Source organism: Athene cunicularia (genome assembly GCF_003259725.1).
Source record: "Athene cunicularia isolate RWA chromosome 2 unlocalized genomic scaffold, athCun1 chr2_part1, whole genome shotgun sequence".
NCBI lineage: Eukaryota > Metazoa > Chordata > Aves > Strigiformes > Strigidae > Athene > Athene cunicularia.
Genome location: NW_020799095.1, coordinates 108,475,346 through 108,612,992, shown reverse-complemented (window position 1 = coordinate 108,612,992; position 137,647 = coordinate 108,475,346). Strand labels below are relative to the sequence as shown.

General features: G+C 40.0%; 2 protein-coding genes across 3 annotated transcripts; one reads left to right on the top strand and one right to left on the bottom strand.

Moving 5' to 3' along the window:
- Positions 1–16,399: 16,399 nt before the first annotated feature.
- Positions 16,400–60,030, top strand: LOC113476040 (ethanolaminephosphotransferase 1-like). 2 transcript variants are annotated; one of them, XR_003397667.1, is made up of 11 exons: positions 16,400–16,472; positions 22,646–22,754; positions 24,809–24,883; positions 29,288–29,556; positions 37,417–37,525; positions 47,884–47,932; positions 50,099–50,279; positions 54,743–54,925; positions 56,086–56,737; positions 56,836–56,838; positions 59,374–59,385. XR_003397667.1 is itself a non-coding variant. In XM_026841363.1 (9 exons), the coding sequence occupies exons 1-9, from the start codon at positions 16,443–16,445 to the stop codon at positions 56,149–56,151; spliced, it is 1,071 nt and encodes a 356-aa protein (XP_026697164.1). In that variant the 5' UTR covers positions 16,400–16,442; the 3' UTR covers positions 56,152–60,030. The 2 variants fall into 2 exon arrangements, 1 of the variants encoding a protein (XP_026697164.1); XM_026841363.1 differs by having other exon boundaries at positions 56,086–60,030.
- On the bottom strand, positions 59,510–133,424 carry MAPRE2 (microtubule associated protein RP/EB family member 2). Its single transcript, XM_026841364.1, has 7 exons — positions 133,363–133,424; positions 97,702–97,829; positions 86,209–86,354; positions 84,039–84,252; positions 72,940–73,079; positions 67,802–67,960; positions 59,510–62,457 (listed from the first exon to the last, which is right to left on the bottom strand). Exons 2-7 carry the CDS (start codon positions 97,820–97,822, stop codon positions 62,386–62,388), a joined length of 852 nt encoding a protein of 283 aa, XP_026697165.1. The 5' UTR covers positions 97,823–97,829; positions 133,363–133,424; the 3' UTR covers positions 59,510–62,385.
- Between the last annotated feature and the right edge of the window lie 4,223 nt (positions 133,425–137,647).

Below are 137,647 nucleotides of genomic sequence, written 5' to 3'. Positions count from 1 at the left end.
GCTCTGAGGGGCCTGGGCTCCCACCTGCGGCCGCTCGGCCAGCGCCGCCACCCCCCGCCCCGGGGCTCCCCCGAGGCTCCCCCGGGACCGGCGAGCGGGAGGGCAGGAGCGGGGCCCTTGCGAAGTGGCAGGTCTCGGTGGAAACAAAGTTAACTGGGCTTTAAGGGAGTAGGGGGATCTTTAAAAGCCCTCTGCGTTTTAAAGAAACCTTGGTTGGGGGTAGTTCGGCGGTTCTGTAAGAAAGTGTGCACGGACGGGGCTTGTCTGGTTCTGCGCAAATCCTTTGTACACAGGAATGCTTTGGCTTTGAGAAATTAGTAAGAAAGCCAGCCAAAAAAAAGCTCACTTTAAATATTTTGAACTAAACCTCGTGTTTGCAAGTAACAGGCCTGCAGAATTCAAATGAATGGGTGGATCGTTAGATATTTTGGTTTACCAGGGTTGTGTTGCAGACTTATGAGATACCCGGGTTTTGTTCCCGGGACACAGCAGGGCTGTTGCAGGGGATCACCCACATTTGCTTTTGTTGAGGTGCAGGTGTCAGAGATGGTCCATGCCACCCTGTTCACACACCCTCGCCCCGTTCCCTGTTAGAAACATGGGGGGCATGCCAGCTTCCACCGGCACAATGCCCAACCTTTTATTTTATGTTCACTTTCCCGAAGCAGCCCCTACCCCACTCTCCCCATGCTGCTTGCCTTCTTGCTTTTACTGAGAGCCCTCCCATCCTGGCCTCCAACCAAGGGCACTCAGCTTCAACCAGCTCCTACCAAGCCCTTCCCTTCATGGTGGGATGAATGACGTTGGAGTAACTGGGGTTTCAAGAGCCTTCCTGGGGTCACTTATTTACTAGGAACTTGTTGTGCACAGCAGCTTCTTAAGATGTACCGACCTGCTTGTGTGTCTCCAGTATGAGTGGGACAAAACAAGCTGCATATGGCCACTGGGTTTAAGTTGCACAGGCCTGTGCTTGAACAGTGGAGCCACAGTCTAGATTGAGATCACTGGAGGAAAAATAATAAGCTGCTTTTTAGCATAAACAGACATTATTATTTAAGTAACTTTCCTAAAAATATATGCCTTTAGTACAAATGCAAGGAATGCTTGTATTACATTCTTCTTTATCACTTGAATGAAAAGTAGCTGCAAACAAGTACAGATGGGGAAGAATCAAAATAACTTAAAAAAACCCCAAACTTGTAATCATTTGTAAGTGTAGTACTTATGAATTACAGGGCAAGTGATTGCCAAAAGACAGAATCACATATCAAAATGTTTTAGTTGAGTATATTAAAAGTACTTCAGTTTCATGGGAGCATTGCAAAGGCCAAAAAATGTTAGGTGGTTTTCTTAACTATAGGCATCAGCCAACACACTTGAGAAGTATCTGTTCAGCTATGTTATGGAAAACTATGGTTGAACAGGTTTTAGAAAGGTGAAATCAAATTATCAGATCTGAGGTGACTTGGGACTGGTATGCCCTGGAAATAAATCAATCAATCTAAACGACACAGGTTATACCCAGAGAAATACAGCTGCATGAGCTCAGTGCTGCCAAGGTGGTGAGGTGTCCGTACTGCCTTCCTGGTGTTGCAGGTTGCAGGAGGACTTGGCAGGTGGTGGCAGCTCTGCTCATTCCTGAAGTGGTGCTCATAAAGGGTTAAAGCCTTCCAAAAATGCAAAAGGAGTGCAGCAAGGACAGGCTAATCACTGCTACCATCTCACCGCCTCCTCACCCCACCCTCCCATGCCCAGGGCTGCTACCACAACCAGAGCTTTGTTCTCACCACCTCCCAGGCCTGAGACATGCTCTTCAACCTCTTATTGCCCTCTGGCTGCCATATCCTCCATTCCCCCCTTTTCAGTCTAGGGCCTCACCACATCCTGCTCCTCCAGCTTCCCAGCCTGGTTGAGGAGATTGCTGCTGCCTTTGCTGCCTGCTCAATAGGACTTGCACTAAACTCTGTGCCCAGCAGAAACAGGTTACTTCCTTTTACTACCATCTGTCTCTGTAGTGTGTTTCCTGGTGGACCCAGTTCTAGAATACTGTGGAGGGATACGTGGGCTGGCGCTGTGAAAAGCTGAGCAATCTCTGAAAGGATTTATTAGCACACGTTCAATCTTGAGCTAAAACAATGTATTGCTTCCAGACCTGAAGCATGCCTAGGAAGCTAGGTAGGAGCATCCATCTCTTTGTTGTGCATCACATTGCAGCATTATATTTGCACTAATATCAGTGGCTTAATATGCTCCACACTCTGCACAATTTATCTGCTGAGCTGATATGGGAGCTGATCATAACGCAGCTTAAAAGAATAATTTGTGTAATCAACTCCTTTCCTAAAGGTAAATTTGGCCTGAAAAAAATACTGTTCAATTTTCAAAATTTTCACATAGCTGAACTCATTCCTCTCTTGTGAATGCTGCAATTGTATGTCTCAGGCACTGTCTGTCTCCTGCTAACAGTTGGAGGAGGGCCTTGGCAACAAAATCAGGCAGTTCTTTGCAAAGGGAATGGCAAACCTAATGAATGTAAAGACTTCAGCACTCTTCAGCATCGTCAGGTTTGTGTATATTACACTTTTGAAGAAAGTTCACCCCAATTATCAAGCTTTGGTTTACATCACAGAGTGACCCCAGAGCTACAAAGTGCATTCCATTTTAATAAACCTAAACTAGATCTACTAAGAACGCACAAGTACACTCAATACATTCAGTCTGTTGTATTGTACTGGAACCATTTCAGTGTAAAACCGTCTGAAATCCTTATAGCATGGACATTGGATCCTTAGGGCTGGCTCTTTCACTTAACAAATCTATTCCTGTTTGTTTTGCATGTTAATGTGGATTCAGAGATTTGGTTTTCCTTTTTCTGTTCAAAAGTGCACTGAGAGGAGGTGGATGTGTGATGATGAGACAGTTCAGACACAGCTCTGGGTACTGCTGCTGTGATAGTTCTGCCGTCTTCTTGCCCGTGGGGCAGGCGGGCAGGTACTGATTTCAGGACAGTTGCATGCTCAGGTGATTTGCTGCAACTGTAGAACAGAAGCAGCTCATACTTGGTTTTTGTGCTGTTCCCTAGGATCTGGAGTGACACAGCCAAAAAGCTGCAACCAACTGGAATGATGGGGCTTAAAAGTTCCTACTTTTATATTTCTGTTATGAGCATTTTGCAGTTCTAGAGGAGCACCTATGGAATTACACAGTTGCCTTTTTTTCCTGCCTGTTTGGGTTTCTGTTGGAAATAAGCAGTTCTGAGACAGTCAGATGATGAGTACAAATAAAAGCAGAATTTGGTTCTTTATTTTTATGCTTCTCACCAGAATGCAATAATGTTAATGATGAGCTCTTGTTGCCATTGCCTCTTCTCATCACTGTGATCTTAGGATTTCCCTTGCAAATCTACCTTGAATCAGATTTTCTATAGCACCTATGCATGGAGATTTTCCACGCCAGAAAACTTTGACACTTTATCCTCTTTCAGAATAAAAGATCACTGAGAACAAACTATAGAGGCTTATCTCAAAGAACAGGTCTTGGAAAATATGATTTTAAAAAATCAGAAATAATATCAAAAATTAAGGTCTAAGCCTCCACATTTTCATCTTGGTATGTCCACACTGTTTCTATCCTTTAAGTCATTTTTAGAGTGTATTCCCTGTGCGGAGAAGAGGATGGGGCAGTAAGTGAGGTATATGTGACTTCATTTCAGTGACACTTTTGATATTGTCCCACATTCTCATGGTAGAGGGAAGCAAGATGAAAGCAGTGTAAAATGGAAACATGTTACTCTACAAAGTACTTTTGAGTTCTTTGTTAAAGTAGGAGTTTCTGTCAAATGAGATCCAACCTACAGAGCTGTCTCTGTCCCAACTTTGTTGCCTTTCAGTGCTTTCATTAATTAACAGAAGGGAGATTGCTCTCGTAAAATTTTCATGTGATACTAAAGCACTTTGAAGAATAGACTTGTGATTTTAAATGTTCCTGAAAAAGGGATATAATGGCCAGAAATCAATATGAGGAAATTCATTAAACAAGGTACAGTGCTTATGTGAAAGAAAATCAACATTTTGAAAATAAGAGAGAACAGACTGCAAAAAAGATACCCAGGGATCAGAGTATCACCAGCATTATGGCTGTTACAATAAAGAGAAAAAAGCTCTTAGGTGGAAAGTGTCATAGATATGTCAGAGGGTTACGTATTGTCCTGTAGCTGATGTCCTGATCAGGTATCAGCTGGAATAAGGTGTCCTGCTTGCTTTGGCACACAGTTTACAATCTACAAAATGACATTAGGAATATTAAGAGGCTTAGTAAAGATGAACTGTGAGTACTGTGGGAGTAAGACCCTAACAGCCAGTTAGTTTTCATGCATGTCCTTTTAAAGAAAGACAGTATGTAAGTTTTGGCTGCACAAAGAGAAATGGCGAATGCTGTGTCAGTCCTGTGTTGATAAGGGTCGCTGGAACAGGTACTAAGGGGGATTGTGCAATAGTTTTATCAGTCTTAAGAGACGGTTCAGTTTCTCTGTGGGAGGGTCTGTAGTCTAGTGTTGAGTGTTAATAAACAGTTGCTTACACCTTTTTTAGTAAGGCTTTGGATAATGTTCTATTTTAATCTTCCAACATAGTTGTTTATCGCAAGCAATTGTCTCATTACCTCATGGTAATTTGATCTGCTTCCTGAATATATACTAAATGTGATCCTGTATTAGGTAAACGTGCTGGACTAAAGACTTCTCAAGTTACGTCCCAGGTTAGAGAAACAAGATCAGATGTATGATGATAATGTTTCAAGGCTCATACTGACTTATGACAAAAGAGCAAAGTGTGTTGAGTATAATCTAGTGAATTAATTTCTGGGAGTTCAGGGTCAGTCCAGATACAGGACTAGATTTCTGTTAAGTCTTTATGCATTTCCAAGGCTACCTATGTAACTATGAGATTTAGAAACATAATGGGTTCTACTCACATTGACTGAACAGGAGTCTTGCTTTCGACTCCGGTAGCACAAGGATTTTACATAATTTTGAAAATTTAGGACAGGAGATTCTCATTTGTACACTTATCTGGAACTTCTTAGGAGACAGTTAATACTGTTTGTGATTACACATGGACAATTTTATATATATTGAGTACATACGAGTTTATTATATAGTGATTTTTGCATATGGTATTTTTGTGGTTTTTTTTTTTCCCAATTCTTAATTCCAAATATTGTTTGAAAGCTGTTATCATGAGTTTTATCTGCTATAGTTAGTTTTTTCAAACCACCTCAGTTTAACAGAGCCCTTGAATATTTGAGGCAGTGAAAACTAACATTTTCCACTTTCCATAAAACTGGTGAGTCAACAGCCCGCTTTTTTACAAATAAAATTTGGCACCCTTCTTCATATTACTTTGGTGGATTAAAAGTCTGGGGTTGTAATTAAAAGTTGTTGAATAATATGTGAAATAAAACAAATGATTAATTTACATTTTCTGTCACTGTATTCATGTATAGAAGAGTCGTGAGCCAACAAAATTACATAATTCTGAAAGACCGTCTTTGTGCACCCACCATTTCTTATTCCTCATCCTGTTGTAATGGTAGCTGACATAATGTAGCACTTCAAGAGGTTTGTAATCATTATTTTCCTTCTGCATGTCATATGCTAATGCTAATGAGCCAACAGCCTAATGAAATCACATCACAGAGATGCTGCATTTGATACTACTTGCTGCAGGACTTTTTTCCCAATGATGGTGTAATTGTACATGGTTTTGAGTGCCACCTTACTCCCGTGAATTTACAGAGGTTCATTAGATCACTTTTCGGACAAATATGCTGGATATAGAGTTGTATGCCTTGTTGAGTCTCATAAAAGTACAAATACCAACCACATAATTTCATTTTATTGCTTTATCGAGAGATATTAGTGTTCTGAAATGCTTATTGGATTTTTGTGTAGGATATACATGTATATACATTTACATATTCATATGCATTTAATTTTGTTTATTCATCTGTGTTTTAATAGAAGACTAATTGCAAAGATGTATATATGATTGAGATTCCGATTATTTGTTATAAATCTAGGGGAACTGTTCTAAGTGTTGTTTGTAGAGAGGGGAACTGGGTTTTTTTCATCCTCCCCTCTTATGTGCTGGGATACTAGATCACACAAACATTTAGCACATGTGCTACAGAACCCTTGTTTAGCATCTCTCATAAAAACTGCAGCCCACTTTTAGTCTGCCTGCCCTTTTGGGCCTAGAGCAGTTTCTTTGGGTTTCCCAGGGATTTATATACATGCTCTGGTAGAGCTCCAGCTGGATGGGAATTTGGTCTACTGTTTGATCTTTAAAGGGCTGCTGGCACCTCCAAAACCACATATTTGTACACACACACAGATGTAGCACAAAATGCTGCTTTCATTTCCTTTTACCAACTGTAGAAGACCAGTTTATACAAAAAATACATAGAAATCTATTTCCTTGCCATGTTAGAACTTCTTTGAATAGGGATGTTTAAGGATCTCTTTGTACCGTTTCTTGAGAGCATGCAGGTTTTTTGGCAATCTGGGCCAGCCTCTACCTTTGTCCCTTTATGGCAACAAATGTGCATCTGCCTTCTGTTATCCCTTGTTCAATATTTAATTGTATTTCTGTGTTATTTTCCATCATTTTGGCTTAGCTGTTAAATGTTTGAACATGTCCCACTAAAAAAAGCATTTTCCTGAAGACAAGTTAGGCAGCATCCTTAAAATAACTACTGTTGATTGAAAAATGGTTGCTGACTTTCAATGTTATCCCCTCTACAGCTTTCCCTGGTCTGAGTGCTTACAGGCTTGGCAGTAAAGAATCAGATCTATCTAGTCTCATATAGTGAGCAAGAACCTCACTGCTGGGACCAGCACATTATGACTTCTTGCTCCAAAATGTGCTTCTCAGTTGTAGTGTGACTGATGTCTCTCATACGTCCGACATTTCAAGCATAGCTAGTCAGCAGATCAATGATCCATCAGCCCTTTAATCCTGGCAAATGGGGCTGTGGTAGGCAGGGAGCTGAACATGAGCCCTCAGTGTGCCCTGGCAGCAAAGAAGTTCAACAGCATTCAGGGTTGTATTAACAGTAGCACAGCCCATTAAGTAAGGGGAAAGTAACTACCCCCTTTATTAGGTCACATCTAGAATACTGTTTCCAGTTTTGGGTCCCCAATACAAGAAAGACAACAAACTGGAGGAGTTTCAATAAGGCCAAATGCCGGGGGCTGCCCTTGGGCCACAACAGCCCCCAGCAGCGCTACAGGCTTGGGGAGGAGTGGCTGGAGAGCTGCCAGTCAGAGAGGGACCTGGGAGTATTGATTGACAGCCGGCTGAACAGGAGCCAGCAGTGTGCCCAGGTGGCCAAGAAGGCCAATGGCATCCTGGCTTGTGTCAGCAATAGCGTGGCCAGCAGGGACAGGGAAGGGATCTGACCCCTGTACTCGGCACTGGTGAGGCCGCCCCTCGATTCCTGTGTTCAGTTTTGGGCCCCTCACTACAAAAAGGACATTGAATGACTCGAGCGTGTCCAGAGAAGGGCAACGGAGCTGGTGCAGGGTCTGGAGCACAGGTCGTACGGGGAGCGGCTGAGGGAACTGGGGGTGTTTAGTCTGGAGAAGAGGAGGCTGAGGGGAGACCTCATCGCCCTCTACAGCCACCTGAAAGGAGGCTGCAGAGAGCTGGGGATGAGTCTCTTTAATCAAGTAATAAGTGATAGGACAAGAGGGAATTGCCTCAAGTTGCACCAGGGAAGGTTTAGACTGGATATGAGGAAGCATTTCTTTATAGAATGGGTTGTTGAGTGTTGAAATGGGCTGCCCAGGGAGGTGGTGGAGTCCCTATCCCTGGAGGTGTTTAAGAGTCGTGTTGACATAATGCTTAGGGATATGGTGTAGTTGAGAATGGTCAGGGTGAGGTTAATGGTTGGGCTGTATGATCTTCAAGGTCTTTTCCAAACTAGATGATTCTGTGAAGCTCAGCAGAAGCCACTGGGATAGTTGGGGCTGGATTACTTGTTCTGTGAGGAGCGGCTGAGGGACTGGGGCTTGTTTGGTGTGGAGATGAGACATCTTCAGGGGCCTCAAGCAGCAACCCCCCAGTACCTATGGGGAAGTCCTTGAGAAGATGAAGCCAGGCTCTTGATAACTGCGCATGGTGGGAAGACAACATATAACAGGCACAAGATGAAACAAGACATCTTTACACTGGACATAAGGAGAACATTTTGCTGAAGAACACAGTGGGGAAGTGGCACAAGTTGTCCAGGGAGTTTGTACAGTCCCCATCCTTGGAGCTTTTCAAGGCCCAACTGGATAAAGCACCAAGCACCTGGTTTGAGCTCCTGGCTCAGCCTACTTTGAGAAGGAGGTAGGACTAGAGACCTGCTGAGGTCCCTTCTGACATGAATTATCCTGGGATCCTAACCCATGATTCTGTGATGTTGAAGTGATGACACTGCTCTGCAAATAAGGGGATGGATGTGCCACTAGCAGGCATGACTCCCTAAGAGCAGCCTGTCCTCACCCACAACTCCATGTGCCCCATGACCTCACAGATATAGGTTCATACATACCTCCATTAAGTGACAGGATGTGGTGTGTGGCCCAATGCCTGTGTTGGGATTCCTGAAAATGGGTAGGTCTGAATGATAAGTATACATTTACAGAGAAGCTTCCCCAGGACAGCAGTTTACATAATTACAGCTTCCTGATGACTTACTAATACCAACCAGAATTGTTGAGTTGCCCAAACCATGACACTGGGTTTCAAGTATTTTACTAGGAATAGTTTTAAGATGGAGGGAAAATTTAGCCATATTTCCTAGCTGTAGGTGTGCACAGGCTAATGGAACCAAAGGGGGCAAAGTCAGGGGCAGAGAACTGCTCAGAAGTCCAACTTGGGCAACCTCGTCACTCACAGTGCGGCTACATCCAGCCCTACTACAGACAGCACAACTGTCAGGTAGTACAGTCCACAACCTCAGACTCCCAAAGAGACAAGCATTTGCATCTCAGGATGCAATTACATGCCCACCACCACCTACTCTTTTCCAGACTAAATTACAAACCCTTTACTTGAGCTTCTACTTGTGTGTTACATGCTTCAGCCCTAGATGTCTTAGGGTCTTACAACTCCTGGACATAGGAATTGGTGACCTAATTAAAAAAAAAAAAAATTGGATGGGGCGAAAAGGCAAGGTAGTCCAAGCTGTTTAAGCATAGGAGATGCAAAATCCAAGCCATTATCTATGAATAATTAACTAAATTATGATATAATTTAAATAATTTTATTATTAGAAATAACATCACTGTGTTTTGGAATATATCAGCACTTTTAAACTGCTGAACATTTGGAATTCATTTGGCATTCACAATGTTGTATAGCTCTGTTGGTTATAGCATACTTCTCTTTCCATTTGTGAAGGTTTTGTTAAAACCTGTGTCCCGTAACATCTACAAACCTGTAAAAAAACATAAAGTAGAATTAAAGCTCACATGTATATTGTATTCTAGGAATCTGGAAGGTGGATGGAAAAATTGTTACCAGATGTGTCAGTATTTCAGTATTTTCTTTATTTTTTGTGTGGTTCCAGAAGTGTAAGATACCCCAGAAGACAAGTTCATGTTGCATAAGTGTGGAATAACTTGCCCAGAAAGGAGAGTTCCCACTGAACTCTCTTGAATAGCAACTGGTTCATGCCCTGCATTGGGAGGGTCATTTTGCAGCCTTCAAAATGACAAAAACACTCGTCTAATGCAAAAAAGAATATTCTTCGCCCAATCCATTGTCATTCCACCTATCCCCTTCTCTGTCAGTTGCAAAACACGAGTATTGTGGAAATGCATAAATGGAGGAGCAATGTGATAAAAGAAGCCGTAGGAAGGTACTGGTAGCTGTTGGGGTGCTGTGTGGGTGTCTGGGGGTAACAGAGGCTCCAAGGCAGCAGGGCAGGGCCTGGCAGCCTGTCCTGTCCCACTGGCAGAGGCATGGCTGAAAGCTCACAAGGACCAGGGCTGGCACCCAGCTCTTACCGTCAGCACTCGGGAGCCTCTGCCTATGGGCACCCAAGGAAGTGGCCACCCATGCTGGGAGGGATAGCTGGGTCATACATGGTAGACAGTAAAACCTCATAACCTGCTTAAATATATTTTTTTTTTCTAATTTCAGATAGATGCTGTGGAAGTGCCAATTTTCCAAGCCTTTTCCATTAGCAGATCCCTCAAAATTTTCCATCAGTGATGTAGGTTCCTGTGTATAGGTATAGGTCAGATGTACATGTGCTGGAGAAGTGATTAGTAGATGTGCAGGTGGTGTGGCATTGTGGCAGTATGCCATCATGCAAATACTGTGGAAAACCATTCTGCAGAGTTACTGTTTTCAATAGATCACTTGTTTAAAAGCCATAATTTTGCCTATTTTGAATTTTATATATATATATATATATATATTCTCAGCTGGTTTAGGCTGCTTTCAATTATCTTAATGAAAAGTTAATTTATGAGGAGGAGAAAATGATTTGTTTTCCCCCTCCCCTTTTCATTCATTTTGAACAGATGTAAATGACTACAGGTTCAAAGGTCCTTTAAAACTTTGATAGCACTTTAAAAGTTTGATAACACTTTGAACTTGTTTTAGAGCGATAATTTGTGTGGGAGAAATTTATGGCGTTTCACCTGCTCTCATTTTGGTGCTCCCCCCACAGAAGATATGAAGTACCTTATCCTTTTACATTTAGGCAGAGGTGGTCTCAATTCATCAAATACTCATCAAGAGGTAATAACATGCACAGATGCATCTGCTGTGGTGCATCGCGAGGCAAACACTTGGTTATCTTGTAGTAACTTCTTTACATGTTCTCACCCTTTTCCATCATTCGCTCTTTTGCCAGGTATTGCTTACTAATAAATAGAGATTTTTTTCCGCATGGGTAACATAAATACAATGAACACTTGACTTAAGAGGAGGTTCTCCAAGCCTGCAGGACCATTGAGTTGTTAGAACATCAGCACATAAGCACATCAGCTGGGGCTCTTCCATACCTTTGCCTGACCTGGTTGAGTTTCCTTGTGGAAAGAGGGCAGGTATCACAATATTTGTATTCTTCATCCAAGTCCTTATGTTGTCGTTAGATGGTTCTCATGTTTTCCATGTGGGAACAGCTAGTGTATTCTTCCATAACAGGCACATAACTTCACATGAAATATTTGAGGGATCACAGAACTATATATTCAATATACTCTGACCTAAGCTGAGATTACTATCTCATATATAGCTGTTTTAAATGGTTTTATGTATGTTTTAATTTGTCTGGGAAAGCTTTTCAGTCTTTACATTTTTAATAGACTTCTTTCTTTATTTCCTTTTGTAAAAGTGAACTCAAGTATAAAGTTGAGTTAATATGGGCAGACTTTGAATAAACTGGTATTGCTTATAATTAGATTATGTATATAAATATGACACCTCTAACAATATTGTGGCTGTATCCTTTGCTATATACTCTCAGGGTGAGTCACAGCCCATCAGTGCCTCAGTCTTCCAGCATATACAATGGAAATAATAAATCATTTACTGATTCGTGAAGTTAAGGAAAAATTTAAATCTGCAACAAGAATGTTGCCCAGAATGTTGCAAATTTGTTTCTACTAATACAAAATTAAAACCTACAAAGTCATTTTGATGCCAACAATTCAAATGTAAACAATACACAACACTTTTACTCTGTATCTCTGAACATATGTGACTGTATGGCACAGTACAGTGCTACCTGGGATAAGATAATTTAAGTACAGGAAAGGCATAGTCTGTTAGCATAAGGAGCAGATTGAATTGAAATAACTATCAGCAGTTAATGCAAATACATTTCTTACAACTTGCTTTCTCTCTTGACTCTGAAGTTTGTGTAGACATGCTTTATATCCTTTTCTTCGCTGTAGTCATTCCAAAATTTTATTCTTGAGATGCCTCCACACTGCAAGGCTGGAGAGGGCCAGGGAGCACAGTGAGGATCCAGCTGTCTGCTCTGATTAATGATTAGCTCACTCCCTGTTTGGTGGTGTGGTTTTGGTTTTTTTTTTTTTTTTCCCCAGAAGGTCTCTTCAAGACAAGAGCTAGGCTTTGTTTTGGAAATAGTTTGTTCTGGAGGCAGTATGCACCATTTTTTTGGCTTTCACCATCCTTCAGCAGTTTCCCAACATGGGCATTTGGATTTTTGAACATGCACAACACACAGTGCTCACTTTCATGCTCTGAAAATGCCATATTGCTGAGTTACAACATAGTCTCCAGATTGTTTCAGATACTTTGAACTGAAACATACTCAACACTAATGTGTTAGGTGTGCAGGGCCAGATAGTGAGGCGCAAATCCCCACCAACAGATGCTGTGAGGTGTGGATGTGACCAGTTTGCAGTAAGAGGAGGTATTTCTAAGTTGTGTGCACGTGAGCCAGAAGATACCATTCATTTTGTATTTAGCAGTGCAAACCTTGGTTACTGTGGGTGCTTTTGACCCTGGGATGGGTTGGCTCCACTCCGCCACTCCACAACAGTTCGTCTGTCTTCTGTGTAGCCAGACCTTTGCTTTGGCTCATTTTTCTTTCTCTTGTTTTTCTCACTTTTCTTTCTTTACTCCTCTTACTGTTTATACCTTTACCCTCCCCTTCATTTTATTCCTCTCATCTTTCCTTTTCCCTCAAACACAGCTGACCTGAACAGACTTGATGCTGTGCTGGATCCCCTGGGTGGAGGAGGGCACAGTTTAAAAGCACATATTACATGTGCTGCCCGAGTCAACATGTATGTGTGCATATGTGTCTGCTGTCTGTATTCTCATTTCTAGCTCTGCTAAAAGACATTATTAATGCAGAGAGGAAAAGCAGATGGCTTTCAAGGAGATATCAGCTATTTAAAAAAAAAAACAGCAGCATTTTTGAACTTGGGAGTAAGATGGAGTTGATTATTGCCAGTTTTCCTATTCCCTCACTACTGCTGTTCCCTCCTGATTATTACAACTTTAAAAAAAAATAATTAACAGGAGCTTTCTGATTAATCCAAGTCCTCTTTCTTTGTATAAGGACAACCAAGATCCCTTTTCTAGTGCAGGAAGTGTTTGCTGGGGAGTGCTTAGCACTTGTATCAGTCTTGCGCTTAAAAACCTCCAACAGGCTCATCCTCCACTTTAATGTAAGTGCCCTGAAAAGGACAGAATTATTGCAATAGCAAATGGCAGTACTTTTTTTACATCACGTTCAGTGTACTCTGGCATTCATGTTCATTGATTGTAATGTGAGCATGTTACTCAGTAATTTGCTTTTCCGAGCAGCCGCAAACGTTAAACTCCAGAGGATTTCATGGCCTTGAGGTTAGTAGCTTCTTGGGAGCAGAACAAAGCAGAGTGTTAAACTGTATAGCAGATTTCATTTGTCAAGTTTTATTTTTGCCATGACAGAAAACTAGCAGAATTCTTTTTCCGTGGGTGTTTCTTTTGGTCTGGCTAAAACAGATTACTGACGATGGAAGAGCAAATTTCCATTCTTCTGCACATCTGCCAAATGTTCCTTCCCCGCCAAGAGAACCATGGTTCAGCCACAGACATAGTAGTGAACAGGATGAAGTGTGACAGGTCTTGAAATGTCTTTAGATGACAGAAGCTGGCTGTAATTCTACTTTTTTTTTTTTTTTTTTTTTTTTTAATAGGACTGTTTTGATTTTTGATGCTTGACTCTGGAAGCCATCAAGCAAACAAAAAGCTGACTGTGTCTTATGTTCGTGTCTATTCTATAGAGATATGTTGGAAAACTACATAATCTCTTAAATTTTTCCATTTAAGAAAATATAGAAATTATATAATCTCTATATAATCTCTTAAATTTTCTATATAAGAAAATAATTTAAAATAACTTAGATTTGGTTTCCTTTTTTCTCCTGGGAGCAAACAATAGTTCTGGATAGCCAATGAATACTTTGGGTAGAAAGCCTCATTTTACTGTTATTTTAACTAGGATTTTGTGATTTTTGTTTGTGACTTTGAAGTCTTGGGGTGGTGGGGAGAAGGAGAAAGCCAAAGCAGGAGCAGGAATGAAGGTCACATATTCTGACCTTTGTGCATTCTTATTCAGGGATGGCTGAATTAATAAAATTTGCTGGTCAGCAAATTATCGTGTACCTCACATAGTCTTTGAATACCAGTTGAGGTAAGAAAATGGGCAATAGTTGCAGAGAAACTTCAGTCAGATTCCTGATTACCTGGAACCTCAATAGTGCTAATGGATACTTTAAATTTTCTTCATTTTCAGAGGATTTCCATTAGTACTCATCTGAATTCAGTAGTAGCTGACTGTTCTATTGGCATGATATGGCTTGGTATTATTGTTATTTTTGGCATAAATATAAGCAAAGCCCACTGACAATACGGACTGGGTTAATTCAAATGCAAACTGGACCATCGAAAGATGAATCAGTTGTAATAATCAGTGTTTGAAAGATACAGTATAAAGTACAGCATCTGGAGCTGCAAATACATACAGAATAGTGAAAACTTTAGTTTTAACTGCAAATTAATATTTTTCTGAGGTAATGTAGTTTAGAATTCTAATATATTCTGGCAGAAAAGCTGTTGATGACAGAATTGTCTCATTTTAAATAATATGGGTGGCAGAAGCAGAGAAAAATGATACACTTAAGTGACACTTTCATTATTTTTAGGAAAAAAAAATCAGTGATGTACACTTCACTGAACTGTACATTTTATTCCCTGGGGAAGATTAGTTTGACCAGTCTGACCAGAAGCCGATAGGTGATTTTTTGGATGTTTGCCAATATGTATTCACAGCATGTAGCTGTATACTACATTTATTATCTGTGATTAAAATGTAACAACAAATTACAAAATAACTAAGCAAATGCTTTGTTTTGTCCAGAAAGTAATTAAAAAGTATCCTTTGCATTGCAGATAGAGCAAGGAAATGTGTAGAAATTCTGTAGCCAGAAAGAATAGATGAAAAGTCGTAGACTTGTACATTCAAAACCTGAGGCACGCTGCATTAACTTTTGTCCCGCTTGCACTTGTCCACTGAAAGTTCAGATGTGTGCAGGTTAAGTGTGTGTGTGTAAAAGCTTGGTGAATGGGGACACTGGAACTGAGATAATCTTGCCAGACTTCAGTCAGCTAAAGGATGCCTGGGTTTAAGACAAGTGTCTGGGCTCCTTTGATAATTAATGACTCGAAACAGGTACTTCTAGAGTGCAATCTCTTCCAAAGGGTGGCTGGTTAAGAGAGGTTGATAAATTAGCTATAGAGAGAACAATTAGCTGTTAGCTGAAGTTAGGTGAAATGAAAACCTCTCTCATCAGCTCTTCTGCATGTGAACAGCCTCGACAAATTGTGGTCTAACATATCCCTATCTTACTCCCATTGTCCTCACATGATGTTTGGACAATGCTGAATGTAGATATATCTGAATCTTTATGTGAGTCATATGCATTGTGCTAACAATATAAGCCACATATATACTTTCGAAGTCCAAGAATGTCTGAAAGAATTACAAATGCCACCCCAATGATGACTAACTTCTTCCACCATGGACCCTCCAGGGCTCAAGAACATAAGTTGTGAGTGGTATTTTCAGTTAAGATTGTTCTTGTGCTAATTGTTTTGTGTTCTGCAATCTCATGGCAGGATACAGTTTGTTACTGTCCTCTGTGGAGAAAGTAGACAACAGCAATTGAGGGTGGGCTCTGATTTTTGACATACTTAGTAAGTACATATCTGTACATTTGACAGGAATTAATAAAACACAATATTTTTACAGGTTTGTCCAGTAGGGAAATTTTGCTGTGATAATGAACCGTGCTATTTTAGAGCATATTTCCATAATAACATCACCTTACATTAATTAGCATAGTGCCAATGCAACTGTGTTACTATGTCAAAAGCTGTATATCTTTGCGAGATAATATTCCACTTATGACTGTATTCCATATGCACTATCTATTCTACATACTAGCAATGAATTGCTGCTCAGACTTTGCATTACCGGTAGTGCAAATAAAGGTGTTAAATCCAAAAAATGGTAGAAATGCACTTATAGGATAACTTGTAAAAATTTATAAGAATTAAAAAGCAAAATGTGACTACAGAACTGTTTGCCATTTCGTCAGCCTAAACCTTTGTATTAGTACATAGAGCTGTTAACAAGGTAATTTAAAATCAGGCCAGTGCTTTTAAATTAAATTAAAACTGTATGAATGGACACCAGAATAAAATAAATTTATGCCAGTCACACTCAGAGTGATTGTTCTTACATGCTGAAGGAGATAGAGTGATGGAAGAATATGCATTGCTCAGTGCTTTGTTTAACGTTTGCTTTTTTCCTCACAGTACAGTGCTGTGGATACAAATCCTTTATCTGTGTATATTATGCAGCCCATCTGGAATAAGATTATTAAGGTAAGAATTTTATTTAATAGAAATATCACCTGATAATGTAAGAATTTGCTTTAAAACCAACATCTATTTTCATATAAAAATAGCTATTGATTAATAAAGCTGAAATTAAGATATCTCCATAGAACAAAACAAATATTACAGGATATATAGCTATATTTAAGATTAATATGTTTGGATTTTGAGGTGGTTTTTTTTTAGTAAAACAAGGTGGTTTTTTTCTAATCGTTATACAAAAGACATCTAATTATTTTTTACATCTTTCATTAAACAGCTTTGCAGACATTGAAGGGTTTACTTAGTACAAATTATTTTTGTGCAGCATATGCTGCCTAACAACAGCATGGCTTTATCTCTGTGCTATGCACATGATTTTATGCAAGTGCTGTCTCATTTTCTCCCAAGGGTACTTGCTCAGGGGAGTGAGGCATTTCTCTAAGAAGCTGAAAATGAGAGCTGTTACCATGATCACCATAACGATTGGAAGATGGCATCTTTTGAATGCATTATGATCTGCAGTTTTTAAAAATAAAACTGCTCACAATTAGTTTTGCTGTTGTTGGCAAAAAAAAGGCTGTATCTCAAATAAATATGAACTTTATTGATCTCCAAGGAAGCAATGGCTTCTGCATCTGCCTCTTTAGAGGAAACCTTTAGATTGGAGCAGACTTGAAAACAAACCTTTATACAAACAAAAAAGGATGTACGCGGTCAGAGTGCTGTTGGATTTGCAATCTTTGGTTCTTTAATTCCGGTATTGCTTATGCTTGATGTAGCAGGAAAATCAGAGCCTCAATGTAATTTCATGAAAGTATTTATATGACCTAATTTAAGAATTAAAAACCAACCTGAACATGGTATGAGAGAAAAGCAATTCAAAGATATGAAATTGAATTCAATAATTCAGTTCAGAGATTCTGTTTTCATTCTCATCATAATATTGAGGAAAACAATGAGGCAGAAAAGCCCCCCAGCACTCTGGAGGCTGGCATGGGAGATGAGCAGAGGCTTTACTGTGCACTTGCGCTTTGGTTTATGAGATTCATGGGTATTCATCTGCTGTCAAATTGAGGGGAGAGTATTATCAGTGAACAACTTCCTTTGGAGATAAGTTCTTCTAATGGTTGCAGGGTTTTCCCAGAAGAAAGGCAACATTCTTGACTGTCCCAATGTAGTATAGGATGATAGATCTAATAAAAAAGGTGACCTCTTTAGATTTATTTTATTTTTAAACCTCCTTAAATTTTAGGTGAGCATGATTTTGTTCACTTCTTGCTGGAGGCGAACCCAAATCAGAGCACAGGACTGTTTCAAAAACTGTGCAGAACCAGAGACCTAAATGAGTGATGTATGTACGTTGGTATTTGGTTTGGTTGGAACCCTAAAGATACAGCAGTGAATGTTCTGCTTTGCCTTGTGGTGCAAGAGCGTTACAGGATGATTCTTGGTGATGTATCACAAGGATTGAAAGGGAAATTACATTGCTCTCAGCTTTTGTAGAAGTAGTCATTCTAATGTTAAAAGATACTCCCAGGTCACATCAGAGTCCTGCAGAGGAGCTGGGAATGCACGGCTGCAGAGGGGAAAACAGTATGTAAAGGAGATTGCAGTAGAGTCATCTTGGTTGCTGCTAGAGATGAAAATGAGAACTGGGAGAGCACCAAACTTATAGCCCAAAATTTAACTGTTTGTAAAATATTAGTAGGAACAGAAGTTTCTAGAATGTTTTTGTTCTTGCCTGGATAATGAAACCAGGTGTGGCAGTAACTGTTGTCCAAAATTCAGTCCAGGAAAATGCTGCTCATCTGTTCACCAAAAAATGCTTTTTTTCTCTTCAAGCTTAAGTAAACCAGTGGTATTGTAATAAATGTGATCGAGTCTTATTTTTAGAAGAAGAACCTTTCAATGTGTTTACTCACTCACCAGCGATTATTTTGTAGCTTGTACCTGCTGTAAGCATTATTACTGGGCTATGAGTGTGCTCTAGAATATAATATTCTGTGATCTAGAATATAATATTGAATTTACATTTTATAATATATAATTTATATTTAAATAGAAAAGTGCATTGCTATAGGAAGGTATAGTAAAGCTGGTATAATTTTTTAAGAAGAAACATTGCATCTAATATATTCATTCAAAATTGGGCAGTACAAGTGTGTTTCTTGATGACCAGCAGAAGCAGTTTCTCTCAGTTCAGACATCCTAATACATCCATTTGCATATATGAATCAGTTATCTTTTAGTGTCTAATCTGGTGAAAACAAACATTCCACAGGGACTACTTTTACCAGATTCTAGAGGAGTTAAAAAAACCCAACCTAAAATTCACAGGGCCAAGAAAAAAAATAAAATCTATGAGAATAGAGGCTTGGGATTTGGGTCTGGCCTTTCATATGTCAATTTAGTCCTAATTGCAACACAAGTTTCTCAGAATTCTATAACACAGAATTCATTGGAAGATGTGTTTCCTATGTTCTGAGACATCATTAATTGTAAGATGTATTTCCTATGTTATAAGAAATTAACAAGAGCCTGACATTAGAGGCGTGGGAATTTATGAGCTGGGATGTTGACACACCTAAGAACTGAAAACATGTCATAACCCAGCTCACTTACCTGTAGTAGGGATGCTAGGAAAGCAAAAAATGTGTGCATTTATGTTAGAAATTCTCCTGGAAATCCTGAGTCATTACCTTCCTCTCTTTCCTCTTCCAAGGACAGCTTTCTCATGTACTGTATCATGTGCCTGTGTTAGTTTGAGTGTGACTTTTGGATGTATGTGCTTCAGAAAGATGTTGTATCTGGTGCTAAAGCAGGAAGTGAAGGGTAATGTTTCATGCCTGGAGTCTATAGTGGGCTTGAAGTACTCTGATATATTCCTGTCCATGGCAGCTTTTCCACGTTGTGTGAAAGTATAGTAACATCTGTGTACCTGTGTGAAACTACAGAGTAACAATTAACTTTCACCATTTCAGAATTAACTTCTAGTTATTTACTTTTTCAGAGTAACAATTAACTTTCACTATATAATCAGAATTATTTAAAACTATTCTGATTATGCAACTAGAGGTATTTAGTCTTTAATTAATTCAATGCTCTGTCCTTTTGCCTTTAATTAAGATTTGTATTTTATAATAAAGCACAATCATGTGCTCTCTGAGAGATAATGGATAGTATTACTTAGCTACTATATGAACTGAATATTCCCCCTCTATTTGTATTCATGAGAAATCACATTTGTGCAGGACAATAAGAGGAAAAAGAAGAAATCCCACTGGGATGCACAGGTGTGTGCCAGCTTCACTGAAGTCAATTAACCCCTCTCATTGTTGCCTTTATGAACTATGGTTTTATCACTAGAACTGGGCATGAGTAGAATTTTAGTGGTCTCAAGTGACTTAGTTAAGGAATATTTCAAGTTTGAACAGAGCTTTATATAAATATGTGTACTTTACCATTTATTATCCAAATAAACAATTGATATATTAAAACATTTGCTGTTTGTATTGAGGCTTTTATCATGAATGACTATAGACCCATTAAAACAGAAATCAGTTAGTATTTTGGGGGGAACTAAAAGTTTTTTAAAAGGTTCAAGCATACAGTGGTTTTGCCAGAGAGCAGGCATGATTCTCCCCAGTGGCACCTCCAGTTGTATTAATCATGTAGCACATTGATGTATTAGACTTCTACTGTCTGTTAATTAGATAATAAAGATTGCAGCGTATCCTTCTGTAGGATACTAGTAAATTCAGGCTCTATTTTTCCAACATGTATAAGAAGTTAGTCTTTAACACCCTGTCATTTTTGAATTGTGAAATAGTGATGATCTGTAATGCCAAGCAAAAGAATAAGGGTCATTAAATATAACAAAAGGGGTTTTGCAGCTAGAATACTTTCCAAATACCTAGACAGATTAGGTTTGATAAGGATCAAAAGAGTATGCTAGGGGCTTAACTGCAGGAGAGACTGTTTTACTGAGGATAGATCTCCTGTAACTGTTTTTCATGGTGTATCTACTAGCCAAAGGGATTGCAAGTCTAACAACATCCTTTGATGGCTTCCTTCTTAAAATACATGATGTTAAGTGAGAAAGTGGGTTAAAATAACATCTGCATGTTTGCACTGTGTAAGCATAAATTATTTCCTGTAATAACTTAATACTGACTTTGTGACTATTTAGAATGATGAGCCTAATTAGAAAGCAGACATTTATGGCACCCCCTTTATTTAGTAGTCAACAGTTACTATGAATCATACAGGAGAAATCAGTAATTTTAAAACAATACATTGGATGGTATCTGTTCATCCATGTAAACAGTTAATTCACAGGTTGTCTTAACGCACTATTTTGACCTATGTTTTAGATTAAAGGAGACACATCTAGAATTTCTTCAGTGTCTGTCCTTCTTATTTCATGTAAGGTCATAGATATCAGATAAATTCTGCCGCAGATGATTCATACCAAGCCTCCATCTTAGAAGGTTCCTGTATCCCCAGGTAGCAAAATCAGATGTGCTGCTGTTGCCTCATGCTGAGTGTGCAGTCAATGTGAGAAGAGGGGACCATAACGTGAAGGGTTCCACCTTAGGTCTTCTCCTAAAGGAGCTTCAGGGAACACTTGCTGTCACTTGTCCTTAGGGATTTAGAATTGAGCTTTTGAAGACTCAGAATGATAGATACATTGAAAGTTTTTATTGTGGCTGTATGAATTCATGTTTTATTTAAAATACTATAAGAGCTGACATACAGTATTTTAAAGTTAGTGATAAAATCCTGGTCATAAGGAGAGGAACTATCACATTTAATATTTTTCCCAATGTTATTAAAAAAATAAATCTAAGAAATATATCTGAAAAATATTCAGGAATTTTCATCTGATTTTTGAAAATCTACATGGTACAACATCAGTTGCACTTCTGTATATTATTAATTGTTATATACTAGAAAAAGAGGATCTAGTCAGGATAATTAATCAGTCCAAGCATTCAAATTTTGTAGGCAAATTTTTCATGTAGTAATAGAATAGAGGAAATGTAAAGATGTATATAAATTAATATGTATTCATCTGTTTGTCCATCTAACTATTTCAAAGAAATTAACAAAACATTTGATTTCAAAACTATTATTAGCATCTAAAATTATTTTACTTATTTTTAAAAATATTATTTTGTAATATTTTATAGTGTTGAAGTACTTTATGTACATTTTCATCCCTTAGATGTGTCAAAGAATTTGATTATAAGCCTCCAATATTTTTATATTTTGAATATATTGATGCTGTGTTTGAGTGATGATAGTGGTTGATATTATTTGTGAAAAAATGTTCTGTCTAAAAATCATGTAGAAAGCTGTGTATGCTATTTCTGAAAATGTTCTGGAGAAACTGTGTTACTTGGGAGGAGTGTTACCAAAAAGCATCCCTGTTGCAGTGTAAGGAATACCTTAAAACCACAGGGGTTGAATAGCTGAGAACAGTTAATGGGACAGAGAGGCTTAGGTGAAGACAAAGAGTCCTTTTCAGCACTTGACAAAGTAAAATGAATTAATAGAGTGTTTATAATTTATGACTAAGGAGAGAGACCTTACAGAAAGTTACTCTCTAGAGTAGTAGGGAGCTGCTTGTAACAGGGAGATCTTCTGAATCTAGAAGTGTAATGCACTCAGTGTCTGATTTTGTTGGTGTTTTGTGCTGGAAATTATTGACAAATACAAGAAGAGGAAATCTCCTTGTTATAGTGTGGGAATAGAATGCTTAAAAAAACCTGCCACGTGGATGCTGAATTACCACACTGGGGTGCTGCAGTCTTCTTTAAGTTATGATACACACAACTGCGAGAAGCTTTCCTTGGTGGCTGGGAAAATAAGGATAATAATTAATAATAATAATAATGAAAATAAGTATAATAACATAGGAAATACAACATTTTGAAATGACATTTTTACTGCAGTCACAAAGACCAGGCAAAAAAAAATTCTATTTGAAAATAAATTTCAGAAATGAAAACTGTATTTTAATTTGAAAATGGGAGTATATGCACAAATCTGAACATTGCTGATGTCATTTACACACTGCTGCTTTTCTGATAAAAAATAGAAAATATTTAATTAAAATAGGACTTATAATTTGATATATAATTTTTCTTAGATTTCTTTCTTTCTTTTTTTAATAGATAGTGCCTTTGTGGATTGCTCCCAACCTGTTAACATTCTCTGGATTTGTCATGATTTTAGTTAATTATTTTCTAATATCTTTTTATGACTGGGACTACACTGCCTCAGGTAAATATCCTCATGTTGTAATTTTTCAGAATTAGTGAGCTTATCTCATACTTCTGCATGATACAGGAAGGTATCAGATACTTGAATCTTCCGTGCCTTAATGAGGCTCCATGTGCATATAGGAGGATCTGATCTCAGAAATTGCATTATAAATTTAGATCATTTTATGGAAAAATCTTACTTAATTTTATCCCTAAATATTAGTTTCTACATGTGCTGCTTGAAGTCTATGTTAATAACTAATTTTATTTGAAGTGTATTCCAGGATTTATATACACAGCCAAAAACTACGCTAATGTTCTTCATAAAATTTTCATTGTTTTCACGTTTTCTAATACCTAAACTGATGCCTGAATAAGTTAACTTCCCTTTCATTACTTCACTCCCCCATTAAAGACTGCTTCTAGACAAAGAAGAAATAATTTCTAAATAAATGTCTCTTGAAATTATGACTTTCAAAGTCCAAGTCCATATTTGCTCCTCATGGCAGATCAAGTCAAAAGCTTTTTGAAGCTGATTGTTCCTGAGTGCAGGGCATGTTCAGTTCTGGGCTTCCCAGACCAACTGTTGGAGCCTACAGAAAGCAGTAAGCATCTCCCAGGTGATTAATATATAAAAGTCTTTGCTTTTCTTTAAACTAGGCAATTTGGTGAAGATTTAACACTTTTATTTCCTGAAACAATTATGTTGGGTTTTGGGGTTTTTTTTGCTGCCTTTATGCCTGTGGTTAGGTTCAGGAGATGCCCTTTGTGTATTTATCACAACAATTCTAGAGGCAGGGATACTTGTTAGCAGTTTTGTTTCAAAAATAATCCTCTGTGAACATTTAAGTTTTCAGGACAAGCATGTTACATAGTTATCTGGCCTTATCCTTAAATGTGTGGTATTTTATCAGTGCAGCCAATATTTACTAAGTGTTCAATAAAAGAGCATCCAGCACAGATCTTCTAATGGCATAATTTTATCTTGACACATTCCCTGTAGATACACATTGAACTTGAAGCCATTTGAAATGGTGATTGTCTGTTAGAGTTGAGGCCTTTATGTGTAGTTTGCAAGCCTCTTCTTGATTTCACACAAGAACAGTGTCCATCATTTCTCAATTGATTGAAAACGTTCATGCAGCCTAATGAGCCTTTTGAGTATCATATATCAATCCCATACCTAAGATCAGAAACAAAAGACTTAATTTCCTGGACAGCTGGTTTTCATTCTACAGTTTGAAAAAATTTGCAGCTAGGAGTCAGGAATTGTCATCTTTGCTTTCGGAGTAGCAAGATGAGACGTTGAGAGAAAGGTGGTCAGGGCACTGCTTTAGATACTGGCACCTCCTTGTTCAGTAAGGACTCACCTCTGGGTGCAGGTATTCCCTATGTTTGGTGCCAAATGCCAGAAAGCTGAGAGTGCTTTGCACTTACAGTTTTTTAGTGCTGGCATAGTCCTTATTGGATTACGTTTAAGTTAAATATAGCACTCTTTGGAAAAAGGATTGATTTCTTCAAAAGAGCAACAATAATTGTGGGGTTATTGCTATCAGCAGAGCAATAATGGAACACTGGGTTCTGTCCAATTCATCTTTCTTTTCCGTTTTTCTCAAGGGAAAATAAAGGGTGCTAATATCTGTCGTAGCCTGAGGGCAAAAAATTCCTCTTTCAGATCTGTATGGTAAGAGTGCTACACAAAGAGCTAACAATAATGATCATGCTTTAAAACTACTTTTATTTTTTTTTGTCTTTAGATATTACATAAACATGAACTAATTTTTAGACAGATAGTGTTCCCAATACCTGTGAAATTTTTTGCCTAGTTACTATCATTATTTTGTGCAATACTAGAGTAATTTCAGGACCAAAACCCCTGTGCCTTATCTTCTCTCCTTTACAGTGTAAACACATTCAAGCCTGCTCATTGCTTGACTGTTTCAACAAGTATTTCAATCTGTTTGATGTAGTGGGCTAATCGGTGGCAGCTTGTTCATACATATATGCATATCTTGGTGGATTTCTTTTGATGTTAACCACTGTTACACTGACTCACTACCCAATTTATTTCAGGTACCAGTCCTGGACTTGTTCCCACTTGGGTGTGGCTGTTCAGTGCTTTTACGACCTTTTGTGCTTATGCTTTAGGTAAAGTACAATGAAATAATTTACACATCTGATCTCTTCATGTAGTTTATCTACTAGTTCACTAGTGATGATATTGAGATGAAGAGGTATCTCTCCAAAACAGTTCTCTGAGATGAAAAAAACCCACACCAAAAAACATCCGTAAGACTTAAAAAAAACACCTCAAGCAACAGCATTTTTAGTTGCATATTAGTCTATGACTGTAGCTCTCATCTTTCTTCAAAGTTCAAATTGTTTTAGAGGAAATCGTTATGTAGCAGCAGTCATTGCTATTGGGTTTCATAAAAACCTTTGAGTCCCAACGATGACATTCTGAGAAGCTCCCTGACACTCTGCATTAGCAGAGGGTGCTTTCAAAGACGGGGAAATAAAGGGAAAAGCAGAGAAAAAGGAAAAGGAGTATAGCATTGTGTTTTAAACTGTTAGGCACTTCAGTGCTTATGGCATGTGTCAGGAGAGATGGTATGAATATGGTGACAGGCCTGAGCTTCTTATGGAGGTGAAGTATAATTTCTTTCCTATTGCTGTTTTTCTCCTGTAATACCTATACCTCAGTTTCAGTTTTATATTCCATTTTTACTTTTCATATCATATCAGGACTGTATTTTTAGGTACATTGCACCTTACTGTGCAGTGGTGTGAAGGCATAGATCTGAAATGATGCAGATCTGGGAATGAGATTCACATTAGCATGACTTTTTTGTTTTCTCTTCCAAAGCTAACTCATTCCAAAGTAGTCTCTCCACAGCATGGTGCAACAGAGTTAATCTGGGGGTGACTCAAGGCAGTACATTTACATGGACTGTGCTGTATAAATGTACCCTCTCTTTGGAGCTGGTTGTTATAAGGCCCTGCGTTGCAGACTGTAGCCGTACATTTCTGTGCCATTCTTAAGATATCCAAGCTAGATATAAATGTGTTCTAGATGTACAGTACAGTGTTGTGCAAAGATGATGGCCAATTTTGGTATCAGACCCTTGATTAATCTGGGATATCCCCTTGTGCAGACATCTCTTTCTTCATTGTAGATGCCTTGGCATTTCTATTTAAGTGGTGAGTTTTTGCCAAAATTTTGTCCAGAATTTGTATTTGTACCACAAAAATCACTGGGACAACTGTCCCTTGAAGCTGACTACCAGTCAGATTTCCTTAACAGCTCTTTCTAATCATTAGCAGAAGCAGCAGTTTCTTTTGTGCAAACCATTCTTTATGTAATTGTATAGAATTTAATGAAGTGGCTATTGTTTCATAAATAGGAATTACATATTGGAGCTGTTACTGTATGATACCACAGAAATTTCACTGGAAATTCAGCTTCTGAGATTCTTAATGTAGATGTTATTTGCCAGTGAGGCCTATAGTTCCTAATACTTGGAAGACAATGAATATGATGTTGACAGTCAAAGCTATAATGAGCTGATGTATATGTAGATTTTATGTCTGCTGTCCAAGCCACTTCATGAAATATTTAGTCTCAGATTTAATTCTGCATGTCCGAAGTTTTCCCTTTGGAAGACTGCAAAGAGCCATAATAACTAACCAAATATGCAGCTTTAATCTCTCTCAGCTTCTTTTTAATGATACAGTTACTCTCTCCAAGTTCCCTAGCATGCTGCTCTTTTTTGTCCCCCTTTGTTAAGGTGGTTTGGTATCTTTTCCCTTTCCATAAAATGGAGTGCAAATTCAACTATTTAAGTTATATAAACTTTAATAAACCTGAAGACTCACGAACCTTTATGAGACAAAATCATAGTATAAGAATTTTAAAGCAATGGAAGTGTGGGACAGTGTATGTCCATTATTGAAAATACACCATTGTTGGAGTGAATTATTTCAAATTGAAACCTAAACCAAAAAATATTTTCAGTCTGTTAAAAAGCTAGTGAAACCACATGGAAAATGTGTGTAAAAATTTGTGAAAATCCACTTTTATGTATGTACTATACAGTTTCTGTATTTTTCTCCATGCCTGTTATAAGTACTGTATTTCATGACACCATTATAAGCCGCCTCTTTGCAAAATTAAAACCACTCTTTCAATGTGATGTACATATTTTAGTATCATCTAATGTGAATATTCTTTTGTGACAGCCTAAAATAATTATGAACAGACAAATCTTCTATCATTCTCATTTTCAAAAAGTATTACCCCTATAACTGAATAGTCTCTGATTTGGGATAGGTGTTCCTGAAATACAAAAGCCCATAAACTGTTTAGGGATGTTTACATACCTATTTGCTACTTAAATTTCAGAAGCATCCTTTAACAGACCAAAGAATTTCTACATTTACAGTAACGCTATTCAAGTATTTCTACATTTATAGCAACACTATTCAAGTAACTTCAACCTTAGTTTTCTTTCTGCGCATTTCAGTAAGATGCTGACAATTCAGTGGTAATGTTAATGGAAAGAGAATGTGGCTGTAGAAGGGGGCAAGCCATGTTTGAAATCCTCTATGAGATTTTAATTTTTAGAGTTGTGAGAACTGGCTCAAGAGATTTGTATTTGAGCAGAGGATATCTCACAGCTGTTTAGGTATTACAATAGGGAGATAGTCTAAAATCTGTACAAAATGAAATTCCATGTTTTCCTGGTTTAGATCCCTGAAGTATATTTACATTAAACACAACTCAGAGTACTGCCAAATAATCTGGAGAAGTAAGTAGCGTATGATCTATAGCAGCTGTGGAGTCTTTGGTCTCACTCTGCTGAGTTGTATCTCTAGTCAGTTTTGGGTTACTAATGCTATCAATAGCTAATAATTGTTATATACCTTCCAAGTAACATTTAAAAGATAACATTTCTCCATGTTATTTTCAGATTCAGGATAACAATAAGTAATCTGTAAGGTTTGTTCCTTTTTCCTAAGAGGTTCATCATGCATATTTACACTTAACTTTAAGAAGTAAGTATTTCTATTTCTCACCAGCACAGTCTCAGAAAGTAAGGGATGGTTGGACAACACAGCTAAGAAAGGTTACAGCTGCTAGACCTCCTTCCTCTTCCTCCTCCCCCCTGCATTCACTGCCCATCCCTTGTGCCATCTCCCTTGGTTTTTGTACCATTCACAGCACCAGTTCTGTTCAGTGACCCAGAAGAAAATGTAATGTTTGCTGTCTTTCCACCAGCTGAGCAGGCTGCAGGTCCTCCCCTGTTCAACAGCAGTGAACTCTCGGATCGACTCAAACCATGTTATCCAAATGCATCCTCAGAGTGAGATCCAGTTTGGGCATCTTTCAAGCACTTAAGTATTGAAAGTGATCCACACATAATTTACTTTAACAGTAAGGTATTCTTAGAATCGTAGAATCATTTAAGTTGGAAAAGACCTTTAAGATCATCCGGTCCAACCATTAACCTAACACTGCCAAGTCCACCACTAAACCATGTCCCTAAACACCACATCTGCACAACTTTTAAATACCTCCAGGAATGGTGACTCAACCACTTCCTTGGGCAGCCTATTCAAATGCTTGTTAACACTTTTGGTGAAGAAATTTTTTCTAATAGCCAATCTAAACCTCCTCTGGCACTACTTGAAGCCATTTTCTGTTGTCTTCTCACTTGTTACTGGGGAAAAGGGACTGACACCCACCTCACAACTACCTGAAAGGAGGTTGTAGTAGAGAGGGATGAGGTCTCCCCTCAGCCTCCTTGTCTTCAGGCTAAACAAGCCTGGTTCCCTCAGCTGCTCCTTATAGGACTTGTGCTCCAGACCCTTCACCAGCTTCGTTGCCATTCTTCGGATGCACTGCAGTACCTCAAGGTCTTTCTTGTAGTGAGGGGCTCAAAACCCACAATATTCAAGGTGCGGCCTGACCAGTGCTGAGTACAGGCGAATGATCGCCTCCCTAGTCTTGCGGCCACGCTATTTCTTGGCCACTTGGGCCCACTGATGGCTATTGTATCCTAATTTCAACTGAAAGACTATTTAAAATATCTTATGTAGGCACGTACACAAATGAATATGTAAATGCCGTATTGAATCTACCCCACAAGTGGTCTGAAGTCTCAGAGGGTCCACAACACCAATGGATGGCTGGGAAGCCCTATGGATACTTTTCAGAAGTTTCCTTGAGAAACTGTTTGCAGGGACTGACGTGAAAGTCTTTAAAGACCACTGGGGACAAGTAATTATAAATGTCTTTCTAAAGCTTGTAAGGAAGGTAGCATTTAGTTCAAGAGCTAAGGTGAGGACAGAAGAATTATCTGATAACTGAAGCAAATATTTTATGAGCAGTCCTAACAGTCCTACTGAAGGGACAGTTGTGTTTCAGTTTGCTGTCATCCATGTATTTTTTCTTATATGTTATATATGGCAATAGTGAAGTGTACATGACAAAAGTTCCTCCTTTTGTTGTGTTCTAATTCTTTATTTCTTTTCCTTTCCCAATTCTTCTAGACTCCATAGATGGGAAACATGCTCGAAGGACTCAGTCCAGTACTCCTCTGGGAGAATTATTTGACCATGGGCTGGATAGCTGGGCTACCTCCATTTTTGTGCTTTCTTTTTTTTCTGTCTGTTCCCGTGACAATGGGAAGACTGGAGTTTCTGTATATACAATGTATATATATTTAAGCATTGTTTTGTTTAACTTTATGTGTTCACACTGGGAGAAATATAACACAGGAGTTCTTTTTCTTCCTTGGGGATACGATATAAGCCAAGTGGTAAGTAGTTATCATTTCTGTTTTGGTTTTATTTTTTTAACTATGTTAGTGTTTTCATAATATTACAGAAATAGAAAAATAAAGATTCAATACAAATATATTTGGCCAAGATTTTGAATGGGAAATAGCATAACTCTAAATGTAACCCTGAAATATTTCCTGCATTTACAACGAAGGGATGCTCTTGAGCATCAGAGATTCATTGCCTTGCAATAAAAAAAAGTCTTGCAGAAGCTTAGCAGTCAGATAGCCATGAGAATGTCATTTAACTCCATTTGATTTGTGGTATTAACAAAGATTATTATGCTATCTGAATCCATAAGCAATTTTCCCACCAACACTAGGCTCTAAGGCATAATGTGATATAGTCCAAGTTGTATTTATTGAGTAATTTTAGTTATACCACTTCTTATATCAAATGGGGTAATGGAAATAGCATTGTATGTATACAGCGAGTATTAACTGTTGTCAAGTGAGTTTTACCCTTGAAAAAAAGCCAAAGTCCTACCATTAGAGGTTTCTGCTCTGGGAATGGGTTTCAGTAACGTGAATTACGTATCAGTCACAGCCAGTTCCCAGCTGAGTACTTGACTGGGCTTACAGCCCTACCTTGAGGTGGACCTCTTCAGAAATATGCCCAGGGCACCATGGTGAGTGGTGGCCTCAGTGCACAAATAAGTAGCAGCAGTAACAAGCTCATTGCACTGCCAAAGGCCCTGCACTGGGATTTCTGGGCTGGCTTATCTGTTTCTTAGATAGCCAGGCTTTTGCAGCCTGAAGAGCAGAGTCCCATTCTTCTGAGCTTCCTGTCACAGGCATGAGATGAAAGGTACAGCCAAATATATATAATTGAAAAGAAGTTTGACAAATATTCAAATATGTGTTTTAATGGAAATATAGTATTTGAATTAATGGCTGCAGATGTATTGCTGTAAACATAATCAGAATCCAGTGGTTTGAGAACAACTCAGAGGTGGTGGTCCAGCTGTGGTACATCTGTTTCGTCCCCTAAGAAAATAGGCTCTGGGAGAAGAAGTTGGCTCAGGACTAAGACATTAGGCAGCCAGCTGGTCTGCAAGTTTCATCCATGACTGTGTAAGGCTTCTTCGTGAAGTTCTTCCAGCAGGAGAGGAATAGCTATGTTCAAACCAATTTCACTTTTTGCTCAGATGATCACTGTAGATCTACATGTGAATGTTTAGAAAGCTCTTTTTGATTGCTACAGCATCCGAACTATTTTAGTGGTTAAATATGGGAGTGGGTCTCAACTAGCAGAGCAGCACAGTTAGCTCTGTCAGTGCCTTTAAGTGACCTATGCCTCTGTCACTGCTTTCCCATCTGGGAAATAATGGTAGTAACATTCCCCTGCCTGACAGATTTGTGGTGAGGCAGAATTTCAGTAAAGTTTGTAAACTGCTTTGATTAACTTAGATGCAAGGTGCTAACAAGTGCTATTTCCTGTTCCGCTCTGATGTTGAATTGCTGTCCTGCCGGCTTGCTTTCTAGTAACTTCTGTGATAATTTGCCTACAGCCAAAATGATAAGCATAAAAATGTAAAGATTTTTTGTTGCTCTATATCACAATCATTAACAGTGGTGGAAGATTGTACTGTTGAAATGCCTATATGTCAGTTTTTCCATCTGTAAAAATTAGCTTTTGTAGTTGTGATTGCCTATGAACAAAGACAAGACGGGTTTTGTAGATCAAGCTTAGTATTTTTTCCATTAGTCCAAACTACATTTCACACACAATGTATTGTTTTCCCAGTGTACTAACTAGTCTAGTAAAAGATCGTCATTCCCCTACAAACATTGCCTTGCTCTTGTTCTGTAAACTCATTCAGCAAATTTTGTATGATGTGTGTCCTATTAAAGGTAGCTCTTCATCTCCAGCTACTTGGAGAGGATAATGAGGACATTAGCGAATGACTTATGAAGAACAAGAAAGGTAATGTAACCCTTGCTGGGTTTTTTTTCCCCACCACTTCTCTGCCAGATATTCCTAAATCCCATTCGGAGGCAAAGAGTGCAGAAACACTCTCAGACTGCTTTCAGGCTGATTCCCAGCATTAAGTTCACTATTTCCTCCATGACATTCCTAGCTGGATTGCTGCACCAATGTGCCTCTCTGCTCTGTCTTCAATAATTTCACCGACAACATGATGCTACTGCATTGGTATGTCAGATATTCAGGTGGTCTAGTCCCCTGCTTCTACTTTTAAATTTGATGGTAGCCAGGAACTTTGTACTTCATTATCACCACAAAGCTCAGGAAATACAGTAATTAGTATAAGTGTGCAAATAGATAACTGTTGACCCTAATGAAAGCTTAACTGGTATGTAGCTCCCAGAACACTGCTGTTGAGTCAGCTCCACTGTATATAAACACAGACAGCCCGCTCACTGGCTCTGGGTTAACTGTGGTATAAAAAGAGCTGGTGTTCCTCATGAAAAAATATACCTCATTATAAATAGAGAAATTTGTGGAACTTATGCAGATCACATTTTTCTGTGACTTGATGACTCGTCAGAACTGGTAACCTAATTGCACTAGCTGGGCTGTAATTGGCACTCCAATTAGCTTTGATTACAGCAGACAGTCATTTATAGGAAACTGCGGTGTGTAAACTTGAAAAATGGCTGTTAATGTGTCTGAGAGATGCTTGGTCAGAGGACTGTTATGTTTGTGGATCAAGGAGGCGTCGTCTGCAGCAGTGAAAACTCTTCCCCTCTCTCCTCCCTCCAGCACAAAGAGCTATCTCCTTCTGACTCCTCTGTGGGCAGAAAAAGATGCAGGGAGAGGAACCTCTTTATACCGTGTCACCTAGACAATTTTCTTACACTTTCAAGTAAGCACAAACCCCCAGTAGTCATGGGCTGAAGAAAAGACTAAAAAAAAAAAACAACCAACCCTTGCTAAAGACAAAGCTTTCCTGAGAAGGATTTCCTGCCATGTATTAATTTTTCGTCCTCTGGATTGTTCAAAAAACTATTTTTTCTCCTGAAAATTTTAATATTCCTCTAATGAAGTACTTCCCTAAAACTGCTGTTGCTTTTTGTAAGCTGCTGCACTTGAGTTCATAGTGGGAGAACAAAATGTTCATTTTCCCTTAATATGATGTGGTGATACCTCTGCTTACATCGGTTCTGCCTGAAGTGTAACAGGGAGGTACCCTTTATATTCTTAAATAAAAGTTTAGAAGTGACAAAAGAGCTGTGTGAGAGTTGGAGTGACCCAGACAATTCCATGCCCCTTCCCCTCACTCTCCCCAGCTCAGGGGAAGCTGGAAAAAAGCACGAGCAGCAAATGTGAAAGGCAACAGGCAGCTCTCTCTGGCCCTGCCCTAGCGTTGTAAGGAGGGGATAACCAGAAATCCTATATACAGTCTTGACTGAAGACATGGGTGCTTGGACCATAAGCCTCGGGTTTTTGGTTTGAGATGCTTTCCCAGATGGTTCTGCTCCATGGCTTTGGATGGTCCCACCTAGATTCTCAGGGAGAACACTGTGCTTGCCTTGAAACTCAGAATAAATGAAACAGGTAGCAACTGAAACATTGTAGAACTTACTTTTTTCCTTCCTTTCAGTTTTTTTGAATGCCATATACCAGGTTTTCTTTAGACATGCAGTTTACAAACTCATGCTGAAATGTTTCATATAGCCTTTTCCTGGGAAGTACTGTGCCAGCCGGTGTTCCAGGAGCTGGCAGAGAAATCCCAAGCAATGCAAGTGCACATACCATCTTTTAAAAGCTTCCATCTCTTCTGAGGGGCAAAAAAAGGTCTCTATTAAAAAGAAAAACGGAGACACAAATGTGTTGTTCTTTGGCCACGTTATCAGGATTCAGAATCTTTTTTCTTTTACTTTCTTTTACGTTCTAAGATAGTAACTTTCGGAGTTTTTCTAATTTGACATGGAAAGCACAGCCTTTCTTGGGAAGAAATAATATTGATTATTATTTAGTTCCAAAGGTAGGAACACACTGGAACTGTTGAAGTAAAAGAACTGATAGTGGTGTGGAAGCAGTGCTGGCCAGGCCATGGTGTCTGCTTCCAGTGGCCTCCTGACACAGCTGGAAACCAAATCGGTACTTGGTATCTGAGGGAAACCCCACAGTGTATCCATGTGAAATTCAAACAGAGGAACCTGCGGTGCACAGGCTCTTTCTGCAGCAGATTGCTTCATTCTTAACCATTTGATTATGATTCTACTCAAACATTTCTTGGTTAGACTTCCATGTGCCTTTAGCTGTTTACCTATCACACATACTGCATGTCTAAATGCAAAATCACCTTTTTAAGATACATGAAAACTATTTTTATAGGCTAAATTTGCCACCTTTATTCATTGGAAGAAAAAATACTGAGATAATATTTAAATGGAAAAATTACACACCATGCTAAAGCTTAACTCCTGCTGAAGTCACTTGTAGGAAATTGTTAGTTTTTCCTTTTTTAGGCAAGTGTCACCTTTATTTTCAGAGGAAAAAAGTAGCCTTGTATTTTAAATTACTTGCTCTCTAGATGTTCAGTGATACAGAGCACTGTATTAATGGAAAATATTTCAAGGCATGAACAATTAATGCTATTGGAGAATGCTGGTGAAATATAATATTACAGTAAAATTAATGTCTTTTTTGAATCATAAAGAATTAAAAAGCATAGCCAGAATTTTTTTTTTAAAGATGAGAAAATGTTTGATATTTCTTTTTCCTGTGTAGTGCATCATGCAGCATACTCAATGTGCCTGTGTGTAAAACAGAAATGATAAATCATTAATGGTAAATCATGAGGGGGAAAAAAAAAGTATGAATGCACACACACAATCTGGAATATTTTGGTGACAAAACTTACACCTGCAGTAGTAGAAAGACATTAAAAAGGTGGTGATTTAAAAAATCAGGTGTTTTAGAGAACAGTTAAAAGGCTAGAAGCTAGGAGATTTTGAGGAGTTACATGGCCTTATGGTTATGTAGAATTTTCCCAATGCCACATTAAAGAAGTATTCTGATTTTACAGAGGGATAAAGGTGACTACGTTGTTGTGATTTACAAAATTGTGACAAGATAGGGAGCCCTTGCTCAGAAGCCAGCTGTCCTGCTGTTTGGCCATATCAAAGGGCCTACAAATTAACATATGTATTTCCAGGTTTTTGCCTACATAAGTACTTCTCCTCATAGATAAGGCATTGGCAAGCCAAAAATTTCCCTGGTCAGATGCTGCAGTGAGTTGGAATCCATGATTTTATACATCTGACACTAACTTGCTATATAGTCCTTACTTGTGTTATTTAATTTTAACTTGTCATTTTACAAAAGGTTGCAATTATTTTTACTTGCTAAAGGCTACATTTATATCTGAAAAGTACTAAAGCCAGTGCTGGAGAGATGAGTAAAAAACCTGGCCATCTTTTCTTATGTAGAATTACTCAGTTGCACCTAGGAATACTGCTTTATGTCTTAATTTTTTTTTTTTTTTACCAGTAGTGCCTTTAAAAAACATTTATACAGTTGATTAACATACTTAGCTTTTGTCTAATAGTTTTGACAATCTTCATTTTTTGATGATATAGCTTAGCTCAAGGGACACAGCCATTTTCTCATCCTTCCTGCTTTCTAAAGGAGGTCTTTGAGACTGCCTCAGTGAAGTCAAAGTTAAGAGTCCTTGAAAAACAACACATCAAAAATTTGCAGCCAAGACTTGTTTTTTTTTTATACGCCACATCTGTTAAATAAGAGACAATCTCAACCTGTGAGTGCTGCATCACCAAATCCCAGGGCAGGAGATTCCCCTGAGAAAGCCCTTTGCATCGACAGTCCTCTTCCTAGAGGTGTGCTTACATCTGACAGTGATACTCAGGACTGCACTGCCAAAAGTACTGACTGTAATAACGGATGATACTGAAGTTCGTCTTTTATCACATGCCAAAAAAGTCTGTGCAAATTCAATGTGTGAGGGTAAATTCAGGCTCCACCAAAGCCAGTTGGAGTTTTGCCATCAACTTTGATGGGTCCAGGAGTCCATCCGTCATGTCTTACAGATAACATAATGCAATTTCTTCAGAAAGCCAACTGTTAGTTCTGTTGTAGTTGATTGCAAAACCCATTGTACATGTTCTTCATTTAGACCAAAATTTGACTCACTGTCTTCAATGGCCTAAGATGTAACTCTGATACTAGTGCCTGCTCTTCTCCATTGCAGATCTGGTGTGCTGCTTGTTCTTGCAGAGGCAATTCAAACATCCAGTTCTGCACTGCCACATTCAAGAAAAACTCTTTAAGAGCTACATACTGATAGGGCAAGAATCTTGAATTTAGATACATAGAAGTAAGTGAAGCCAAATTTAGTGATATCTACATGTACTAGGGAGTTTAAGCAACATTAGTGTTCTGCTACTAATCTGTGATCTTAAACAGCTTGTTATCTAAAAAAGAGATTTTCAGTGTACCTTTAATTTAATAGAAGGGTTGAAATGTATTTATTGATGTTAAAAATGAAGAAAAAAACAACATAGTAAAAAATTAGTATTTAAAAAAGCTAAAGTAGTAAAATATATCATAGAGGTAAAGCTGGAAAATACTTGTCATCCCAGACTGAGAAGCTGTTTTGAATGGAAAATATAAAGGTTACTGAACGTTACCTGGAAATAAATAGATGAATATGTAGTCTTCCAAATGGGATTATAATTAACACAGTTGCTTTAATTTAGACCTAAAGTAAATGTTCGCAATTCATTCTTAATCCAAGTTTAGAATAATTTAGGACATTGAAACCTAGCATGAAACATATAGCCCCTTGAGTCCTACAGCAAAACTAAACAGCTGAGAACAAAATAGCCTAGAGAAGGAGTGGGGCAGCAGTCCCGCTAGCTGGGTGCCAGCAGCAGAAGGGGCTGCAGGGGGTGGGTGGCCTGGGCTAAGGCAGGAAACAGGTTTCAAAGGAGAGGGGGGTCCCTTGAGGAGCTGGGATCAAGGGCACAAGGGCTTGGGAATCGCTGTATTGTGTTCAGTACTGCACTATCGTGTTATACATTTAAAATGGTAAAACTTCAACAATTTATGCCATAAGCTGTCAGTAGGCAGTGCTGCTGCGAGCAGTACAGTGGGTGTGAATGTTATAGCTATAGGAGCTGTAGGGTTTTGATTGCATTAAGACTTCTGACCTCAGCTGGGTCGCAGAATTAACTCTGACAAGAGAGTAGAAACTACATTTACATCACTACTGAAACTGGTGGCACTTCAGCATGTTAAGTGACTCATGGAGTCTTGTGTTTGACTCCTAATAAAGTTTGACTGCTTATTTCTTTTTGTGTCCTGTAATGATGCTATCTGTCAAACAAATTAAAAATCAGAGAAGACTTCAGCTGCCCTCCCCTTCTTATTTCTTCATATTCAATTTTATTTTTTTATTATTTCAGGTGACTTTTTTCCCGTCTCAGTTATTCTGATATGATCAGTTCAGGTGACTGAGCTGCAAAACCAGCCACATTGCTAATTCTGAAGTCTGTGTGCAAATACAACAAAGTGCATTTGCAGTGGAGAGACCTGGCTTTAAGAAGTGACTTAGAAATTGGGTGCTTTGAAAAAGTGTGTTAGTAATACTCGCCACATGCAAACAGATGCACACGGTAGCAGAAAAGTTGCTTACTGTATTTCACACATTGCTAATAATTTTGTTGGTGATCCTGGAAGCTGTTTCACTGTTTAGAAGTAATTTTTTTGGATGAAGCATAAGGTCTTATAAAGCAGAGATGAAGGAAAACAACATATATTTTTTTTTTATTCTTGCATTTGTGTTAGATAAGTGAAATTCTGTGCCTTTAGAAGTAGAGGATTGAAAATATGTTGTCCTTTTTCTATAGGTATTAATAGCAGCATATCTGCTCACCGGTGCTGTTGGTGTGGAAGTCTGGCAGAAGCCTTTCCTGTTTGGTTATTACATTACAGACGCATTAGTAATGTTGCTTATAGGTAAGTGGCTAGATCCATGTAGAACTGTACTACTTTTAAATTATTTTGATTAGATATTTCTTATATTTCCTTCATATTTCTTTTTCCCTTTGTGAGTGTTGGTTAGTCCAAAAATTCCACATGAATAGAGCTGATTAAAAGGGCTGATACTGGAAAACTTTTAAAAAGTAGGTCATCTTGGGAACATGAATTACTGAACTACTATTTATGGTACACAAATAATACCGAAAATGTTTTTTATATGCACGTACAGTTCAGCACTGTGTGCTGGCTGGCTGGCTCTCAAAGTCTCAGGAACTCCTCGTGTCACTCAGGTAAAATGTTGTTCACATTTTTACATATTTTGCATTTTTACACATTTTACATATTTTATAAGTTTAATGTTTTGGCCTGCAGCACACTATGCTCCAAAACATTATAGATGGGAGGAATAAAGGGATGGGAAGCACAACTGTAAACCTGAAAAAGAGCCAGCTGGTTTCTAAGATCTTCTTTAGAATTACTTTCCAGAAAGAAGTGATGCATTTTTCATACACAGCAATAGCCTATTTGCTCATTATTTGATACTGTCAGTGTAGTTTGAAAAAAGCATTTTTCAACTGCTATAGCTGGGCTGGGAACAAGAGCACTTACATTTTAATGAGTTAAAACCAGTGTAGTCTTAGCTAAAAATGTGTGTATGAAAAATGGCTTTGATGTGTTGCTTGGAAGATGAAGAAATTAGCATATAAATTTTAGGAATTTTTATGTGAGTATGCAAGTGATGAGGACACCAAAAAACCTGTTTGACACCAATAGTCTAGACTTATATCCCAAGAAACATCTTCACCCCTTGAGCCAAATGTAGGACTTAAATGTAGGTGCTCACCCAACACCAACTCTTAACTAGGAGTCATCTGAGCATTTTAGGGGCGCACCTTTGAGTCCACTGCATTGACACATGTTGTCACCACCCTTTCCCATGGTGAGGTCTTCAGCAGGTTCTGCCCCCAGCTTCAACAGTGCCTCCCAGAATTCCCAGATTGGAAAGGACCCTGCAATCAGGCTGTGCTTTCTAATGAGCAGCATGGACAAGGACGTGGTTTTAACAGTCTTTGTGCTTTACCTAGAGTATAAAACTGACCATGTGTAACCCAGATTGTTGAATCTTTTTCTTGTCAGGCCTGGTTTAAGCACTCTGAGGAAAAGAAAGAAAGGAAGGGGAAAAAAACCCAGTGGTTGCCTTTTCAGTATTCAACGAATTACTCAGCTTGAGAGAGGTGTAGCTACAACATGCCCTCTGGTGGCGGGCAGGGCGCTGAGGGCTAGGGGTGATTGGTGCTCTCGGAGGAGCACCACAGGGCCAGGAGAAGTGGATGCTGGCTTGCCCAGAAGCATCAGGTTAGGCCTGCATTGGCGTTAGGTGCTAGCATGGGCTAGTCCGTTGGACATGCTCGTTCTGTGCTGCACACGTCGCTGCTTTTGTTCCCGTCACTAAGGCACATGACAGCCCATTCAGTGAGTACACTGATGGCTTCTCTTTGCGCTTGGGAAGCCATGGATGAGGGTTTAATTCAAACAGTTCAGCATGTTAGGAAGGTTTGTGGTAGGGAACAATGACAATGTCATCAGATCTGCAGAAGTGAGCATCCTTTTTCATACTTTACCAAAAACATCTGCAAAGCAAGGTTTTATAGATTATGCCATTAACGTTATAAAGAACTACTGGTCTGTCTCATGTGGTACACTTGCATGAATGGATCTGTGAGCAGAGAATTGAGTATTTCTTCCATCATTGTCCTAAGCACAGTAGATGTAAGTAAGAACAAAAAGATTTCTTTAAAAACATTGTCTCTTGCACACTATCCACAATGCCCTTAACAGAGCAACTATTGCAGCTTAATGTAGTTAAATATGGGTTTAAAGTATGCAAGAAGTGGTCTTGGTTGAATCTATATTACAAAATTGTCACAGTGCTTAGTAAATCTCTAAAAAAAAAAAAGACACTAAATTTAAATAATTAAAAAGTAGAATCGTTCCACCAGGGATCATGCTGCTCCGGAAAGCACTTCCATTTCACCACAGGTTTGAATCTGAGCTCAGAAGTAGTGATTAAGGTGGTTATCACTGGATAGCCTGTGTGCAGTGAATATAGATCTATAAAGTTTTAAGAAGCTTGCAGTAAATTGCAGGACCCCACTGTGACTGCAGAAAAAGTATCGGTCTAACCTACACTGAGGGCTGAACAGCTAGGAAGATTAAATTATTCTCTCCCTTAGAAAGGCTGCCACAAGTGTGTCTTGCTCAGCAGATCTATCTGTATCAGTGAGCCCACTCTCTGGCATGCTCAGTTAAATGCCTTTGTGGCTAGTTAAGAAACAAAGCGATGTAGTGGGCCTCTGATGCTTTTTACGAGTTAGTTTCCCAGGACTCCAGGAGGAGCCATTAAACTATAACTGGCTGTCCTTAACCATCTGATGGCATTTAGTAGTCACTAGTGGTCCTTCTAATGATGAACCTGTAGCTGCTCCATCAATATTTGGCATTCGTTTTGTGCTTTTACACAACAGTTTCTGTACACAACAGTTCAGCTGCTGAGCCATTACTTCTCTGAGAGCAGCTGGTCTTTAGCTAGTACCTTCTGTAGTGGGAAGAAATCCAAACAAGATGCAAGAGAGTGGAGTTTTTCAGATGTCTTTCTTTGAGTTTCTGGGGGGAAAAAAGAAAGAAAGAATAGCCCACATATAACCTAAGAATGAACTCTGCAAAAGCACCTCCTCAGAGGAAGCTGTGGTTTCACCAGGTGACACTCACTCACTGAGAATAATGGAATTTTTATCAGGTGCCAGAACACACAAAGATATACATAAAAGTGCAGCAATACTGGTGTTTAGATAAGATGTTCTAGGAAAGCCTCCCAAGAGAGAGCTTTATATATGTCCCTGGCAACTGTCTAGCACGCTGTGAACACCTGTAGGAAGGCCAAATCTTGGCCTGCTGAACAGTGACCTCAGAGGACTGCCCTGTGAAGCAGAGAAACTTCTGCATAGTATTTTATGGGAATTTTTTAGCTACCCAGAGAACAGAAACCTGTAATTTTCATAGTCAGTGAATGCAATTCCATCCTGCACATCCAAACCACACCTAGCCACACACCAAACAAACTCCTGTTTCCAGAGTGTGTTGTCCTGGCTGCTAGATAGAAATACCTTTTCTCTCCTAGCATGAAAGCAGCTAGACCTTTCTAAAGTTATGTGCCTGTGTCCTCAGTTGGAACTAATTACTTCTGCTCTCAGCAAGGCTCCTGTGGATGACACTTTGAAACCTCTCTTGGGATTTAACCACAATTGTCCCATAGTATTATCTGGCTAAGTAGGATCCCTTCAAAGGGCAGCGCTGGGGTGAGACTTATCATTTATTTTCTCCTCTCCAGGGTATGCTGAATGCCTAGCATTCCCTGTCGCTGTGCTATCAGGTTGAGAGCAATATAAAATATTTACAAATAAGCATTTTAAAACAGTCAATTCCCCACATAAAGTCTCGTACCACAAATGATGCTGTAGACTTCAGAAGAAGATTTGCACTGACAGGTAATCATCAGTAGTTCAGGGAGCAGCATTACTAATTGATGATGGTTTCTGTCTCACATTGCAATTAAATGACCTGTAAGAGGTGTATGTTCTGAGTGAAGCATTTCCCATTCTTGGGACATTCATACTTGATCTCGATGAGACAGATTTTATAACATCTAATAAAAAGCTGCAGTTCTCTCCTCACTGGAGACATTTATATGTCTGTTTTCCTCTACCTGACTGTTCATTTCCATGCCACTTACTGGAAATTTCTTTCAGTTTATTAAATTTGTTCGGAATTGACCAGAGGGCTCAGAAGTTATGGTGAGACGCACACAAACAAGCAAAGCGTTATCACATCAGCTTCATTCCTTAGGAAGCTATGTTGGAAAAATGACTCCGGGATGCACAGAAAAAATTCCTGCTTCTCCACAATATTAATTGCAACCACAAGAACAGGCCTTGTGGTTAAAGGATCACTAAAGCATGGACTGGGTAGGTTGTCCTTCAGTGTGTGGCACATGAGGCAGACCTGTAATCCAGACATAGTGGCACATTTGAGTCCGCTTTATCAGGTCAAAAGTGCCCAGATCTGGCTACTGAAGCCTCTGTCAAAGCCGAGACAAATTTTCAAAGTACAGTTTGAACATGAAATGTGAATGGAGTACTAACATCTGTCAGAGATCTGAAACTTGAACTTTCTTTTAGAGATGGGGCCAAAGCATTCAGATTTTTTTCCTATGATGTGTATTGGATTGGGCTCTGTGCTGACTTTTGCAGTGTGTGTTCCTTGAGGTTCACTCCGCCTCTAAGCTACTTAAGTACATAAAATGAGGAATAAATACATAAATGAAAACATAATAGCAAAAAAAAAAAAGTAATGATGAGACCAAGCCACAACATTTAAAACATGCTAAGTATTTGAATTCTGTCACAGTGGGAAGGCACAGTTATCCATCTGAAACAGTGCCTTGTCCTTACACTGTGTCCTATATCCTATGCATCAAAGGAGGACACAGAAGTCCATGCAGTGGGTAATTAGACAGCAGCCTGCCCTTTTTTAAGTGTCAGAAAATGATTAGGAGGCCATGGTCAAATTATAAATTGTTTCTCCCTCATATGGGTAAGTCATTCTGTAGTGATTTCCTATAGTTCCCACTGGAAAGTGGCTGACGGTTCTGCCTTACTGATGTCAATGATTAAACAGTAAGTGATATGTTTTCAAAATGCCACTGCTCCGACAGGCTTTGACTAGCCTTGTTTGAACAGTGTGGTTAACACAAGTTGGCTTCTACATGTCTGTCACCAATTTAACATTTATTAAAGCATTGTTGTGACAGATTGTATGAGACTTCATTGAGGTAAAGGGTGTGAAATACTCACCTGTCACTTGAGATATATATATGAAGAGGAGTTGAGTTCATGTTTGGAGTAACTCATCTGAACCAGTCAGAACAATAACCCAGAAAACCAGAGCGCTGAAGGCCAGAGGCAGAGCAGTGTCATGGGATGCTAATTACAAGGGGGAGTGGATTTGGTGGTGTTAGTGGTGAGGAGTCATTTCACGGGTGGTGGGAGCCCCAGAAGAAAATCAAACAAGGGAGCTCACCTGGCAGAGTCCTTCTGGAAGCCAGCCTGGGCTTTTCATATAAAGGCACCGTTTCTCTGGTGCTTGATTCTTGCTGTGCCCAGAAAAAGAGAATGATGTGTACATGCTGTGTGAACAGGACTACATCAAAGAAGCATCTACATCCATAAACTAATTTCTCAGTCTGTACTAAATCCCTACAAATGCTAAGTGGTATCTTACAGCTTAGTTCAAGAGAGATACATGCAGTGTGTACTACTTTAGACATTGAAATAAGCTATAAAATCAATAAGCATGATAAATGTGTCCCTTTACAATCTTTATACTCAAGAAGTGACTTAGATGCTAAACATCCAAAATGTACATCAACTTTGTTCATGAAGACAGTGCTCGTGTTTACACTGTGCTCTTAATCCCGGTAAAATAATTTTATATTGTGCAGATCTGTTGGGGTGTATTTTTCATCTGTCCTTAAATTGCTTAATATATTCAGACTTCACAGGTTCAAATGAGCCTGAAAACGATATAATCATTTTCTAAGCTTTTTTTTTTTTCAATTACTAAGTGTTTCTAAGTTTGCCATTTTATATAATAATAAATGTAATTTTGTAGTTAGTGGACAGCTTTATATGCAATTATCTGTTTGCGCAACCAAATAAAAGTTGTCTTCTCAAGACATGCCTGAGAAAATCACACTGTTCCATAAAAAGCTGCTGTTTCAGTTACAAGTGCTTCTAAACGTGTTTTTTTTGTTTTTTTTTTCTTCTGCAGCTTGCTTCCAGACATTGATCAGTATGCCAAACATTCAGTGTGTTAAGATATTTTCATGTGTCTAGCTGCTTTAAATGTGAAAGAAATTTGGAAAAAAACATGGAAAAAGGATTTCAAGATTTTTTTCCAAGCTAATATTGAGACCTAAATATTTTTAATCTTAATTTTTTGTTTGGTGGCTAAGAAAGGTAAATGATAACATCCTATTTCTTTAAACCAAGCATTGACTGTGAATTATTAACCTAGAGGTTGAAAGGCCAAGCAGTATACTGAAGAAGGCCATGTGAAGGCATGGCCAACTGAAGAACAAGAGAGGAGGGTGATCGTATTTCATGGGTAGGGTGAAATGCAACTACAACTGCCTGCCATTAAAGAGTTGATCTTTACTGAGCTCAACTTCTGCAATATGCCCAGGAGAAGGTCTGCACAGACCTCTTCAGTGCCTCCCAAATAGGAGGAATGCTCTAGGAAGTGTTTTTTTTTTTTTGGTGAAGCATAGCAGGGATGGAAGGGGACTTTCCTGAATGAATTCCCAGTTTCCAGTGCAGTGTTCACCTAAAATTACATCCCTGTATTGCACTGTCTTATTGTTGAACTTTCAACTATCAGGAAGAGCCAATTCTTAATAAATAATATTTCAGTGCTTTTCTTAGGACAGTTTAAGGATGGTTCACTTGTCAGGAATGTACCAACAAACATGATTTATGATAGCAAAAGTGTGGAGAAGATAAACAGCTAAGATAAATGTTGTCCTTCCTTTGAAGCAGTATAATTTGTTTTAAAAGAGTGGTTTAGGTGTTTTGACTGTCTGCTTGGAGTTGCTTCTTTATTTAGTGGTGTTTATAGTCTGTGAAGTTTGGTGTATTCAGGAACCTGTCTGCTAGTGGTAGGCTTTCTACCTTTGACTGCTAGCGTGGGGCTCTTCTGTTGGTTACTGAAATAGCGTTTTCTAGAACTGACAGTAGTGTCAGCAGTTTGTTTCTGGCCATATCTGTTCTTTCTCTACAATGAGCAAGTCTGTATTTTGCAGAAATGCCTAAATTAATTCAGGTACAGCAGCCACACTAAGTAACTGAGCACTGTCACAGAAGCGTAACCTGGCTGTCAGCAGGCCCTCAGTAGTCTTTAGGGCATGGTTTAAGATGTCCTCATGTAACTAAACTTAAATACATTACTGTTAGTCTAGACTAACACAGGGGACAAATGTACTATATCCATCGTGTTCCAGCTTTTGTTTGGTTTGGTTTGGTTGGTGTGGGTTTGGTGGTGTGTTTTGTTTTTTTGTTTTTTTTTTTTTTTTAATTCACTCAGCAGTATGTTGCAGGGAACATCTTAGAGTTTTGGAAATGAATTTGAAAGCATCAAGTGAAATCTAAAGTTGTAACTAGAATTGATGGAATTATCTTTTGTATCTCTGTATCTCTGTGTTTATATATATGGTTTATATATATAAGTATTTGAAAAACAAGATATACCTTTATTTCTGACACATCGCTAATCCTGAATTCTTTAATACATTGGGTGTTGGTTGGTTGGTTTTTAATGTGGACAAAATAATTCCTGATAAAGAGCTTTCTCTGAAAAGGCAGTCAACGTAGTGCAAGGCAGAGGACTGACCATAGGATTGTACCTAAATCTGAGGGTTTGGTCTTGCTACATTCAACCCAGCATGACACAAGCATTCCCTGTGTGTTAACTGTGCCACCCATCTGTGCTTTGGTATTTCTGCCTTTAATACAGGCCTGTTTTCTTACAGTTGGGTCTCAAAATTTAAACCAGCTGGAAAATGGGGGAAGATGTTAAAGCAGAAATTAAAAAATACTGGAGGAGTTGTCATCCTTCGAATAAACACTTGATGAGTTCTGTTTTCTGTAATGTGTTAAAAATATCTAATACACTAAACCCGTGTTTTTGAAATGATTTTAAAATAAAATCTGTGCTTTTAGGACATAAAAAAACCCCAAGCTCAGTCATCATCGCTGGGGCAGTGCCTGGGTGGCTGAGGCCAGAGAGACAGCAGTGGGTTTGCTTTCCAGGCTGCACCTTTTGTTCCCCAGACCAGCAGAGAATGGCAACAATGCGGAAGCAGCAGTTTAGCTTCTGGGCACAAAGGGATCCTTAATGCCAATTAAAAAGCAGACTTAATGAGTACCAAAAGCAGCCCCCAAGTCAGGCCTCTTTAGCTAAAAAAAGATGGGAAAGCAACATGTAGGAAATGATGGAATTTTGAAAATCCCATAAGAAACAGGGGAACACCCTTTGCTTTCCCTACTGCATCCTCAGCTCTCTGCTAAAAGCAAAGACGTATAAAAATACAGAGGAGTAACTGGTGTAACTGCCCCATTCGGAAAGTGGCTTTTAGCTAGCTGGGGGATTGTTTGTGGTCAGTGTGTTATTTCTAACTAAAATGGCACTTCATAAAAATAACAAATTGTTGGCAACCATTGCTCTTTGAATTCTATTTCTAGTTCTGGTCTCTATTTCTGTTCCTCTCAGTTGCTTTTCTCCTAACAAATCAAACTTCAGGATTGCAGCAGGAAATTTAGATTTAACCTCAAGAGTCAGTGTTTTGTCTCATGTCTGCTCTAATGTGATACAGATGTTGGAACTGCTGTACGTAACTCAAGGTTTTATTGAACTAGCCCTCCCTGCCTAATAGAAAACATAGCCAACCGGAGTGCACGTTCAACACAGATCACTCTGAAGCCACTGAGCTTGTGAATTTTAGAAATATATTTACAAGATACTTGGTGTATATTACTTCAATTTCACATCCTTTAGCTGTCTGATATGGAATTTCTGCCAGGGTAAAGAAGCAGAGCTCTTTATCTTACTTGTTTTGAAAAGCAAAACCAGGAAGTAAACATGTAAAAATGAAATACCTGAAATTATTTACAGAGTGGATATTATTTTTTTTCCCCCAGTTCTTTGTTTTCTCCTCTTTAAAAGATAACCAGAAAGATTGAAGAAGTAGATTATGTATTGCATCCCTTTTTATTTCTTCTGTTTTCAGACCTCCACTGTTCTTGCTTTTTTAAGTTTTCCTTCCCTCGAGTTGCCACTGTGGCCAGAGTGTGCTAAACACTTGGGTATGTCTTTGATGAGGCCTGAATGGTAAACAGTGACATTTCTCAAGATTCTGCTATGCCACGTTAGCCCCAGTACAGTGTCATCTGAAATGAGTTCTTTCCTCTATTCATTCTTATTTTTCCTTATTTCCAATAATGAGATTAAACTTTGCTACTTTTCTGTATAAACAGTACACTGTGTTTCTTAAATGAGAGTTTTTTAAGGTAAAAACAGAAGGTTTAGAACATCAGAGTGCTTTTTTTGCCCATAACAAAATAGGAATTATGTATTTAGTGCACCAGAGCCAATCTTTATGCCTTATAATATAAAAGCTGGGCAGAAATATGTTACCCAGAGCAATCTCCAAACAGCAAGCAGACCAGAGAAAAACCCCTGATACACAGAATGTGGGGGGAAAAAAACCAAAACCAAAGAGCTCTACAGGGAAACATTTAAATAGATTTACTTATATTTTCACCCACTTAGGCTGACTGATACTGTGGCTTTTTTGTTTAAACTTCAGACTTCCAGTTCTTGCTGGAGGTCTTCTTCGGCCCTTGGATGGACCAACATATTTTGGATGTGGGTGTTAGACAGGGTACAACTGGGTCTTCAGGCATCTCTAGGACTGTGGGCAGCTGTGTTGGTAACACCAGCAGCAGTGCAGACAGACACAGTGTTAGCAAAGGAAAATTCCCGGTCCTGTGTGGGTTAAAGCCGAGCTCCAGAAGTCACAGCTGTATTTAAAAAAAATAGTAAAAAACCCTCACTCGTTCAAATGATGGCCACATCATGAAAATTAATTCATTTCAGCTATTGTATCAGCAAAGCAGATCATTAGTTGACCCTTAGTATATTGAACTATAAACCTGTTATTTCCCAGTAATGTGGGCAGCCCTTGTTTGAGGTTAATTGTCTTCACATATTCCATGGGAAGGCTTTTGGTGTCAGACTTGTCTTTTTTCTACCTAAACAAAGAACAGCTCATGCAAAATGGGGCTGTGATCTTTCTTGTGTCAAGCAGAGGACAATCACTGATTGGACAATGATATTATTAATTAACCATTATGACAAATAACTGATCCTACCTTCTAACTACATCTGAATTTTTAAAAATCTTTCTGTCTTGTCATGCATTACACAAGAAGATCTGTATCTTCTGAAGCAGCAACTGTTTCTAGCAGATAACTTCTGGAAATATGAGGAAGGTTTTGTTATTGCCTAAAGCCACCAAACGCAGTTCATATCCTGTAGTGAGGACAGGAATACCAAATAATTTTTAAAATAGCATGCTAGCTCTATTATCATATGAGAAAACTCTGAGGTCACCACTGTAGCAGGACTGTGTATCATTACATATGAATTGTTTTCTCTTCCAGGTTTCAGTTTATTTCTTTCATTTCCACAAACACTATACAACATTCGCAGGTAAGTTAATTAACATTAAATAAATTCTATCCCCTCCCATTTAATTCTGTTTATTTAATGGTTTCCTCACGTGAGAAATAAATGTAATGCTTGAAGTAGCCTAGCTTCTTTCAGCCAGATGTTGTCTTGATAATGTAGTAATGCTGGCCAATTTTCAGAATCTGACTGGTTTCTTTTCCATATTTATAACTTCTTTTCCTTTCACTTGCCATTCTCCAGGCAGTCTCACACTGGTCCTGCACAGTAAACTGATGAAAACTCTGTAGTAACAAATACTGCATTTTATCTGCAGTCAAATGTGATTTGTAACTTCTACTTGTGCTAGGTAAAATTCTGTAGCCAATCATCCTGCACTCCATGAGGTACTTTATTGTCTTCCAGATCCCGTGTAAAACTCTCCTCCATATGAAGTCTGCGCATAATTGCCATCAGATATAAGCTAGGCAGGTGCAAGCTGTGATTACATCTAAGAGCTGGCTTGCTGCACCGAGGAATTTTATATACAGCTAGTTTATACTCCAACTGGCTATTTTTATTAATGCTGCCTTCCTCCACTAGTATTTGCTAGCTCACTCATCTGTCATGTCAGGTCTCTCGGGTCCTAAGTGTCCTGGAGGAGGGACTGTCATTTCCTGTCATCAGGAAACAGTGGAAATTAGTATCAACATTTTAAATTTGGAGACACTATAAGACAATAATGCATCACTCCTACACAGCCCTTTTTCATGTCACAGTATAGTGGCGCTAATAAAAGCATAAATAGCCCTGAGTTTGGGGCAGGAAAAGTGGAGAGTCAGGACATGTGGAGCAGGAATGACTGAGGAGCTGCAGAAAGGCTCAGCTTTGGGGTAGGGTGCTGGGAGCAGCAACAGGAGGGGACTGGGACCAGTGGTGCAAGGGTCTCTGGTTTAGGGAAGCCTGGGAGAAGGAGGACAGCATATTTGGGCATGTCAGCCCCTGGCAGGAGCAGCATTTACCCTGATGAACATGTAGTTTTTGCTGTCCTTCCTCTCATGTCAGGACTTTTGTTTAGTGTTTTCCTTTTCAAGTCATCGTTCAACATAGTTTCTCTCAAGCCTTCCGGTGGGTTTATCATTCCTCTGAACAGAAGAGCACAGTAAATTTAAACATCTAGTCAGGTTTTCTTGATGGATGCACATACACAAGCTATTTGGTGATGAGGGATTTGAGTTTTCCAGTCATCTCCTCTCTTTCTTCATCCTGCTGCCTGTTCTCAGTTGTTATTTTATCAAAAGAATATTATTTTTTGGATGAGAAAGTTATGCATTGGATTTTTGTCTAGCTGTTTCTCTAAGTACAGATGTTCGGAGATTTTAAACAGGACATTTCCCAGTACACTTCAAACACAGGATTACTCTTCTGAACTATTGGTGTGAATAAATGGTTTAATGATAGTGAACTTTAGTAAATTAAACCTCCTACTCCCTTTATCACCTCTGAATTTTGCCTGAGTGAGAAAGATGCAAGATAGATGCAAAAGCTATTGATCTTACAGTTACCTTTTGCCTAGCTGATGTAAAATTCAGTCATTTACTACCTTTAATAGTACTGCCTTTAAAAGACAGCATAAAATATCCAAGAGAACACACACTGCAGCATTAAATTTCCTATACTCTAATTGGCAAAAAAAGCCTCTTCTTTAGACTGTACTTTGGCAATGGTACAGGATTGTCTAGCACCATCATCTCTAGACCTAAACAACAGCAACACCTGCCAGCCATGTGCGTGACTGTGTTGCCACTGAAAATGTGGGGCAGATTGACTGAAGTCATTTCATGCCTCATGTCAGAAGTTTCATCCTTTAAAAAATAAGTGTTTTGAATTCACAGCAAGCCTGCATGCTATGCATTTGGATGACGACTACAACAGTGGAGCTACTGCAGCTCACTTTGTGTGTAATGATGAGCTGGTGAAGCTGACCAGGAGCTATGTGAATAAAAGTATATATTTTTATCCCAGAAATAAATGTTACTTGGGTATCCTACAATTTCTTGTAAAATGTCTAGGTATCTAGCACATTTGCACAGGTAGTTGTGTTGCAAGATGAATTCTTAGGCTGAAGTTCAGGCTAGAATTTGAAACTACTGTGTGGAAATAGAATGGATAAATTATCTTACTGCATAAAATAATTGTATTTATTTACAGAGCACATTTAAAGAAAACACTGAAGAATGATTCTTTGTATGAAGGACTCCTACCTCTTGTGTCACCTCTGTTGCTGTTCATTCTTCTTACAGTCTGGGTGGTTTTATCTCCGGCCAACATATTAGCAAAGCAACCAAGACTGTTTTTATGGATGGTTGGGGTTGCTTTCTCAAACGTTATTGTAAGTATGTTTGTGGTGGTAGTAGTATTTAGAGATAGTTTTCTATTTTTATGTGAAGAAACAGAAGGGAACAGAAACTAGTTAAAAGCAGAAGCACACTGCTGTTCTACCTCAGTCTTATCCTCTCTCATATGAAAAATATGACAGCATATGAAAAATATGACTCATATGAAAAAACATGACAGCAGTTGTCTGGACTAGGGACACTTACAGTACTGCAATACCTACCCTATCACAGCATAACATTATGAGGGTTCTTTTTTTCCAGCGTTTTGCCAACAGCCCCAGGGAGGCCTTACTTCCAGAAATAGAACAGATATTCCCCAACACATAGGCAGAACTGGGGACTTATCTAAACTAAAAGAAAGCTCAACACAGGCACAGATTTACCAGCAAGAGCAGGGGGAGTTGTAGCCTGTATCCTGCAGTTCAGCTGATCCTACATTCTCCCTTCACTGTTCAGAATAAGGCTGTATCACTAACAGCGTTTCACAGAATCACAGAATCATCAAGGTTGGAAAGGACCTAGATCATGCAGTCCAACCGTTAACCTGGCACTGACAGTTCCCAACTACACCAGATCCCTCAGTGCTATGTTGACCCGACTCTTCAACACCTCCAGGGATGGGGACTCCACCACCTCCCTGGGTAGCCCATTCCAATGCCCAACAACCTGTTCTGTAAAGAAATGCTTCCTAATATCCAGTCTAAACCTTCCCTGGGGCAACTTGAGGCCATTCCCTCTTGTCCTATCACTTATTACTTGGTTAAAGAGACTCATCCCCAGCTCTCTGCAACCTCCTCTCAGGTAGCTGTAGAGGGCGATGAGGTCTCCCCTCAGCCTCCTCTTCTCCAGACTAAACACCCCCAGTTCCCTCAGCCGCTCCCCGTACGACCTGTGCTCCAGACCCTGCACCAGCTCCGTTGCCCTTCTCTGGACACGCTCGAGTCATTCAATGTCCTTTTTGTAGTGAGGGGCCCAAAACTGAACACAGGAATCGAGGGGCGGCCTCACCAGTGCCGAGTACAGGGGTCAGATCCCTTCCCTGTCCCTGCTGGCCACGCTATTGCTGACACAAGCCAGGAAAGAAGTGAAGAGATGCTGGGGCCTTGTGATAGCTCTTTTCTCACAGATTAGTTTCTCCTGTACCAAGTCATTGTAATCAATTTCCCCCTTTTAATGCCTATGAGGCAACATAAACCTTGGTGAAGTAACAACATGGGCAGCCAGACAGTAATGCTGAGCACTGCAGTTAATCCAGGGTTTTCTTCTCTGGAGGAGGCCATTTACCTCTTTTCTTGCCAGGAGAGAGGCAAGGGAGCTGCAGCCAAGAAGAAAGGTGTTCCTCGAGTTAATGCTAAATTACCCTAAAGTATAGTGCCAATTGTCATTTTAGAAAGATAGTCTCCAACACCATCTGAAATGGTGTCAGTGAGCAAGACTGCATCCAATTTAAAAAGAGTCTTGCAGTGTCTTGCATTATGAGAGAGATCTTTGAAAATGCAGGATTTTAAAAGAGAAAGCATAACCCTGCTGTAAATTTGCATTCAGGAACACAAAAGAAATTCTAGTGTTTGCTAGATGTATCCTATGAATGTACATTTCTGAGGGGCACAAATCAAAAAATTCCATTTTAAGGACTTAACCTCACAGAAGTTATTTTCAGATGTATGAGGTTTATTGTGTGCGTTTTTCATTATCTAATCTACCCCCTTTTCTTAAGAGAACAGTGTAGATTCCTAAGTGAGAAATATAATTATTTCATACTGGTGGGGAAAAGTGCTTTCAGAGTTTGGCAAATGGCAGGTTCTGCATATATGTCTTAACTAACTGAGAGCAATTGTGGTAGGATGCTTGCAGAAGAAAAATAGTAAGGCAAACCAGAAGTTTCTTTGTAGACTGCAGTTCATTAGACACTGAGTGCAATGCATATTCTTCAGGCCTTGTTTTCGACTTTAGTGAAACATCTACTGCAGTGTTAGAGGTTTGCCTGAATTAAAAATGTATGCATGTTAGTGGGAATTATTAACATTTTAAAAGCCAAGCATTAAAAATGTATGGGTGTTAGTTGGAATTTATAACATTTTAAAAGTGAAAAACAAGCCTGTACTTCCCTTTCACCTCCTCTGGTCCCTTATTACACACACAATTCCTCCAGCATCAGAGTAAGGCTTGTCATAGCAATGCTCTTCTTCATGATAGTCTGACACACTGGGTTTCCATTATCTTTTCTGTAGACCACAAACTGCAGCCTATGTTTCTCTACCTGCCAGTATTTTGAACTTCTCGTGCCTTTGACAACGTCTTTAGTTGCTCAGCAGATCCCTTGGGCTAGACGCTTGATCTCAGACCTGGCCTTGTAGACATCCAATTTCAGGAGAAGTAGGGAAGGTGATGGCCTCCTGGAAGCAGGCAGAAGGACAGACCATTTCCATAATTTTTGGCTAACCTAAGTCCAGAAGGCCTCCAAGACCTAAAAAAATAAAGCTGCTTATCCATGAGAAGAGGACTTCTCTCCCCTGTCCCCAGAGCTGACAGCGGGACTGCCTGTGGATTGGCCACCCCTCTTACCAAGAAGCTCAAACCTTGCTTTGAGATTTGCTTGTCGGGCAACTCTCAGAAATACCCAGGTCTGGGCAAATCACCACGGAGCACAACTGTCACAACTCCCACTTAGGAGGCCCTTAGAAGCATGTGTTTGAGTCCAGGTGGAGGGGACAGAATGGGTAGGTCCCACGGAGAGGACCTTCAGCCATCACCATAGCAGGACTGACATAGTGGCCGGCTGACGAGCAGGGGCAGCTCAGACTCAGGATGTGCTTCATGAGGAACCTCGCAGGGGAGATAGATGGTAAAGAGAGACAATGCTAAGGACCTACCCTGGGGCACAAACCACAGCTGCTAGAGGTTTAAATGCAGCGGGGCCAGGACAGCATTGCAAGGTGTAGGCGAGGGTGTAGTCCCGTAGCTTTACTTCTTCTTTGCAGTCTGCCTCTCCAGACTCCAGCGCTTTCATCTCCTAATGCTGTTTTTGCCTCACTTGTAGTGTGAGTCAGTGCTTCAGGACCAGGGGGAATAAGGAATTGAGGGAGGAGCGCAGAGCATAGTCCATTTTGCAGTCCTGTGATGATACACTGAAGGTGAATCACTCCAAATATTAATAAGCAATCTTTATGAAAAATTAAGTACCGTACTTAATGTGGTATAATAATGGTTTAAAACAATGTGAAATCCAACTTCTGGACAGGTGTAATTATTCAGCCAGAAAAATTATAGCATATAGATTGCTTCAGCAATTTCTGATACCCTCTGGAATGATTCCCAAAGGCCTCATAAAAGTAGTGTTACTCAAAAAATACATAATCAATACTGATAATGCATTGTAAGCAAAAGTATTTACATTAGGGACAAAAGCTTACTTCTTGCATTATTGAAAGTTAATTATTTTTTCATGGTTTATTTTTGCATTCTTTAGGTTCCACAGCAGACAGTAAAGCCAGTATTTTTTTCCCTGTGGTCAGACTCCTAGTGCTGCTGTCATAAGATTTCAGGCACTGCACAGGGAATGAATTTTTCATTCTTCTACTCTTTTCAGGATACATAAAATCTATTTTTAACCACATTTAAATTTTGAGTGAAACTTAAATCGATAAAATATTTCAGATATGCCTAAATTCTTTTTTATTTTTTTGTAAAGGGCATGGTATATATGAGACATATTTCTTAGGGAGTCTAAATCAGGTAAAAAACACTTAGGTGTGCTTAACTGGTTTAAAAATCTGAACTTCAAGTGAGTTCATCTCAATATGTTTCAAGAACTCAGTCAAATTAAGCTAATTGTTTTCAGTTAAACTACGCACCATATATTAATTTTTTTCTGCCATTCTGAGTGGGATCCTTTTCTCTGGGCCCCCAGCCACATCTCCAGGGAGTTCACTGCCATGATTGAGCCAAGAAAATGGTGTTTTAGTACACGAAGGAGTGCTAGAAAAGAAAAACAGGATTTAGAAGTGGCATATATTACCTTCCCTCCCTTCAAAATGAACCAGAATATATTTCTGTCACGCCGTGTGATTAAAATACCAGTACATGGTCCCAGTGATTAAGTGGTGGCACATTTGATTTGGGATCACAACTTTACGAGCCTGTGTGTCAGCATAAAGTGTCAAACTATCCTTTTGTGAAGATGTGCTTCAGCTTATAAAGCAAAATGTGTCAAAGCACTGTCTCCAGAAAAGCAGCATGTATTTTAAATTAATTGTAATGAAGTCCTTTAAGACTCACAGACAATGAGGCACAAAGGTGTATCTATAGTAGTCTTCTCACCAGAAACAAGCCCCATTTTGAACTCTAGCCTTGTTTTCCCCTCATTAAAAGCAACCCGCAGAGAAAATGGATGTACTTTTGCCTAGACCCTCAGGCTGACCCAGCGCTTCTCACCTGGCACCTTTTGCTCTGACAGTGCAAAGTGATCATCTGCCAGATGAGCAGCACCCAGCCAGAGCTTTTCCATTGGTTCCTCTTCCCGCTGGCGTTGGTGGTCTACGCAGCCATCTCCGGGCTGCTGGGCTGGACAGAAGAAGTGGTGCTTGCCGTGTTCACTGCACTGGTCACAGCTGCCCACGTGCACTATGGGGTCTGTGTGGTGAGTAGGCACCTCCAAAGCAGCCACAGGAAAGCTGCGCTGGGGCAGGGAGGAAGATGGGGCCTGGGAACAGTTTCTACACCATCTAGTTGAGGCAGTGTCTAGGAATCTGAACATTCAGTTACTTTTTTTTTGGTGGGTGTTGTTTTATTTAGTCTACAGTTTAAAAAAAAAAAGTTTACTACAGGCAGTGCCTTTTCACACATGCAGCAACTTCACTGACTTGAATTATTTCAATGTAACTGACTGGTTTTGGCTTTAAACCCATCACAATCAGAATATTTATGGACAGGTTTTATATATCAGTTGACCCACATGGCACAAATCCTTCCAACCTTTTTCCCTTTCTTCTTCCTGAGGTTACTTGACTGAAAAAAATTAGGAAGGTAATATGCAAAGTGAAATTAATAGAATTAACAAAATGAGGTTAACTTTACTTTGAATCATCAAGCAAAATAGCTGTCCCAATTTCTAGTATTTTCTTGGCCCTCTATTAGCATCTCCCAAGCTGGAGACATGAATGGTTTTCTAGTTCATTCAGTCTTACCAGCACATTTCTGTGTCTGCTAGGTATCAGTTTTGTCATTTATTGTCATCTAAATTACTGCTTAAATTCGTTTATTCTTATTTAATGCCCCTTCTTGTAAAGAGCATTGTCAAACAATCCTTAGCAAAGTGTCTTAATGGGGGTTTGCTTTCAGGTAAAACATTCTGCATGGCAAAGATCTCATTTCACAGGGATCTGGTCAGCATTCTTTTATTTACGATACACTGTTGGGACGTAAGGATGTTTCTTCCTGCCTTTGGAAGAGGCCTTTTGTCAGCAGACATTGGCATTGTAGTAGATTTTACCCCAGCATCGATATGGGCCAGTTGGTGGAGGTCAGAGTAGAAATACCTGGTCAAAATTCACCATTATTCAAGAGGGCCCAGGTCCATCACAGTTTATGTCATCTGTGAATCTGGTCTGTAGTGACTTAACTTCCCATCAGTATGCTGCAAGAGGAACGTAAAGACCACAGCTCTCTTGCTTGAATACTTGTAGGTCCTCATGCACCTGAGGACTGTGGTTGGGTCCTCCCCCCTCTGACTGGGAGAAGAGACAGTGAACTGTGAAGCACATGCAAAATTGTTTGCTAATCTTCATGATTTCTCTTTAGGGGAGGCAGCTGAGTGAGCACTTAAACATTTACATCTTCTCCCTGAAGAAACGTGTCCAAGAGTGAACACCTGCACTATGATCAGACTGTAACACTTGACATGGAGATGTGCAACTCTTCTGATGTGATAAATAGTTGGAATTAATCTGTTTAAAATAACCAAAGAATAGAATAGCCCAGATATCCGAACCACTGCGACAATGAGCTATGCAGCAAGATGCTTCATCTCAGAGGAAGATTCCCGTCCAGCAGAGAAGTGTTTACCAAGTTGTTCTGCTGCTAATATTCACTTTATTAATGCCGTGTCACTACTGTTTGAAGCTTTTGTCTTCCTCCTCCTTGCCACTGTGTCCAAAATCCTTGATAAATCCATGCTGGGTTACATGAGATCCTTGATGATTTATAACCACTACTGACTTTGCCCAGCCTAGTCACCAGTGGGACCCTGGCAGTGCAAACCCTCCCTGTATGTCCTTCCCACTCAGACATCTGTGCCTGCTTCATTTTCCATATTTATTTTCTAATAACTCATTTCTTCCATACAACCTCCTGAAGTGCTTACGCACATTCAGCCTTTTCCTCACCTCAAATGAATGCATGAAGAAAAGAGAATGAGCTCAGAAAGCTATGGGTACAGTAAAGTGTTCTTGAAGTTTTTTTCCCAGCATTAAGATGAATCTCAGCTGACCTGTAGCTGTCAGAAATGCTGGCTCCGTACATAAGCAGCTGGCCTTTATACTTATTTTCTAGACAGTAACAAGCACAGTGTTGATATTTCAGTAGCAATAAACAATACACCCTACAAAGGTAACCAGCTGAGAATAAGTTTGGCCAACAAACCTTTGAAGATTCTCTTATTTCACTGCAAAACTAGTTAGTCAAACCTTATTTAGAGTGCAAAATGCCAAGGAAATAATTATTTGCCTGTGCTTGAAACAAGTTATTGCGGTTTTCGATAATGTCAGAAGAGGAAAGAAAAGCTTTTTTTAAACATTACATGTTTGCATGCAGATGTAAACTGCTCACTTTGCCTATAATATATGTAGTATGTAGGTTTTCTGTATGCCTTGGAGGAAGGAGCAGGAATTTGAGTTTCGTTTCTTTTCATACGCTGCCCTAGCCAGAGGGACTTTGTGGCCTTGAAGCACTAATGAAACAATCTGTCCACTTTCCCCACAATAAGCATTAGATTACATTTCTTGCACAGAGAGATGTGATTGACAGACTGGCATGTTTATTAACTGGTTAATTGTCTCGCTTGTCAGAAGCAGAGCAAAAGCATAGTAGTTGAGCTGCTGAGCCTTAAGTGTTTTTTTTGGTTTTTTTTTTCAGTTCTCAGACCATTTCTCTGGCTTTATCACTGGCCTGATCATTTTTCCTCAGTTAACTTACCCTTACATCAGTAGCTCCTATTAATATTTTCAGCTAAACAGTGACTAGTCATATCTTTGTGAACAGCTTCAATTTAAGTTTGCATCGCCTGTTACAACAGTTGACCTACCACATCGGTAGGGCTGATTTTTTTGGGGGGTCTTACTCATCATACTACAATCACAGTTCAAGGAGCTTAAGGCTCAAGTTGGGCAGAGGACACAGGTCATGATGTTAATGCTGGTTTGGAGATTTTACCAAAAGCCCTGCAAGGAAGGAAGGCTCCAGTTCAGTCCAGCTCCAGGGCTGCAGCTGGAGCAATGGAGAGGCATCTTCTAGCCTTTCTCCTAACTGCCCAAGGGCTCTCTTTCTCTCTCAGAGTAAGGCTGAGGGCTGTTTATTTAATGAGGGTTGCTAAAAAAGGCAGTTCTGACTGAAGAGGAACAACAAGTTTGATGTAGGCATGCACCCAGCAATCTCACTATTTGATGAAGCTAAATATTACATCCAATACCAGATACACTGCCACAAAAATCTCACCTATTTAAGCAGTTTATATTTAACCCATCCATCAAAAGTATCTGTAGGAAGTCCTAATGAGAAAAGAATTAGAATACAATAAACAAAATACCTCTAGATTGAATGTGGTTGTACTGGAAGAACTCTGCTGACAGGCTTCCCTTTTCCTGCCGTCTTGCACTTATTTATAAAACAGTTGGAAATAAGGGTCACAGAAGCAACACAATTTGATGCACTGTAAAGAAGTATTTTGAAATATTTAATTAAATGAAATTATAAAACTTGAACCGCTGCAACTCACCTGCACTTGTACCTTTCTAAAGGGAAATACAGTATCACTTTTAAAGGAAATTAAACTTCAGCCAGCTTTTTCACATTCTACATGAAGACATGGCAAATAACTTTTTCCTTTTTAAAGCAACTTACCACTATAATCTCTATAAAGACAAGTACAGAAACAGATTATGTATTTCACAGTGTATATATTGAATTGTTACCCATAGATGGTAACTGGTTCAATGAACAGGAATAAAAATGCATATTTCATAGGGTGGTACGGTCACAGATTTATTTTGCCATCAGATGTAGATGACCTAACAATCTAATAAATTTTTTGGCCACAACATTATGGCAGAAAATTTTCAACTATTTGAACTGGAAAATATATAACTTATTTTTTTATGCTGTTGAGTATTCACACTAGCCCAAAGACAAGCCCCCTAGTCTTATGAAAAGCAAATAAACTAGTGCTGCTCTCCTAGGCTTGAGTGCCTGGGTTGGAAATGGGCTGCTCTAGTCCTGGCTTCATCTTCCCCCCTCTACCAGAATCCTCCCCTAAGTGGTGCTGGACAGTGGTTGAGCCTCAGCCCTGGGGATACCTGGAGGCAGCGGGGGGGGCCCAGGCCGACTGCTCCCTGGCAGAACATAACCATGTGGCTTCAACCCCTGGCAGAGAGAAATCCTCACCCATGGCTCAAAGCCCTGGAGATTTAGCAGCAACTACTGCAGCAACACTGCTCATGCTGCAAAGTATGAGCTGTGAGAATTACAATGAAGTTTCCCCCTTTTACTCCAAAACCCTAATATTTTAATCTAAAATGTGGGTGGCTTTTAGGTACTGCACTGAATGTTCATTCCTGAATACTTGGCAATTGCAAGAGAAGTCCACTGGGAGTTTCAGTGCCCTTGCTATAATACTCTCTCCACCTCCTGGCTGCTGCTAATTTTGCTTTTTCTGTATCAAAACTGAGATGCAACAAGAGATTTAGTACTCTGAAATCAGAAAGCGTTTACCTTAATGAAGAAAGTTCTGTTTACATGCGCATTTTCTTTTTTGATTTGTGGAAGGGGATAATGTTGCTGAGCTCTTAGGGAAACATAACTACCTACACAGATAAGTGAACTTTTTTTTTTTTAAAGCAGCTGCCTTTTTCTTTCTGCTCCTAAATGCAGTCACTGATGAAACAAAAATATGTATTTAAACCAGAAAAGTATTATTTTAGAATGTTTTGAATAGTCTCTAGAGCTAGACAGATTTTAACATATATTTTTTTATTAAATATGTAAAAAGATAAATGCAAGTCAAGTTATTCACATATTCAGACAAAAATCTACTCTACCATGCGACAATTTGTGGATAATGTAAAATGACTGATACATCTGAATAAGACTTTTTGTATCTATTATGTCATTACTTATCTATTTATAATTAACAATACATATGTTTACATTCCTTTCAGTTTACATTTAATATATAACCAAAGCTTTATGGTGTGCTATTTAGTAAAGGTAATTACAAATGCATATTAAAACCGTAACGGAAGAATAGGTTACTCACAGGGGTGGGGGCTGAAGGACAACTCTTTCCCCTTTCAGAGCATGGCTCTCCCCTCAGCGCAGCCAATTTCTAGTGCCCACGAGGTACTTTACTGCCCCAGCTCCCTCCGTCGGTCACCTCCCCCTTGTTACAAGCAGTGAGAGGGCTGCAGTCCTCAGACCAGAAACAGGATATAAGAAATTTTCAGGAAATGAAGTTCAGCTTTTTAATTCTTTTTTTTTAAAAAATGTGCTTCAAAGAGAGAAAAGGAGAGAGGCACAAACAGCCGGGCTGTGAACCCTCTGGGGTGCTCAGCAACCCAACCACTTGCACCTTTAGAAAAACATTTTCTTTTGACATGCTCTCCATGCATCTGCTCAAGCATTAGCAGAAGGATGAACTGCAGTAGGCAGAGACTGATGTTGATGACATTATGTTTATAGCCTGGATCCCAAAACTTCTTGCCCCATCAGAAATCCCATACAGGTTAAAGGACATTCTGGAGACTGTAAAAAATTAGTAACTGCTCTTCAGTTCAACAGTATTATGAAGAACTACCGTTTATTACAATGACAATTGTAATAGGTACATATGTTCTAATAAACACAAATACAACAAAAATGACAATTCCCCCATTTGTGGTGATTCTTGGAAATACTCATTTCGGAATATACATATTTTTATAAACCAGACCTTATTCGTAACCAATTGAAATGGGAAAGCGTTGGCCCGCGGGTTGCGGTACTTTCACTTCATCACCAGGTAGGTCATGAGGTCAATGCTGGAGGCAGGGCTGGGAAACCTTCAGCCCGCAGGGTCCAGAAACTCTTCTGCTGAGCAAGGGGAGCGATCAAGGAAGTGGAAATACCTGTTCTAGTGCTTAACAGTATATTATATATTGTCTGTGGTGCCACACAACAGCAGTGATCTCACATTTAACTAAGAGCCACTTAGCTGCAGAAGATTGATTAGGAACAGAAAACTGCGCATGCTGGGGGTGGTTAATTGAAAATGTTTCTATGGAAGCATAAGCTGGGAACTTATGCTTTAGGACCCCACAAAGGTTTAAGATGATTTAGCTGTTCAGTAGGCTTTGGAGTTTTTCAGTAACTGCTGTTTGGGGTTGGACTTCCATGTACCTGTTAAATCAGCGTAACAATTGAGAATTAAGAAAATCAGGTGAGAGACCAAGAATATCAAGCATTAACTATTCAGAGAGGCTACAATGCGCAGTTTTATGAGGAAAATAAGGAATGCTTTACATACTTCAAGATACTTCTGTTTATAAAACACCATTTAGAACAGGGTGATGGGACCGCACTGGAAGGGAACGCTCTCACTGCAGACATCTCCAGGGCAGACACGGTTCTGCACCATGCCAGCCTCACCAGGGGAAGGTCAACCAAGCACAGAACTGGCTCTGTGCCCCTCAGTCAGCTGGTCTCCCTCTGATGTGTGCTCTCTGTCCAAAAGGACTCCTCACTGCCTCTCTGTGCTCTGGAAGCAGCCTCAACAGCCATGAGGTGTCCACCACCCACTCAAAGGGAGTTTGGTGGGGGTTCAAGGCTAGTGCTGTTGCTAGTTTTTTCCTCATGCCTTGCACTAGTGAGGAAATGTCTGTCTTCCATACTTGTACAGCTGGGGCAGCAGAAGGGGGAAGGATAGTGAAAAAAATGGCTGGCCTACATTGTCCTCTTCTAAGGGGTGGAAAGACAAGTATGATGGCAGAGATCATGTCCTGCAGTTATACCTGTGTCAAGATTTCTCCCTCAGCACTGAGCTCTGCGGAGGCAGAGCTGCAGCTGGAGGCTGGGACTGGATTCCTCAGGAAGGAAGAAAAGCTGGGAAATGTCTATTGACTAGTCAGGAATCTGGGAGGGTTTTCAAAAAAACTTAAGTGGATGTCTGTTCCTCCAGAAATGAGCCAAAAAACATACCATGCAGCTTTCTAACAAGTTTTCTAACACAGGGGTTTAAATCTCTCCTAGTGAAACAGATGCTCTGCCCTCCATTTTGCGAAGGCAGGAAAGGAATAAACATGAGCAACACGAGCATTTTCCTCCACAACACACCTCATCATTATGGCTTGAGTATGACTTCCACTGTATCCCTTTATTCCAATTGTTCAACCAAATTTATGCCCCAAGGCAGATGTACTAGAAAACGCGAAAGCACCACAAAGTGAGAGACACAGCTAGTGGTACGGTACTTCTTGCCACACAAAATGCCAATATAAATATGTTAGAACAAGTTACAAGTGTATCATACTTAAGACAAAAAAGAAAAAAAAATAAATATTTTTTTTTTAAAGAGCAGAACAAATCTCAAGCAGCCAAGTGGTGAAGTTGCAGTGATGTACAGTAGGTGATGTAGCCCTACAACCTCTTGGGAAGATACACTGAAAGAAGACGTCTGCAAATGCATCTTGGCAAAGTATGGGTACAGAATGCAGTGGTTGGCTGGCACTCACTATGGTACATAAATGTTAATGGCAGACTTGGAGTGAACTGATTTCAAGTTTGAGGCCGCACATGTTCCATTCTCCAGAATAAAGTTCTCACACAAAACGAAAATTGTCAGAGACGCTGGGTGAGTCAGTACTCCTCCTGCTGCTGGGGCTGTTCATGGACTTGCTCTTCACCTTCATGCTCTTCTGTGTGGCTCTCCTGCAGGGAGAAAAATACATCATGTACTCCTGCCCCATGCTGCTCGCCACAGCCTAAAGCTCAACTTCTAAATTTTCATGCACGTAAGTACAAAATGAGCTGTTACCCGAGAAAAGCAGCATCCTGTAATACTACAATAAAATGTATTTACTTCACTTTTAAACAATGCATGTGCAGTACTGATATTTCCCCAGAAAAAGTGTCAGTTTTCAACATCACTGGATGTTAACTGCTCCAGTAAGTGAACATTTTGAACAGCTAGACAGTGAGATGCTCAACAGTTAGATGCTGTATCATAGCATCCTGATGTCCTCCCATTTTCAGTTTGCCCAAGGATTTCTGAACCTGTCTGCTGTAGTTTTCACACAATCCCCACCCTAGATTTAGATCACTAAATGGACAAGACACTTTTGATATCACCTGCTTTAAAAATTAAACTCAGCGTCCTTTTTGAGGTCAGATGTACTACATTCCCCAATAACATATCCATGCTAGCACAGACCAGAGTTCAAAGGTTATCAAAACAGTGATTTTTTAGCAGTATCGAGAAAATATAACCAAAGACTTGCAAACACATTTTATTTGAAAAAAAACCTGAGTCCAGTATTCACTGATTGACAGAGCTACTGTTCAAAGCACTAATGACCAATAAACACCTCCCTTTTGCAAACAGTTATTACGCACAGTATTTTCCAGAGCTGTCTCTCTGAATACACATTCTCCTTGGGAAAAGAATCTCTGACCAAAGGGAAGGCTGGATCCCCACTGCAAGTGATACCAACTTCAAACAATTTCCAATTTAGAGACAACAGACCTGGCATCTTGAGTTGGCCTAAATGTGTCAGAGCTCAAAAAGTCTGGCTGACTCTTAGAGCATTACTTCTGTATTCCCATTAAGTACAGCTGCATTTACAGCTTTCCTCTCAAGTGTCTTCCATCTTTCCAGAGCATGGTTCACTGAAAAGATTCCCCACATCTACTCTCTGCCCTGCATTAGTAGAGCTCTGCTGTAGGCAGCTCCAAAGGAAAACACTTTTCCAAGACACTGAGCTGCCATTCAAAACACAGCAATGCTGATGCAGAACCTCTGCAGAACTAGCCTGGCTCCTAGCAATTTTCATTAGAAATGAACAGTTTGAACAACAAACTTTAGCCACTTGATACTGCTAAGTTTTAAAATTTGAGGCAAAAATAAAAAGGGAGGCCCATGATTAGAGTTTTCCCAGAATAGTTTAGAGCAGCTTATGCAATGAGAAAATTTCCTTCTGGCAATATAATATTCCTATTTCTAAAGGTCAAGAATAGGAGAATAAGTTTCCTAATGTTTGCTGATACGATTAAAATATTCAGCTGTTTACAAAACCAGCCAAATTTCAATTGAAAACAAGCCTTCTATCACTCAGGTGGTATTTTCAGGTAGAAGCCACACACGTCAGCCAGGACAACTGCAGTTTATCACCTTATGGCCCCCTTGGAGGGAACAATGCCCTTACTACACAGTAGGTACCTCAAGTCAAAACAGCTTTTTGCATAGTGCCTAAAAATCACAACTTCCATGATGGGCTGCAAGGATACAAGACTTGAAGAGAACAGGAGTTTCACAGAGGGAAAGCTGGCAGCTGTGAGAACTGCCTGACGGGGTGAGAAAACTGAAGCTTGTTTGGCTGCAGCAAGCTACCTTCCCTTAAGCCCACCTATCCTGGCCTTAGGTGTTTGAGGTGACCTGCTCTGGAATACACCTGTTCCAGAAGCTCTGTGTGTATGCAGGAGTTTGAGATACACGTGTTAGAAAGCCCACTCACACAGACTTTATAGGTCACATACATACTATCTTTTAACGCATATAATAGGAAAAGCCTCTAACCACAGGGAGTGGCTTGGGAACCTACTCGGCAGCTCTGAAGAAGAGTGGTGCCTTCTCTCTTGCCAGGCTTACCTTTCATGGAAATGGTAAATCTTACATGACTACCTCAGAAGTTCCAAGACTTGGACATGTGCTTCTCAGTACATACAACTTGTATAAATACATGAAATGGGAAAGACAAGAGTCACTATGCCCAATTACCTTGGAACTGTGGAATCTCCTTGAATAGCATCCCCTAATAAGGAAAGCAATGGAAGATCTATTTAGAGCATTTATTTCTGGCTTGGATCACACGACCATAGTTATCTCTGTCTCCCACAACGAGGAGGTGCTCCCTTTTGACCCTTTGATCCACCTGCCTCAAACTATTCAGGTGTGCCTGTTGACTGAAGAGCTAGACTTTACAAAAAACAGCTACTGGTAGGGTGGGTTCCTTTCACAAAAGCAGCAGCCTATGTAGTAGCTGCCAGAGCAGAAAGATGCAAAACCAACTACATTTCAAGCAATTGCTTCGGAACACTGATGGATCAATGTCAGCAATTCACCCAACTTCTACATGAGCTGAACCAGAACAGCCTATATAAGAAAGCAAAAGCTTCCCTGCATGTTTGCTTTACGCCTAGAGCCTACATGGCTCCTGGTTTCATGATGAGACATATAGCCTCTTCCAGTTCATCTGTCTGAAGCTCTCCTACTGTAAGACCATATGACCAAATGCTTTACATACTATCTGAGGTCTTAATGCTGTCATAACATGACTGGTAGAGGCCACATCTCCCCACCACCCAAATATATCCTTTTTTAAACACCATTCTCTGTCAACTTTGATGTTTTTGATGAAGAAGCAGGATTACAAATGATCAATTTGTAATTAAGTTACAAAGGGTTAGAGACTGATCAGCCAAATGTTAAATGACACTAGCAGATACAATATCCCTCTTCCATAAACAGGCATAACGATGAAGTTTAAAACAGAACCGTAACGGGGGAAAAAAAGGAAGCCTCTGAAGACAAGGAAACCAAATTGATTGATCTTTGTTCTTGTAGGAGGATTAAATTAAGCTTATCAGAAAATTAAGTATAAAGAGAGACTTGTCCCTTCTGAATAAGAACAGTTGATACGAAAAAGAGGACAAGATCTCTGTGCTGTGTCGAATGCAGTAGATGCCTTTCAAATTACAGCTAGGAAGGAAGAGTTTGAGACTGCTATCAGGCAGTTATTAGAAGTATGAACTGAAAACAAATTTAAGTTAGTCACAATATTCAAGCACAAGGCTTTGGTCAAGGATCACTTGTGCACTGTGTGTATTCCTTTGCATTCCCTTCCTGAAGAAAAACCTCTTGGCAACAGTATAATTTATAAATGTCACAAATCCTGAAAATTAATGTAATCCTTTTTTTCCACTTTGCCTCTGTATACTTGAGACACTCTGAAACAGAGATTTTTTTTTAAAAAAAATCTAAGCTGGATTTATGATGAACTCATTAGGAAGAAACTAAGAATGCTGAAGTTTGACTGTGGTTTGGGAATTGGGGCTACTTCCCATCTGGGGACTGGGAAAGCCAAACTGCTGTTACTGAGGGATTAACTGGCAAAAAACTGAGAGATATAGAACTTGCGAAAAATTTATTACAAAGAGAGAAAAACCCCAGAACTGACAGGCAAAGCAGTGCAGTGAGACAGCAAAGTCTGAAAACAAAAAGTAAGCAGGATCTGTACAAGCAAGGGAACCACAATCTTTGGTTTAGTGCTAACACATTGAGGTCTTTCCTCAGCAAATTACAGTCCATCTACTAAGCTGAGGAGGAAATGCACTCCAAAAGATAAGAAGAGCAAGTCTCACACTAAAAGGTACAAAAAAATTGCATGGGGAATGGCCTCTCTATTCTTCTCTAGGGGAGCAACAGTCTCCTGCTGAAGTGACATCCCAGGCCTACAACTGCAAAGACATTTTAGATAAAGGTGCGGTCATTGTATGTAGTTCTTGCTCAGGCACAGATGATGCTTTCAACAGAGAAAGGCTTGAAGGAAGGAAGCATATAAATCACTGGGACAAGGACTGAAGCAGAATGTTTTGTAATGTGTTCTGTCAGTAAGGAAAACCGAAGGAAGAAAATCAACAAATGCATTCCTTGGCACAGAATAACTTGTTATTTAAGCCAACAAACAGACAGATGTGGTAGGGGTATGGGGAGAAGAGGGATTTTGCTGGCTTTGCTTTATAAATAAATCACTGTTCTTGAATTCAGAAGACATTTTCTCTGACCGCCCTATATATGTAAGTTTTAGCTTGTTATCACGTGCCTGGCAAATTTGTCTTATTGTTTATTCCCGTGAAAATAATGGTTTCCTCCTCCTTTTCCTCTCTAGCACTTGCCCCGCACCATTGAACAAATCCTCTTTCCCCTGTCACTTCTCATCTGAGCAGTGGCCCCTGTTAGCTGCAAGCTCCTGTCCCTCTAGCACATGTTTCATTTATGCTCTACTAGTCTTTTTCAGAAAAGCATGTGAGTTTGTAGCTCCTTCAGCACTACTTCTGATATAAAATTTTAAGTCAGCCTCCTACTACTGCAACAGCTTTCTGGGAACAGATACAAGACAACCTACAGTACCACAGTGCTGCCGAGAGATTAAGTTGATACTTATACTCTCTGGAGCCAAAGCCATCATCCGCTAGAGACTGAAGAGTCAATTGTCAGTACAGTGCATAAAGGGATTTAGTTAACATCAATGGGAGTAGTTCAGCTAAATCTTCACTGAATCATTATCCCTGAATGTATCTGAGGAATTTAACCAGCACCCTTTGCAGTTTCTTGCTTTGTTCAGTGTCGACAGTGCTAAGTCTAAGATGCAATGAGATTCTTGCTTAATCTTGCAAACAATACACTGCTGAAATTTTGGTAGTAGAGGATTATTGGGTTTGCACAAGGAAGAATTTTGCCTATATCAACAGGATAAAAAAATGCTGGAGAGCATTATCTCTGCAGATATAACTATGTATTTGGCAACCTGCACCGTACATATTGCAACACTGCCACATGGGCTAGAGAAGGTTCACAGCTGTAGACATTGAACCTCTGTCAGAATTTGTGATTTTCGACACAATGACTGAAGAACATGAGTAAAAGACTTTACGCAGAAAGGCGGAAGATGAAAAAACAAAACTAAGGCTCAGAACCATATGAAATCAGTTTAGAATTGTGACACACAACCTCTCCTTTCAGATCAACTTAAGCAAACCTACAATACAAAACGTACAGTGAAGTAGTGAAAAGCAACCAGCCTCCTGAATATCTCCCCCAAGGTGAAAAGTCTGTTGTTTGCAAATGCAAACTTCCTTTTGGGGGGAGGAGGCATCAAAATCCTAGCTGCTACAGTTCTGCTGACCTAAGTATAGGAAATGACCAAATACTGTGGCAATAAATTTTTATGAAATTAAGCTGTTGCGTCTAAATGAAAGACATTAAGCTCAAACTTACGTGTTCTTCTGATGCGTAAAGGACTTCCATTAGCCGATTGACAAGGTCGTTATTCTCTCCCCCGTGTTCTTGGCAGAGAAGTTCAATCTCCCTTAATTTGCCAAAGTAGAAATCCCTTTCCTTCTCCACGCCTTCAAGTGCAAGTTTTAATGAATGTACCTGCATATAAACCAAGACATGATGCATGAGTTGAGGTGCACTACAGACAAAACAACTCAGTCTAAAATTATGCATGCTAAACAATCTTAAATACACATTCAATTTCATAGCTGAAAATGAATTCAACATTTTTTTTCCTGAAGTGCTAGATTGAACCTTTCACAATAGAGAAGAGTAAATCAGGCTCTTCCACTACATCTCTTTGACACATCTTAAACTTGATCCTTAAAGGTCAATTTTCTCAGTGCATTTATACGGAAACCCAAAGCAGTTGTTCAGAAATCAGGGATACTTGACTTGTCTTCTAACAAAGCTGCCAGAAGTGTCATGTAATGTTAACAAAACTTTCAGCTCACTACTTGCACTATTTTTGCCTGGATTCATGTGCAGTTGTTGGGAAACCTTCAATATCTTCTTGCCTAAAAATACACAGATCTAGCAGAAAAGCTCACAAAGGGAAATGGTCTAGTTAGGAAATTAAAAGGTCCTCTAGTTGCAAATGTGAGTATTGCTGTGTTGTTTTTTCACCTCTCCTTTTCTGCCTCCCCACTTACCATACTGTTATAGACCTGTGTTTCAGCACTCCGATGCCATGACCAGCCGCATCATAGACTTTCTACTCTGACTGATGTACTGTTCCTATCAACAAATTCTCTCAAATGCCAAGTATCTCTTTGCAACTTTGTTCATAAGAGTGTTCAAGCTATACTGTCAGTCAGTATTTCACCACTACTGTAAATCATTTATGGGCAACTTAGCTGTTAATGATTGGGCTTTATATAAATCATATATATATATACACATCTATCTATATACATATATATATTAAATAAGAAAAAAAACAATTTAGTGGGAGCATAGCAGATAAACTACTGTCCAATGGGGTACACACAATTAGGGTAATGTGTAAGTGGCTCTCAAATTCAGAGGACAGCAGTGTATCAACTGACAAATAATCACAAATGAAGCTGTCTACAGTAAACACACTGACCCCAATCACAGCCAAATTAGCATCCACATTTTAAGGCTTGCAATTATACAAATTATTTTCTAAATAAAGCATGCTCAATAAATAAAATCATATCAGACTAAATTTCAGTGAACTGATACAATTTAATAGAATGTTCTGTGTTGCCAGTTCTACTGCAAGCTAATTTGTTTCCTTCACTAGTAAAATATCAGCAGAGTTCAAATAATGCTTAGACAGCCTAAATCCTCTTGGTTCATAACTGCTAAGCTAGTGATGCTTTCTTCTGACCGCACTCTCAGCGGTGTCAGACAGCAGAACTAACCTGTTACCAGTGCAGGATCTCAGAGTGTCTCATTCACGTACTAACCCATCTCTGACCACCTGCCTGTATATGACACCCAAGTCTTCCCTTGACAATTTTAATCTCTGATCAACACAATGACTAGTCACCTTAAAATTAACTATTTATTCATGAAAGTAGGAATAGCAAAATGGAACAAGAGTTTACAATATTTTGGTCTACAGATGAAGACCTCACATTTAAGATGTGTCTTTTGGATCTGCAGCAGCATATTCCTTGAGAGCAACGCCTGCATCCAGACAGAACAAGAACATAACTGCTTCCAGATCTCTCGCTCTGTGCTTGCTAGAGCTTGGGAAAGCAATGAACTTCAGCTGAAACATTGGCAGCTAATGGCTCAGATCATCTCCCCTTTTGACCTGTTTACTACGAAGGCATTCTCCTGTTTTGCCTGTTTTCATTCTATCACATTCACTCAGTATAAGAAACAGAATCATTGAACTATGCATATATGCACATAGTTAATTAACTACAGTATACAGTAAATGTTGATATAACCAAACCACATATGCTTTTCTTCAGTTACGTATCAACTACCTGTTGTGTCTGTGACACATTAATTTGTTTTTCTTCAGATACTTAGCACATTCACATCCTACTTTTTCCTTCTGTGAACATGCCAAAGGCTGATTCTGTATGAGGAACAGTGCTTGTTAACTCCCATGCTTGTTTCTGCATCAGTTTCTACAATCCAGTTAATGGGTGCAAAGGCAGCAGTTCTTACTAACTGGTCTTTTCTCTGATGGCACTTATCTGCAGTATGAATACTCACAGGACTGCAGAAGCAGGTTGGAAATTAAGCACATACTGTAGACATGTAGCCAAGATGGTGCTGTTTTCAGAAACTATGCATATACTAGCATACAGTTAACAGTTCCAGGGACCATTCTCCATATATAATGGTCCCTGGTCTGTGTTGTCTCCTCTGCTGCTCTCAGAAAGTCTTTGAGAGAGTGCTAGCTGGCAAAGAACAAAACCAGAATTTCACAGAATCATCTAGGTTGGAAAAGACCTTGAAGATCATCCAGTCCAACCATTAACCTAACATTGATCATTCCCAACTACACCAGATCCCTCAAGAGCCCCGACTCTTAAACACCTCCAGGGATGGGGACTCCACCACCTCCCTGGGCAGCCCATTCCAACACCTAACAACCCATTCTGTAAAGAAATGCTTCCTAATACCCAGTCTAAACCTTCCCTGGCGCAACTTGAGGCCATTCCCTCTTGTCCTATCGCTTGTTACTTGGTTAAAGAGACTCACCCTCATCTCTTTGCAACCTCTTTTCAGGTAGTTGTAGAGGCTGATGAGGTCTCCCCTCAGCCTCCTCTTCTTCAGACTAAACACCCCCTGTTCCCTCAGCCGCTCCTCATACGACCTGTGCTCCAGACCCTGCACCAGCTTCGTTGCCCTTCTCTGGACACGCTCGAGTCATTCAATGTCCTTTTTGTAGCAAGGGGCCCAAAAGTGAACACAGGAATCGAGGTGCAGCCTCACCAGTGCTGATTACAGGGGTAAGATCCCTTCCCTGTCCACAGGGAACACAGCAGGGACCACTTTAGTATTTTATTGCTATGGGTAATCAAGTTCTAGTGCACAGTGACATTCCGTGGAAGTGTTCACTTTATTAGCACAGACCAAGGCAATAGCTAAAACCATTTTTAAGAGAAACTTTAAGATTGTTGGGAGCCATTAAACTAGCAAACGTTATGGATGGCTTACGATTATTGCAAATACCTCATTAAGCTACCCTATAGTAAAATATAGTGTATGGACAGCCCTGCTACTTAAAATATTCCACTACAAATTGCATGGAAGTTCAGATGTTTCAATCTCCCTTAGCTGCCGTCCATGAAAAGGCTGAAAAAAAAAAAAGTCTCTTATGGCCATACAGGAATTTGCTATCCAGACACCATTCAACATTTCTTACTCATAATCAAGACAGCAACTGCATAAAAGTGGCTGCTGCCCTCATGTCCCTTGTTGCTGGAGAGTGGTAAAAAACAGTCAGTTTCGCTCTTCCAGCATGTTCAGGCTGAAGGTCAGAAAAACCTGGCTCAGAGCTGCTTGCAGCATAACTTTTTTGGCTCGTATTATATGCCCAGTGTGCACAAGTAACCATTAGTGGGAAATGAGATACCAAACGCTGCCAGCCTTAAAAAAAAACCTTTCCAGACCATTCTAGTTAGAAGAGGTCTCTTATAAACTAACTATTGAAACACCAACTTTCCAAATCCTCAATATTTCTTCTCTTTGGTGATGGGGGAAATCATCAGTTTTCCCTCAGGCTTATTTGTATATAAAGCTTCAGGTTTTCACACATGGAAAGTGCTAGGAATACATTAGCAGTGGATGTGATAGTGTCTGCTTATTTTAGTAAAGATCAAATATTTTTATGTTGCTCAGATCCCAACCAACTCTTCCTCCTGAAGCAAACACATTCTGACTTCTGAGTACAACCATCATGGTTGCGTTAAGCCAATGTTTGAGCTCCACTCTTACACCGATTTTAAAAAAAAAGATGACATGACAAATATATACATGCATTTCTTGTGCAACATTTAAAATCTTTTCTGTTACAGCAACAATCAGAAGCCCATTTGGAAGGCTGGTGGACCCTGCTGTGCACTCTGCTGCTCAGAATTGTACCTTGAATCTGCAGTACACTGTGTTTAGGATGTGGCTATCCATCTACCACCCTTAAGTGCATAAAAGTAACCAAGAATCTGCAAACAGTGCCCCAAACTGAAATCTTTGTTGTTCAAGTCAATGAAAATCTGAAACTGAAATGCCCTTAATTGTGGAAAATTTAACTTGATCCAGAATAATGACTTCTTCCTGAATGCAGCTGCCAGGGAAACTCAGGCTCTAAAATATGAGGTTTTTCCTTTTCCATGTTCCCTCATCCAGGACAAATACAAGGAATAGGCCTCACTTATACTAGTGGCATTTACACCGTTCTGACAGGACAGTCTTGAGCCAGATGCAGCTATTTATTCATGTTCAGTGCAGACATTCTTGCATGTCCAGGAATGACAAAGTGGTGTAAAGCTCCATAGCATCAATGAAAATTAAGCCCCTACCTTCCCTAACATTAAAGAAATTCTGAAACTTTATTAACTATATTGCAGAAAATGAAATGTAATATAATTAAGTATTCTGAAAAAGGTAGATCACATTTTTAAATGAAAAATGCATATTACTTTCTTAATGCCTTTCTTCCAGAAGGCAGAGTGCAATGAGCTAGTCTCAGTTCAGCTGCAAATCTCTAACACCTTGGTATTACAGACAGGATTGTTTTCTTCACAACATCACATTAAAATTTATTTAAAATTTGTAATACACAAACACTACTGGGATTTTTCCTATTCAAGTGAAATAAAAGATATATTTAAAAATCTGATAAAATTATCATATTTAGCAAGACTTAGCTGTCAAGATCACATTTTAAAAATACTGGCAAACACCAGCCATCTCTGTAAGATGTTATTTTTAACAATAAATTGCTTTTTACTTCCCAGTTGAGCTATTTCAATCTTTTGTCCCTTCATAATTCTGGACAGCATCATTCAACAGTGGGCAATATTAGATTTCACGCCTTCCTGTGACAATGAATGCATCTAATTTTATGCCTAAATCAAATTTACCTGTTCGCTGAGCTGTATGACTTGAGTTTCCAAATCTTTATCTGATTTGGATGCTGAGCTGCTTGGTGTGGCTTTTTTTGCTGAAGATGGACGAGAAGGTGTTGATCCTGGTTTAGAAGCTGGACTGGATTTAGCAGCACCTGAAAAGTACAATAAATAATAATCAAGATTTATCCCAGTGATAAATACATTCCTATTAACTTGGTATTGAAACAAACGTATTTGTTTTACAGAGTCATTTTCTTGTCACTTCAAGAAGACAGTGGAGGAAGTTCCAGTGCTGCTATACCTTGGGAAAGGAAAAAAACACCATTTCCTAGCAGCTTGAGTTTGCTACTGAGAGTGAAGTAACTCTGAAACTAAAATAAACAAACATCAAACTAAGAATATAAAGTTCCCTTAGCTGTCAGCAGCTTTCAGCTTTAAAAAATATGCCATTAACAGACCATTCCCCCCGTCCAGTATTTAGTCAATTTGCCTGGAGAAAGACTGACTTGAAATAAACAGCTAAGCTGCCTCTGTGCTTTCCTCATTTTCAAATATAAACCATCCTCAAGACAAGGGCATTGAAATTCAGACAGAGCATGCAGAATTAAAATCCAATGGTGAACTCAGTTACCATAGTGACCAAGAGATAAATTTTGATCTGCTTACGTTTTGCTATTTGTTTTTAATTACTTGCACTGCAAATCTTCCAGAATACAGAGTAATACCAGCAAAAATGGCAAGTAACAAGTATGCACAGGCACAACACCTGTGGCACGCAAATGCCCAAGCAGAGGGGCATTTCCGTGAAAGGGTTCACAGTATTTCATATGAACCTCACAGCCAGCTCATTACACCTTGCCCTGCCTCTCAATTTTTCCTCTCCTTGTTGCTGGTTGTCTGATTTAGTCACTCAGACCCAGTACACACGTGCCTCGCTCACATTCATCCACCTTGCCTGGGCTCCCACAGGCACTGTACTCATATAGCTTCTTCCTTATTCCTGCCAACAAGAAATAAATTTCAGATGCAATGGACCTACATCTGGTACAAGAATCACTTGGGTTAAGAAGATAGAACAGAAACTCAGCTCTCTGACCTATTTTATTTGATTTATTAAGCAGGCATGTAAATCAGAAGTCCCACTCTGCAGCACCCACGTTTACCACTGTTTCTTACAAAGAGCAAAACAGCTGTCCAGACACGCTGATGGGCTCCACGGCCATCCTCCTCCATCAAACGCTGTTGGCTCTGAAGTCTAGGCCACACAGGGTGAGGGAGAGAGCCTGAATCCAGCAAGCATCCAGCTCCCAGCTTGAGCTCTGAGCTTGTGGTCACCACTTCTGGAGGGATTTGTCCCAGGTTTCTCAGCAAGCACCTCCCACCCCACACCTCACCAGCTGCTCCTCCATTAGAATATTTGATTTATGGCACACTACAAATTGTTTTAAGTTGTCATTTCCACAATGTATCCCCAATGTCAGACAACACTTTAATAAAGCATTTAATTGTAAAAATCAATGTTTTACAAAGGCATTACTAGGAAGAAATCAGAAGGAGAAAAAGCATGGCAGGAGAGGGAGAAAGACAACTTGTGAGGCTGCCCATATGACCAAACCCCAGAGCTCACATGGTCTCATGGACCCAGAAACTGTGTACAGTGGTCCCTTGGAGGAGCTGAAAAGTGGTGGGAAAGGAGAGCAGCAATGGGTTACTTAATCAAGCTTGTTTAATCTTTCCTTTTTCTTTAGAAATTAGTGTCTCCAATAGCTTCCATGTCTAATTGCATAGACAAACTCACCTCCAGCAGATTTCAGATACAGTACGCAGACTCGCTAAAGTTGGGAAAATTCAATGTTGTGTACGTGCCTGAAATTAAACTTCTTTTCACATCCTAGTTCAATCAGCAAAGAATAAATAATTTGTGGAAAAACATTAAAAATGCCAAGATCTTTTGCTGCTATTATTTTCTTCAGGCAACTTTAGCACGCTGCCTTCAAGACTTTACAGGTTCAGTCCATATCCTGACTAACTAAAAATCAGCTACTTCAGAGGAGGATTGTTAAGATGCTCTCAAAACCAAGAAAACCATTTTCAAATGGATTAGTAGGTAAACAGAAGAAAACTGGTGTCAAAACATGCAAGATAACACACACGAAATAATGATTTTGCCTATAGCATTCTAGTTGGATCTCAAGTTATTTAATGAATACTTGTATCACATGCAACTGCAACAGTTACCTACCTATACAACATTTAAAATAATATATACATATATATATATATACACATACACACATACATACACACACACACACTAAACCAAGGTATCAACATTTCTTTCTTTTTGTATTCTACACCTGCAAGACACAGTTCAGGATATCAACCGAAAATTAAATGCCATAAAACAAGCTATGGACCTTCAGATGTGAAGCCCTTGGCTGGTCAATGCAGCTCCCTCTACCAACTACCCTTCCTCCTACTCAAAGGTAGCACTGGGCTTTCCCTAGGCAGCAAACGTGCACACAAGCATAGTAGCAGCTCTTCAGCTTTTCTAGGGCAGCATCCCCCAGCCTGTCAGCTCTTCTTCACCATTTCTCCTGGGGGTCATGGTGCAAGACCGAAGCAAGGCATACTGTGCAGCCATGGCACATTGCTCCCTTTCACACTTAATAGCCCTAGAAAGCGAGTTAGTTCTTTGTAGACCAGGGTACTGATCACAGAAAGCCAAATCATTAAGTACATGCCTCTCTAACCGGCAGAGAGTTAAGGATGGAACAGGCACAAACATTTAATCCCCAGGTATTCCCTCTAGTTTGCAGCTGAGGCGCCCTCCCAGAGCATGCTGAGCAAGCCCACATCACCACTGTTTGAGGACAGACAGGGCTAGATAGCACCAACACACCACATTATATTCTGCCCTCCTTTGAAAACAACAAAGTCTTTTGAATTTCTACAGCAAAGTCTTACTAAGCTTTAAAAAGTTCAAACAAATCAGAAGAAATTGACTTTTGCTCTGCAGCTCAGGATCAACTCTTAAATGAACATGATATTCCAGGGTCAGAAACACAGATATAAAACAGCTAAATAACCTGAGCATTTCAAAAAGTACCAGTGACAGCTGGATAGAACTTAATTGCAACAGAGAATGCCTAGAGATTTCTAATTTAAAATCTCCTGGAGAAAAAAAGCTTTACTCCACATTTATTCTGAAACATCAGTTTTAGAATCAGCTCAGAGGTAAGCCTCTCATTCTAACAGGAGCTTAATTTCATAAAAGAATTAAAGGATGCTGGTTGGTAGAATATTGCAAAGTACTTGAGACAGCGATGAAAGATCTTGATAGACTTAATGACTTTGCTATTAAGCACCACTGTGGCTTTGAAGCCACTTAGTGCAATTGGGGAATAACTCCTAACCCATTGCTGAGAGGGGCTATATAATCCAAGCCTCTCAAATTCTGTCCAACATCATACCTTCTATGAAAATATAACCCATTTACATACTCTGAGAAAGAATAAAATTTTATACAAATATTTTCTATTAAAAAATATCTGATAAGCAGCTCTTCTCACTGACCACTGAGAGAACTGCCTTGTAATCTGCACCATAAATGCTACCCATTATCAATTCCTTTTCAAGCTGATGCTGAAGTTAATGTTCAAAAAGAAGTGCAGAGCCCTGCCCCTGGAGAGGATCAGTCCCATGCCCCAGAACATGCTGGTAGCCAACAGTCTGGAAAGCAGAGTAGCTGAAAATGACTTGGGGGTCCTGGTGGACACCAAGTGGAGCATGAGCCAGCAACACACCCTTGCAGCACCTACGGCCAACAGCCTACTGGGCTGCTCTGGGAATAACACTGACAGTAGGTTGAGGGAGGTGATTCTCCCCCTCTATTCAGCACTGATGAGGCACATCTGGAGTGCTAGGTTCAGTTCAGGGCACCCCAGTACAAGAGAGATGTGGGTATACTGGAAAGAGTCCAGCAAAGGGCCACAAAGACGACTAAGAGACTGGAGCACCTCACATAGGAGGAAAGGCTGAAAGAGCTAGGACTGTTTAGCCTAGAGAAGAGAAGCTTCAGGGGGATCTTACCCATACCTGAACACAGGGTGCAAGGAAGATGGAAACAGGTTCTTTTCAGTGGTCCTCAGTCAACAGGCAAAGTTGAAATTCAAGAAATTCCATTTAAACAGAAGAAAAAAACCTTCTTCACTGAGGGTGATCAAATACTGAAACAACCTCCGGAGAGGTTGGGGTGGGGGGTTTGTGTCTCCATCCTTGGAGATATGTAAAACTCAACTAGATATGGTCCTGGGTAACCAGCTCTAGGTGACCCTGCTTCAAGCAGAGGGCTTGGACTGGATGATCTCAGAGGTGCCTTCCCATCTCCACTGTTCTGTGAGAACTTCTGTTACAGCATACTCTGATTTTAGCTCAATGCAGGGTCCAATTAGAATTTTTTTTAATCAGTATCACAGCTGCTTCAGTTAGCACCTTGATAACTTTTTGTACCTGCCCATATAACACTAGCAGAGATGGGAAAAATAAATTCACAGTTGAAAGAAATTATTTTGCTCTTGTACTGAAATAAGTTAGAGGAACCAGCTTTGAAATGTACTACAGGGTTCTATCTATGGTGCTCCAGAAACAATTACTAGTCACTCCATCATAATATATCCCCTGCAGTTTCATCTTCACTATTCTTTTTGCTAAACACGTTAAGTTTTACAAACAGATGTACATTTCTGTAATTTAAACCAGTGGATGTTGGCACTGTGCAGGTTTTGGGTACAACAAAGCTTGGCTACGAATTCCAGGTCACTTTACATCACAAGCACAGTCTGCAGACAAGAGACCTATTCAATGTTTAGAGAGAAACCTTCCTTGAAGCTGAGTAATTAGTATGCCATTAAATATTTATGTAAAATTCCAAGAAACCATGTGCATGAATATAGTGTGGACATGCATGAGGAAGGTGTGGAGAGCAATGGAAGCCTTGAGCAAGCAAGAGGCTTGGCTGAGCCCGCACAACCACTGCTTCAATGGAATTTGGGAATAACTCACAGTATATCTTCAAATTAAAGGACTTCATAGAGCGAGTATTCCAGACTCATGCCACAGAAGAAAAAACAAACCCACTAAGAGGCCACAGAGCTAGCAATTTCTTCACGAGCTAAAGAAAAACTCTCCACCCACTTAAAACAAATGAGTGAGAACAGTAAATGAATTAATATTCACACATGCTTATTGTTGTGGCTACACTGGGGTGCAAGAAAGTGCTCAATTTAGGGATGCTTAATGGCATAAGTGATGACAAATGATGCTTAATGGGAATGAAATGACCTCAGAAAAAAATCTGACTCAACTTTCAGTATCCCAACGTGCTGTAGTGCAGTTGCCTGACTATTTTGTGGTACTAAATTCCCCTGGGTGGCAGCACCCCTCTGTCCCCTCAGCTCTCCATACTTCCACTGCTGCTGGCTCCAGTTCAGCCTGATGAGATCTACCTTGATCATCACTGCCAGACAACTGGCAAAGAGAAGTGTGTACGAATAATTGAAACTGAAGCACCTTTTACAAATTTCAGAACAACCCAAGCAAGAACATACAACCGAGTCTACTTGTCAGTTCAAAAAGTTTTGTTGATGGCATGACTACCTCAGTTCCTCTTTAATAGAAGGAGATTTGATAGATGGGAACTAACCACAGGCTTTTCTCCATCGTAAATGACTTTTCTTTCAATTTAACACAACCAACACTTTCACAGCAACTATTATTTGTTCTCAACTGAGACTCCTATTTTCCCTAGAAACATCTCCAAGCATGCATCTTCAATGGATGAAACCATTCCACATAGGCTTAACAGAAGAACACAATCAAAATTTGAAATGGTCTCAAAAACCTGCATTTTTAAAAATTCAACCATCTGCTTAGCTCTAAGGAGAAAGTCTCAAAATTAAAACCTGAAAGAAAATATGTGAAGAAAAGCATACTGAAATACAAAAGATAATGCAAAAATTTGAGCAACACAGACATTCAAACCACACCCGCAGTACACTGAAAATTAAGACAGCAATTTTTTATGACAGCACTTTTCACCACTGTTGTTCAAACACAATCTTCTTTCCAGGAAAAAGGCCCTGGCTCCTGCACTGCAAACGGCGTTGCTTCACGGTCTAAATTCTCGTGCTCAGTGGGTTTGAAAATTAAACTCTCCTCATGCTGGCAGAGGAAGGTGTGTCTGTATTAAGGCTGAGCTACTTTCCTCTCCACCTCCCAGGCCAGCACTGTCACTGCACACGCTGTTCCCATCAGCTAGTACAACTCCTTGGCCTCGTATGAACTAGGCACAAAAGCATTTCCAGCTTGTCACCCAGTGGCTCTTCTGATCTCCAGCTCTGCCACGCTGTCCTGGAGCACCGTACCACCGTGAGCAGAGGTTGCCATCGTCCATACCAACTGCCTGCCACGTGAGGAAAAAGGTAGCATGTTTCAGTGGGAAGCAAAGATGAATAAAAAAGGAGGAGTTCTCTAGTCTCCCAGGAGTCCTGATCGTATCACTAGCCACTAAAATAAAGACTGGTTTTGTTGGCTATTTTTATTCCCGCAAAATTAATTTACAGCACATCTGCCACAGTAGGATATACCATTTCCCTAAAGAAAATCAGTGTTTTTCCTGCATAATTGGCTCTTCAATGGCATGCACATTATATATAAAGCATTCATGCACAAACAGTTCATTCTGCCCTGGTTATTTTCCCTGTCATAGCATGAGTATTTTTAGCCCTCATGTGATCCTCCAGTATTTTCCAGCTCTGCTTTAGTCATCCTGCTGTCACTGAATATTTCCAACTCAAATGTCTAACAGCCTTCAGATCTAAGAACCTCTCACATTTTAGATTACATGTAAATAATTAATTTTATTAAGCTGTCTTTTACCCATGTATTTTTGACACCCCACACCCATACACAAAGCAGTGCTTCATGGATTTGCTCTGACATACAGCAATAGTTACATAAGACACTAAGCTGAAACTCTGACAACTTGATCACCATTTTCAATTTGATCAGATGAAGCTGCTTCTGCTATTTTCCACAGGGAGCATTAGAACTGGCACAAACAACAATGCCCTAATATTTTAATCCCTTACCATGATTTTGACTCTACATCTGTAGTCTGTTTACCACTGCATTAGAGAAGAGCGGAGGCTGTAGGAGATCAAAAGGCAGCTCAGGGCTGGCAGATGGCGTTATATCTAAAAGCAGCTGTGGTGCTGTTGGCAGAGAGCCTGCAGCGGTGGTCTGTGCTGCTGGCTCCACTCCTTGAAGGATGAAAACATACTCGTTCCCCCAGCAGGGAGCTGCATTTACCTGGCAAATCCTTGCTGCTTCTACTACTTCTAGAAGCAGCCTTTTACGTGTGCTACCAAAGCCATCCACCCACCATACCGCCATCAGCTCAGCAACAAATCCTCTCTGTCTCTCAAGGAAGGGATGAGACAACGCGAGGGTGGCACATCAGATTAGTTGTAGGGACCTATTTACGCTTCCATTTCCGAGCAGCATTATCCTTGACCTGTGGTGACTCCTCAGTAAGATTGCCTTTGGGAGGGGTAGGGCCATGGCTGCTGGCCTGCTCCCCGATTAACACAAAAAACGGTGCACTTTCAGATTTCTCCACTTTTGGGTTGGTTTAAATGCATTTTAAATAATAACATAAAGACCACGCTCTGCATTTGAAGACATACAGGTAAATACTCATGTATAGGTACAGAAAACAGCTATCTGATACCATGGGTCTTGTCAAGTTTTAGTGTCAGATTAAAATACCAAAACCACTTCTAACTCATGCCAGTACCTTTTTGGGTAAGCTTTTCAGATTTGGGTAAGCTTTCAGAGCAGTCCTTAGGGATGTGACCAGTTTCTTGTTAATTCAAAGACATATCTTAGTCTACCTCTGAAAACTTAGTGTTAAAACCGTTACAAAGCAGTTATAAATAAAGAGATCAGCATCTCCTAAATCACTTTAAAACAAAACTCTGGCAAAGGGCACTGGAAGAGTTATTCTGTGGAACATCAGGAATCATTTGAAATGCATATGAAAGTACCAGTAACTAAATAAATGATTCTTTTAGAAATTTACATCAATTTAGAATCTTATTTAAAAGTCTGTCAAAACCAAAAATATAGCATGAATGAGTACCCCTATGTCTCCTTGCTTCTGATACTAAACAACAGATGCATACATTTAGGTATGTCCACTGCACACTATTTAAAAAATTTTTGGATTGTGCTGAAAGATCTTCTGGGTTCTTTATTTTCTCTTATTACTGCTTCTTTTTGTTTTGTTAATGAACTGAAACAGGGCAGTACTAAGATTTCAAGGCTTCAGTGTTAATGTAGAGCAAATCAAACAAATTTAAAATGACATAAAAAAAGAAAATGTAGAAAAAAGAGGCAAGCTACTGTGGCAAACTCTACAGATGCTGGCAAATACTTGCTGCACTGGTGTGTGAAGTTATTGCATCAAGCAGCCCACAATGTTTACTGCTCCCACATCAAAGTCAGTGGAAGTACAGCCATGCCCAAAACCTCAGCCATTTCACTGAAGACCCAGGGAAGAAAGACAAAGCTCCAGATGGGGTGGGGAATTCTTAACCTGCTGCAGGAGAACTCATTAAACCTTTTTTGCCCTTTCTATATAAACACCTAAACTTGTTTAGCTCACATGGGCACATTACGGTTCCTATAGCAACTGTAATGAATACTCCTTCATTTCCAGCTAAGTGTGCACGTGCACAAGACGGAAGTATAGAAGCACATCTTTGATGGCAACTTCCCAACTACCCAGGACCTGCTTCCACATCATCCCAACTTACTCCCAAACAGCACACAAGCTTGCAGATGCATATGGCACTCCTCCCAGTGTCCTCTAGCAACAGGCAGAGTTGTTGCTAAGTACTCCTATCCTTTCAAGCAACTAGGCTACTTGACGTGGTGAGGCGAGTGGCACAAAGGCACAATAGATCAGTGAAATGAAAACGTGCTCACCCAGAAATTGAATAAGCCTATGAATGACACGTAACTGAAACAGTCCTGTTCTAAAATGCAAGCAGCAATAAAAGCTAGGACTTTCATTTCACCTAGCATCATGTAATGTCTATACCCTGCCTCCTCAGCCCAAAAGAAGTAGCATCCTGCCTGTCATACTTCAGGACAATACTTAAGTTAATAATGAAGGAAGCTTTCCATGAAAAAGCTAACTCTCACAGCCACAGGATCTTACTAAAACTCATCACACAATCTATTCCATACAAGGGCTGGGAAGACACAGGACATGCTCTTCATACAACCAGCAACATCACACAAGATCACTGCATTATCCTCTATATCAGCTGTCTGGTTCCACTTCAGTAGCTATTCTATTTCTCTAGGATCGACACCTCCATAGTTTTAATTTGGATGACACATTTGGTTTTGTTTTTACCAAAGTCACATCTGCAAGAAGAATTACCATGCATGGTAAAGCCTGTATTTAATAAAAGTGTCTTTTCCAATTTCTCAGTTGGGACAACATCATGACCTTAGCAGTTGGGATTTTTTGTTTTCAAAGGGAATGCAAGACATCACATTGGAAATTATAGCATACAAGGCCCTGAAATTCAAAAGTTCAGACACAAGATGGTGCAAAACAAAGATGTAAACAAGCTGCAGAAGCTCAGAGCAGCACTGGCCTGCTATTAGGTGCTCAATTTCCTGGAAGCACTGATGAGCTGAAGGCAGCTGGCCAAGCAGGCCCTGCTTTGACGTCAGAAGTGATCAGAGCAGAATGCTGAAATCCGGGTATGACTTCAGAGTGTAAACTAAGGGTGCCTCATACCTGCTCCTTCCCTTTGCCAGCACTAGCGCATATCTGAGCCCATGAGAAGACAGGTCACAGATTTAAGCCAACTGAAAATTAATCCTTATTTGAGGAATAGGTTCGTGTGGATAAGGTAAACCCAGGACAAACTGATAAAGGAATTGTGTGTGCATGTGTGTTTCTGTATGTACAAACCTATACACGTACAGGCAATCAAACTCAGTAATACTTGTTTAGTGATTACTTTTTTAAAAAAAGTGTTAGCTGCTCTCTTGTTCACTTAACTCTCAGTTATCAAAAAATGGCATCTGCTTAGTGACCAGTCATGCCCATGTTAGAGAAACACCAAAGATCAGGCTTAGTCCTTTTTTGGCCTGTCCCAGAAACACTGTTGTGGTTTAACCCCAGTAGGCAGCTGAACTCCCCACAGCTGCTTGCTCACTGTCCCCTGGCAGGATGGGGGAGAGAATGAGAAGGGCAAAAGTGAGGAAATTAATGGGTTGAGATAAAGACAGTTCAATAGGTAAAGCAAAATTTGTGCACAGAAGCAAAGCAAGGTAAGGAATTAATTCACCACTTCCCTTTGGCAGGCAGGTGTTCAGCCATCTCCAGGAAAGCAGGGCTCCATCGTGCATAACGCTTACTTGGGAAGACAGACACCATAACTCCGAACGTCCCCCCCCTTCCTCCTTCTTCCCCCCAGCTTTTATTGCCAAGCATGACATCATACGGTCTGGAATATCCCTTTGGTCACTTGGGGTCAGCTGTCCCAGCTGTATCCCCTCCCAGGTTTTTGTGCACTCCCAGCCTGATCACTTAAAAGACAATATGAGAAATAGAAAAGGCCTTGACACTGTGTAAGCACCAATCAGCAATAACTAAAACATCCAGCTCTTATCAACATTGTTTTGGTCACATATCCAAAATCCCTACAGCATCATACAGTCTCCTACGAAGAAAGTTAACTCTAACCTAGAAACCCCAATATGATACAAAATAAAAAGTCAGAAGACTGAAAAGTTAGAAGACCTAAGATTGATAGGACTGGGCCAAACTAGGGTACATCACAAGAAGTTGACTTCTGCTGTCTCAGATGCTAAGCCTATGACAAGGCAAAAAGAATCGCCCACCCACACGAAGAAATAATTTTTAACTAGTATTTATGTAAAATGGATCACAGTTTATAATTGTCTTCAGAGACAGATATTTTTTTTTTCTTTTTTTTTTCTTTTTTTAAGATGCAAAATACCTGCAGTTGGAGAGTTTGCGTGGTGAGACTTTTTGGGCAGGTTGAAGATCTGTTCACCAGGATCTGGTGGAGGAAGAGCGTCTTGGCCTTGTCGAGCTTCCACAGGATCATACTCCTTCCCATCATAGTTAGCATCAAAGAACTTCTTAAACCATTGAATGAAATCTAAGTTGTCTTGGAAGCGCCCTTTGACCAGTTTTTCCACGGGAATTACCTGAAAGGTAGAATAAAGGTTCCAACAATGTATCACTGCCATTTTAAAATATAAAAATAAAATACATATACACACTTATTTGAAAAATAATCTACTAACTATATCAGCATATATTCCTCTTCCATTGTTTCCTTCCTGAAAGGGAATTATGAAGGATTTGCAAGTGCTCTTAATAAGAAATAAAACCAAAATAAAACAAAGACCCAGCCTTTGAAGTGGCTATACAGTGGGCGTATGTAAGCCTTTATAACTGCCTTCCAAAGAGTTACTCCTTTCATATTGCAGTGACAGCCATGATGAATGAAGCTGTTCTGGGAGTAACACTGTATTCGGCTAACTAAGGTCTTCTGTTTTTAATGGACATGCTACAGTTGGGCATACTAAAAGAACAATTCTTCAAAAGGTCCAGACAGGAGTTTTTTGCTCTCTGTCCTACTGTCTGAACTACAAAAAACCCAGCAGCTTTTCCAAGACATTCTGAAGTTCAAACCAACCTACATTTTGGTAGTACATGTCCATCATAAGAACTAACCCTGGAGGTTTTAACCTTGTAATTTTTTTCCATTCCATATAACGCTATACACAGAACAGTTTGTGGACATGCAGAAGTTGGCTAAAATGCCAAGGAAGTTTTAGGAAAACAAAAGAAAGGCTATGAGGATACCTCCATATCCACATCCTGCAAATTTTTCACATAAATGAAACCTCCAAAAAGTATCTTGGGCCAGTATTACAGTGCTCAAGCTTCCCAGACACCGTGGGCAGATAGGGACTACAACTGCAGAAGGAGGGTTGCCCTGCTTTGCTGAATTCACGCATCTGATTGAAGAGCCAAGTTAAACTGGATCTTAACGCCTCCTGAATGCATTCAAATTTTCAGCTGGAAAAAGGGTACCTAAAACCATTGCAATTTCCAATTCTTCTTCAAGGTTAAGCCAACTGTACCACATTTTAAGTCTATAACACTCCTACAAGGATTAACATAGCATTTTGCATATCCTTTCAGATTGTTCCATTTGTATCCTAATTCTACACTGAGAAGGTACAGTAAGTTCGCTCACTACACAACGTCAACTTTAGTAGGCTTTCCCATGTTTCACTAGCAAATCATACTGTAAATAGAAGCATCCACAACATTTCGGGAAACTGCGAGCATTTTCCAGTGCTTTATAGAAGTCTTATGGGATTCTTATTAAGACTGTTTAAATTTCAAAATAAGGCAACACTAAAAGCCAGAGCAGAACCTTAAAAGGGTATACAGGTTGTGCGTCTGCGTAAAACTAAAGTATGACAACCATAACTTTCATTATTTATTTTTATTGTGACAGTAATTTATATTAATCAAACTCTCACATTCAAGCATAAACCAATAGCTCATGGTTGAACAAGCCATTTTTTAAGAGACTTCCATTCTTAACTTTACAAGATCACATGTGCTGTCCAACCTATCAAATTGCTGGGTAAATTATTCCAGCTCTTGAATAATTTAAACTCCTTAAACTCTGTTCTGGACAAGAAACATGGAATACTTATACAAACAGCATACTTCCAAGTTATTTTATTGAACATTCAGGTCACCAGTAATTTTACTGTATCTAAAATTAAGGTTCACTGCTGGTAAGGAATTTCTAACACATGGTATTTTATCAAAAGGGTCTCTGATATTAAGATATAATGAGTTAGGCTGCAAATTCCTCAGCGGACACATGGACTCAATTTTCAGTTTGTACCTAAATGGAGCATGCCAGATTTCTTCCTTCATGCCTAAATACCCTTTTCAGATGATGAAAGGTCAAGAACAACATCTTCACATACAACTTGTAGCTCCAGCTCTCAGTCCAAAAGCTGAAAAAGTGGACTTTAAGTATTTTGAAGATTGTTTCCCCTGTTTATTGATTTAACCAGTTTATACAACTTTTGAAACTTGTGATTGAAACACAAATACAGAATGCCTACCTTATCCACATTCATTCTTTTAAATGATGCCTGCAGAAGTTTGAAGTTGTGAATGTATTCATGCTCCAGCTTTGCTTGAAACTTTACTTTCTTCAGGCTAATGCACCCTGGGAACAACATGTCCATGAACTGGCAGTAAGCTGCTCCTATAACAAGAGAATGCATTGATGTTAAACCAGACGCACCCAGCTAAGACAAATGACATTTAAGGTCATTAGCAGAAAGTAACAATGTGCTGAATACATCCCTGCTGTAATTCAACCTCACACTATGCACCCAAGATCTACTTGTCTAAGGTACATTGAGCTGTGTGACATATTAACATGAGGTCTTAATTCAATCCAGATGCACGACGCACTGTTGTGCAGCATCTGACGAAGCACCATGACCAATGCAAACTAAACCTTTCTTCTACTTAAAATGGATGTTTGCGGAGTCTCTATACACATGACTGTCCATACAGTGAGAAGATCACAGTCAAAATGGAAATCTCTTAATAAGCTTCCTCAATCCTCACAGCCCCCTGAATTCAACCAAGCCAAGATCATCTTTCTTTTAGCACTTGTAGCTGAATGCCAGTCAAGTCCAGGGCAATCATTTGAAGTTGTATCAAACCACCAAACCACACTTTAAAAAAAAATAATTGTAAAGCTCCAGCTTGATAAAACATACTAGCCAGTTCCCACCCCTCTAAAACAAATATCCTTATTGATTTTCATGTCCTGATAAAAACATTTAAATAAGGAGACTTTAACGTAGTCCACCGATAGATTTCAGAAGCTGGGCTGGCCAGCTTTAGTTCTCACTCAAAATAATAAAGTTCCAAGTTCAACTTTGAGGGCTATCTGAACTCACACAGTAGTAGGTAGGAGTGTGTATAACTAATCCAGCACAGTATACGGAAATATTTCTAAACAGTGTACTGAGTACAGCTAACAGAGCAAGCCTTTTCTTGTGTGCAGGGAGCTTCCTCCTCCTACATCATCATGTCATTGTCATTTGCAAAACAAGTCTCTACTGCTGACACACTCAAGTGTTTAAAAATCAAGGATGAAAATGTTTGAGGAAATCAGAGGAAAACCAATTTCAGTTCTTCAGAAAGAGTGTTCTATGAAATGCTTTATACTCAAAGATTCGGCGAAGTCCATTTCTGGAGCAGAGGGCTGTAGAGCGTACAGTCCCTGTGCTTGAGAATACAGGGCAGGGAAGTGATCACCCGATTACCCCTGACAAGTTCAATTTCACTTCCACAAAAAGGCCTTTTGTGCATTTAATGCAGATCAGTTTTGACAAGTGTCCAGATTTCACATAACAGTTCAGCCCAGTATCAATGACAACAATTTTTATCAAAAAATTAGTTCTGCTGAGTGCTCATACAGAAACCAGATTAACAAAGTGGACACCTGGCTTGCCCAGTTTTGCAGGAGAGGCAACAATAACTTAAATTTAAGACATTTTTCTCTATGGGTATGCATGTGTTTTGACAGGACCAACTTCATGCATGAGAGTTCTCATTCTCTGTATCCACTCAACCATCATATGAAGGGTTACAGAACTCATAACTTCCCAAAAAGAGAAGCAGAGTTTAAGAGTTGAGTCCAAAAAAGTTTCCCAAAACACTGATACAAGTTTTGCTAAGAGACTTATCAAGATCAAGTTTTAGTGCTGAGTATCACTGTCATTTTTTTTAAAAAAAATTTCTTCATATTGCCTATTTTATGGGGGAAAACTGTTATAAAAAAAGAATCTGTTTTTCCAAGGACACCTTGTGCTTAGCTATTTGCAATGGTTTTGATATGATTAGGAATCAAAGTAAAATATTCTCTAAAGGAAAAGGAGCCTTCTGGCAAGTTACAAACATCATATGACAATTCTGCATCTTCATACAGAAACCTATATAAATACAGTTAGTTGTTCAAAACTCATCCTTAGCAAGAGAACTGGTAAATATGTGGCAAGAGAAAAATGACATTACAATTAAAAACATGGATATACAGATAATCCACGGCTTGACTACATTTATTACTATTTAATTTCATGCAAGAGGATTATTATGCAGTCATTTCATGTTATAAATTGAATTTGTTCCCAACTCTGTCCTTTCATCCTCCCCATACCCCAATTATAAGCTTTATTCTGATATCTAATTGCCTGGAGGCCTTGAAAATGCACTGCGCAACCTTTCATCTAGATCCTTTTAGAAAACTAGAAACCCAAAGTGTTCACATGAGATTTTCTCATTCTGCTGATAATGCAAATTCCTTCTGCATGCCTTTAGATAGAGTCTTACTAGGTTTAAGACTCTAGTTATGGTATTTCCTTGTGTTTTCCTCCCATCATGTTGGCAGCTGTTTCTGTGCATTTGCCAGCCAGGAGGTGGTCCTGGGTCTGCACAACACTCGAGGGCAGAAAACACTGGACTACATTCCCATGACAGCACAAACCTGGTCTCTGATACAACATCGAAGGCGGCTGTTGGGCTGTTTGCCCAACAGGAGGGTTTTATTACATTGGCAAACACAATTCATTAAAACGCTCCCTTCCTGAAGTACAGAGGCAACATACAAACACGGACTGAATGAAACACTGTAAACTACAAAGAGAGGAAACTCTTCCCAACTCCCAAAAGGCAGAGACCTGCCTACCACAGCAACAGAAGAAAGTAAAAATATCATTACAGTCAACTGGGACTTGCTGATTTCAGATGTGGAGGTTATGTACATATTTAATATTATATAGGTATTTATCTATGATTTAAAATTTTACCCCCTAAAACTTGTAGCTGTCACATTGCATTTGAATGCTAAAGTCAGTGCAGCAAAATGAGGATGCTACTTTCTACACTGCCCACAGCTGAGACTTCCTTGAGGCAGCAGAAAGAGCAGTCCTGCTTAAGTGATGTAAGATAGTGACGCCTTTACCTTGAAGCAACAGCATATAGAGATGTGGTCCTCTGCATACTGGACAACACTTCAGGCCTATTTAATTTACTGTACAACTGATGCTTCAATGCCCATGCATGGGAGAGGAATATTTTTAACAGACTATAAAGAAAATGGCAATAGAGATAATGACTTTACGGCATGTGATATACCTCTTGTGTAATTTACATGAACAAAAGGATTTTTATGCCATTTTTTGTTATTCAAGATTTTTGAAACTTTCCTACATTTTCTGAAAAAAAGCCAACACCCTGAACAAAACACCCTAAACCCTCAACAAATCTATACAGAGGAGTTGAAAACATACTACCTGTCCAGAATGGCTCTCAATAAATCTGCCTCCATAATAAAAAAAACTTTTATATGCACATAGACAACCAGAAATAATTTGAAATCTACTTAAATGAAAGATGAAAACTACAGCTGGTAGCACTGCAGAGGGATCAATGTTAAAAACCTCTGATCCTGTATTAGCCAACAAGTAATTTAAAATCATTGGCTAAAAGTCCTTGTGTTTGGATCTAGAATATTAGATGCAGCCATTACTTACAGAAGACATTCACAGACTCCAAAACCAACCTGCAAATACAGCTGTGCTAATTACTCCCCCGTGCTGATTATACCCCCAGCTGCTGCTACTTTTGGCCCGATTAGCAGGCAGAAAGAGCCCAGCAGCATTATAGAGTTCGGAGGCGTTTGCTGGGCTTCCCACACCCTGCTGCAGGCAGAGAAGGCACCAAACGCCCCTCAGGGGACTGCACTCAAAGGGCTGGGCAGGCAGGCAGCTGCCAGAGGAGGAGAAGGGATGCTGGGGCAGAATTAAGGCACAAAAGAGCAAACTGAGTTTTGAAAAGCTGGTTGTTTAAAGCTATTACAATTAAAGAGTTTTGCCACCTGCAGTGGTAAAGCTGATAATTTCTACCAATCTATAAAAATCAGAATATTTTCACAGCATTTTCAGAGCTGTCAATAATCTTCTACTAGTCCACCTTGCAGTAAACAATGCTGAACTCATTCTAGCTTTTGTCCTAGACTTTTCTTTCCCTGCTTCCGTGTTTCCTTCCCAGAGTGTCCATACTGACTTAGTTAGCTCTAAAGCATGTGCACTCTGCATCATTACAGATTTTCAGTTTTTCTTCTTTCTCCTCTTCCATCTGGAGGTTGACAAATCCACAAATACAAACAAATATTTTCTTGATAATCAAAAATACTGCTGCTTCTGACTATTTAAAGCACAAGGAAATTAAAGGTAGTAACAATGAAGATGAGAATCCTGGTTGCTGCAGATTTTTACTGCTCAGTAAACCTAGATTTCAGCTGGAGAGCAAGATTAGATCATCAGGGTTTTTTTTAGCATTTCTGTTCATATATTTATACAGGAAAAGGAAAATAGTATTTGCAAACTAACTTCTTCAAATATACTATGGTTAGCACTTGGCATACTAATAAAGTATTTAGCAGAAGTACTATCATATAAGCTCAGATACTCTCCAGTAAATATTTGTCCCCTATAGAAGTCAGGTCAGTCCTTGACATCAAATGTCAGAAGACTCTGTCCCTCCCCACTCATTCCTGCAGTGTGCAGGAGCAACATCTCAGCAAGTCACATAAAACCACACAAGCCAACATGGGAACACAAAAGGCACAAGAAAAGACAGGACCTGTCTCTGTGTGTGGGGGGCTACTTTACTTTAATTGTGATGTCCAAACTACAACAAAAGGAGACAAGTGCTACATTAAAAATTTACTATAAATGCTTACTAAGAGTTTTGTTCTAAAATGGTATACAATGCAAGTTTAAACCTTTTTAACCAGGCCTCAATTTGATTTTCACATCAATTTCACTCAATTTTTGAAAAATGCCATTCGGGAAAAAGGCTGACTGTACCTTTTTCTGTAAGATTTTTTTGTTTGTTTGCTTTAAGGAGATATTTTTTTAGATAATCTAAAACCATATATCCAATCACATTAGACACAAATTCCTTCATATTATTCACTCCCTCCAAAGCTGCAACAACCTGACCACACATTTGGAAAATACCAGATGATTTGTATGCGTATTTGTCATCAGTATTTCAATTCACTAGAGCAAGGGTTGCTAACACTGATGGGAAACAGCACACAACCAGTATTTCTGTTGCAGGGACAACAACCGCCAGCAAAAAAAGGCAGTAACTTGCAAGGAGCATGCATGACCTAATAATTTTGATAAGAAAGGGGGAAAAAACCCACAAATGCAAGTGATCACATTTTACAGTACAGCAGCACTTGGGTTTCCCTTTTACGTCAGGCTTCCTAGAATTGCCCTTGGGAATGCCCTTGGTTAAGGCAGGTACACAGTGGTAGGTTTTTGACTTAGATACAGATTTTCATTTAGATTTCAAATATGGATGTTCTGTTATGCCACTCAAGGGTTGTTTTTTTTAAACTGGGTATGTCTGTGAGCATAAAGTTGTGTAACATATAGCCACATGTTTAAGGAATAGCTCAATTCATGCTAAGCACTCCATGGGAGACCACAGTCTTCAAATTCCTATTTGCATTTGCAGCAGCACCTATATGACCTAGGATATAGGTCAATATAATTCTATTCCTCCAATTAAAACAACCCCACAACTATTTAAAAGGTTTCAGCCCATTTCCTGGTCAATGTTCAAGCCTTACTGCCTGCCTAGTCGTAGAGAAGCAAGCATTCATGTGGTTGTGCATCAATGAAGCCAGTCCGGTCTGAGCTTCACCCTTCCTTCCCAGCAACAGTCTTGGGAGGGCACTTTAATGCAATCGATGCAGGTTAGAGTACAGCCCTGCAATCCTGCACACAGTTGCATGAGCACAACTGCCTCAGTGAGGGCAGAGCGAATGCCTGCATAGATGGGAGCTTCTGAAAGCAATGCTGCCGCCACAGAAACCAGCTTACAAGAACTAGGTAACTCCTACCAAATTTATCAGTGGTCACTGAGATACATGTGTCTAAATGACATCTACTTCAGGAAGTCCTGCTCCACATAGGTGGGGCATTTGTGTCATATAATCCAGAATATCCACATTTCAAATAATGAATACTGGAGGGAGGTTTAGGCTGTGTTAGCTTATATTCTCTTTTTCTTAAATATATAAATTGTTAAGCTGCTCATAAATTATACACAGCAGAGTTTTTAATACTTAATTTTTAGCAATAATTTATTTTGGAATTAATTTTTAAATGGGAAGTTCAGAACCATTTCAGAAAACAGTTTCCATTTAACTTAAAATAGCTGTGTAATTCATCATGCCTAGAAAAAAATGTAGCATGCAAAATCTAAAAAGCTCTTTCAAAGGGTGGGGGGAGATCAAGTGACTGACTACAAGTGAGTGCTATGAGTAATTAAATAATAATTTTAAAAAGTAAAAACCTTAAGTTCCATTCCTCCCAAATTTTTAATGAATGACATTTTAAAAAATATAATTGGCTGAAAAACTCATGATACAGCTTTACAAGCCTCGTCAGAAAGTTTTGGAAATTATCTTAAATCCAATCATTTACATCCATTATATCCCTCTAATCCTAAACATCATATGGAAGACATTAGAGAGTTATTGACAGTATGCATCCTCTGTGCTGCATGACCTCAGGACAACATGCCAATTCCCTGAAACATGGCTTGGTTAACAGAGTGCAAATGGGATCAAACCACGTTTTAATCATGTTTCCAAGTTACTCTAGAGACCTAGCCTTTGCAAGGCTGCAAACTGGGAAAAACACCCCAAAACCACCAATACTGAAACATGCTACAGCTTCAGAGGCACTAATACACTGGGTTGTACAGAAAAGCACGCTGACACCCAATGCTCCAACAGGGCCCCATAACGCAGATTTCAGGAGGACATTATGGGTTAATATAGACACTGAGCAAAATACACCTTCTGACACATGAAAAAAACAAATCTTATGCAGCTAAGCCACAGAATACACTCCATTTGCATGTATATATACACAAATGGCATGCAGAAGAAAAAGCCCTTCTCACCATCTCTCTGCCCAGTACATTTCTTTTCCACTCACCTTGGCCCTGCTCAGAAAGATCAAGGCCGGGTTGGATGGGGCTTTGAGGAATCTGATCTAGTGGAAGATGTCCTTGCGCATGGGAGGCGGTTGGAACTAGGTGATCTTTAAGGTCCCTTCCAACCCAAACCGTTCTATGAGCCTATGATCCTTGCTGTGCACAGGAGAGAAGAGCCGGCCCTCTCGGAGCGCTGCTGAGGAGGCAGCTGTCTGGCACACCATGCCCTGCTGCTGCCGAGGGGCCTGAAGCTGGGTGGTGCCGGAGGCATGACAGGACAAGCCGCCTCGCAAACAAACACTGCCAGGCCTAGGGGCCGGCGACCAACCCCACGGCACAGTGCCCCAACGTACAGTCCCTGGAAGCAGAATGCCTCAGACATCCTCCAAAAGCCAAGAACAACCCTCCTCCCCAAACCAGCACTGGTAGCAAGGGACAACAGCCTCAAGAGGTTGTGATGGAGCTCTCCCCCAAATCCTGAGCTGGAGAGGCAACACAAAGTCAAACAAAGAATGCCATCTGCTCTATCATCACACTGCCTGCCTTTCTTGGAGACTGGGGCGATGCAGTACCAACAAGATGTATGTATAAAGGGTCTATATATTTTCACAGGAGGTATGCCAACTGAGATACGGTACAGCAGTTGCCACATGAAAAATTCCCTGTGGCAACAACCAGGGCATCTGCAAGAGAAAGCATCACAGTCTAAAATTTGAAAATGCCAAACCACATGCTCTCTTTATAATACAGTCATTTATTAAAAGCAAGGGGAAAAAACCCACCCTGCATTTAATTCTTGATCTTTGCATACAAATCCTGAAAGAGAGAGGGCCTGTATGCACTGGAGGTCAGACAATTTGCAAGTTTATAATTCTTCCAAGAATTTTCAAATGCAGAAGAGGGCAGAAAATGATTCTGTACCTCCTTAACCTCAAAGGATCACATAAGTATAGCTAAGCCAGAAATTATACCTCACTTCAGGCTGCATTTTCCTTTCTATACACATTTACCATTTCTAGCTTCCCTGCTCATAATGTACATAGCTTGTACACTTTGTGGTTTTTTTTAAATTCATATGCAAGGACTCTATAGTCTCCTGCCTGACTCTTATTTTGAATATACTCTCATGTAGCAGCCAAACACTCATGAAAAGCCCTGTAACATGTTCACTTGGTATTCCCCATAGATGAAAAACAGTCTTAGTAAAGAAAATTCGGTTATAAGCTGTTTAGTAAGAATTCGTTTTAAGAAACCACTGTGTATTCACTACAAAAATAGCATGACTTAAGAAACAACTAGTGTCAATTCATTTGAAACTCCTGTTCCCCAAGTCTATGGGTGTGGCACATGGGATCCTACTACATTAAATCCATGCAGTAGTTCCCTATTATTTTTCATTCATGTATCAAATTAAATGCTCTTAAGTCTAATGCCCATCTAAAGGCAATGTGCTATGCCTTCAATTAAAACCATGGATTATAAATTTCATATTCATGTTAACCACCTTGCAGGAATGTCAAGCACAGAGACCAAAACCTGACAAGATGATACTCATCTACAGTGAAAAAAATTGCATTGCTTTGAGATTTTTGAGATTTTCTCTCGAGTTGTCAAAACTTTATTACCAGAGGAGCTGCAGACTAAATTTAGACTCTCCAGGGCTGCATCCATCCATAACCTGGCTTTTTTGGCACATCACTACTACAGCAGGCATTCAGAACGCTCAGGGGACACTGCACTTTGCTCGGCCTACTTAGCAGAGACAAAAACACATCTAAGACTCCCAAAGAATACAAATACTTTTTTACTAAGCCAGCCTCTTCCTTTTCTGCTCCTCACCACAGCAGCTCTGTTCCTGTAAGTGGCACTTCGCAAATAGACTGGTATTGCCACAGCACCTGTATTATCAAAGCTACTTCACAACAATGAGAAAAAGAAGGTCTGATTGCTTTTTCTGTCTTTATTACAAACTGTTACATTAAGCTTTAGGTATGCTCTGAATAAAGCCTTTAGGAAAGGCAGAACATCACATTATTCCTTCTTGCTTAAGTTCAGAATGTCCAAACTTATCGCTAGGTTGGCTATAAAATGTTGGCAACCGTGAGGTCTCACAGCCAGCTACTGAACACGAGTGTACGCCACAGCTAGGTAGCTCATGCCTCCTAGTAATGCCATCAGGCTTTTCATTCAGGCTTAACATCCCCTCTCTTCCCTCCTACACTTTCTGGTCTCTCAATAGCTCCTTACCAACAAATATTAACAAGAACTGAATAGTCATATAACAGCAGGACAAATCTTAATGCTTTTTTTCTAAAAAAGAATAAAATGTCCATACAATTTTACAGTAGGTTATAAAAATTTCATTATAGTGGCTATGCAGCTTCCTGTGAAATGCTGTGAAATGCTTCATAGTAAAGAGTTTCCCACATATTCCTTCTCTTTGAAGTCCTGGAGAAATGCTCATATTTTACGGAAACTAACATTAAGCTGCATGAAAGCTGCCAATGCTTCAGGGAGCATCAGCCAAAGGAATGCCAGAATGAATAAATCAGATTGTCCTCAAACTACGGTCCATACCATGCTTGCTGGCGCTCTGCCTGTTAGTTGGCTGGTCATTTGTGCTACTGTTTTCCTAGTTTCCATCCTGTAAACTATGCTATAAGTACACTAAATAAACTATACATACATTACAAAAACTACTTTGAGGTTACATGGTAAATGACATTAAATACAGAAAGATTCTCAAATCTTCTTGTCCATCTATCTTCAATCCCTACACATGCACGTCTTGCACGTGAGAAACAGACTGTGCAGTCTCAAACAGAAAGGATCTAGTTTGTAAGACTACTGTGCTGTAGTGTCTGCAATAACCTAGCAAAGTTTAGATTCATTAGTTCAGAGAGTGAAGTCCTCCAGACCACAGGAAGGACTGCACTAGAACGTTTCATCAGATAAGGAGATAGTAAAGTCCCTTCTGGGATTGGAATGAACATTAAAACAAAAATAAGACTGCGTAGGTATCAAGCTTGACTACCAAACTGAATGGGGAAATGCAAGTTTACGGCTTTGACCTGTTAAGATATGAATGCAAAAGCATCAGGTAACAATAGCAATCAATATAATCCAAGCAGTTCCAAAGGAAGAAAAGATTTAATTTTATACAGGATGGAGTAAGAGCTCTAATGAGACAACCCTTTTTCAGTTTTTCCCTTGTGGTATGTCCCAAAATCCTCACTGGAGGTCACAGAAAAAGTTGTATAAGAAGCTGTGTAATGAAATGGGACAGTGGATTTGTGATAATTTCCATGTTTTTCTCCTGCCTGCTGCACCCAGCTGAAGTATATTAATCTGATCTCAAATACCTTTAACTCACTGTATTCTGCATAATCAAAGTTTTCTTAGATCACCTCTCCCCTATTTTAGGAAAGGATTTTGGGGGTGGGGGAAGAGTAGGCTATGAGGCTATCATAGGCTTCAAAGGATTTCCTGTACCTTTCAGGGAACATCTTTGAGACAGGAAGTTTACCCACAATGGTAGGTAAATTCAAATATATGAATGTAAGACCCCACTTATGTATTTCAGATGGACCAGTAAATAGCTGAAATGTGGTAATGTGGTTTCAGTTCTATGTACTTAGAGCACTGTCTTCGTAAGTAAGATATTCCCAGCATGTCAGTTGTCTGGAAGTGGCAATCTAAGTTAGATCGCCTCCAACACAAACATCTTCAAATTTAAAAGTCACAGTAGGAAATCGGAAAGAATCACTCCCCAGGGGCTTCTGTACTCTCAGCGAAACACCAGCCTTTGTCTGTGTCATTTCTAGTCATCATCTAGTTACAAACCCTGTTGTTTAACACATATCTTGTAGTTGTCACTCTGATTAACCAAAATGTCTAAAGTATTCAAACCATGATCCTTTCTTTCAGGGCTCATTACCAGATTAACTTAAAACAAGAGTTCAGTTACTTTTAAACAGGCAGATTTTCTTGACAAACTTCTAAAGCCCTCACAGCAGCTAAAGGTTCATTTCCTCAAATCCATGTTTTTCTTCACAACCATACTTGTGCTCTTTTCCTGCACATGTCAGAAGGGATTTGAGGACCCTTACCAGGAAGGAAAAGGTGCTGGGGAATTTTGTTCACCCAGGGTTTCAGTTCTGTATTTGTCTTTTTCAGCTATGTTTACTATCCATTTGAAAAGATACCACCACCCCAGTGGCTTTAAAACACAAAAGCTTATCACTGTATTCTTCTCGTGCTTAGTCAACCTTTTTATTACTTCTATGTATCTTCTGCTACATCTGTCCCATTCACTTCTGCGTTATGCTTTCTCAAGGCACCTTATCTTTCCATGATTAACATCAACACCAAAATGCTTCCTTTGCACATGCATTAGCCTATTTTCTCAGAGTAACTGTTCTATGTCAAAGTTAAAAGTCATCTATTTTCAACAGATCAGACTTTAAGTGGGTTTAAAATAAACATTTGTAGAGCATACCGCGCTTTCTTACCTGAACAGAGTTGTTCGACTTTTGTGTAGTTTAAAGCTAATATATCATTAACCCATGCAATGATGTCATGTCTGCTCATAGTCTCTTGGGTTATAGAGGTAGAGTACACGTTGACCGCCATTCCCCAACTAGGAAAAAAAAGGACAAAAAAATATTTTTGACATTTTGATAATTGTTGTCTAGATACAATGAATTCACATTTCTTATGCATCACTTATTTATTGAGAAAGGAGGCTTAATTTTTATTCTTTGATGATACATAATCTCCTCAATGTTCTCTTGGAATCTATGACCATATTTCTCTGACTGTCATTGTGAACTTAAAGAACATAGAAACTTACAGTACTCTGCTTAATGCTAATAAGGTAGGAAAAAAGAACTGGACATAGCCTAAAGATACACAGACAGAACAAGAGACCTGGAATATCATCATATAGTGCTGCACAAATACAGTGATCTGACATCTGACCGTCAGTCGTTAGCCACTGCAGGATGATCTAAGCCAGTATTTAATTTTCAAATAACTCTAGAAGATGTAGCTGTTCTGCTTACTCAAATACTGTTTTCTTACTGTAACAGGAGCCTGCTGCATCATTAATTCAGTTCCTAACAGTTACAGAGTGAATACCAGATAGTATTTTTTACAGTTTACCAACCTCTATCCTGAAAGTAACTGAGACTTGTACCCCCAACCATCTGGTTGGAAAGCTGCTGTGGACCCTGATTCCTCTAAATAGTTAGGAACATTTCCTCTCAGTTTAAACACATTTGTTATTCTGCAAACATTATCCTCCAGCTCTAATGGTTTCTTCTTCCCCAGAGCCGATTTATAATGCATGAGTGACGGCATTCAGAGACTGCCCCAATGCCCAGGTAGTCTAGATTAAACAAATCAATCCTCCACCTCTCTTACCAAGTTAGACCTTGACTTATTGGTCAAGCCAGCAGTTTCAGACTGTGTTCAGGTAACGTTTCACCAAGATCTTGGAAAATGGCCCTGTGTACTGAAAATTCATAGCCACACTGTCTTAAATGGATTCTTAAAGTTAGCTAAGGTCCTCCCCTGCAAGTAGGTAATACCTAGTAGCTGTTATCGTCAGTCCCCAAGTGCATAGATTGGAAACGCATACTACTAGATTTTATTCCCTGTTATTCTAGTCACATCATTCAGTTGCAAGAGATTGCTAAGAGAAAAGATGAGCACATTCAAGTTTAACTTGTCAATAGTTCCAAAGAGCAGAGCCAAGAGCATTCATGGAAAGAGTAAATAATATTCCCAAGACTAGTGGACTTCAGGATGCCCACTATTAACAATCCCAGTACAAGGTCTCAGAAATGACCAAAGAGTCAAAGTTGCAGTATTATTCTTGAAAAGAAAGTGTTTGGTGTGGACTGTAGACCTTTGAATCTAGCAAGACCTGTACTAAACACTTAACTGGTGCCAGCCTTACCACCTCAGACTTGGACCTCAACCTTCCCCCTCAGTGAAAGAGAACAGGATCTCCTCTGTGGGATCCAAGGCCTACGTGGACTATTTCCATTGAACTTACAAAGATGTAACTGTTTGAAGCTGAATAGACAATTCTGCAGAGAATACAAAGACTGCAGGTTACCTCCATCTATTTTTTAGGTGTGCTGAAGTAACTCAGATAAGTTTAAAAAACACCCATGAGCACAAAATTTGACACAGTAATATATAGGTCTGTAAAAATACATACAGGAGGAAATGTATTTAAAATACAAGATGACAAAGTTCATAATCACAGAATCACAGAATGGTTTGAGTTGGAAAGGACTTTAAAGATCATCTAGTCCCAACCACCCTGCCATGGGCAGGGACACCTTCCACTAGACCAGGTTGCTGAAAGCCCCGTCCAACCTGGCCTTGAACACTTCCAGGGAGGTGGCAGCCACAACCTCTCTGGGTAACCTGTTGCAATGTCTCACCACCCACACAGTGAAGAATTTCTTATAGCTAATTTAAATCTACACTCTTTCAGTTTAAAACTGTTACTCCTTGTCCTATCACTACAATCTGTGATAAAGAGTCCCTCCCCATCTTTCCTGTAGGCCCCCTTTAAGTACTGGAAAGACACTGCAAGGTCTCCCCCAAGCCTTCTCTTCTCTAGGCTGAACATCCCCAACCCTCTCAGCCTGTCCTCATAAGGGAGGTGCTCCATCCCCCAATCATATTTGTGACCCTCCTCTGGACCACACTTGAGCATGTCCGTGTCCTTCTTACACTGGGGACCCCAGAGATGGACACAGTACTGCACGTTGGGTCTCACGAGAGCAGAGTAGAGAGGGAGAATCACCTCTCTCAACCTGCTGGCCACACTTCTCTTGATGTAGCCCAGAATGCAGTTGGGCTTTCTGGGCCATAGTCAGTTTTCCATCCACCAATACCCCCAAGTCCTTCTCTGCAGGGCTGCTCTCAATCCACTCATCGCCCAGTCTGTGTTTGTGCTTGGGATTGCCCCGACCCATGTGCAGGACCTTGCCCTTGGCCTTGTTAAACTTCATGAGGTTTGCACAGGCCCACCTCTCAAGGTCCCTGTGGATGGCATCCCTTCTGTCCAGAATATCAACCACCCATACAGTTTGGTGTCACTGGCAAACTTGCTGAGGGTGCACTCGATCCCACTGTCCACGTTGCCAAAGAGATGTTAAACAGCGTCGGTCCCAGTACCAGCCCCCGAGGGATGCCACTTTATCACTGCTCTCCACTTGGACGTGGATCCATTGACCACAACTCTTTGGATGCGACCATCCAGCTAATTTCTTATACAGTGAGTGGGGTCCATTTGTCAAATTAATGTTTCTCCAATTTAGAGACAAGGATGTTGTGCGGGACAGCGTCAAATACATTGTACAAGTCCAGATAGATTACTTCAGTTGCTCTTTCCTTGCCCACCAGCTCTGAAACCCCATTGTAGGAGGCCCCAGATTTATCAGGCACAGTTTGCCCTTAGGGAAGCCATGTTGTCTCTAACCAATCACCTCTATTTTCCATGTGCCCTACCACAGTCTCCAGGAGGAACTGCTCCATGATCTTGCCAGGCATAGAATTAAGACTGACTGGCCTCTAGTTCCTCAGGTCTTATGTCCCTTTTTAAAAATGGATGTCATGTTTCCTTTTTTCCCTGGTCAGCAGGAACTTCACTGGACCACCATGACTTCTCGAATATGACAGACAGTGGCTTAGCCACTTCATCCACCAGTTCCCTCAGGACCTGTGGATGCATCTCATCACATCCCATGGACTAGTGCACCTTCAGGTTCCTTAGATGGTCTTGACCCTGATCTTCTCCTACAATGGGTGGTTCTTCATTCTCCCAGTCCCTGCCTTTGCGAGTATAGTTGGAGCCCTTGCTGGTAAAGACCAAGGCAAAAAAGTCATTGAGTACCTCTGCCTTCTCCATATCCTGGGTGACCATATCTCCCTTTTCCTTCCAGAGAGGACCCACATTTTCCCCAGCCTTCCTTTTATCATCAACATACCTGTAAGAGCTTTTTTTGTTGCCCTCAATGACCCTGGACAGATTTAATTCTAGGTCACCTTCTATGAAACAAGTTTCATAAACGCAGAAGATAATTCAAACTGTCCCCATCTACTGACATTAAAGTCCCTAATATAAAATCTCAAAAGTTGCCTGACGAGAAAGAAAAAAATTACAAAACAATAAGAAAGGACAGGCCAGTAAGGGAAAGTAGGGTCAAAAAATTCATGCTCCAATAGTCAGGCTACTACTGCCAACAATTCATTCAGAACCAGGCTGCCCCTCTACCCGCTTCTGTATGGGCACCTCTCAAGTACGGAAGAAATCAGCTTGTCCTCAAGTCTGTTCAGTTCTTCCTGCAGGCTCCCAGAAAGCACAGCTAATTGTATGAACATAGCACTGTATTCACTGTAACAGTTAGCAAAGGTCATTTTCTTGGCACACATTAAGTGCTTGGATTGAACCCAGCATTAGCAACAAAGTTTTAGAAATAGGGAGTGGCCCTTTTACTCTTAAAACTACACCGTAATGGCTATCCATGAAAGCTTAACTTCAACATAAGGATGGAAGGAACTGAGCAGGCAAACAGCACTTTTGTTACTGCTGGCATCTGAAGTTTAAAATGTGTCACTGTTAACATGATTTTTACTTTAGTATTCTTAGCCATTTTACATAGATTAGAAACTTACTATCAGTACTAAATTAAAATGTTCAGTATTGTTTGTAAGATCAGTTCAAGTAAACAGGTTAATAGTGACTTTAGTATTCACTTAAGGTTCAGAACAATAAGTTATATATTAAACCAAGAGATCAATATGGAACAGTCCACTCACTTCTAGAGAAACTAAACATATTTAAATGCTAGCATTTGAAATAAAGCTACTCTGATTTGTAATTACTACTACTTCACCCAAACTTCAATTGTCCTCTCAAGGCCAAGCAGAACTCAGAACAACCATCAGCTACCAGTAGTGAAAGAAGCAAGTCTGCTCTGTTAAAAAGATCAAAAAATATCCACATGCAGGAAGGAAGAAGAAATTTCCTCATCATCCTTTTCCAAAAGCAACTGCAAATAGAATACCTATCCTTCTGCAAGCAACAAGAAAGCTAACAACCTCCTTTGCTGCAGTGCATAGGACGGAGAACTCTACTTCAGGAAACCGTGAGTAAAGGAATAACCTTGAGTTTTACAGCGATACCTTGTAAGGCATTCTGTAATATAATTTATGCTGTGTCTTAAATGAATTATTATGGTCCATGGGTTAAATGAAAGTTCAGGCTATTCATTAAGAGACAGTAGCTTCACATTCATACAAACGGATATGCACTAGGCTGTATCAACACAATTTTAAGCAAACTTATGCAAAACAAATCAGAATTTCTGTTAAAAAGCTCAAGAACATGCCAGTGCCATTTATCTTCAGTGACTTCTTAACATTTGTGTGAATCTTCCACAGTCTCTTCTCTTGAAAGAGCTTACCATGTCTTTGCTGTTTCTGTCCCCCACCCTCCTAATGGTTGTGTTTTAAATAAACTCAGCTGCGAAAGGTTTCCTTTACAGTAAGCATGTTCTAATTTGGTGCTCAGATACACACATATCCTGTTTGCCACAGACAGACCTTAAAAAAAACCAAAAACAACCAAACCAAAACCCAAGCAAGAAGAGAAGAAAAAAAATAACAAGCAGGCATAGGTAGCAGAGCCGCCATACTCAGCAATAGACAAGAACCCCTGTGCTTGACATCTACAGCTGGGCCTGGGTTTTCTACAGGACTCAGTTCCCCATGTGCTAAACTGCTTTGAAAAATGTGATCCAGATTCAAAACACATTAATAAACATTTGTAAAGCAATGCAAGACAACAGCTGGACAGGTGCAGATGCACCAGCCATACTCTGTGAATGGACAAGTAGCTAATAACTTGACTGTACGTCCTAATATACTACTTCTTCCCAATAACATTATTTACATTTTCATCTTGTTAGGCTTTCCCTTGTTTAGACTGAAGGCTCTCAAGCATAAAATTGCAATGAGGCTTATACGAGCCTTCAAACCAGTATCTACCTGAGACCTTCCACCTTTCATAGAGATGCCTGTAAATTCTACAGTAATTAAAAGCAGATTGAAGATATCACATTATATCCCCCACTTCAGAGCACACAGGAGATTAAAAACCTCTGGCTGTTACAGTACTACCTAACGACAAAGGACTCTCCCTTGTTTTGTTTATAAGAAACTGAAATTAAAATCACCAATAAATACAAACAAGGCACATATTAGTCCAGGCCACTTCAGAAAAACACTTCACACACACATACACAACTGAGTACCACAAACCTGAGTTCAGATGATTAGTTAGGTGCTGAAAATCATGTATATGCTTAAGAAGCTTCCCCAACCAGAAATGCACTGGCTCAGCATGTCTGATGGTAAACAGTACACCCAAACGAGTATTAATTTAAGGCACTACATGCAGCACTGAATGTTCAGCTATTAGACATTTTCCACTGCCCTTGCTACAGCTAACTGCAGCTGTTACAAAGTGCTATCCAGCTGTGTTTAAGGACAGTTTTGTAAGAGGCATATTTACTTTATTTTTCCGGGGAGAAACTAACAGTTGACAGAAGAAGCTGTATTACGACAAACCAATAATAACAGCAAGACTGGAACGATTACAGCAATGAATCTATCTGCAGCAAAATAACCTCATCACTCATGCCATCACCTCTGAACCTGCAAGGCCTTTGTGCTTTGTACAGTTAGGCACCGTATGATGTTTTTAAATGCAGTAGAAAGTCTGTGTGACAATACAAAGAGGAGCCTCCTGCAAGATGGCACCTGATAGCATCAGGATAGATACTGCCAGTAAAACAAAAGATTTCACACCAAAAATTACTCAAGTGGAAGATAGAGCAGAAAGGCTAAGATGTAGCTGAGTAAGACTGATGTCGTTCCCGTTGGAAAGATTTTCCAGATTAAAGCTACTCCAAAACAAAAATCCCTGAAGGAAGAAACCTGCCAGCCTCAGTAGCTACACCCCCGTAGAAGGAAAATTAATCCTTTCAATATCATCCTGAAATGGCAGCTGATTTGCAGCTGGACCTTGCCTGCTTCTTTAACATTCACTGCATAAAGCCTTAGCCAGTTATGCTACTGAAATGAGTCCCGAGGACATAAAAACAACACAAAAAGCTCCTGCACAGTGCTGACAACACTGTTCTTAATCTCACTTTTTCCTTGACTTATGCTATACTCCTGCAGCAATTTCTGTGGCCATGGCCACAGCCCTCACACCAGAGCACTGCAACTGAAGCGATACTGGTAGCAAACAGTATAAAGGCTCTAACTCTTTCTAGTTTCTGACTAGATAAAGATTAATCACAATGCTTTTTTGCCATGCAAAAAAGAAGAAAAGAATCCTGAGGTTGTAAAATTGAGATAAATTTTTACCTTTTAATGTGCGAATGTCAGATCTCTTGTGCACTTTTCCCATGTTACTAAATAGCCTTGAAACGTTAAAAATCTTCTATTATCCATGTATCTCATTCACTTCTGAATACTATTTTACCTTTACAACATGGATGTGACTTGAAGACCTAAAATGATTTGTGAAGCATGCTACGGAGTCCAGACGAGACTGAGGCAATCCATGTACATTTTGATTGCTTGAATGCTGCAGGATTACCATTTAACAGAGCAAACAGCATATTTTCTATTGTTCTCATTGCAGTTCCCTGTTCAAATGTGAGTGAGGTTAGAGTAATAGAGATTTACTTTGATTGGATTAGGTTTTATTCTTTTAAATTAAAGGCTGCCTGCCAACACTGGGATGTTCTGACCTACATAAATGTTTATGATGGGTCTCAAGGACTGGTCTAGACCCAATCTGAGTAACTCTCAAAGAGTGGTGGTAATTCTGTTTTGTGGTACATACGGCTTTAGAAAAAGTAAAAAACCCCAAAAACATATTATCTGAGAGGCAAAAAAAATACTGGTTCTTTTCCAGACATTCAGTTCCCCCAAATCTGAAAAACACAAAAGTATTCAAACAATATACACAATTTGAGCCAAAACCTCCACAATGGCCCAATAACTAGCAATGCATTACACTGTCTACTGCATAGTTTTTACATAATAGTTTTAAGTTTATTCACTAACCAGTTATCAAATTGGGGCAGTTCACCAAAATGAGAAGAACAGTTAAAAGTTCCAAGAAAACGATTTAGTGCTTGGAAGATATTATGGCACCTGAGGAGGACAAGCCACATTCACTGACTCCCTTGAAGTTGATTTTTTTTTTTTATCTGCCAGTCATATTTGCATAGCATAAATAAGATTTTTTTATTCCTCCAATGACCTTCCCACTTCTGCTGCCACTGAAACTGTACGGCAGTATAATACATAACGTCATGTCTCTCCTAACATACTAACACTTTTTTTTTCCAGAGTTCACCTTTGCCTCAAAGTACAAAATGCAATATTAACACTTAACTACATGATATCTAAATTGTGACTGAAAGTATTTGCATACTCTGAAAGATTCCTTATCAATTTTTGAGTAAACAAATCTTAACTAAAAAATACATTCTTGACAAAGAACATAGGTTCAGGAAAGGCAGACATCAATAGCTTACACAAAATGGAAGCAATTCAGAGTCTTTGGCTGCCACCATTTGCACATAGGTATACTCACTCTGGTTGGAAATGAACCACAGCAGTGCACAGCACCCCCAAACTGCACCACAGCCGAATGAAGCTATAACAGTGCTCAGCACTGAACAGACAAGGCACCCATTAACGTAGGGAAAGGATGCACAAATTTCAGCATAAAATGTCTGTTACTACAAATTAAGAAGGCATTTTATTAATGAAGAACCACAAAAACCTTTGAAGCGGGCTGAATGAAACATAAGTGTGGCAAGACTGCAATGCTAAAAAAAAACCAACAACCCTGCTTTTACTTGCAGTTATTACTCTCCCTCCCCCCCTTCAAGGCTTTCAAACTCCAGGATCTTAAGCTTGAATTGCTGGTCTGATGCCCTGAAGGAAGACATTCAACCTGTAAAATTTTCACAACAGACAAGGGTATTGGGGGCGGGGGAAAGAGGAAAGTTGATTTGGAGGAAAATAATTTTCAGACTTATGTAGCAAACTCAAGTCATTTAGAAACTCCTACATTTTAGAAAACAGATGAGGATCTATGACCATTTTGTAACTAGAAAAACCTTGAAAAAGCTGGTGAATAAACCAACATTTAATCTGCTATGAAACAAAGACTCAATTCACCAAAACACACCTGGGAGCTTTAATTCTCCTTTTATTGTTTTTTCTTTCTTTAATGGAAAGTAACAGATTACTAAGCATACACATAGACTTTGCTAAAGGATTTCTGAGAGGTTAAAAACATGCCATAAAGCAAGGTAACAGCAGTGCTGAGTACACTCATCGCAGTGAAGAAAAGATGCCTTGAGAGGCAGCATGTTAGCAAGACTCAGTTCCTTGCCTGGGTTCTGCAAGTAACAGGGAAGCCTCCTATCTTTTTGCTCCCACTAGATGATGGATGAGTAGTTGTATTTTCAGATAGTACACTCCCAAGCGCTTTAGCAAATACAGATTTACTGGAAAGTGAAGGCAGCAGCAGAGAAGAGCTTGTCCCCAAACTCACTGCCTCACAAGTGCAACATGTGAGCTCCTAGGCAAAATGATGCCCACACCCGAGTGGTCACCTGCATCTGCACCAGGGAAACATCTGCCCCCAATTAGGAAGCAATAAATATAATCAGAAACCCTGATTAAGAAAAACTAACACTGCCAGGCACCCAGGTTTGCTGGGCACCCAAGACACTATGCTGGAGGCACAACCCACCAGCACAGCAGCCACGCTGCAGCCCGGCAGCAGCTCTGGCAGGGCAGGCAGCCCGCTGCTCCTGCAGGACTCCTGCCATTTCCGCCTTTTAAGTCCAGAAAACACTGTAGGCATGCTTGGGAGTTTCAGCAGGGATGACATCCAACTAGAGTCAGATGAAGTCACCAAATGAATTTAGTTTTGACCTATCCAGGGTTTTGCCAGCCCCGTCCTCCTCCCCTGACATGTATACATTCAGAGGTGAAAGGCTAAAGTAACGCATTGATTTACTCCAAGCATAACGTATTGGCAAATGAGACTTTGTAATACTATACAGCCCTTCTGACTGGGGGGCCTGAGCAGCCTCCAAGCACCACCCATCCCTGCGCAGAGCCAGGCGAGAGAGGCAGTGACTCAGCAGGAGACAGGCACTGAGCATCCACGGGCTTCAGAGAAGGACAAGTCTGGGGAGAAGGGAAAACAGAATTAAACAAGGGGAAATGCAATGCCTTTCTCCTAACACACAGCTGCTGTTTCTTAATAGGAGACTGCAGTACACTTAATAAAGCCTGGTTGTCCGAGGCACACAAAGTTTACCCAGAAAGCAGTCTCACGGGAAAGGTCTTGAACTAGCTAAAGAGGGATGACAATACACCTTTTCTACTCACAAATGATGTAATGTGACACAGAGAACAAGGACTTTCTCATGCATCAACTTTTCTCTCTTTTACATTAAAACCAAATGTAAATACACACCAATTTAAGCATTGCAACATGTATTCAAACCTTAACATACATGTATGTTAGGATCACAGAATACTCTGACTTGGAAGACACCAACCAAGGATCATTCAGTCCAGCTCCCTGTTACCACAGGAAACAAGACTCTTTCAAAGTGGCCTTCTAGGTTGGCACTCTTGGAGGTGCCTGGAGCAACACTCAGGAAAGTATAAGAAACAGCATGGCAACAGCCTGTGCATCTGTCCCAGGAACCACGGGCAAAGGTGCCAGAGAACAACCTGCAAAACAGAGCCACAGAGCTGCCAGGCGGGCAGCCACGCTCCATCCCTGAACGAGTCATTGTGGCAGGAAGGTGATGACACCAAGCAGGGGTATAAGACAACATTTATTTTAAGGCACCTTTACCCTGCAGTTGTAAACAAGCATGTGACAAAAGATGAAGCAGTGCTGGCAACCATGCTGTCTGCCTTCACTGGTGCATCACTCTCTAAAACGTGGCTGTGTATTTCTGTAACAAAATATTAAGCTCTAGTACTGTTTTCCAGGGTTCTCACTGCTACCACAGCTCTGCTGTCATTTGAGGTTCAAAGCAGAAGTGCCAGACTTTCTGCCAGGTATGCAGGGCACTCAGCAGGCAGGTTTCTAGGACCAAACTACAGCAGACATCTGTGACCTGAGCCATATATAAATCCCCTGCATCACTGCCTCTGCAGACCACTGGGCCAACACATTATGTAGGTTTTTACTAGGCTCTGCGTTCAACCTCTCTCCCACTTCTCTCTCCACTGCTGGTAAAAGCTAAACTAAAAATAATAATAATAATTAGAAAATCTCAGTGTTCTGACATCTCCGATGTTGTTGAAATAGGCCCAAATGAATAACCCTGTCTTTGGCTTATACAAATTGTATTAATATTATACACTTTCAAGTGTTAACACTACCAGCCATGACACTTAATTTTGGGCTTGGATACCAAAGTAACTTGGCCTCTTCCCTCATTCTCATGAGTTAATATTATAACAGACAAGGAAACACTCTGAAATTGTTCTGGTGCTCAAGATATTACCAGTAAAAGACTTGCACTTAAGAATTAATCCTACCAAGGACTCTATAGAACAGGGCTGAACTTCTAAGTACAATTGCTTAACTGCTAAATTAATTTTGAAACAACTAAAACTAGAACTCACTAATCCTTCACAGAGTAAATTGCCCTGTAGGAACACACTAGCTCAACCATCTGTGATTTATGTAATGTATTATTCTTGCTGTGTGCCAGTAACCACAAACCTATTTTACCATTGTTGAAAGATTCCCCAAACCCTATTTTTTCAACCATGTCGGTCTTTGAAGGTCTGTGAAGTCGGCATTTTCTTTTAGATTTTAGCTTTTAACATCTCCTGACTATCTAAAGGGGGAAATCCCCAAAGCTTTGTTTTCCCAAATAATGTTCTTTAGATGGTACTTACTGCGTTGACGCAACTGTGATTGTAAGAACAGAATTACTGGCAGTTACAACAGTCTTTATCTACGAGCCCCAGTAAAGCCTTGTACCTTAAGCTAAGGGAAGCATAGATGTACTGTTTAATAGGATTTGGCCTCCTTTCGTGGAATATCTTGAGGTCAATTCCTGAAGTGTATTGCTTCCAGCTGGCAAACAGTGACACTACCAAGTTCAACTCCAACAATAAACAAGGCCAAATAAAAAAGTTTATTTCTTGAGTTACCTTTGACTACATATAAGTACAGTTAAGAAGCTAATAACCTGTGTTTCAATGTGAATATTTAGTTTCTTCAATCTTCTCAGTGTTGCTGTAGGACATGCGACAGAACAGTTCTGCACCACTCCCGGTAAAAGCACATCAAACTAAGCACACATCTGACACAGTTTAAGAGTTGTGCTCATAGCTAAAACATTTTCTGCAGATTGAATTTATCAATAATGTAATATTTTCTGCATGAAAAAATACACAATTCCTTGAAAGCAGAGGGAGTCATTTATCAGCTTTTAACTTTAGACACAATCTTTAATTGCAATGTACATAATTAATTTCATGACAAAGCAAAACTATACTTTTGCTCTACTGTGTGTTTACAAACTTTTGGTCATCTCTGGGCACTAAATTGCAGAAGTTGCTCCCAATGACTTAGAGAATGCAATATGAAGTAATTAATACCTTGCAGCAGCAGTAGAAGTACAGGTTTTGCAAGAATTAAGCTAGAAAACAGCTGAAATTGATGCAGTTGAACTGAGGCTGCATACACACATTTTTCTTCTCCATTTAAAATCTTTGATGATAGGATAATTTCACCTTGGTGGCAGTACTAAATTTGTTGCCATATGATACTCCTTCCACTTTTAAACCTTCTGATTTCATGACTTTGTTTTGTGGGCTGTGTTTTGAACTCAAGAGCTGTTTATGCCTACTAGAGTTACAGAATAGGATCATCAAGTGACTCGGGTAGGCAGGGAACTCCAGAGACACCCACTCCAACCTCCCATTCACAGCAGAGCCAGCAAGAGAAGGCTGCCAACCATGCCATCTAGCTGAGTTTTAAGTCTCTCCAAGGAATATATTCCACATCCTCTCCAGGTAACCTCTTTCAGTGTTTGACTGTCCCCACTGTGAAAATTTTTCTCCTAGTACCTAAAGCCATTTCTACTGTTGCAGCTGCTGACTAACAGTGCCTTTCATCCTCTCCCTGTACACCTCAGAGAAGAGTCTGGATTCACCTTCTCTACTTCTCCCTCCATTAGACAACCAAAATAAGATTGTTGCCTCTCCTGAGCACTCTCTCTGCTCCAGGCTAACCAAACCCAGCTCACATGGCTCCAGCATCCTGGTGGCCTTCTGCCCCACTCACTTCAGTATGTCACTGACTATCTCAAATTGGAGAGGCCAAATTCAGATACAGTATGTGAGATGTGGTCTTAGAAGCACCAGAGGGGAACAATCACTTCCCCGGAGCTGCTGGCTACATGCCTGCGAATGCAGCCCAGCATGGGCTTGGCCTCCTTCCCTGTAAGAGTGCGCTGCTGACTCATGTTCATCTTGTTCACCAGCACCACCATGGCCATATTTTATAGAGCTTCAGGAACAATTAGAGGGGGGAGCTCAAGGTGGTAGTGGAAAAAAAAAAAACAACCCTCATATTAAAAATAGAGCTGCTTAAGAGACATGGCAATTGCTAATCTACAGCATCCCCATTGCTGTGAAACTCGTTTCACACGTGGGGACCACAGATTAAAAATGTACATTGGAAAGCCAAACCTCTGCAGGCAGAAATATTTATTCAAGGGGAAAAAAAAAAAAAAAAAGAAGAAAATACTCCTTATGCCTCCTTGAGTCTGACAATTGACACATGAACATGTTGACTGAAAATGGTGTTGTCAGATCCTGATTCAGAATCTACATCTTTCATAACTTTGAAACATTATTATGGGCAAGAAGTGATAGGGACCCCAAACAGTAATGCAGTAAAATGTAATGAACACCATTCTGCACAACAAGGTTTCCAACAGAATGGCTATTTACATATGAATGCTGTCCTTCTAGGAAAATATATCCATTCTATTCAACCAATTATGATTTCAGTGCTTCCATGTTCTCAGCACTCCTACACACCAGAGTCTGTCTGTATATGAAAGCTCCCATGGGACTTTCGTATCACTGGGTTATGTACTCCACTTCCATACAAACAATTACTCACAGATTCTGTAGTTATTTTAATAAGCTATGATTTGTATAACACTGAATCCATAAGCAAAGCAAATGCATATTCCACTTCAAATATTTCAGTGCTTCCTGTTCATGATATTACTGGACTAGCTCTACAGATAATAACCTTAAGAAGTGAAGCACAACAACCATGTAAAATTTGCCTAAAATGAATTTTAATTCCCCCCCAAATTGTTTAATACATATTGCCAGCAAGCCCTTCTGAGCATCAACACTGCATTCCAGAGTGACAGGCAAGAATTTGCATTCATGTGTATCTCTGAATAATTACAGCTGCCTGAGTAGGAAATCTGTATGGTACTAAGCAACCCCGCTGTAGGGGGGATATCCACTTGAGTTTCTCCCAACAGGTAGAACTGAAGCCCATGGATCTCCCTAACTAGCTCTCAGGATTCCAAATTGCCAAGAAACATAATATTGAAAATTAAACTTCTGAAACAATACACAAAACCACATGGAAAAACAGGACACACAGCATTGCTTTACACTCTATCATTAGAGCAAAACTATTCTTTTACAGAGCAAAACTATTCTTTTACTCTGTCAACTGCCACACTGGAGAAGAGCCCATTTTACACAGAAGAAATCCCAAAATCTAAACTGAGAATTTTTCAGTTTGCATAGCTTGTTTAAATACTGTTACAGGCCACTAACCTTCTGTTTAAATTCACACAAGCTCACACCAGTATTTCTGTCCTTGCCCTCTCCACCCATACAGGACCCAGATTCACAGGCTACATCTTCCATCACCTCACCCTTATTTCACACCCCTTCCCTCCCCCAGTCAACATGAGCAAGCAATGAAGGCAGCCATACACAAGACCAGAAGATCAAGACCACAACCTGCATGGCATATTCCTCTCCAGGCAGAATGATTTGGCACAGTTGTAGGATTTCCTATGGAAGCTACATCCTTAAGTCTTGACTCACTGATGAATGTTTACATTTCCTGTTTGGATGGCATTGCAAAAAAAACAGATTTAACACAAAAGTACCCTTCACTAAACATGGGGCTCTATGGTAAAAAAGAAATAATTTCAAAGTAGTTAAGCTGAGCCATTTAAGGCTGTGCTTTAAGTATAGAGAGCCTTCTCTATCAAATATTTAATAACTTAGTATACCATCAGAAAAATAGAAAAACTTCTGTCAAAATATTACAAGCAATATTTTCATTTTAAATTAAATATGTGATAGCATGAAGACAACACAATTGTGTTAAAGATTAAAAAAACACTGCTTTGTAAAACCCCAACAGTTAAATGTATGTTCAGTAAACTTTTATAGCTGATATTCCCTTTCCCCTCCCACCTAATTATAATGAAACAATATGAAGAAGATGCTTTATTGGTGAGTCAGGCAGCAGAGATCTGAGCAAGATCCAAACAGCTACAGAGTGCTCAGCTAACACCATTCACAGAAGAAACACGGATGTTTTCCATTTACGTTCCCTAGGACCGATACTGGAAGCAAGCAATCGGTGCTGCTAGCCGGAGGTCAGGATTCAGGGAGCGAGGAGGACAGGACGCAAATACCCAAACGCTGTCCTGGTGCGGCGCGAGTCTTGCTGCCGCCACCACCACACTTACTCCGCGCTACAGCCTTCATGCCATCCCGCTCAGTGGTTTGTGTGATTGAGAACAGATGTGGCAAGACCACTCGTTTTCAATTATCAAACAAAGGCTGAAAGTTGCATCTCCAAAATGAAAAGCTGGCACACAATTTATCTTCTTCCTTACCAAGCCTTTGCTATAATTAGCTTTGGGCATAAGGAAGGAGAAAAGACTGTCAAATTAAACTAACCTCCCCCCTAAACCCCGAAACCTCTGAAGAGATTATTTTTAAAAATAAGTCACTCGTTCAAATGACAAGGCTTGCAGTGTAAACCTACTACACTTATTTTTTCTTACTGCCTCCCAAAAGAAGTTTTATATGCCAAAAGGTTAGTCCAGGTATGTCACTTGGGAGAACATTCCTGTGGTCCAGTTTGCTTGTCATGAGGAAGCTGCATCTCCCTCAAACTAGCCATTTGTGCAGCAAAGGAAAAATGCAAAGAAATAGCTTTAATCACTCTCTTGGTCCACCACCCCACCTCCAAAGCACCTTCTTTCACAATGCAGCATATTTTTCAGTGCCTGTGTTCCAGGGAGGCTAAATGAAAGAAACTAGGCAGAAGCCAAAATGTCTATATCTAAAAGTGACAGCATCAGGTTCAGTTCTTGCATATCCTAAACTTGCTCCTTTTTTTGTTAGTAAGCCAGAAACATACTGCTGTTGCTATGCAGCTCAACAAGGTAGTTTAAAAAAAACCCACACCATGCAACAAAAACCAGAATGCAGCCTCCCACCTACAGGATGTTTCTGAAACCTATGGAGGCTGGGTGCAAATTAGGTGCATTCAGACCTTTTTGGTGAGAGCGCCTGGGTGAAAGCTGAGAGGATGGTGCTGTCTGAAAGTTACTTTCATTTCCTTACACAAACTGGGTTGTCTGTGAAGTGTTGTTTGCTTCTCCCCCGCCCAAACTACCTCTCTCTCAGCCCCTGATTTTAACAAATACCCTCAACTCCCAACACACTGTGAAGATATTTCCGTCAAGGAAGACCTAAATCCAGGTCAAGAGAGATAGCCCAATAATGCAGGCACGGACTATCTAGGCTTCAAACTACCAATGCAGTGTTGAGCAGACTCATCCTCATAACCCTCGTAGATGCATACATGCACTCACATGTGATTCCCAGTTATCTTCAGACAGTTTTACCCTGTACTTTGAGAGCTGAACCTGCCCAGAAGAAGACACTCACCAAAACAGTTCTTCTTAGGCAGAGTACTCCCTAACTGGAAAGAGCAGCAGAGGCAGTCAGCTTTATGAAAGTGAAAGAAGAAAAAAATAGAGAATGCCTAAGCTTACAGGAACCAAGGGAAGATTTCTGCATGGTACCTCTTAGAGCCAGCAGCTACTAGGCAGCATAAGTCATCAGGACAGTCTTCTCTTGGATAGCTAATATCTATCCTGTTGCAATCCAAATGCTTGACAGACAAGAGGGTTATCACAAATACCACTTTTAGAAAAGCTCAAGCCAAATTTATGGGCCGTGATTTACGGTTTTTGTCTTTAAAAACCCAACATTTATTGTTGCCTTTCTCCTGCTTCCAGTGAAATCCAGGGCAAAATTCTTATACCCTGAAATAGGAGCAGTTAGGCCAAGAGCAAACACTCTTGAAAATAATGTTTTGGTTACTAATATATTTAATAGCATTTGCCTTGGCTAGCAGTTACAGTTCTAGAGAATGAAAACAGTCATCCCCATGTGTACTACAAAGTGAGAAAACAACCCACTACTTATACTCTGTATTGTCTTCCCAGTTCTCTGCAAGTTCAGGCCTTAATATATTAATTTTCTCGACACAAATGGTCCTTTTTACTTCAGTGGAATTACCTGCTTGGTTTTTAATGGAAAATTTCAATTTCAATGGAAACCCAATTTTAGAGCAAGAAATGCCTTCTGCCTTAAGTAAGGCAAAGCACTAAGTCTCCCTTTGTACCCTGAGGAAAGCTGCACACACGTAGAAGGCACAGAGTTGCCCAGAGACAGTGGCACATCCTGCAGAGGGAAGGATGCTCTCTGTTGTGCGGTGCCAGCCTGTGTCCGGCAATTCATCAGGAGTTGGGAAGGCAAAGACCAAAACAGATTTTGCTATAACATAAATCCCAACTTTCATTGTGGAGTTTACTGCAGTAAAAGATGGCCAGATACACTCTACAACACAGTTTATTTCAGCTGTGGGTGAGGAAATCGCCTCTTCCGTCCAGCTTTTATTATTATACACAGGACCATCGTGCATCAGTGGCTTAAACAATGATTTCTAAAAGGAAGATGACGCTTAGGAACACCAAGTATTTAAATAAGATACCATTAGAAAGGTACACTCATAGACAGGAAAGAGGATTTTTTGTTTTATCTTCTTTTAGCTTAGTGATTTGAAGAAAAATAATCAGGAAGTTAGCCCCCCTTTCCCCACTTTGTGAAAGTTCTGAGTACAAAACTACATATAGCCAGTGTATGAAGGACCAGAAAACCATTTTTCTGGCAGCACTCAGATAAACCAAGAGTTAGGTGTGGTATCCTGCAAAGGAGAGTACAACAGTTTGTCCCTTTTAGAGTGGAGTGGTTTAGGCTAGGTATGCCATTCAAACCTGTAAATATTCGAACCCTTTGTACAGCTAGCTTTTAAAAATATAATTAGCTGATTAAGCACACAAGATGCCTGGAGTCTGGCAAAAAAGCACTGTAGACATGCCCTGTTTAAAAAAAAAAAAAATTCTCCACACAGCTGTTGATTTGGTTTCTCATTGAATTTTTTCAGTCTTCTTTGAACATACAAGTAAAACTATAATTAAATGTAATGCCGTTCTCAGAAATAAGCCCAAATCTATTTTGGACCAACAAAAGGATACCTCAGTTCCAACCAAATTTTAAGGTCAGTCTCCTGATCTGGAGCACCTGAAACAGAATTTCACTAGAGAAATACAGACTGATTACAGTTATTTACTCTGATAGGTAACATCTGCCTGTGACTAAATTTTATGCCAAAGTCCCTGGTTTCCATTTACCAGCTAAGTAAGACTGGACGAGAAACTTAACACCTCGGGCCTGTATGTCCCAGTCTGCAAAATAAAACATGTCCTTTGGAAGACTTGGGAAAACTATTTGTGGCTTTGCATACTGAGCACATGGTTGGGACTCATGTGGTATAGGTTCAATTCCCTGCTGCATCCTTAACTCAGTGGTAGCTGAGTGCAATGTCTTCCATGTCATCTTCTTAGTCTGTAAAACAGTATAAACTTCAGCTCTTTTTAAATCTGCTTAAGGAGCTGGATATCAAATCTTTGCTAGGAGATGGTATTTGAAACAGTAAAGCTTTTTTTTTTTTTTTTTAGGTCTGAGTATCTAAACTGGTTATCACAAACTTATTCTGATCAAATACCACTTCTGTTTTGAAATATTTATGAAGCAGAGCATGTTAAAAGAAGTAAAATGAGAAAGCATTTCTGATATTACAGGAGAAGTGAAAGGCAAATACTTGAACCTCTACACATATGGTAGATGCAGTTTAACTTAAGAGCAAAGCTGCAGTATGCAGGAGTGTATTGTGAGCAAAGTATGTACTTCTAGACCTGTACACCTGCTGATGTAATGTCATGCTCCAGGCTGTATTTAGTGACATATTTATTCCATATTTCTAGACACAGATGGAACAAATGAGCCTGACAATTAGAATCATAGCGACTTGATGTGTCATACAGTGAAGTTGTACAGGCTGCTCTGTAAGTCTACTTCAAAGTCAGCATGGTACCAACAGTCCAGCATGGTAGCATGCACAATAGTGATGGTAGCAATCTGTTATACTTAGTGATCTTCTGCTGCAACTCAAACTTAGCAAGAACCAGACTAGTCTAGCTACTAAAGGTTTTCATGGAAGGTAAAAGCCTGTTCTTTTCCAGTATCAAGAAGTTTCACCACAGCCTTCATGTATTTTCTTTAAAGTTTCCTTTCTGTTATGATTTATGTTTGCTTCATAAAGTAGAGCTACAAATGAAAACAAATTAAGTAGCATTCTCCCACCCCAGCGAAAGGGGGAAAATCAACAGATATGGGTGCCATGACCCTGTAGATCAAGGGAGGTTTCCACGAGGCAGTGAGAACCTAAATAGGATTCCTCAGCGGAAATTTTGATCTCTACATTAAAGGTTTATTTCTGAAACATACTGAGCTGGATTATTTATTTACTGCCTCAAAAGAATGTGCAATTAGTAGTTCTGCAACCGTTTATATTGCTCTAGATATGCATACAAATCATTACAAGACTAAGGAATACTCCTCTGGATGAAAGGCTATTCAGATGCAGAATAACTTCACAGCTTCTGGAAAATTGAGCGATATAATTATTTCTGTCATCATGTGCTTAACACAGCAGCCTCACAAAATGTCTTTTCAAGACATAGTTCAATGTATGACATGACAGGCAGAAGGACGAGAAAACTGACTTGTTGATGGCTGCAGAAAATCACATACAAACCAAAAGGATAATGGAGAACCCCATTCAACAGTTCCAAAGAACCCTTCTGAAGGCAAGCAGCGAGATAGCAATCAGTATCATCCATGACACGTCAGAATAACTAAAGATAGAGGAATGATAATTCATTTCAAATCTATTTCATATTTCTGCTTAGGTGCATGATGGAAATAGAGCTTTCCTCTAAAACAATCTTGTACTGCTTAGCTGGAATTTAGATATAGGAAGTGAGAGCTCCAATCATTCTGGAAGTGGAAATAGGTTTTTACAAAAGCAATTTTGCTACTTTGTGCTAAACCCATGCATCGGGGCTTCATTACAATAAATGTCAGTAGATTCAGCCACAGACTAAATCTTGGGGTATTCAAACAAACCACACACTTGGATCTCCGATGCATTTCACGATCACCCGTCAGCATGTGATCAACAACGAGATTCACTGTTAAGGTTATTAATGGTCAGCTATGCTGGTAGCAGCTCTGTTATTCCTCAGCAGAAGAAAAAAATACTGTCATTTTCTTCCGACAAACAAGCCAAGTCGTCCACATTTGTTTTCATCTAATCGAGCATACAACTCGCCGCTTTAGTCAGATATTTGAAAGCAGCATCATTTCCTGCTGTTTGAAAACGAGCTTTAAGGGGCGTGTTCTCTGCAGAGGCATTGCTTGCTGTCATCTAGGCAGTATTTAAAATAACTGTATATTAACATAAGGGGAGCTACCGGCCGTATCATTGACATTCGAGTCGGCAGCAAGGAGCACATAAAACTAGTTGCGTTCCGGGCTGCGCCGCGACCCTTATCAAACAATGCAAACAATTTTAATGAGCTTATCTGCCGGAACATATTGTTGGAGATGTTAATGCAGAAGCGCTGCCAGCAACGCATGCCAAGCGATTCATCGAAAATGCCTATAACTGCGACAAAGGACCTGCCCCCCCCCCGTGAAAACCGATAAATACAAAATGGGGCTGGCTCCTGCCGCCACAGGGGTGGATGAAGCCGTCCGTACCCCCCACACACAACCCACCCAAGCGCCGGGGGGGCTGTCACCCGCGCCCCAGTGATGGGGAGTCACTGTCACCGGACGGGTGTGCTGGGGGGTGCCTGTGGCCCCGTCCCCGGCCTGGGGGGAAAAACCCGACAAGGCAGCAGCACTGAGCTGCTGGCACTGCTGGCACCACCATGCACAGGACCCCTCATCTCTTCCTCCTCTTCATTTAAAAGTGTTTCTTATGCCCCCCCCAGTCCATTTCCCTCCACATACCTCTATGATTTCTGCATATCTCCCCTTGCCTAAACAGCAACATCCTTCAAAGTTTGGCATTAAGCACAGAGCAGTGCTGGCTATCCTCAGAAGCAGATCTGAGCTTCAGCACAGTCAAACCTATCCTCATGTCCCAACAGTGGATCAGAACTCACACATTTATCACATAAGAAAAACAAACTATCCAACTGTTTACAGATTGTTTTTTCTAAACAGAAACCAGCAAGAATGACCACGGCACAGTCTTTAAACAGCTCTGCATGACCCCGAGACTATTGGACGCAAAAAAAGCAAGAAATATTTGGGCAGATCTACAAACATAAAAGAAAAGCACCTCCAAATCCAGCTCTCTTAAAATGAGTTTTAAGGTGGCAAGTCAAATGGAAGCAATATGAGTATTTCTAATATGTTCTCAGAGGCACATGCTGATATTTTAATAAAACTCTATGAGTTTGATCAGGTTTATACCTCTGATTTTTTTTTTTCTGCAAGAAGAAAGTGATTCTACAAGGTTTTAATTAATCTTTAACCTTTCAGACTGAGATGACACAGTTTGCTGAAAGCTTGGTTTACATGATTATGCTGATGATATAGACTCTGGATTCACAGAGAGCTTGTAAGGTGAATACAATCAATAACTAAACACCAACTGCACTCGGACCGCTGAGAAACTACTTGGATTTAAATCAGATGAATACATTAACACACACACACAGATCAATCTCTAACAAAACTCAAATTAGTCTGCCAATTAGCCATGGTCCTCAACACCAAGACATGAGGTTTTATATATTCTTTCTGCCAGGTTTTCAAATACACTCAAATTTCACTTTCAGTAACCAACCTATGGGCATTTGCAGTTGGCATACTTTATTGAAAAATGTTCCATTCATCTGGCAACAGTAAACGCAGTGGAGAAAGTTGCCTTTGAGTCTTTTTCAAAACAAGCAACAAAATACATTCTGCTAGAAAGGCCAGTAAGTGTCTTAGTAACACTCAAAAGCATGGAGAAGCCAGAAATGGTACATGGTGACAGAATATAAAAATAATCTATAGCAGGTCTTTAGCTGCCAGACATAACCCTACCTGCTCTGCTAGGCAGTGAGCAATAAAACACTCGGCTACCCTAACTTGTAAAAATATTTTTATTTCTTCACCAGTGGCAAAGAACAGAAGCTTCTTTATTGAAGTCTCCAAAAATGTTTAAAACATGTACTGGCAAAGCTACAGGAGAGAGAAGTGCAGGTGAGGACAGAACAGCAGCCCCACTTCAGACCCCTTCTCCCTCAGCATTAGAATTGAAGGTCAGAAAACACATGCTGCCTCCAGACAGTACCTTACCTTCACAGAGGCTGAGCCAGGCCTTGGCAAAAAGCAGCTTGGTGCTGCTTTTCAGGAAGCACATGCTCCTTCGCTTGATCTAGCACAGCCTGAGGGGCACAGGGCACAATATGGATTCCATATGCATGGTACTCCCTCCACTTGCAACTCTGTTTCTGCTCACTGCGTGGCCCACAAACACCAAACTTATCTTTAAGTGCAGGAAGCCACCAGCGTCTTCTTCCTATTTTCATCATTCTGAGCACAGAGGTTTCAGATGCAGCGACACAGAACATGAAAGAGGAACCTGTTGCTGTATTAGGTGACTGTGCATCTGTGCTGCCTTTATAGAGTTTACATGCATTAGGCATACAAATAGAAAAGCAGCTTGAAGAATAAAAGGTCAGCATGGTGTTGATTAAAAAGCCCCCACCTATGCTATGTTGAAAGTACTGCAATCTATAGTAGTATGCACAAGTGATACACAGACTAAGCAAAGCAAAGTGCCAGGAAAGGTGGAACTGCAAAACCCAATGTAATAGATCTTCTCAAGAGAATTCTCAAGCACTGAGAACCACAGAAGCAATGGCTGAGAGGGACCCATGGAGGTTGTCCGTCTCCCACTCAGAGCAGAATCATCACCAACAGGAGATCAGGTCATGTTCCGTGACACAATCATAGTCTAGTCAAATCCTGAAAATCTCCAAGGATGGAGACATTACATCCTCTCAGGGGAACCCATTCCCATGCCATGGTAGCCTGCTGTTCCCCATCTCCCACCTGACTTTGGCTACAAGGTGGTTCCCATTTTCCCCAGAGAATACAGCAAGTCCCATGTACGCTGAAGATGAAAAAGGTACCACCAGCACAGAAGATGAAAAGGGTACTCCAGCACACACATTCCAGTACTTTGATTTCTGCAGTGGTGAACCAGTTAGAGCAAACACTAGCAAGCACTACAACAGGCCTAAACATCATTCTCCAAAATCTGGTTGTTCTTTCCCCCTCAGAGCTTTTGTTTTCAGTTCCTCTCTCCTTACTTGCTCTGCAGGTCTTGCTTCTTGCAGTAAAAAGGCCATGCAGCGTAATTTATAACGCCAGAGAGTGAAATCCCCTAAAAGCCCCAAATTCAGTAAGACTTCAGGCATGCTTGAGCCAGAAATTTAGACTAGGCAGCTAATGTGGAAATAAATTATGAGTATTTTAACACTGATAAGAAGTGACCAGTGCACAGCCTCTGAAAACAGAGGTGATGGCCATGCTAGAGACTTCTGCTGATATATTTGTCAGAAGATTAAAACAACAAACAGTTTTAGGGAGCTCTGTATATGACATAGCCAAAGTATAAATACAATTAACAACTGCAGAAATTCCCCATTGCTTGGATAACTTCAGTGAGGGAGGGGATAGGGGGTGAGATCAAGAAAAATGCATTTAACCCCAGGGTGGCCAAGGAGGATCCCTCATCTCTGATATCTCTGTTCAAGTTTGTAAAGGCATCACTGTGATATCCCTTGCACTGCTCTCAGAATACACCTCAGTACAACTTCAAACTGTAGCAAACACCACATAAGTATAACTATTTTGGCCCACATGGTTCACTTTTCAGAGGAGTTTGATGAACTCTGTCACAAGTGCATTTTTTCCACTGGGAAAGAGAATGAGAAAACCAGATTTCAGGCAGTTAGAAGGTAGCAACAGCTTTTGTAAAGCAGCAGTCCTGATCAAGATAGTCTGCTAATGTAACTATTCTCATAGTCTTCCTTTATCAGGATGAAGATTAACAGAATTCTGAAAAGCAACAGATTTACACACTGTAGAACAAAATCAAAGTTATTTCGAGCACTCAAGTGTGTGCATTTATCAGAAACGTGTGCAGAAACAGGCTCTCCCTGAAGGAGCTGGCTGACAGTGTTTGAATTTGAAAATAAGTGAATGAACCAAATTGGGAAGAAAGTTTGGGAAGACCTAAAAGAAGTTACTCTTAAGTGTTGAGCACATCTTGCTTGTTCAAGGAAACCCCAATTCATTAAGGTACACAGACATACTTTATTCCCAGCATGAGTAGATTCAGTAAGAGGGATATAACCATGAGCATACTTAATTAGGCTGCATAAGAATCAGCCTAATTTCTGATAGTATACACCTTGAATGCAAGTTTCACTTAGTAAATGAAGAACAGAAGACCTAGGAGATCCAGATTTACATGTTAACTATGGGAAGTACAAATGAGGTCTCTGCAACTGGATGTCTGATGAGAGAGCATTGGCTTGTGCCAGCCTAAATTAGTGCACAGTTCTAACCTGTAATAACAATGTATTACACAGAAACGTCCATATAGGAATTAACAACATCAGTGTTACTAACACAGTGAACATGTATCAGATATGATGTGGTGTATGATAAATTTCAAGCTGACCTGGGTTATGCAGAACTCCTCACATTTCCCACTTCACTGACATACTGTCAACTGCACCAATCTGCCCAAAGGAAAGCTCCCACTGTGGCATAAAGTCCCTTCAAGTGAAAATTCAGAACTTCATAGACTTTCTTTGTTTACACAGCACTGAATAAATTCTCCCACCTCCATCCTTTACTTCATTCTATGCCTTAAATTTCAGGGTATGTTGCATTTAAACTCACCATACCAAACAGCAAATGATAATTTTGTCAGGACAAAGCAGCACTGCATGAGTTTTAATAAAACAGCTACTTATCACTCCAGACATCCTGTAGATAAAGAATGAGTTTCCCACCCTTGGGGATTATAGTGTTGCCACTTTAAGCAAAGTCTTGATTATTTGCCTTCCCTGGAGAGAGACAGATAAAGAGAAAGAAAGAGAGGGCTGTCCCAATTACACAATGTGCATGGACCACATCCCTATGAGGTAATTCATGTCTATTTTTAAATATATGGACATATTTATATTTCAGAGGTCACATTTAATATTTTAAGGAGTGTTCTGTGCCTGGAAGGAAGAGTAAAACAAACTTGGGGTCTTTGTCAGTTAAGCATTCTTGAAAATTTAGCCTATTAAGCTGCAAATCCAATCTGACCATTAGTGCATGAATTCCTTGCTAAGAGAGAGAGGTCTTGAAGAGCCACAGCCTGTGGGTATTTTTTTGTTAAAAAGGCAGCAGTTGCCTTTTATAGTTAGTGCAGAAATCAAATAGAAATCAGAGGATTATTTCAAGATTCAAACACTGTCTACAAAACCAGGATGTTCTTGTTCACAGAAACAGGATTTCAGAAACCCTTGCAGAGAAGAGATATTTTAAGACGTTACATACTTCTAATCTTAATTTTTAGATTAAAACGAATAAATAGGTTTTGTGGACATTTATTAAATACAAACTTTTAAGGGTTTAGCTAAATCCAGCTGCTTTAAAGAAAAAAACCCAAATTCCTATTTAGAAAGAAGCACTCTTCAGTATACATCAAAGGATTCCATACTTAAAACATAGAAAGTTCACACTGAATACCCAAAACATTTTTATCCAACACTTCCTACACAACAAAAAGCTCCAGTGAGAGCAGGAAGCACTCAGTGAAGGACGGTTCCAGGGAAAAACAATTTTTATTTGCACTAACTCCAGACCAAACCGAAAGTCTGAACTCTTTAGTGTCTGTTACATTTGTGTTCAGTGATATCCACCAGGCTATAGCAGAGTTTCATGCACACCTTGGGGAGCTGCTTTCATCTGCAAACCTGTAAATGGAGGCTGCGATCAATAAATGGAGTAACGACTTCCCTGTTTCACTCTGCCTTTAATACCGATTAAAAGGAATTGAGGCAGGAGGCTGACTCATGGCTCATTCACATGCATTTACATGGAATTATTTGGCTGGAGCTGTTCTAGATTCACCATTGCCACTTCCATTTGCACTGAGGTGTTAAGTAGTTTTCTAAGCTTGTTTTTTCAGACTTCAGATGTCAAGACTGTGAAAAGCCAAATTAAAAACATGTTCAGGTAATCTGGATTCCTAGACTTTGTCAGAGAATGACAAAAACTTTAATTAAAGTGAGCGTAGTGTTCTAGAAGAGAGGGATCTGGGATTTTCAAGTTTCCATACAGTATAGCTTATGACTGTTACTACTGGAAAAAGTCAGAGCTTCAGATATTCATATCCTGACCAAAACCAATGAAACAAGTTATAAATTGTAAAAGCCTAGAAAGGTTTGGAAACATGAGAGAAGAAGAAAAGCCTAGCATTTCTTTATGTATTTTCAGCTCTTGAAGAATCTTTGGCTTTCTTGGGGCTACAAAGGGGTGTCTGAAAAAAAGCAGAAAGATGACAAAATCGGGTAGGAGTAGACAATCTACCTCTCTGATGTTTCTTCTTACTGTTCTACACTGAACACATCAGCAATATACTTTGAAAGCATTTCAGTCTAATGACATATTTCGTAAAAGCAACATGGGCATGGGGGAGGACAAAGAGGGATCTTTGCAACACCAATTGTCAAGGGCAGAAATGTCTAACATGAGAATGTGGTATGGCCGTATCCCACACTGAAGTGATACCTTTATTGGTAGATGATGACTTTCTGCTACATAACTTGTTACGTTACTCTGCTGAAAACTTGACTTCGTATTGATACTACATACTAAGAATTCAAGAATCGTTAATAAAGGCTCTTGGGATCAATGTTTCTCTGTTCCTTTTTTACAGTAAGTGTTGTGAAGCTGATAGCCATTTGATTTGCACGTTATCCAAGTAATTTAATGCTCCACATGAGTATCCAATTCCTGCATATAACACAAGGAGGAGAAGTTTAAATGCTTCTGAATGATTATTAACTACGATCTGTTCAGTGTACAGGTGTTGCACTTTGCCCAAGATCAGCATTACAGATACTGAACACGTGAAGCTTGCACAGGGTTTATAACCCATCACAAGGAACACTGCATTTGTCAACAACTATCAACCTATCCAAGATGATCACCACTGCGAAAGAGGAAAGGAGAAGGCTGGCACAAAAAAGTAATGGTTCCAGCAGATGGTCAATTAAGTTTTTGGATACCTATTACTGAATCAAAAATGCTTCAACCAGCAGACAAAGGGCTGGATCATTTCAAACCAAGACTTGAAGGGGTTACACTTTGTCCCAGGAAACTGTTAATTAAGTGTCCATCCTCCCACACCCAGCAAAAAGCCAACATAAACATTGTTATATACTCTAGCTAATGTGAACAGAGCATATTCATGCCTGACCAGGATCAAAATTGTACTGGCAAGTCATTCAGTAGCATGTTAAGTGTTCCTGTGATTGCAAACCCTGGCCCAAGAATCCAGTACCTTGTTGTAAAATACTCCACACAGTTTCTTCTTGTCCTTACAGTGTGCTACAAACCATTCTCTTACAAAAAGAATGTGTTTCATGCCCATCAAAGTAGTGAATGCCAAGAAGTTACACAGAAAGCGGTGTGCTTTGTTTGTATGCTACCTGCCCCTTCTCTCCATAACTGCTTTTTATCTGTGTCATTCATAGCATTTTTTAAAAAACTGTCATCTTTCCTCACTTTACAAGCACAGAAACAGGCCCTGCGGTTATGATAAGTCTCCTCAAAACACTTACTGTCACAAGTCTGTGCAAGTTGCACTCTCAGCACCACTATGGTGGATCCCCATCTTTCTTCCAGTTTGCTTTCTGATCCACACAGTATTTCCAGCTCTACAGCAAAGAAAATCCTATCCCTTTTCTCCATTGCTACAGCTAGATGAGCACCTTCTCCCTTTTATCTCAGGATTTCTTCCACACCTGAGGTTTCCCCATTGTTCTTTCTCCCATTCTTTTCCACCCTTCCTTTGTCAGGCACAATCCCTTGTAGGCTTGGGCAATTTCCACTTTCTTCATCAGCCACCTGCAGAGAACCTGGGTCAAATTTGTTTCCTTCCTTCAGACAAAGTCCCCAGCATACCTATTGTTTGGCTAACATACTGTCATTAGCTAATTATGTCTCATTTCATCTAGGCTGAGAGGAATGTGCTCCAGTACTTGCCAGCTAAGGTGCATGCACATTCACAGGCAGCCATCCCAAGAAGTGACACTGGTATTTAAGGGCTGCAAAACACTCAGGATTCACACACCTTGTGTGACACATTGCCACCATGAACACACTAAAGAGCTGAAATCCCTGAGGCACCTCAGCACCTCTGAAAGACTAGGTTGCAAGGATTTTCCTGTGATCACTAGCTCACAGAGAAACCAAGGAGTGCTTCCCCTTTGGGCTAGAACAAATATATGTATTACATACATGCAATTTTTTTAACAGAAAGGTGTCTTAACATACAGATAGACTTGCTCTTAGTTATTTCAGGCTCCTTACAGGCCAAACGCAAGCATCTGAGGCACTCTGTTTACTTTCTGATCATTTCATGCACACATTTTTTAATTTGCTGTTAAGTATTCAGACCTGTAACACACTTGTAATACTACTTGCAAACGCTAGAGCATTTGGGAGCAAGAAACTGGTTTTTGGGTGGTTTTTTTTGTTGTTTGGTTGGGTTGTTTTTGTTGTTGTTGTTTGTTTTTTTTTAAGTACAGTCTAATTGTTACATTACACAATACTATTAATAATCTTAAAGTTTTAGTTTCCTCATTTATTGATGGAAAACAGACTTTTTCCAATGGCAAGTCAATGTTCATTATCCTCTTAGTGTTTATCCTAAGTCTTTATTAGGAAAATACCCTTCAAAAGAAGAGGACTAATGTTTTTTACAGACAGCTTTAACCATGTTACATTTATATTAGGACTCTGAACTCAAAAAAAAAAAAAAAAAAAAAGATTTGCAAACTGTGTCAAGAAACTTCTCTCACTGACAAGTACTCCCTAAGAGGACTTTTGGAACTTGACATATCAGACCAAGTTTTCATGAATACTTTGAGACCTTTATTAACCTAGTGCTGCAAGTTCTTTATTTAGATACTAGCATCCTACAGAAAGCTTACCAAGCACTTTCTGAAATCCTGATATTTCAAATTAGCCAAAAAATGTCCTTGCCTGGTTGTTAAGGGGCAAAACTGGCTGGGAGAAAGCTACTGCTGGCCTGCTTTAGTGGAAGGTGCATCTGCTAAGGGCAACACACAAATACTGGAGCTTGGGGAAGAAAAATGAGGAAGCAAGAAAACTTGCAAGCAGTGCACAACAGTAAATTTTCATTATAAAGTCAAATTAGCGACTTTTAAAAAATAACACCTAGTAATTAAATTAATAGTACCACACCTGCTGCCATAAATTTCTGGATCAAATGTGATACCAACTGAAGCACTACTGTGATTTTATTTAAATGTAGGGAACAGATAAAGTGTAATATAAAGCTCACACCCCTACTCTCAAATAGAGGGAGGGCCATTAAAAATGTACACATCTCCATTTTGAGCAGACAAGAGCATACAGAAAGTGCATGATCTTACTGAAAAGATAAACAGCTGGATTTATGTGCTTCCATTAACCAATGACCCACTTGTCAAACATAAGCTGTAGATTTAAAAGATTATAAGAAGCCTCTTATATTAGATGGAAAAGATCCTAGCTACGAAATCAGACCAAGTCTGAAGATACTTCAGTACAGTCAATATTGTTCTTTTCTACAGACACAAGATGAAAACTAGTTATTGTTTTGAAAACCTACAATCTAATGAAATGGAAGAGTGTTTCCTATAGTGCTGTTCAGAAGGCTTTTATCCCATGCAGCCCACTGAGGTCATTAGTAGCAAGCCAAATCCAGGCCCTGCGTAAGAGGATGAAGCTCTAATAGAAACCACTGCATAAACCTTAATGTGGGGGCACTGCCAGCTTCCTTCTGTGAGGCGTGGATGTTCATAGAGAAGCACTACTGGCCATCCCCACACTAAATGGTAACCATGACATGTATCTGGCTTGTCTAATCAATCAGAGAGGACTTTTAACTGGGGCTGCAGCTATGCACACTTTGGTGGCAGATCTCTAGCTGAGGCTTATAGGCTCAAGCCAGATGCCATCAACTTTGCCATGTGTAAGCACCTCCCACCACATGCCTGTTTCTGTGCCTGCTCCAGACTCAGGTAGGAACAAATATGCAAAACAATACAGATGATTAAAACACTGGGGCTGAAGTGCAAGCCCTGAATTAACAACAGAGGAAATGTATCAGGGACAACAAATTACTAGGTCCCAATACACTGAAAACCTCTAATTTTGCTACCTTGTATTGCAAGGCAAGACCAGTGCACAAAACAGCGGCCTTCCCACACTCTACCTAAGGCTAAAGAAGTCTCTAAGAAGGCTGAAGAAGCCATTATTATAAGCAACATTTTTACCATAAGGACAACTTAGAAAATTAAATGCATGCTACTTCCACCTGACCTCACTAGTGTCTTGTGTGTTGCCAGCAACTCATGCTTTAATGTGACTCACTATATAGTGTGATTTTCTGGACGCTGCAGATCATGGAGCAATATAATTATATAAGAATCCTAGCAGTCAGCTAATGAAAACCAAAGTTACCAGCCCCAGTAATTGCAGAGAAATGTTGGAAAATGCCGATACTTAGATTAAGAGAAAATCTGAACGAATAAAACCAGAAAAGCCAGCAACAGCCAAAAACCCCACAAACTCCCCTCCCCAAAGTACAATATTTGAATGAACTCTTTCAATCAAGTCTTTCTTTACTCTTGGGCTCGTAGCAGGCATGATGGGTTTCTGGGACCCTGTCTGCCCCATGGATTTTACTCTGATGCTGGAGGCCCTGAACATTGCACCTCAGCATTCCAGCACCTGATGTGCAGGTACAGGCTTTAGCAGCATCATGGGAGAGGAGGCCAGGTAAGATATGCAGCACCTACCACACCACTGGACAGGACAGGGATACGGGTACTTCACAAAAGAGAAGGTACAGATGGGAACACAGCCATGACACTTTGAGCTCGACATGCCTCCCACCTCATCTGCAACAGTGTTTTGGTTTCAGCTCAGTTCTTTGTCATATTCCTCAGCAGCACTTGGGGTCACCACTGTGTCAGCCCAAATTTGTCTTCCCATCTTCGTTTTACACTCCTCCATCTCCCTTCCTTCCTCTATCTCTCCTGCTTTTGCCTTTCCTTCCCTGGATGAAATCTAGGGCTACTTAGCACTTTGCCGTTAGCACCTTCCAGACATTAAAGTGATCAGCAAATGGTCACACTCGCAGTCAGTACTGCAGACAGACTAGCAGAACAGACTGCTAGAAAAAGAGCATCCATTTTCCTAACAGATCCAGATTGATGGCAGAGTCAGGATGACTGCACAGAATCGAGGTAGGTCCTGTGCACATTTGCAAGGTTGTATTTATGAAGTCAAGAAACTGCCTTGAAAAATGACACAGTTACTTTTATAGCATTTGGATGCACTACAAATACTTGACATAGCTAACAGGGATTAATATTTTTAAGGTGGACACCCCCCCCCCCAAGAAAAAAAGCTGTGGGTTTTTTGGTTTAAAAACTGCTGGAACAAAACTGAAATCATTACTTGAATCATTCATTAATAAACATTCTTCAGCTTTTAAATGAAGTGCCATTGATAGGCAAAATGCAGAAGGCAACAAAAGACAACTAGAAACAAAGGTATCATTCTTCCTTTATGTTATTGTATATTGTCATGGCTTCAACAGTCATGGCATAAAGTAGCAACATTTTGTAACCTCTGAACAGTCATATTGTGTTTAAAAATAAAAAAAATGCTTCTGTAACTGAGCACAAAAGGTACTAGTGGCATGAAAACAGTGTCTTTTCCTCATTACAGTAGAAAATGAGGTTTCTATTTAATAAAAACCCCAACCACAAGGCTATGTGTTTTTGTAACTGTGAATGTATGTCAGTGCTGTTGACAGCTTCTGCATTGGAAAGGATCTCATTATTAAGTCTGAACAAAACCACACGTTATCTTTTTGAAAAGCAAAGTTACGTTCCTGATGAGTAAGCTGCTTTGCTGAGCTCCTGTGGGATAATTTTTGGTATTGGGCACTGAAAAAATAAATATCACCCCAAAGTTCAGAATATTTTCAGACAGCACCATAAAAGGCTATCCAATCTACCCAATTCCTAAGTTAAGAAGAGAATGGGACTGGTGAGCGCGCAGCCATAAACAAACATTCCACTTCGGTTAACTTTGCTCTCTTAGGTTCAGGATTTAGGTCTCCAGTTTGCTCATGTTGGATTAAAACCAACTGTAAAGCAGCTGTATCCTATGCAGGACTGACTCCTAAACAGATGTCCTCCACTACATTTTGGTGGACCTTGTGTTATTTCCATGGAATGAAAATTCTTCTGAAGCAGTCCACTCAGCCCAGAAGTTCACCTATTTCATATTTAAATCATTTGGCTGAAGGTACAAAGCAGCCCTTAGAGAAGTCAGGTCTCTGGTGGACATTAAGGGGACCAGTTTGGGGAAACAAGCAGGAAACAAAGTGCACTTATCTAGAAGTAGTATTTTATTCTGCACTAGTGCTGGTGCTGGGAGATGAGGAGAAAGTAGAGAGAGGAAATACTTCTTTAGTCTGCCTAGCTGAAGTAACTATATGTACTTTTAGCATTAATGGCCAGAGGACATTTGTTTCTGTGCAGAAAAAAGCTCATATGGGCCTTTTTGTTCAGATCTCTCCTGAACACTTCATGAATTAGTAGTTCATCATACAAATGTATTATATATATATGTATATACATATTTTTAATTTATTTGCTTTCTCTTCCCCTATCTCAAAATTACTGGTAATTCCTGAGCTAATGTTCAGTAGAAACCAAACCTGCTTTCTAATGTTACGGTATATTGTAATTGTTTTAGTGATAATACATCAAGCAAGGAACTGTAACTGCCAAAAGCCCACTTATCTGCATCTCACACACGAGAGCACCTGATGCAAGAACTGTAAAATTCCTTGGATGTTCCAACATCCATCCCTCATGTTGTTGTCCGTATAATTTAACTCCATGAAAAAATACACCCATTTGTCAGGCTCAAAGGCACTGAAACCTGACTGGAAGGTTTCTCAAGTGAAGACTAGTATATGATACTTACATGGATTTGTCTTTTGCAATTGTAATAGCTTAGCTAATTCTCTAGCAATATAATGAATTTCTGGTATTAGAAGGCTGATTGTTAGATCTTTATTTTGACATATAATAGGCCATAAAGACTAAGTGATTTGGAAAGGAAAGGTTACACAGTAAGCAGCAATCCGCAGGGAATATGCTTGAAAACTGCCTGTTGCTCCACAGAGAGAGTTACTCATTGCAGGAAATCTGCATGTGTCAGATAAGTTTCTATTAGACAGGTGGGATGCAGTTTGCTTTTATAAATGTCCATTTGGTGGCTGCACACTATCTCAATGCTCACAGTTTTCTTTAGATTTCCTGTTGTTTCCAAGTACTCGTGACAATGCCAGTATAACCACAGTGACAAAGCTTGACTTTAAGCAGTGGCACCTACTCCACGCAAGAGGAGAATGTGATAGATGAAACCCATTGTGGCTCAGCACAGGACACTGCCCCATTGCACTTTCATCTGCAACACTCCCATGGGAAGCAGTGTATTCACAGGGGGAGGACGTTACATTTTCCTAGTTCTTGTTCTCAGATGCCTCCTGTAGTCTGGAACTTCATCCTTGAAGAATACAGGTCTCTTTCAGCTCTAAATTATAGACTGTTCTTTTACCGAGAATCTCCAGGTACTCTTGAGCCCTGCATATCTTCTAATTGCTGTGAAAGTAACTCTTCTCTCATAACCTCATGAATCTGAACTTTGTGGCTTCTCATTTAACTCTCTCCCCGTGTCAGTCTCTTCTCCTTACTCACGTCTGTGCCCATGAAGACAGGCAACTATTGTATTTCCCATAGAATTTACTCTTAATTTCTCATGTCTATCATGTATCTGGAGAAATCTTTCTGCAAACTTGATTCAAGTTTTTTAAACAGCTTGGAGCAAATCACTAGTTTCACTATGAAACAAAGTCTTTAAAATAGCTCACATAAACCTTTTTACTTCTAAGTACAAAGTATCACCACAAACCAAGACACCTCCTATATCCAAAGTTAGCATTTATACACTGTACAGCTTTACAAGCATCAGCAGAAATGCAGTAGTATGTTTTAAAATGAAAGTCCTTCATTACACAGCCTTAGCCTCATTTCAGTGCTGCACGTTATTTTCAGTGCCAGCTATGAATAAAGCAACCCCATGCTGTATTGCAAACCACTAACGCTACAGCACTTCCCTTGCCAAGGGAAAAGGCACGTACCGTATCCAGCACAATATGGTGAGCACTGTCAATCGCGAATCTGTTCAAATAGGAGGCTTATCACCGGGTATCCCATGCCCCATTTCGGCAATAGTGAAGATTCCTTGTTTAATAGCACAGATGCAGCAGCAATGATACAAGGGCAGGGAGTGATGGCAACCCCAGGAAGCCCAGATCTGTTGCAGGAGCATCCTTTCCAAGGCTTTCCAAACATTGCCACCTTGTGGGCCTCCTATCTCCTGCTGTCATCGATCCCTCCCCTCTCTGCAGGTGACTCTGTGCAGATTTCGCGAAACGCCAAACTAGAGGCTGGACAGTTTAGGTTAACATCTAACTCGGTGGGATGCGATTTAAAGTTCTATAGTTGGGGATTAAAAAAGGGACAGTGCCTTACAAATTCTATCTGACATTAATTATTAACCTGGTACAGTGGCATTTAGTGTAGTTTGCTTTGTCCACTTAACATTAGAAAGGCAGCACTAACGTGAAGAGTCAACATTTAACAAAACAAAAGCAAGAATACAATTTCTCAAAGGTCCCAAACAGAAAGGGGGAATCATTTTTCACCTTTAGGTTTCCGTTTGTTTGGTTTTGTTTTTTTTTTCTCTCTTTTTTTTTTTTTTTTTTAAAATTCCTTTCTGCCAGCATTTCCTTCTTACTCCAGTTAAAAAGCCAAATTATTTCATAAAGGTCTGTGGCATCTAGTTTAGCTTTCATCAGTTCTGTTTCATGAATGAATAATTCCTGATGACTTGAATCTATTAATTACACAAAGATGTGTAATAAAACATTGCAAAGTAATATCACTTATTATTGATACCAAAAGTATCAAGCTACTGCCTTACAGACCTCAAACACAAGTTCTTGGGTACTTCCTCAGTCGCTAGTACTGTAACACTTACAAACACACAAATGTACTTACTTTGAGCATCCAAACACTTGCCCTGGTTGCCGGCTTGAACTATTCCTTGCAGCAATTTGGTACTGAAAAGAAAACATGAAAACCTTTAGTTCAACAAGCAAACAGTGGGAAAGAGAAAAAAAAAAAAAAAGACTCACTGAATGGTCTTTGTCAGTATCAGTTGGTCAGTGATGCAATAGCTGTATGCTAAAAATGAAACAAGGGGAGAAGTCCTTCATTACAAAACCCTAATTCAGCTGCATTCACAATGGTTCAGTGTCTTACACATCTGCACAACAATCAGATGTCCCTCTGATATAGTAGCAAATCTATGAGCTCCCTTATGCAGTGCTACATTCAGAGTTTATTCATAATTGCCAGGCACATTGCTGTTTCTTCATCTGACCAGGCTTCTTCTGAGCACAGGCAATCAGTTATGACCGTTGTGTCATGCAACAGGGGCCTTGCTGCACTTGCCCGAACAGCTTTTCGGAGGGAAAAAAAAAATCTACCATTGACAAAGACATAAAGTGATACCCAGCAACTATGTTTTTGCCAATACAACACAAAAACATTGGTAAACTTTTGAAGTGTCTTACTTCACAATGAAGTCATGATGGTGCCCACTTGTAGCAGGCACATTAAGGTCTGGTGCCTTCTGTGTTCCTAGGTGCAATTGCCTACAATTGCTAGATTTGTTGTCACATACATTCTCTCAAGTGCTACATTACAGGCTACAGAAACATAAGCAGTAGCAACCATATATGGGTTTCAATTTCTGCCATAAATTACATACTAGGGTTATGTGGCTAAGTTTCTTAATCAGTCAGCAGGAAATATCATTCCTAGCAGGTAAATAATGGTTTACAGTCAGACCAGGGCTCTGGTTATTGCTTGTTTTGCATTCCTAGTCAACTAGTTGAGACAGCCCAGCAGGGAGGGGTATTCCAAAGGCATCTATCTCTGCATAACAGCATGAAACTACACCGAACAGAAGACCAGGGGTGCTCGGATTGAATCAGGATTGAAGGATGCAAGAAGCTCCCACAGGTGAATTTATATTCATCATAAACCCTGGTTTAAGAGGAAGAAAAGAAAGCAATTCTCACTCAAATTCATTATCATCAGGAAAGGTAAACAGACCTTTAAAGATGGCTTGTCTAAAGGACTGGATCCCAGCTCCAGGAGCTGTGACTCATCCTGGCAGAGAGCTTAGCAAGACTGCTAGCAGACTGGAAGGCTGAAGCTACCTTAAAGCCAAACCAGAATGGGAATTAGCTATTAAACATGTTATTGTTTCATTTCTTTGCATCTCTCCAAGCCTCTTAAGCTGTGCTTTTCAATGTACTTTTTTTTTTTCCCTCCATTTGTTTAATGTGGAAAGTGATTCCAGCACAGCTGACAAACCTCAGGCATCCTATTGGCAAAGGAACAGCATATCCATCATGGTATGTTGGCTTTTGCTCAAGTAGGCCCCCCTGAACTTAAGATGGGATCTAACGGCACTGCTCCAATAATCTGTAAGGATGGGGCACTCTTAAGACAATGGTTAGAAGTAATCTTGCATCAGAAGGGGTTGACCAGACCTTCTAACAGGCAACAGCAGTGGAGAGATGTGGCAATTCCCTTCGAAATGCAAGACTCAGTTTGCTCATTGAACATCTTCCACACTGCACTTTCTGAAGAGGGTGGTATTTATGGCATATTGAAGAGAGATAACTACTGAATTGTCTTCAGTATGTAGAGCTTGGTTTGAGAGTGATTTGAATAACACTACTACACTGAACTTCACTTGTATAGTCTTAAAAAAGAAAAAAACAGAAGTCCTCATAGCAGAGGTTCCTAAAACTTGAAAACTGATGATGATGTACCTCTTTGGTTTGACCTGTACGTATATCAGCAACAGCTCCTGACTTTTTGCTTGCATACAGGTACTTATCTGAGGTAGAGGTAGAGGGAGCAGTGTGATGGCTATGGCCAGATGAGATAATTGGCACTTGCTGCTGTGTGCAGCAGCACTGCCAGGTCTCCACCTGCTCCATAATCCATGCCAACACCTCGACCTGTACTTCTGGCTTGAGATGCTGGAGCAGCACCCAGGCAAGGGAGTGGTAGGAAACACCAGATCATTAAGGTGGAATTTAATTTAGGCGGACAAAGGAATGCAGTAGAGGTCCTAGTTAGTGAGTGTGAGGATGGTAACGATAGGGAGCTGGAGTCTTCTTTGGAAGGGTGAAGGGATAAAAGTGTGCAAGGAAAACATAAGGGAGGAAAGGATGCCATGTTTCAACATGCCAGGCCATGCACAGGTCTCAGCTGCAGACACTGGCATCATATCACCACTCCACATAAACTAGCAAGTGCAATTCAATTCCTCAGAATTCCCCAACACACAGAGGCTGCACTGATTTTAGAACAGGTTCCCATCTCCTAAAGAGTCATGTGCAAAGACATCTAAATAACTTAGTCCTTCCACACTGGTTAACATAGGAAAAGGTCAAGGGGTAGAAAAGCAAGAGGATAAAGATCTAGAGGATCTGGAAAATGGAAAAGACCTTAAAACAGGAAAAAAAAAGAAATTTCTTTAACAACAATTTAAAGAGGAATCTCACAAAATCCCACATAGTGAAACAGGTAAGAAAAAGGATTATACATTTTTCAAGACAGGAAATTATGATTTGTTCAATGTTTTAAAGTTACACATAGCTGCAAGTTCCCTGTATTATACTATCTGTTCCCCTGATGGGGGGATTGTGTTGGGGGAAACCAGCTCAATATTTAGTGGAAAATGTTATTAACAGAACTGGGCAGATTTTACTAATAGCCAATGACTATTCACATGGTGTATTCAGTTATCCCACTCCTACACTCCACTCCTGCAATAACTTGTGTCACCCTGCTGGAGCATCAGTCAGGAGGCCAAGCGCAGACAGTGGGGTCAGATTGGTGGGCGACTGGTTTCCAGTTAGGTGTTCAAAAAGTCCCTCAGGGCGTCCCTTGCTTTACCAGGCTACAGTCCTGGAGCCTATGCTTGCCACTTTCTCAGATGCAGTCGTTACACAACCTGCCATTGATGCTAGTGTGTGCTGGTGGTGGCCTTGGACGGATTTGGCAGACACTTGCTGTTTGAAGTTTATGGGAATCTTGGGATGTTCAGTGGATCACTGCTTTTTAGGGTTTATTTGGTCCTGGGAAGCTTTCACCTGCTCCCTCTCAGTGCATACTTTTCCTCCCTGTGAACTTGTTTTCTGGTAGCTATTGCTACATCCACAAACTTAAGTACCTGTTCAACCCATTCGTGCAAACTGACACAGAAGGGGCTTCTATGATAATATCCCTTGAAATGCTGTAAAACATTGATTTATTTCTGAATGAATATTGACAAAAAAAAAAAGAAGAAAAAAACCCCAAGGATTGGGCAAGGGTATGAGAAAGGAAGCCAAAAGCCAAGTAACTATGTGAAAAAAGGACAGTAAAGCAAAGGAAATCTGCAGGGGAAAAAAAAAAAAAAAAAAAATATATATATATATATATACACACACCAGCTTCTAGAAGCACATCATACAGTTATACTATAAAAAGTAGTATCTATAGCTGTTGGTTTGAAGGACCAAAGACAAAATGTTAGGACAGAATGTTACTAAGGTGATTTAAATCAAATGCCTTCTAGTACATCTGACAACATATTTTCCAAACTATCTCACAGGGAGCTGTATGCCCCATGTGGGTGCAGAGCCTTGTCTTCTGCTTCTTCTAGCAGAAGACAAGCTAGTAGTGGACTGGATACTTTCTACCATACTGCACAGATCTTTTTCCCTCCCTGCCAAGGGCTGGGAATGTGGTGTTGCATGAAAACAATTTATAATATAGGCTGACAGTCACCTATTATTGCTTCAAATATCCTCAGTGGTTATAAAAAACAACTCCAAAACCAACTTATTTTTAGCAACTGAAAGAATTCAAGCAAACCCGTTGTGGCTGCTATCCAGGCATTCACTGAGTGGAGAATAGCTTGACAAATTACAGAAATGGACAAACTTGGAGTGTAAATCAGAAAACAGTGTATATCACTATTTACATATGCTTTCCTGTTGAAAAGATGAACCAAAAGATTAAGGCTTCCAGTGTCAGAGGAAAGAACTGCTGGTTTTATGAGCTGTGTATGAATCACAAAAACCAAAACAAAAACCCCCATACATTTAACAGTTGGGAAGATTTCTCAACTTACTGTTAACTAACAGCCCAACCCTATGCTGTCTCACTGTTCCTACTCTTCTCAGGACCAGGCTCTGCAGCAGTATATGGA

Bases quoted from the DNA above. Each gene is read 5' to 3' on its own strand.
- LOC113476040 (XM_026841363.1), top strand. From the start codon at position 16,443: ATGCAGCCCATCTGGAATAAGATTATTAAG. The intron at 16,473-22,645 runs GTAAGAATTTTA...TTTTTTTAATAG, and splicing joins TCTGGAATAAGATTATTAAG to ATAGTGCCTTTGTGGATTGC. The intron at 22,755-24,808 runs GTAAATATCCTC...AATTTATTTCAG, and splicing joins CTGGGACTACACTGCCTCAG to GTACCAGTCCTGGACTTGTT.
- MAPRE2 (XM_026841364.1), bottom strand. From the start codon at position 97,822: ATGGCGGTCAACGTGTACTCTACCTCTATAACCCAAGAGACTATGAGC. The intron at 84,253-86,208 runs GTAGGCATTCTG...TCTACCTTTCAG, and splicing joins AAAGAATGAATGTGGATAAG to GTAATTCCCGTGGAAAAACT. The intron at 67,961-72,939 runs GTAAATTTGATT...GTTTATATGCAG, and splicing joins TCATACAGCTCAGCGAACAG to GTACATTCATTAAAACTTGC.